Source organism: Myotis daubentonii, chromosome 1 (genome assembly GCF_963259705.1).
Source record: "Myotis daubentonii chromosome 1, mMyoDau2.1, whole genome shotgun sequence".
In the NCBI taxonomy this organism is placed as follows: domain Eukaryota; kingdom Metazoa; phylum Chordata; class Mammalia; order Chiroptera; family Vespertilionidae; genus Myotis; species Myotis daubentonii.
This window is the reverse complement of record NC_081840.1, coordinates 230,000,214-230,110,958: the sequence shown is the minus strand read 5'-3', so window position 1 is coordinate 230,110,958 and position 110,745 is coordinate 230,000,214. Positions and strand designations below refer to the sequence as shown.

Genomic DNA, 110,745 nt, shown 5'->3' with positions numbered 1-110,745 from the left:
CAGTCCCCACGGTCATTACGTTTTTCTCGTTAATTGCTTCATTTGTTGCAAGTTCCAAGTTCATGTCTTCTGCACATTCCTTTCCAGTCTCTTTCTTTCTTTCTTTTTAAAATATATTTTTATTGATTTTTTACAGAGAGGATGGGAGAGGGATATTTAGAAACATTGGTGAGAGAGAAACATGGATCAGCTGCCTCCTGCACACCCACTACTGGGGATGTGCCAGCAACCAAGGTACATGCCCTTGACTGGAATCGAACCCGGGACCCTTCAGTCCATAGGCCGATGCTCTATCCACTGAGCAAAACCAGTCAGGGCCAGTCTCTTTCTTATATGCATGTTCTTTTTTTTATTTCTGGCCCAAACCACGCTGGATAGACCTCGGAGAACATTCCCGTCCCTTCCTCACATCATGCAGCACAGACCTCTCCGTGTCACCGCTATGGAGATGGAGCCCTAACCTATCACTGAAAACACACACTTTCTTTTTTTTTTTTTTAATATATTTTATTGATTTTTTACAGAGAGGAAGGGAGAGAGATAGAGAGTTAGAAACATCGATGAGAGAGAAACATCGATCAGCTGCCTCCTGCACATCTCCCACTGGGGATATGCCCGCAACCCAGGTACATGCCCTTGACCGGAATCGAACCTGGGACCCTTCAGTCCGCAGGCTGACGCTCTATCCACTGAGCCAAACCGGTTTCGGCAAACACTTTCTATTTTAAAAAAGTTTTAGGTTTGTAGATGGGCTGCGAAGATAGTGCTGTGAGTTCCCATAGGCCTCTGTACCTTCGCCTTTCTCCTTCTTCTTCCTCTCCTCCTCCTCCTCCCGTCCTCCTCCTCCTCCTTCTTCATTGATTTCAGGGAGGAAGAGAGAAACACCAATGATGAGAGAGAATCATTGATTGGCTGCCTCCTGCATGCCCCACACTGAGGATTGAGCCCGAAATCCGGGCCTATGCCCTGACCAGGAATTAAACCGTGATCTCCTGGTTCATAGGTTGACGTTCAACCACTGCGCCAGGCCAGTGGGGCCTTTATTCTTTAGGGAGCAGGATTTTAGGTCAGAGAACTGGGAGTTTTGACCAGAACAGTGACGCCCTTAGATGGATCATTTTGGGAGAGAAGCTTCTGGGGCTTGCCGTTGACTCCTCCAGCCTGTTGGGTATCTTACCCTTTGTCAGAGCTCGGATGTGCAGGGGTGGGTACACTGATACACAGGACACACACCTGTCTTCCAGTTTCAGCTTGTCAGGCCAATAGTAGAACTTACTAGATATGCATATTATTTTTAATTGTGGTAAAATACACATGACCAAGTGCGCCAACTTAATCATGTTAAGTGTACGGTTGGGAGTATTCAGTACAGTCAAATTGTGCAATTAATCTCCAGAGCTTTCATCTTGCAAAACTGCACCCACTAAACGCAGCGCCCTCCTCCCTCCTCGCCCCGCCCCTCTGTGAATGTAACTGCTCTCAGGAACCGCGTGTCCGTGGAGTCACACAGTGTCTGGCTTATTTCACCTGGCATGATGTCCTCAAGGTGCGTGCACGTGGTTGCATGTGTCCGATGGACCTGCCGTGCGGACAGAGCCCGTGTGGTCATCCGGTCCGCTGCGGGTGGCGCTTGGCGTGCTTCCTCCGCCCTTTGGCTGCTGTGAGGAAAGTTCCGGAACGTGGCTATAAACTTCTCTTCCCATCCTCGCTTTCCGTGTGTGGGGGTATGTGCCCAGACGTGGAATGGCTGGGAAATACAATGCCTTTTTTGACAACCTGCCATACTGTTTTCTATAGCACCTGCACCACTCGAGTCACATCAGCGTGCACAGGGATCCAATTTACCCACAGCCTTGCCAGCATTGTTATTCATTCTCTCTCTCTCTCTCTCTCCCTCTCTCTCTCTCTCCTCTGTCTCCCCCCCCCCCCCCTCAGAAGCCACCCTGGAGGGGACCTGGTTTTCATTTGCATTTCCCTGCTGGCATGTTTTCATGTGGTAATTCGCCGGTTGCTTCCTTTGGAGAAGAGCCTGTTCAGTCCTTTGCCCCTTTTGCATTAGGCTGCATTTCCCTGTCGCCGTTAAATCGGCGTTCTTTGTAGATTCTGGATGCAATGCTGTATCAGATACGATTTATAAGTATTTTATGGTGTCCTTTGTTGTACAGTTTTTTTCTTTTCCTTTTGATGTGGCCCAATTTACCTACCTTTCCTTTCGCTGCCGGTGCGTCTGGTGTCATAGGCAATAAACCACCGCCTGGTCCAGCATCGCACGGCTTTCCCCCTGTGCTTTCCTCTCAGAGTTTTCCAGCCTTCGGTTCCTCATTTAAATCTTTGATTCATTCTGAGTTAATTTTCGGACATAAACTGTGAAAAGGAAGGGCCCGGCTCTGTTCTTCCTCACCATCGTCTTTCTCCATGGAGTGGCCTCGGCACCCTTGTCGGGAGTCATTTGAGCACGTGTGCCAGGGTTTGCGGGAGTCTGCTTGGAAATGCTCTCAGTGAGTAGTGACCCTTGCGCGTGTGTTTCTGCCCCCGCCGTGCAGGTAGCATCACCTTGTTTGCCGTCATCACCGTGGTCCTCGGATGCCTTAAGATCGGGCACTTCGTCGGGTTTTCTGACTGCTTGTCAGCCACCGAGGGCGTGTTCCCCGTCACGCACGCAGTGCACACGCTGGTGCAGGTACGTCCTCGGTCAGCGAGGCTGCCTCTGTATCCCAGGGCGTCCAAGACGTGACCGTGCGGCCGCGTGGAATGACTGGCCCGGATTAAGGCTGCTTTTCACGTGAAGCGCTTGACATTTGCTTCTGGACGCTGGGGTGGGGACTGTCCACTGGGTGATGTGAGCAGGTTAACAGGAGCGAGGACAAGCGTCCATGCAACATCCTCAATTACCGCGACACCATTTCCTCCAACCCTGGAGGCCCCCCTCTAGTCCCCCCCCCCACCTGCCCCCCCGCGCTCCCGGGCCCTGTCCCCCCAGGAAGGGCCCTGTCCCCGAGATGAGGCGATGAGGAGATGAGGAGAGGGACTTGCCATGCTGAGGGTGGGAGGCCACGGGTGCCCCGCATTCACACCCATTCCACCTGAGCTTTAGAGCCCCTGGAGTGTGCGGACATCGCGATGGTTCCCGCTGAGGCGCGCTTCTCTGATTCATTCCCGTCCAGGTGTACTTTCTCTGGGGACACGCCAAGGACGTCATCCAGTCTTTCAAAACCCTGGAAAGGTAAAACCGGGGACCAGTGCTTTGCACAGTGAGCCTGGGGTGCCTTTAGACCAGTGATGGCGAACCTTTGGAGCTCGGCGTGTCAGCATTTTGAAAAACCCTAACTTAACTCTGGTGCCGTGTCACATATAGACATTTTTTGATATTTGCAGCCATCGTAAAACAAAGATTTATATTTTTGATATTTATTTTATCTATTTAAATGCCATTTAATAAAGAAAAATCAACCAAAAAAATGAGTTCGTGGGTCACCTCTGACACGCGTGTCATAGGTTCGCCATCACTGCTTTAGAGCAAACAACCCACCAGCGCCCTCTTGCTTGGGGTACAGCTCTGAGACCAACGCTCCCCCCCCAACAAGCAGAGTCTTTGCTTGTGGCCGGGGAGGAGGCCCTCGGACCTTCAGGCCCTTCCTGCAGGGACAGGGAGAGCCATACAAACATCAGTGAGGAGAGAATCACTGACCAGCTGCCTCCTGCACGCCCCCTACTGGGGATCGAGCCCGCAACCCGGGCATGTGCCCTGACTGGGAATAGAACCTTGACCTCCTGGTTCATAGGTCGGTGCTCAACCACTGAGCCATGCCGGCCGGGCTTACTGTTAGCTATGCATGTGTGTGTGTGTGCGCACATGCGTTTTTTTTTTTTTTTTTAATGTGGCTACTGGAAAATGTAAGACCACACACGTGTGTCTTGTATTACCTGTGTGTGGACAGCGTTGCTCTAGGCCAGGTACCCAGGCATTTCCCACCAGGGCCTCTCCTCCAAGGGGACTCTGAGGGGCAGGGGCGTGTCCTGCCCGGCCTTGCTGGTTGAGCGGTTGCACATAGCCTCTCTCTGCCTCTGAGCCTCGTTTCTAAACTGGCCAGTGAGTGGTTTGAAACAGATACACATACAGCTTGACCCTGTTTTGCTTGAAGGACTAAGCGTTAAACATTCCTGAGTCACTTACCACCTCTAGGTGTTAGATTTAGACTTTCCTAGAAAAACGGGGAGGTTGGCAAGCCCTGGGTGTCTGGCAGCAACGAGCTGGGGTTGAGCTGGAGCTGTGCCGCCAGATGGGGCTGCCCTCCGTGTGCTGCAGTCCCCACCCCTCCCTGACGTGCCCCAGACTCGCCTTCTCCATCCACATTTCCGGCCGCGCCCCCTGCTGGGGATCGAGCCCATGACCCGGGCATGTGCCGTGGCTGGGAATAGAACCACTGAGCCACGCCGGCTGGGCCAGAACAGGCTTTTTTTTAAAAAAATATTTTATTGATTTTTTTTACAGAGAGGAAGGGAGAGAGATAGAGAGTTAGAAACATCGATGAGAGAGAAACATCAATCAGCTGCCGCCTGCACACCCCCTTCTGGGGATGTGCCCGCAACCCACGTACATGCCCTTGACCGGAATCGAACCTGGGATCCCTCGGTCCGCAGGCCGACGCTCTATCCACTGAGCCACGCCGGCCGGGCCAGAACAGGCTTTTTAATGTTTCCACTCTGCCAGCCTCAGTGGTTAGGGTTTCATCCCATGCTGGTAGCTTCACGGTCACAATATTGCTGCCCACACTCCAGCCTCCATGTCTACAAGGCTGGGGAAAAGGGAAGAATGACAGTAAGTCTGCCTTTCTTATGCTTATGTTACTCATTAAGAAAACAAACGCTTTCAGTTCCTCACATCCCACTGCACCATGGCTATGCCTAGCTGCAAGGGAGGCAGACAGCAAGTCTCGGGCTTGGCCCAGCGTGGTCAGAGGCAGGTGACGAGGCAGAGGGGACGGAAGGTGATTGTTGGGTTGGCCAACCAACAGTAGTAGCGTTCCCAACTCTCCCGACGTCCGATGTAGCCCTGCCATCGTCCCCTCATTGTCCTCTCCCCTTCCCTTCGAGGGGAAAGGGCCTGGGGTATCGTAGGGTCATTGGCTGCTTTTAACAAATGCCCATCCTTGCATCCCTGGTTCCAAGACCCGGTTTCTTTTTGTCCCAGAGACAGTGAGTTGAGGACGGGCAGGTTCAAGGTTAAGGCGGAATGCTGAGGCGGTGGTTTGGGTAGTTCCTGTGGAACTGCCCCTCCCAGCCAGTCAGAGGACCTACCCAGGGACCGAGCTGCCAGATGAAACCAGGGTCTGGGCTAAGGAGGAGGCCTGCGTGTCTGTGTGTGTGTGTGTGTGTGTGTGTGTGCGCGCGCACACGCGTGTGTATGCAATGTCCGTGTGTTTTGAAGGTTCGGGGTGATCCACTCGGTGTTCACCAACCTGCTTCTGTGGGCCAACAGCGTCCTCAACGAGTCGAAGCACCAGCTGAATGAGCACAAGGAAAGGCTCATCACCCTGGGCTTCGGCAACATCACCATAGGTGAGTGTGCGTGTGGCCACTGTGCTGGCGCGTCGGGAGACCTGCAGACAGCAGACCGGCCGGAGGACCACAGTGCCCGCCCGGTGCAGCGTCGGCCAGACAGTTCCCCACCCCCGGGGTCCGCCTGCTGGCTCCGTGAGTGGGGGTGCTGAGTGTAATGAGAGGGTTCCTCCGTGAGTCAGGGCTTGTCAGACCCCAGGGTTGTCATCTGGGTCACCCTCTGCACGGCCCAGGTCGGCACGGAGATACATGACTTGGTGTACGACCGTGGAAGATTGGCGGTTGTGCCTGCCCGTGTTTAATTAAGCCTTTACAAGCCTTTAGTTCTTTCTACTGAAAGTATAGCTTTTAAAAACCCATAGCCGTCTAATGATAGGTTTGGGTTCGTTGGTTTTAGTTCATTTGAAGTTTGCATCGAGGTCTACTTGGCTTGTCATATCTGCCCTCCCCGTCCCTCCTTGCTCCTGTGGGAGAGCCCGCAGCACTACACCTTTCCGTTTTCTTGCCAAGTCCTTTAGCTCTTAGGGTCTGTCGCTCCGACACCGGGACCCTGGGGTGGAGAGGAACGTGGGGTAGAGGAAGGCCCAGTGGGCCGGGGACCGGATTTGGGTCTTGTTCCCATCACACATCAGCTGTTGCTGTGCATTTCATTATTTGCTCCCAGCATGTCCCCTCCTGGTTAGGGAGCGTGTCTTTGTAACGTGGCCAGGGCCCTCCAGAAGGTGGTGCAGCCTGGCCCTCCTGCCGCTGGGGCTGGAGGTGCTGTCTTACGCCCCACCTGTCAGCATCAGATGGTCTCAAGAGGGAAATAGTTGCTGATGGGAGGGGCCTTTTCCCTCACGGAGTTATTTTTAATAATAATTTTTAAATCACACATGCAAATCAAATTCACGTGGAGAGCTTAGAAGCACAGGGGAGCAACGTCTAGAAGGAAGTCACGCACTCGGCACCATAGACTCACAGTGTTGAGTGTATCTCAGTAAAGCTGGGAAAAGGGACATGAAAGCTTCCTTTGCTGGAAAATAGAAAAGAAAAACCAGCGGCCATTTTCCTCCCAGAGATGACCATTGTTAGCATTTTCATTTTTCTATGTCTGTCTGTCTGTCTCTGTCCTCTGTAGATCTGTAATTTGCAAAAGCAGAGTCATGCTCTGGATGCTTTGGCAAGCTGCTTTAAAAAAAAATGAAATTCTTTTTAAAACTATGTTTTTATTGATTTCAGAGAGAGGAAGGGAGAGGGAGAGGGAGATAGAAACATCAGTCATGAGAGAGAATATAGATCGGCTGCCTCCTGCACGCCCCACACTGGGGGTCGAGCCCCACAACCTGGGCTTGTGCCCTGACTGGGCATCAAACTGTGACCTCCTGGTTCATAGGTCGACACTCAACCATGAACCACTCCTGCCGGGCGGCAAACTCCTTTTTGGTTCAACAATATCTTGCGAACATTTTTGTATGTTGCTAAGTAAATGTCTACATTTATAATAGATTGATAACGTAACATTCCAATGGATGGACAAAATGTGATTCATGTAATCAATCCTCTTTTGGGGATGTTCATGGTTGTCAATTTAGCCGTGATATGAAACATGATAATAAGCGGTGAAATCACGCTTTCAATTCCATGGGGAAACCCAAGCGAGCGAGCATCCGTGACGCCTTCGGCTTGTCCATGTCCCGTGGCCCCTCTCCCCCTAGTGCTGGATGACCACACGCCGCCGTGCAACTGCTCCCCGCCGGCGCTCTGCTCCGCCATCTCCCACGGCATCTACTACCTCTACCCTTTCAACATCGAGTACCAGATCCTGGCCTCCACGATGCTCTACGTCCTGTGGAAGAACATCGGGCGCAGGGTGGACAGCCGTCAGCACCGGCAGCACCGGAAGATGCAGTTCCAGTTCCAGGGGGTGGCGGTGGGCTCGGGCCTGGGCCTGGCGGTGCTGGCCGCCACCATCGGGGTGGTGGCCGTGTACCTGATCCGCATCGGCCGCTCCAAAACCAAGAGCGAGTCCGCGCTCATCCTCTTCTACCTGTACGCCAGCGCCCTGCTGACGCTCATGGGGGCCGCGGGGCTGGCCGGCCTCCGGCTTTACAGGCTCGACGAGCAACCACTGGACGAGTCCAAAAACCCGGCCCGCAAACTGGACGCGGACCTCCTGGTGGGCACGGCCTCCGGCTCCTGGCTCCTGTCCTGGGGCTCCATCCTGGCCATCCTCTGCGCCGAGGCCCGCCCCGCCTACACCTGGTACAACCTGCCCTACTCCGTCCTGGTCCTTGTGGAGAAGTACATCCAAAACCTGTTCATCATCGAGGCCACGCACCGAGCGCCCGGCACGCCCGGCGAGGACAGCGGGGCCCTGCGCGTGGCCGTGGTCTGCAACGGCAGCGGCGCACCCCTGGCTTCTTCCTGCCTCAAGAGCGACGCTGTGGCCCGGGACCTGGGCAGCCAGATGCCACCTGCAGCCAACGGAAGTCTGTGCCTGAGAGAAGTCAGTGGCCCGGGGGAGGCCGAGCCGAGCTGGGCAGGGGCCCGGGGCCCGGCCTGCCGCCCCCGCCTCTTGCAGGGCAGCACCCAGAGGAGCGTCCTGAGGAACATTGCAGCCTTCTTGTTCCTCTGCAACATCTCGGTAATCTGCCCCCCTCCTTCCCCAGGCCCCGCGTCCTCCGGGGTCTTTAGAACCTACTGCTGCGCACGAAATGACCCCCGCACTCGGCAACGTAAATGCACCCACATTGTTTTCCAGGGTGTCTCTGGGTCAGGAATCCAACCCTCGCTGGGCGCCTCTGCTCAGGGCCCCTCACGGGGGCAGTCCAGCTGCCGGCCGGGCTGCGGTCACCACAAGGCTTGACTATGGGGTGGGGAGGGGACCGTTTCCAACCCACCTGTGTGGCTGCTGGCAGGACGCAGATCTTTGCTGACGGCGGGCCCGAGACCTCCCGCGGGTCCTGGCCACGTGGCCTCTCCTGGGCAGTCACCACGCAGCAGCCGCTTCCTCTCTTGCAAGGAGGGATGAGCGAGGCGGGTCCCAGGGTCCTCATAACCTAATCCCAGAAGTGACCCCCTCACTTTGTCTTATTCTGTTTGTTGGAAGCGAGTCCCTAGGTTCAGCACAACATGAGGGGGGCGGGGCTCATGAGGCTGTGACTCCCAGGAGGGGGTCCCAGGGGTCATCCGAGAGGCTGCCTGCACCGCATGGAAGGGAGAGCTACGGGGGCGGGCGGTGTGACCGAGAAGCGGATGGAGCCTGACATTTAAGTGGGGCGGGGGGCGGGGGGCGGGGTGGGTGCGGAGGAACAAGGACAGGGAGACCGAAGAGGGGGACCAGTGTGTAGGTTCCATGAGCAACAAAAATAATAGTTTTTGCAAATTAGTTGCCATTGTATTCTCATCGGAGCCTCCGAGACAGGTGTTAGCATTCCCATCTTACAGATGAGGAAACTGAGGCTTCAAGAAGTTGTAGCCTAGAAGTAGCATGAGTAGAATGAACTCAGGTCAGGCTCCAAAGCAGGTGCGCCTCCCCCCGACCAGGAGGATGCGGGCAGGGTCTGGGCTGCCTCTCTCAGCCAAGGACAGGCCAGAGAGGAGACCACAGAACTCACAGCCCAGACCTGTGTGGCTGGGGTCTCCAAGCACCAGTGTAGGTACGTGCAGGTGGGTGAGACCAACAGGCAGCCTCTGCTGTAGGTAAACACTGGGGGCCCCGGGAGCAGAGAGGGAGTTCCTGCCCAGACTGGTTACATCCAGGAGGGCTTCCTGGGAGAGGTGGTGTCTCAGGACTTGGAGGAAGGTAGGGTTTAGCAGAGGGAAGCCAGGTGTCCCTGATAGAGAGAGAGGCAGGAGCCAAGCCCTGAAGACCCGGGAAAGGAAGGCACATTGGGGACCGCACAGCCCTGGTTCAGAGGCTGCGCATCACTGACAGGTGTGCCTCAGGCTCCCTGCCCAGGGGCCCGGGATTGGCTGGGGTCTCCTCGGCGGTGGCCAGCACGGTCTCCTTCTCTTGCAGCTGTGGATCCCGCCCGCCTTCGGCTGCCGGCCCGAGTACGACAACGGCTTGGAGGAAATCGTCTTTGGCTTCGAGCCCTGGATCATCGTGGTCAACCTGGCCATGCCCTTCTCCATTTTCTACCGAATGCATGCAGCTGCCTCCCTCTTTGAGGTCTATTGTAAGATCTAGTCTGCGTCCGCATGAAAGGCCGGGGCGAGGGGTGCGCGAACAAGGGCGCTCCCCGGAGCCACCTGGGGTGGCCAGGCTGGGCAAATATTGCCTTACAGGTTCCAGGCCGGTCTTTTGTCTGCTGGGGTTGTTTCCCGCGGATTGGGCGGCCCATCATCCCGGGTGAATGTCAACAAGTCAGGTCAAAATCGATGAGGCGGCTGAAATCCATCCTCGTTCGTTCATTCTAGTCAAAGCCCATTTTATCTCCTTCTAAACGAGGGCCTCTGTTTTTGAAGAATGTGATCCTCGGTTGGAAAAATGTTTATCCAGTTTGTTTTTCATAAAAACCACCCTGTGTTTGCCATTCGTCCTGTTACTGCATTCAGCCTTTTGCTGACCATCTGCGTAGGCTAATCACCCCATAGATTGCACCCTCCCCGGAGCTGGCGAATGTCGATCCGATCACATTTGCTCTCTGTTGTACTTTCTGCACGTGTTCAATTTTCTAACAAAGTTATTTTTATGGTTTGGATGGAAATTCGTGCATCGATCCATCTAAAGACATATTTCTTACCTGGATCTTGGCACATTTTCGTTTGTGATCATTGTGAAGTTTTTAAAAATACCTATTTTACTGCCTTCTCTCTCACTGTGAGCACACACATGCTTTTTATAGAATGTTTGGACAGGCCAGAAGACCAGAGAGACAGGAATCACCCAGAATGCCACTGGGAAGCAGACAGCCACTCTGACGTTTCGGTGTGACTTAGCTGTGGGCGCTGCGATGCTTTTCATCGCTGCTACGGCCCCACTTTCCAGTGGCGATGCGACAGCGCCGATTTTGTGCACATTTCCCCCCCTTACCGACCTGCCGTAGCCCGCTCTCCCGTTACCCGTGCTCTGTAAGTGTCCTGTTAATGCTGTACATAGTCTGGCCAGGGAATATGCCATGACTGACTCGGTTTCCTAGTGCTGGCTTTAGTGTCTACCACTTTTTGCTTTTACGAGTGACCCTGTGGAGATTAACCATAGTTGTAAAGCCGCTCCTACATGTAGAATTCTTCATGAAGGTGTGTACTTATGCTCAGAATGCCTAGTCTAAAGGTTGTGGCTATCTGAAAGCCTCGTGAGGAATACGGACGGCTGGGAGGCCATGGTATGTGTTTTTTTATACTGATTTAAAAATCATAATAAAGTTAGTTTACTTACTATACATATGAACATCTTTTCATCTGAGTGTGTGTTTTTTTGACAGCACAGGCAGTGGGACATTAAGAAACACTGAATTTTTTTACACGATTAAAGTACGTTATGTTTATTTTGGGTAAAAAACACAACTGAAAATGGGCAGATATGCTAAAAACAAAGGGAAACATCACCCAGGGCGGTGGCTCTCCAGCGGCTGCAGCCTGTTCCCTGGGGACCTACAGCGATGTTTGCATATGTTTCCGTGGCTACCATTAGGGGTGTCGCTGGCATCTAGTGGTTAGAGGGCTGGGGTGCTGCTAAAGTTCTGCAATGCACAGACGGGCCCCCACCACAGAGAGTTATCTGGCCCCAAATGTTCATAGTGCTGAGATCGAGAGATGGTGACATAGCCCGGCCTGTGTGGCTCAGTGGTTAAGCGTCGACCTATGAACCAGGTGGTCATGGTTTGATTCCCGGTCAGGGCATGCTGGGGTCCAACCCAAGCAGGTCCAGGGGTCCCCAAAGGTGTGGACGGAGTCGGCAAAGAAGGAATGACACGGAGACAGCGTTCAGTTGATCAGCAGCCTAGCCAGGATCTCTAGCCAAGTTCTGGTCAGGATCTCTAGCCACGTTCTGGTGTTTATTGTCTTGTTACATCTGTATTTATGCCAGTTGATTTTAATCCTGTCAATTTCTATTGCAAAGGTTAGGGCGTTTCTTATCTCCATTCCAGGGAGTAAAGATTATGTAGCTTAAGCGTGATTGTTTGTAGTTAAAGTGATTAACTACTCGCCTGGCACTTAGTTAAGGGGTTTTATCCCCTCCCTAACTTCAGGGAAAAATCCCTACCTGGGGAAACAACCTTTCTTGGAGAGGTGACCTTGGTTAAAACACATAGCCCTAAGGAGAGCAAACATATCAAGAACAGTATGCCATATACGCCAGGTCCCTTGAAACATATGCTGTGCAGATGTTTCTTTCCTGCAGCGACTGTGTCAAGTGGCAAGGATGGACCGGCTTCCGGCAAGGGCACATGCCTGGTTGTGGGCTCAATCCCCAGTAGGGGGCGTGCAGGAGGCAGCCGATCAATGATTCTCTCCCATCATTGATAGTTCTATCTCTCTTCCTCTCCCATCCTCTCTGAAATCAATAAAAATATTTTTTTTTAAAAAAAGAGGGAAATTGTGATATAGAGGTAATTGCTGTTAATCTTGGGCACCTAGTTAACTATTAGCACACACACACAAATGGACTGTGTTCATATATACTGAATTTGCATGTAACTTGCTTTTTAAAAAAATATTTTGACCTGCTGGCCATGCTCTTCCACAGCAACGCTTTGTACAGTCAGGGCAGAAACACCGGCTGCTGGAGGGAGATGGTGGGTGCAGGGAGTCCTCGTGTGAGGGGCGTCCCCAGCTTGAGGATGGCAGGGATGGCACTTTCCTGGGGTCTGATGGGAGTGACAGCGACATTTGCTCCCCCTCAGAGCAGGCCCTAGGGGAGCACTGGGAGGGCGAGTGGTGAGTGCAGTGTTTTAATGCTCAGAGGGATGGACCATCTAGCCTGGTGTTGCAGCCACACTATATGAAACACCACCGCAATGATGACAGTGCTAGTTGTCCAAAACATGTAAGTTAAGTCAAATCACCTGCTGAAAACCCTTCAATGGCTTCCCGTTGCTTTTAGGAATTATAAATGCCTAACCGTGTTCTATGGGGATCTTCACGAGCTGGCCTGGTACTCCATCTTCTCCTGCCAGTCCCTTCCTCTGCCTCCCTCCCCCAGGCACCCATGGGCGCTGCTGCAGCCACACATGTCTCCCTCCCTTCCTTGACCATCCCAACCTCTTCTGTGCCCCGGGACCTTCGCACGTGCTACCCTCTCTTGGGCGTGTGTTTCTCTGGCTCCTTGAAACGGATCAGCCTCTTTCTCATCCTGTAGGCCACGTGGGAGGTCCCTACATAGTGAGGTGTGCTCTGGCCATATATATTTTTTAATCCTCAGCCAAGGATATGTTCCCATTGATTTTTAGAGAGAGAGGGAGGGAAAGACAGGTATATCAGCGTGAGAGAAACACATCGATGGGTTGCCTCCTGCACGAGCCCCAAGGAGCCTGCCACTCAGGTAAGTGCCCGTGACTGGGATTGAACCCAGACCCTGTGGTCCGCAGGCTGGTGCTCTATCCACTGAGCCACCCCGGCTAGGGCTGCTCTGGCCATCTGCATGCACACACTCCCTGTCACACGTCACCGCGGCACCTTTTACAGGAGTAGTTTATTCTGTGTGCTTGTCTCTCCTGGAGAGGACTGTCCACCTTGTGAGAGCAGGGACTTTGCCCCTGTCTCTCCCAGGGTCCCCCCACACGGTCACCTGTGGTGCCATCACACCCCCGGACTATTGCAGGGCGTGGGGCCGCGCCGGGAACACGGTGGGCCCCGGGATTGGCGAGTTTCCTGGAATAGTCGGTAAGACCTTGGTGGAGACTGCCAGCTTCCGGTGAACGGCCAGCCCTCCATTCGCCTGTGAGGCACCAGGTGGCGCTGGAAGCCCGGCTGGCAATGAAGAGTTCAGCAGAGCCCGTGGGTGTGGCTCAGCCGTTGAGCTCTGACCTACGAACCAGGGGGTCAGGGGTCCATTCCCGGTCAGCGCACAGGTCCTCAGCAGGAGACAGGCAGGAGGCGGCCCGTCAGTGATTCTCTCTCGTCGGGGATGTTTCTATCTCTCTCTCCCCTGCCCTCCCTCTCTGAAAATCAATACAAACATGTATTTTTAAAAAGAGTTTGGCAGAACCATGATCTAGCACGCGCTCCCTCTGCTTGCTCCATATGACAGGCGTGGGGCCCATCTCTAGAGGCTGGCGTGGGCTCTGCTCATGTCCTTCGAAGGAAGAACCACCACGTTACTCCAAAGCAAGATGTCAGACTCCAAGGCTAACGTGGGCCAAGTGAACGAGGCCTGCGGCCTGCGAGTGTGACGTGCTTGCTCAAAGCCTCTGGAGGGGGACAAGGGGGCAACGTGACCACAGAGGCAGAGATTGGAGCGATGTGGCCACAAGCCAAGGAATGCCGGCCACCGCGGGGAGCCCCCCGGGGAGTGGGGAGAGGTGAGGCCGGAGGAGGGAACATCTTCGTTGAACCTTAACTAGTTCTCATCTTCACTGTGAGAACACTGAGTCCCCCCTGTCCTCACCTGGAAGTGGTGGCAGGAAGTGAAGATCTGACAGCCCAAAGTGCCACCTGCGCGCCTCTGGCAGATGATTCTGGAACAGCAGTTTTGGGAGATTGGTCCCCACCAAGCATCCTAAGCCCGCCCCCTTAGCTGGAGATTGGCATCGAGGTGGGCCTGTGCATAGTTTAGACCAGGTGCTGAGAAACGATGGCCCACGAGCCAAGAATGGTTTGTACATTTTTGAAAAGTTGTAAAAAAATATATATGGTCCATAAAGCCTACAATATTCACTCTCTGGCTCTTTTTTTTTTTTTTTAAATATACTTTATTGATTTTTTACAGAGAGGAAGGGAGAGAGATAGAGAGTTAGAAACATCAATGAGAGAGAAACATCGATCAGCTGCCTCCTGCACATCTCCTCCTGGGGATATGCCCGCAACCCAGGTACAAGCCCTTAACCGGAATCGAACCTGGGACCCTTCAGTCCGCAGGCCGACGCTCCATCCACTGAGCCAAACCGGTTTCGGCCACTCTCTGGCTCTTTAGAGGAAACGTTCGCTGCTCTTGACAAAGGACGTTAAGGGCCTCCAGTGAACAGCTGGGAGGATTTGAAAGCGATGAGGTCTGCCTTTCTCCCCGCCTGAACGTGACTGTGGGATGAAGTTCAGCCCGGGAAGCCCAGGGAGGGCAGACAGTGCCTCTCAAAGATGTCCCAGTCCTGTGCCTGGAACCTGTGAGCATGCCCCCTCCGTGGCAAGGGGACTCCGCGGGTGTAAGTCCAGGATCTTGAGGTGGAGAGGTTATCAGGGATTACCTGGGAGGATCCAATGTCACTGGGGAGGCAACGTGACCACAGAGGCAGAGATCGGAGCGATGTGGCCACAAGCCAAGGAATGCTGGCCACCGCCGGAGCCAGCAGAGGCAGGGGTCAGTTCCTCCTCAAGGCCTCTGCTGGCCCAGCAAACACCTTGATGTCAGTCGAGTGAGACTCATTCTGGGCGTCTCACCTCCAGAACTGTGAGACAATCACTTTGTGTTGTTTAAGCCATCAGAACAAACGACTACAAGCTCAAGCTCGGCTCCATCCGCGTTTCTCCACTTCTACTCCAACCAGCCGACTTCAAGTCGCTGTCATCTGCCAATGGGTCTCCCGATGTAGCTTTCTTGTCAAAGGCAAATACGCTCACCTTCCAATCGCTTCTCATCGCTGTTGAGAGGGAGGACAAACTCCTCACCTTGGCCCCCGGGGTCCTGCGTGGGCCCTCGTGCCCACCCCTCCAGCCTCATCTCACATCACTTTGTGCTTCACTCTCCCTCTGTGCACCCCCACGCTGGCCAGCTTCTTAGCACTTTTAATGTGCTGGGCTCCCTTCTGCCTCAGGACCTTGGCACTCGCTGCTGCTTCTGGTTCCCACTTAGTTAGTTCCTGCTCAGGTTTCAGATCTCCATCTGAACATCAGTTTCTCAGGGAAGTCACAGTCACCCGAAGAGCAGCCCCTGTCCCTGTTAGGAGCTCTGGCCACACCAGTTGGCTTTCCTTCACCGAAGCTGTCAGACCTTTTAATCACACACATATGTGTTGGATGGTTTGAGGCACAGTCCTTTCAATTTTTAATTTTTTTGCCACTTAACTAGAAGCCTCAAGAGGGAGAGACGATGTCTGTTTTGGTCCCCAACTGTATCCCCAGTGTGCGGAGGAAGAGCTGTAATCACTGATGAGTGAATGGGTGGATATTTAAAGGTCTTCTGAGATGAAAAGTGGGAACTGAGAAATAGTTTCAATGCCATGGAAAGCTCAGTTTAAAAACATGTATTCATTTGATATTTAGCTGTGCAGGTTCAAAAGCTCTCTGTTTGCTTTTGGACAAACTCAGGCCAGTGAGGTCCCTTCTCCCTGACGCCATGCTAATTAAGCTCTGAAGGGCCCCTCTGGCCCGGGTGCACAGCTGATGGCAGAGTTAAGGGACTGCCCGAGGACACAGACTGTGAGCTCCGGGGTGGCACTGAGTCTTCCCCCCAGAATCCCGATGCTTTGCACAGTGTTGACTGGAGCAGGTGTGCGCAATTACTGATTATGGCGCACACTGTTCACTGCCTTCCCGGTAGTGGTTCCTTTGCTTGCTAAGAAAACCCTGCAGCCCTAACTGGTTTGGCGCAGTGGATAGAGCATCGGCCTGTAGACTCAAGGGTCCCAGGTTCGATTCTGGTCAGGGGCATGTACCTGGGTTGCGGGCACATCCCCAGTAGGGAGTGTGCAGGAGGCAGCTGATCGATGTTTCTCTCTCATCGATGTTTCTGGCTCTCTATCCCTTTCCCTTCCTTTCTGTAAAAAAATAAAATAAAATAAAACCCTGACTCTGATAGGGGATGCAAAGCACCCCTTCTCAGGTGATGGGTCATGGTTAGTTTAAGCCAAGCCTAGGCTTTCTGCGCCCTCCGCCTTGTACTTGAAACAGTTCACGGTCTGCCTTGTGGCCAGGGGCGGCCGTGTGATTCCGTTCTGGCCAATGAGACAGAAGGTCCGTCTAAGATTTTCTTCACTGGTGACCGGCGAGAGACACCTGAAGAACAGTCGCTCTGACGTGGCTTCCCTGCATTTTGCTCCTGGAGTTTGGATTTGGTCGTGGTGCCTGTCGCTGTAACAGCCGCCCTGCGACCCTGAGGCTCCAGGGGCACAAAGCCACAAGGTGGAGAAAGCAGAGATTTGGGTGAAAAGCGGAAAAAAATGAAAAGAATCTGGGTCCTCGGTTACATCGCTGAGTTTTTGCACCAGCCCTTGCTTGCTTCCTCTTAATTTCCTGTTACATTAGAGCAGTGGTCCTCAGCCTTGGCTGCACGTTAGAATCACCTGGGAATCTTTTTAAAATCCTGATTTCTGGGCCTCGTCCTCCGGAAATTCTGTTTCTTTATTATGGGGCCGGGGCACAACATTAGTAACAAAGAAACAGAATTTCTGGAGGATGAGGCCCAGAAATCAGGATTTTAAAAAAGATTCCCAGGTAATTCTCATGTGCAGCCAAGGTTGAGAACCACTGCATTAGAGAACTAAATGTTGTTATTGTATGAGCCATGAGCAGTCAGGTTTTCTGGTACTCACAGCTGAAGGCAGTTCTAATCAATATATTCATTTAAGATTTCTTTTATTCTGAGATAATTTCAAACTTATAGAAGAGTTGTACCATCTTCCCAGCTGACCACAGACCAGTAGTGAGAAACAAGTGTTTGTTGTTTTAGGCCACTAGGTTGGGGGGGCTGTTTGTTATGCAGCATTATGATAACAAAACCTGACTAATACCAACTTGCCATTTCCTAAGTACAGCATGTCATTTATTCATAATAGCTCTGCATAGTAAATATTGATGTTAGCATAAAAAAATTTCATTTTAAGTTACAGTTGACATTCAGTACTATTTTATATTAGATTCAGGTGTACCACATAGTGGTAGACAATTACATAATTTGCAAAGTGATCCTCCCTATAGTTCAGGTACCCACCTGGCACCTTATAGAGTTATTATAATACTAGAGGCCCAATGCACAAATTTGTGCATAGGTGGGGTCCCTTGGCCTGGCTGGCAATCGAGGGCTATGGGGGGTGGGGGCGGCTGGTCAGGGGGAGGGACCCCGGGAGGTTGGCTGGCTTGGGGGAGGTTGGCCAGCTGACTCCCCTGATCGGGGCTGATGGGGGGCTAGCCGGGAGGATGGGCTGTGGGAGGTTGGCTGTGGGGAGCCCACTGACCACCAGGGGGCAGCTCCTGCACTGAGCATCTGCTCCCTGTTAGTCAATGTGCATCATAGCGACTGGTCCACTGGTCATTCAGGTTGTTGTTTGGTTGTAACGGTCACTTAGGCATATAAATAAATAAATAAATAAATAAATAAATAAATAATTATTGACTATATTCCTTATGCCGAACTTTATATCCTTGTGACTATTTTGTAACTACCAATCTATACTTTGCAATTGCTTCCCCCAACCCCTCCTCCCTTTAATGTTACCATTTTATTTTATTTTACTAGAGGCTCGATGCACGAAATTCATGCAAGGGGCTTGGCCCTCGCAGCCCCGGCTTCATCTGGAAGGTGGTCCGAATGGTCGTTCCGCTGTTTGGCCGTCTGGTCTAATTAGCATATTATGCTTTTATTATTATTTTTTAAAAATATAGTTTTTATTGATTTCAGATAGGAAGGGAGAGTGAAAGCTAGAAACATCAATGATGAGAATCATTGATCAGCTGCCTCCTGCACGCCCCCCACTGGAGATCAAGTCCACAACCCAGGCATGTGCCCTTGACTGGAATCAAACCGGGGCCCTTCAGTCTGCAGGCCGACGCTCTATCCACTGAGCAAACCCAGCTAGGGCTAATGTTACCATCTTAAAGATGAGGAAACTCAGGCTCAGCGAGATTAAGTAACTTGCTCCAGGTCCCAGAGCTAGTAAGTCAGAGAGGAGGGATTTGAACCCAGGACTGTCTGACTTGTGAGCCCATCTCCCTTCCTCTATCTGCATGCCTGCCCTACCTTCTGGCATAACTGTTTCCGCCTGCCTGACATGGCTGCTCTCTGCTCCCCGTGCTTCTGAGCTGGGGAGGGCTGGGACCTGGGCACTGGCCTTGGGGTTTGCCGCCGGCCTCAGGTCACCATCAATCAATGAGGTGGCTTTTCCCAGCCGCAGGGTGGATGCGGATGGCAGGTCATCTCAATCCTTCTGCCTGGGCTCCGCCGAGCCAGGCTAAGCACATCAGCAGGGCTGGCGCCAGGGGGAGCTCAGAGGTGACCTGTCGCCCAGGAACCAGGCCCGTCTGGGTTTAAAACGGCGTGGATTCTTTTGATAGCAGCCAGGGCAGCAGCCACAGAAAATCCTGGCTGTGGTCCTATCGATTTAGCCATTTGTTTCAGGGAGACAAATCCCATTTAAAAAGGAGGATCAATGAGGTTAAACAGAAGAATATTTGCCGACTGGATTAGGAAAGCCCCGTGGGCTAAAACGTTCTTAGAAAATCCTCTTGGTACACTTTTGTCGGAGCCAGGCGTGCGAGGGGATTGCCTCCTCGCTGTGTCCTCAGAAGACAGGGCTCCAGCTGGGACCAGGTAAGAGATAAGGAGTTTATTAGCGTCTAGTTGGGGAGAGTCCTTGACAGCGAGGCTGGCTTCTGAGGCTGCCTGAAGACACTCCTCGGTTTCCAGCTGTTTACTCTGCCCAGTTCTTCTGAAAACCGTGGAAAAGGGCAGCCACTGCCTCCACTGAACCATCGTCACCCCAAGGCACGCTGCTCCGGAGCCGTCCCGGGAACAGGGGACAGACATGTGCGGCAGCTGCCTGGCTGCATACTGTTACTGTGTGCGCATAGGGTCTTATCGGTGGAGAGAAAAGTCTTCGAGTTCTGAAGACCCGCCCTTTCCCCCATGGAGCTTCATGCCTCTGAGCCTTTGCACATGCTGTTCCCTCTGTATGGAATGCTTTACCCCCAGCCCGCATGTCCTCTCTTCTGTGCAGCCCTGTCCCGGCTGTCCACCCAGACGGCCAGTCCACCCCGTTGCTCTCACGCCACCATCTGACTAAGACACCTTGTTTATTTCCTGTGCTAGGCAGGGCTTTTTCAGTTGCAGGTGACAAGTGAAACTCAACTCAGATACGTGTCAGCAAAGGGTGACTTCCTGGTTTTTGTAACTGCAAAGACCGGGCTAGGCCATTTCCTCTCTAAGACACAGGCACAGCCAGAGGGAAAAGGGAGGCTCAGAGACACTCGTGCAGGCTCTACTTTGGCCTCATCACACTGGCCTTTGAAACTATTGTGATCAACCCATTTTGAAGGTGAGGAGACTGAGGCTCAAAGGTATCAAGTAACTTGCCCAAGCTCCCACAGCTAGGAAATGCCTGTTCCCGCCTGCCTTGCCTTTCCTTCTCCCTGTCTTCCCTTTTGTCCACTTAACTCTGATTTCAACCCAAAGAGGGCCTTTGCTAGGGAAGCCTTCCTTAACGATCTGGCCTCGGCCAACCCCTCATAATGCTCAGTACTGTTCCTTCCTAGCCCTTGGCACAGAGTAACTTTCCCTGGGCGATGCTCGGGTTAAAGTCTATCTCCGACACTGGACTATAACCTTGAAGAGAGAAAGGACAATATATATATATATATATCCTATCTAATAAAAGAGAAAAATGGTAATTGGCGTACGACGATACCCTTTTCATTGGCTAATCAGGGCTATATGCAAATTAACTGCCAACTAAGATTGGCAGTTAACTGCCAACAAGATGGCGGCTAATTTGCATATGTAGGCACAATGCAGGGAGGCAAAAGGGAAAGGAGGAAGAAGCCCCCTGCCACTGACAGTGATCAGAAACCCAGGGGGGAGCTAAGAGCTGGGGGGCAGGGCAAAGGCGGCCCTGGGGCCGCCTTTGCCCTGCCCCCCAGCCATGATCGGAGAATCAGGCGCCTTTCCCACCCTGGCCAGTGATAGCAGGAAGTAGGGGTGGAACCAGCAATGGGAGCTGGACACGGTCGAAGCTGGCAGTCCCGGGAGCTAGGGGTCCCTTGCCTGGGCCTAAAGCGAAGCCCACGATCGCGGGGCCGCTGCAGCTGTGGGTCCCCGCTGCCCGGGCCGGACGCCTCAGCCAGAGGCGTTAGGCCTGGGCAGGGGCGGAGCCTGCAACCGCGGAGAGCTGGGGGTCCCCTGCCCAGGCCTGACACCTCTGCCGGAGGCCTCAGGCCTGGTCAAGGGGCCGATCCGGTGATTGGTGATCGGAGGGTGATGAGGGTCAACTCCTCTGGCCGAGGCATCAGGCCTGGGCGGGGCCAGAGCCAGTGATCGGGGGGAGATGGGGGTCCCCTGTCCAAGCCTGACACCTCTGGCGGAGGTGTCAGGCCTGGGCAAGGGGCCGATCAGGCGATCGGAGGGTGATGGGGGTCTACGCCTCTGGCCGAGGCATCAGGCCTGGGCAAGGGGCAGAGCCAGCAATCGGAGGGGTCTGGGGGTCCCCTGCCCAGGCCTGACACCTGGGCCAGAGGCATCAGGCCTGGGCTGGGGGCAGAACCAGTGATGGGGGGAAATGAGGGTCCCCTGCCCAGGCCTGACGCCTGGGCCAGAGGCATCAGGCCTGGGCTGGGGGCAGAACCAGTGATGGGGGGAAATGAGGGTCCCCTGCCCAGGCCTGACGCCTGGGCCAGAGGCATCAGGCCTGGGCTGGGGGCAGAACCAGTGATGGGGGGAAATGAGGGTCCCCTGCCCAGGCCTGACGCCTCTGTCAGAGGCGTCAGGCCTGGGCAAGGGGCTGATCCTGCGATTGGAGGGTGATGGGGGTCAACGCCTGAGGGCTCCCAGTATGTGAGAGGGGGCAGGCTGGGCTGAGGGACACTCCCCCCCCACACACACCCAGTGCACGAATTTCGTGCACCGGGCCCCTAGTATACATACATACACACACACACACACACACACACACATATATATATATATATATATATATATATTATACACTCTTGCATTCCCGTGGATAAAACAGCATTTGGGACATAATAGGTGCTAAATAAATATTTGCTGAATAAAAGAATAAGAAACTGAAATTCAAACCCCTGTCTTCAAAACCCAGGCTCTTTTCTGACCTCCTAAGTCGGTGTTCTGCAGGACAGGAGGAGATGGGGCCATCCGGGTGAGGGATTAATAACCGTGTGACCCACTAGGAAGATGGCGTGTATGCGTGCGTATGTGTAGGGCAGTGGCTTGCATCCAGGCTATCTGTGGCCGAGGAGGCGCAACAAGAGAAGGAGCACCGAGCCAGGGCAAGGTGATGAAAAGAATAAAAGACCTCACCTGACTGTCTAAGAATCGGGGGTCCCAGGGAGCTCCCAGGGCTGTCCGTCGGGGGATGACGCGCTCGTCGTTATATTTGACAAGGCTCACTCTGCCTGCCATTGAGCGGAGGGTGGACAGAGGCTCACAGCAGAGCCCAGAGTGCCCGAACCCAGGAGAGTGTCACCATAAAACAGGGTGGGGAGGACACAGTCCTGGACAGGGACGCCAGCGACGGAGAGGAGATGGGGAGACAGGTGGCGAGTGTGACTCCAGTTCTAGGCGGAGGCATCCGGACAGATGGTCTTGCCATCTCCCACAGCAGAGAGCAGGGCAGGGGTGTGTGTGTGAGGGGGAAGGGCTGAGCCAGCTGAGTCTGAGAAGCTGGGGCCCTTAGGTGCGGCTCCAGGGGAAGGGGCAGGTGGGTCTGAGCAGAGGGGGGAGGGCCCAGACTGTTTCTAGACCTCACAGCGGGTCTCAGATGGACGCTGTGGCAGGCCGATCCCCATTCATTTCTCTCCAGTTGCCTTCCGCACAGACGGGGTGGGTCACAAGCGGAACTTGTCCCAGGGAGGCGTGGTGAGATCCTGGAACAGGGCTCTCCCGGCCCAGCCTTTCCCCACCTTTTTCTTTCTTTCTTTCTCTCTTTAAAGAAATGTCAGGCTCTGGCCTACCCATTCAAGCCTCAGTTCCCCCTTCTGTGAAGCACTGAGGTGCTATTAATCCATCCCTCTCAGGGCGGACAAAGAGGAAGATGGTGCCAGCGCCCTGCAGAGGGGAAGCCCCCCACAGCTGGGGCCCTTTCCTCTCCTTATCTCCGGGTTCTCAGCAACTCTGCCCCAAAGCACAGAGGCTCCACAACTGGGGGCGCTGGTAGGGAAGAGGACTCTCTCAAGGCCAGGTGAACCCCCCAATCTTAGAATGAGTGTGTGTGGAGGGGAGGCTGGGAGGCGTTCCTAGGAGACAGCCTCCTGCACGGGGCCCAGGTGAAGGGAGCAGGTGGGCCTTCCCTGGCCGGTCTCGGGGGGCCCCTGCACCACCCGCCGGGCTTGCATCATCGCCCCATTTTGAGGATGAGGAACCAAGGCCCAGGGAGGTCAAGTTTCGGGCTCAAGGTCACACAACCAGGAATCAAGTCCAAATTGGGACTTAGGTTTGTGAGAAACCCAGAGTCGCCCCGCCCCCCCGCCCCCCGCCCCCCCTCACGTACCCCACAAGCGCTCTTTCCCAGCCTGCAAGCCAGTGCTCCCCCCGCCCTCCGCCCCCCGTCCCCATCCCTACTCATCCCTACGTACCCCACCTTCCTGTTTATTAAACATGGCCAGGGCCGAGGCACCGGCAACAGGGCTGGGCCAGGCACCTATTTGTCTTCCCGGGCGCGTCTGCCTGGCGCGCTGCGGGGCTCTGGCACTGGGGTGCCTCTAGGACTTGCGGGTTCGTTCCCATACTCCGTCAGACAGGGCGCCGGGAGACCCTGCCCAGGCACCGGCCGAGCGGGTGAGCAGGAGAGGGCGCCCCGGAACCCGTGGGCGGGCGCGCGGGAGAGCGAAGACGCGGAGGCAGGAGCTAGGGCCCTGGGAGCCGCGGGGACCCAGGCAGCGCCGCCACGCTCGCCTCCAGCCGGCCTCCCGCCCCCGCCCCCTCGGTGGTGACTCGCTCCGTGCGTCTCCGGCTCGGAACCAGACACAGCTCCGCGCGCCGGGGCGTTGTGCGTTGCGGGCTCCCAGGAACAGCCCCGCGGCCCGGCTACTTCCTGTCCCCAGCGCCGGCACCGAAGGGGCGCACCGCGGCCACCCACCCGGAGGCGCCCGAGGCGAGAAGAGGCCCCGCGCGCCCCGGGGTCCCAGCGCAGCGCGCGGTGAGCGTCCCCCGGGGCTCTGGGATCCTTGGCCGCGGGTTCCCTCGCGCTACCCCCGGGTGCCCGATGGGGCCGCCCGGGGGGCACAGGGCCGACGTTTGGAGCGCACGCAGCCCGCCCCTGCCGCGGAGTCCGAGTCCGAGTCCGACATGCTGCTGCGGGGGCACAATGGCACGGAGTTCCCCGCGCGGCAGCAGCTGGCTCCCGGAGGCGCCCCGGGGGGAGCGGAGGGGGCGGCGCCGCTGGGGCCCGCGCAGGTGCTCACCGCCGGCCTCCTGACCCTGCTCATCGTCTGGACCCTGCTGGGCAACGTGCTGGTGTGCGCGGCCGTCGTGCGCAGCCGCCACTTGCGCGCCAGGATGACCCACATGTTCATCGTGTCTCTGGCCGTGTCCGACCTCTTCGTGGCCGTGCTGGTCATGCCCTGGAAGGCTGTGGCGGAGGTGGCCGGCCACTGGCCCTTCGGGGCCTTCTGCGACGTGTGGGTGGCCTTCGACATCATGTGCTCCACCGCCTCCATCCTGAACCTGTGCGTCATCAGCGTGGACCGCTACTGGGCCATCTCCAGGCCCTTCAGCTACCAGCAGAGGATGACTCCGCGCGTGGCCCTGGTCATGGTGGGCCTGGCCTGGGCCCTGTCCATCCTCATCTCCTTCATCCCGGTCCAGCTCCACTGGCACCGGGACGAGGCAGGCTCCCGGGGCGCGGTGGACCCGCCGCCAGCCGACCTGGCCAACGGGACGTCCTGGGGGACAGCGGGGGACCCAGAGGTGCGGGAGGAGAACTGTGACTCCAGCCTGAACCGCACTTACGCCATCGCCTCCTCGCTCATCAGCTTCTACATCCCCGTGGCCATCATGATCGTGACCTACGCGCGCATCTACCGCATCGCGCAGGCGCAGATCAGCAGGATCGCCTGCCTGGAGAGGGCGGGGCAGCGCGCGCAGAGGTGCGGGCGCCGTGAGCCCGAGCCCGGCCTGCGGGCGTCCATCCAGAAGGAGACCAAGGTGCTGAAGACCCTGTCGGTGATCATGGGGGTCTTCGTGTGCTGCTGGCTGCCCTTCTTCCTCCTGAACTGCGTGGCGCCCTTCTGCAGCCGCCGCCCCGAGGGCGCCCGCGCCGGCTTCCCCTGCGTCAGCGACACCACCTTCGACGTCTTCGTCTGGTTCGGCTGGGCCAACTCCTCCCTCAACCCCGTCATTTACGCCTTCAACGCGGACTTCCGGAAGGTGTTCGCCCAGCTGCTGGGGTGCGGCCGCCTCTGCTCCCGGCGCACCCGGGTGGCGACCGTGACCCTCAGCAATGAGCTCATCTCCTACGACCAGGACACCGTCTTCTCCAGGGAGACCGCAGCCACCTACAGCCACGTGGTCCCCAGCGAGGTGACCCCCCGCCACAGGGAGGGGGACAAGGAGGAGGAGGAGGAGGGTCCTTTGGATCTCATGTGCCAGAACTCTCAAGCGTCCCCAAGGGTGACCCTGCCGCCCAGTCTGTCTGGGAGCTGGGCTGTGAGGGAGAGACTTCATTAGGCAAAACGCCTTTCGCCTCAGGTGGGTTCCATTAAACTGCGTACAAATGCCCTTCGTGGACTACAGAGCTGCCCAGACACTGAAGCACGGGGACACACACGTCCGGTGTTGCTCGGATCACCATCGCTCCTGTCTCTGTGTAGTAGCGTTTGTGCTTAGAAACCTTACCTGATTGGTTTGTTGTTGAAAGAATTGGCAGAAGCAATTCGGGCCAACTCGGTGTAATATACCCCAGTCTGGCAGATGCGGACCGATGGTCCTTTTAGAGGTGATGGTTGGTCCTTACAAAAAACTGAAAATGTGGGACTTGGTCTTAAACATATATCCTCTTCCCCTTTAAACCAATGGACGGCTCAGCGACTTGGGCTGGGGCGGCTTTTTAAATAGGTTCAGCGTGTGCGGTGCTGACGGGGCGGGTGGCTCTGCTCCCCTGTATCTTGCCTCCCGGGGCCTGTGTTGAAGCAGCATCTGCGCTCGGTGTCCTCCGACAGCGGAGGAATGCTTCCCGACGTGTCCTGGTGTCTAATAAACACAGATTGTGTGTGCGACGGGTGATTGTCTTGCTTTGCCCGGTTGGTCCGCAGGATGGCTCCTGCGGAAATCATGAAGGCGTCCTTTCAAAGCAGGGAAGACCTCGCTGGGGCTGGAAGCACATGGTCTGTTTGTTTCCTGTACGGACAGCTCGGCCTTAAAGAGGCACGCAGGGCCAAGGGATCTTTTCGTTTGTTTGTTTGTTTCTTATTAATCCTCACCTGAGGGTATTTTTTCCATTGATTTTTAGAGAGAGTGGGAGGGTGGGAGGAGGGGGGCGCGAGAGAGGGAGAGAGAGAGAAACATTGATGTAAAGGTGACACATTGATTGGTTGCCTCTGCACACTCCCTGGCTGGGGTAGGGGAACAAACCTGCAACCAGGTACGTGCCCTTGACCGGGAGTGGACCCCTCGACACTTTGGCATGCAGGCTGATGCTCCACCACTGAGCACACTGGCCAGGGCATGGGCCAGGGGATCTTCAAGAGTTTCTGATGCCTCCAGGATTTTTAAAAATATATTTTATTGATTTTTTTACAGAGAGGAGGGAAGAGGGATAGAGAGTTAGAAACATCAATCAGCCGCCTCCTGCACACCTCCTAATGGGGATGTGCCCGCAACCGAGGTACATGCCCTTGATGGGAATCGAACCTGGGACCCTTCAGTCCGCAGGCCGACGCTCTGTCCGCTGAGCCAAACCAGTTAGGGCTCAGAATTTTTTTATTAGACACAGACATCTGGAGTCTGTGCTGAGAGCTAGCTTCAATGCCACGGCATCAGACACCAACATTTCAAGCCTGAGATTCTTTTTTTATCTGATTTGGAATCTTTTTTTTTTTTTTTTAAAGAACGTAACACAAAACAACTCTCTGATGATTCCTAGATGGCTTCTATCAGTTCTGGGAGGCGATCACATGGCATAACAGCGAGATCTGTCTCAGCTTTTGATCAGCCGTGTGTTCGGAGGGACGTTGACATGCTGACCTGCTTTGGAAAACAAATCCCATTTTAAACAGGGCTTTTTATTTGTAGACAACCAGCAATGAGGGCTGCACTTTAACTAAAATGTAGGAGCGAGAGGCGACATTTGAAGGAACTTGAAAAACCTGTGCCTTGAGGGGCTCCTCCAAATGCCCAGCGAGGCCCAGTCATTCCTCTCACTCCCCGCCCCGCAGTCTGCACAGGAACTGGGGCGTGGCTTTCCAGAGCCATCCCGGTCAAGAGCAGCTCACTGACGTTGGAGCTCAGTATGAGCGCTGATGGCGAAAGCAAATGAAATGTGGGTATGTAATTCCGTGCCGCCGGCCCCCACTTTGAAGCGGGTTAATCAAGACCCATTCCATCCATTTGGCTCCTCTGAGGGCTGATTTGATTGTTAGAGTCTACTGACCAGCCGTGTCTTGCTCACTGTAAAATGTGCAGTGCCCGGCACGTGAGGCGTAACAGGTTATTTGTTGAATGAATAAGTGACTATTCGGGAACGGCGAAATGGAAAGCAAATCCTATTCGGAACATTCATTTTCATATATGATTTGGAATATTTATTTTCATATATGATTTGGAACATTCATTTTCATACATGATTTGGAATATTTATTTTCATATATGATTTGGAACATTCATTTTCATACATGATTTGGAACATTTATTTTCATATATGCTTTAGCCAAATCGATGTTGGCGTCTGAGGTCTGAGTCCCATTTCTGACCTCCTATGAACTGACAGCGAATTGGATCGCCAGGGAAGAACCCGGACGGTGACAGGTGCCTGCTCTGTGGTTTAGGAAGTGGCTGCGTGACCTTGAACGAGTGGATGACACTCCCTGGGCCTCAGGTTCCCGCTGTATCTGTCCATTGCGCTCCACGGTGCAGACGTGAGTGGATGGAGTCCGGGGGAAAACAAGGCTCCGTGTGCCTTTCCTCCCTGAGGCTGCCTGGGGCGGTCCCTGTGCAGCGAGAAGCCCCTCGCGGGAGAGGATTCTGCATTGTTTCCCACTGCCTCTGCCCTGGGGAACCCTTGTTAAAAGGGGAATTCCTTATTCCCGGCTCTACGGGGATCACAGTGTGAGAAACTCCGCTTGATCTGGAGGCCTCGAAAATGCAGCTGTTTTAGGCCGTTAGAAGCCAACGCTTTTGTGGCAAACATTGTTCTAGACCCCAGTTCAAATCATTCCTGTGTCGGGAAAAGTGGATTATGTGAGGATTTTGGAAACCCCTTCTGAAAAATATCAACCATTTCGATTATTGACACGACCATGTGGCGGGCACTGTCCTAGGGATATGGTCACCCATCCAATGCTCGGTGTCCTGAGCTTCTTTTTAGGGGGAGAGACAAGCAGATGGCCCGGACTGGGCCAAGCTGGCTGCAGTGTGTGGCCCCATGCAGACTGAAATGTCCCGCCGGGCGGCCCTGATTGATGTGATGCTCCAGGAGACAGAGCGAGAGCAGTGGCGAAGCTGTGTTATCCAGGGTGGTCCAGGAGCTTCGGAAGAGGCTGATGGAGAGAGACCCAGGTGAAGAAGCAGGGGTTGGAGCAACTCTAAGGCCAGGAGGAAGAGTGCGCCAGGCGGAGGGACTGGCTCCAGCCCAGGCCGGGAACGGGACGGCGCTTGGCACCTGGGAGGAGAGAAAGGCGGCCCCTGTGGCTGAGGGCCCTGACAGGCCGGCTATAAGGCAGGCCCTGTCTTCACCAGCGCGTTCAGTTGATGCTCAGCCCTGGGGGCGGGCACTTCCATTACCTGCTCACAGATGAGACAATGAAGGCATGGGGAGGCGGACTCACTAGCCCGGGACCGCAGAGCTTAGGAGTGACAGAGCTGGACGTGAACCTGGCAGCCTGGCCATGGAGTCGACGCCGCCCGGCAGTGGTGAGAGGGGCCGCGGGGCATCCCCTGGACCAGAACATTCCTCATTCCCGTGTTGGGTGCTGGTTAACTGCGGCATTCCCATGGCCACCTTCCCCGCGCACCTGCATTGGGGGCGGGGGGGGGGGGCAAGCAGCAGGCGGCAGTGGGGCAAAGAGCCACGTCCTGAGCCCATCTGTGGCGGAGCCTCCTGTTAACCCCACGTGCTAGGCTTTTTCCATCTTACAGATGAGGACCCTGCGGTCCAGAGAGGGTAGTTGCTTGTCCAATGTCCTATCACTAGGAAGTGGTGGAACCAGGGTGGACACCTGGGCCAGTGGTTCTCAACTGCGGTGACTTTGTCCTCCAGGGGCCATTTTGGGTGGTCACAACTGCATGTGGGGTGCTCCGGCCATCGAGTGGGTCGTGGCCAGGGATGCTGCCAAATACTCTACTGTGCGCAGGATGCGCCCCCCCCCCCCCCGCTGCCCCCAGGACTAGTCGGCCCTGAGAGGGCTTGACCCAGGCTGGTGGAGTCCAGGTCCCAGCTGCCCGTCCACGGAGCGCACCGCCCAGGCTTGGACACGCCACAGCCCCCCAAATTAAAACCACAGTGAGACATCACCTCAACCTGCCAGAATGGCCACCATCAGTGAGTCAGCAAACAGCACGTGCTGGTGAGGGTGTGGAGAAAGGGGAACCTCGCGCACTATTGGCGGGAATGCAGGCTGGTGCCGCCCCTGTGGAAAGCGGTGTGGAGGTTCCTCGAAAATTAACAATGGCACTGCCTCATGACCCAGCCATTCCACTTTCGGGAATTTATCTGGAGAAACCCCAAACACGAATTTGAAAGAATATACACACCCCTATGTTGATAGCCGTGTTATTCACAATAGCCAAGATGTGGAAGCAGCCCAAGTGCCCATCACAGACGAGCGGATAAAAAAGTTGTGGCGCGTTTACGCACGGAAACACTACTTGGCCATAAAACAGAAGGAAATCTTACCCTTTGTGACAGCATGGATGGGCCTGGAGAGCACTGTGCTAAGTGAAATAAGCCCGTCAGAGAAAGACAAGTCCTGTATGACCTCACTCATATGTGGAATCTAATGAACAAACTGAACTAATAAGCAAAACAGAGACAGACTCATAGATAGAGAGCAGGCTGGCAGCTGTCTTTGGAGAGGGGGTGCTGAGTGGGAGCGTGGAGGGATTGAGCAAAATAGAAAAGAAAAGAAAAAGAAAAAACCTATGGACATGGGCAATAAGCGTGGTGATTGCCGGGGGCCGTGGGGGCAGGTGGAGGAGGGTATGGGGCATAAATGGTGACAGACGGAGACTTGACTTGGGCTGGTGAACACACAATAGTGCAGAGAGGATGTGTTGTGGAATTGTGCCCCTGGAACCTGTGTAATTCTGCTAACCAGTGTCACCCCAATAAATCCAATGAAAAGAAACAAGAAGAAACTCTGCAGCCCCAAGTTCAAATTTCAGCCCCCCCCACTGATTGGTTGTTTGAATCTGGGCACCGCTCCCAGCTTCAGTGTCTATCTGAGAAACGGGCTCATCAACCCCAGGGGTTTGGGGGAGGATTGAAAACGAACGGGTGAAACACTGAGGTCATGGTCGTGCTGTTCTCTTCTCCTTCCTTTTCTCCTCTCCGTTTTATAAGAACTCTCTGGTTGGACGCATTTGATGGAGACTTTGGGGTTCCTAGCTTGGGGAGAGCTACACTGTCCCGGAAGCTAAGGGCCGTGACAGCCGAGACCCGTCTCCGCTCTGCTCGCTCAGCCTAGAACAGTGGTGTCTGGCGCTGAGTAGGTGCTCTCTAAATGTCAGCCTCTTGCCCTCGGCGTCACACACACACACACACACACACACACACACACACACACACACACGAAGTGACAGGTGACCTGGGGAGGGGCCCGGAGGGCTTATCAGCCAGAGAGACTCCCCCTGCATTTGGGGGTGGCCTTCTTTCCCGCACCCTGTCCAGCACACGGGGCACAGCAGGGACATGTGAGCAGATGAGCAGGTGAGCAGGGAGCACTTCCTTAAACTTGCTCTCACTCTCCTCACCCTGTTCTGGGCTCCGTGTGATGGCAGGAACGACCGTCCCCACGTGGGGAAGGTCCACGGGCTGGTTGGTGAGACACGAAGTGGCAACTGATAAAATTATGCTCCGTCCTAGGGAACAGCGAGGGCCCCTCAGCCATTCCCGCCTCCCGGAGGCCTCCCTCCCCGCCACCCCTCTTCTGTGGGGCCTTCAGGGCAGGTGGGCTCCTTAGAAAGGGCTCACAGCTCACAGGTGTGCACCCGGGGCCGGGGGAGCCAGGTGGGCCCCGCGTCTCCTCTGTGACTGGCCTCTGCGAACCATAGACGTGAGGCCCTGAGGCCAGACATGGGTCCAGGGAACACATCAGACCCTGCTCCTTGATGGGAGGGGTGTCCAGGAATTTGCAGATGTTTTACATTTTCTGATTATTAAAAAGTTATTCTCGCCGAAACCGGTTTGGCTCAGTGGATAGAGCGTCGGCTTGCGGACTGAAAGGTCCCAGGTTCGATTCCGGTTGAGGGCATGTACCTGGGTTGCGGGCACATCCCCAGTAGGGGATGTGCAGGAGGCGGCTGATCGATGTTTCTCTCTCATCGATGTTTCTAACTCTCTATCTCTCTCCCTTCCTCTCTGTAAAAAAATCAATAAAATATATTTTAAAAAAAAAGTTATTCTGATATAATATCAGACTTACAGAAAAGTTGCAAAATATTACAAAGGGATTTCTAAGTGCCCTTGATTCAGGTCCCCCAAACATTAACATTTTACTATGCTACTTGCTTTGTTCCTCTCTCTCTCTTTCTCTCTCTCTCTCCATTTAAGACACAATGTCCATTTACTCCCAAATATTTCACACTTCAGAGCATTTTTTCTACAAGCAAGGAATTTTCTTTCTTTTTAAAATATACTTTTATTGATTTCAGAGAGGAAGGGAGAGGGGGAAAGAGAGATAGAAACATCAGTGATGAGAGAAAATCCTTGATCGGCTGCCTCTTGCACACTCCCCACAGGAGATGATCAAGCCCACAACCCGGGCATGTGCCCTGACCAGGAATTGAACCTGTGACCTCCTCAACCACGGAGCCACGCTGGCTAGGCAGGAATTTTCTTATCAAATCTGCAGACCTCATTCAGAGTTCATGATGATGTCCTTTAGAACAAAACCCGACCCTGCTGCACTGTGCTGTTAGCGTTGCACTGAGCTGTGACGTCTCTTTATTCCGAAACAGCTCCTGCCGGTCTCTCATGACATTGACTTTCACGAGAAACACCCAGCCAGGCACTTGGGAGAATGTCCCTAAATTTGGGTTTGCCTGCTGTTTCCTCCTGAGGAGAGTCTGAGCCTTTGGGCAGGGACCCCACAGAAGCGAGCTGAGTTCCTCCCAGAGCATTGTGCCAGGGGGTGCGTGCCGCCAATGGATCCGCCAGGAGCAGCGCTAGCCCCCCAGAAAGCTGTATTTACCCTGTGTAACGCATGAGTATCCTTTGGGGAGATACCTGGAGGCTGTGGAAATACCCTCTTCATCTTCCCACTTTCTCCCGTTGGTTTTAACATCGATGAAGGACCCTCCCTTGAGTCACTGATGATTGTGGTTGCCACATGGCGTTTTTGAAAAATTCCACCATCTTTTTATTGTTGGTTTTCTACTGTTTCTAACAGCAGTGTAGCTTCTGGCTTCTGGGATTCCTGACTTTTTCAGTAGGTTGTGACCCTTGACTCTCCATGTTTATCACGATGTCTAGATGGTCCCAGGTTTGGCCAGTGGGAGGCCTTTGCAGTCAGCTCCTGTGCCCTTCATGGTTCTCCCGGCCGTTTGCTATTTCTTGGTACGAGACACCTTGTGTATCCCCTGCCTGAGCCCTGGAGTCGGCCATGTCTCCAACACACCGATTGCTCTCAGCAGAGAGGGAGGCACGTGGGAATCTAGCCCTGGGCACTGGGGTGTCACTGCTCCTGGGGTGACATTGCTGGTAGGCCCCCTCAGAGGGCAGAGCTGGGAACCAGACACATTCCTCTGTGCATCTGCTCGGACCCATAAGCGCCCGCGCCAATTCTGTGCCTCACTGTATGCGCATATTAAGTCCCATGGGTTCATTCTGATACTTTATGGACATATTTTGAAAGAATGACCCCTGGCTTAAATCTTTACTTCCTTAATGTCTTAGTTCACGAGACCAGGAAGTTAAAGGGATTCAGTTACCTGCCAAGGTGTGTTTTTCCCCTCCCATATTAAAATGGGGGTAGGAACTTGTAGTTCGTTGGCAGGGTTATGTGACACGACACGTGGCACGTGTGAGGCTATGCACGCAGTGAGAATTCGGAAACCCTCAGCTGTGTGATAGGGTCTCTAAGGCCCGAGAGCAAAGGCAGGCCCTCTCTGTGTCCGGGTAGCCCAGGGCCAGGAGCTCAGGGGCCAAGATCTAGGCGAGGGAGAGAATGAATCAACAGCAGCCCAGACTCTGGCCACACCTGGAGCAGGAAGAAACAGGACGAGATGATAGGCTTGATAAGGAGATAAACGGTTGGGAGCAGGGAGGGGTGAGAGGAGAATGTTCTGTTCTTCTTTTTGTTAAATTTGTTTATTTTAGAGAGGAAGGGAGAGAGAGAGAGAGAGAGAGAGAGAGAGAGAGAGAGAGAGAGAGAGAGAAGGAGAGAGATGTGGATTTGTTGTTCCACTTATTTATGGATTCATTGGTTGCTTCTTGTATGTGCCCTGACCGGGGATTGAACCCACAACCTTGGCCTATCGGGACGATGCTCTGACCAACTGAACTACCCGGCCAGGGCCTAAAGGAGAATGTTCTTGAGGGCAGATGGGAGCCCTGGAGCTCTAGGCCAACTTGAGAAGAATTCACAGGAACATGAGTGTCCCCACTCACAAGTGGGCACAGAGCTGGTACCGAAGTGAGAGGAGGCGTGTAGGGAGGGGACACATGCTTTTTGCTTGTGGGAGGGACGTGAATGGTTGCGTGCGGAGGACAGACCGGAGGCAGCCTCCGTGAGCGCCTCCAGTGATCGCTGCCTCCTGTCTTCTCCCTGTGCAATTGCCTCCACTTGAGTGTGGCTGAACCTCATTGTTTGCATCTCATGAACAGAATATGGCAAACGTGATGGGTGGATGGCACCTTTGAGTTTAGGTTCCATTATTTCTGGCCCTTTCTCTTTCTCTTATTTTTTTTTTAAAATACGTTTTTATTGCCTTTTAGAGAGAGAAGAAAGGAGAGGGATATATAGAGAGGAACATCTATGAGAGAGAAACACCATGTATAGGCTGCCTCCTGCATGCCCCTACTGGGGATTGAGCCCATGCAACCCGGGCATGTGCTCTGACCAAGAATCCAACCAGTGACCTCTTGGTTCCTGGGTCCATGACGCTCAACCACTGAGCCACACTGGCCAGGCGCCCTTTCTCTTTCTTGTTTGGATGGTCTGCAATGCTGTGAGCTGTCCTGTGGGGAGGGCCAGTGGCAAGAAACTAAGGGAGGCCTCTGGCCAACTGGCGCCCAGGACCCGAGGCCTGCCCTAGCCACGGGGATGAACTTGGAGTTGGAGCCTTGGCTGAACCTGTAGCCCAGGCTGGCACCCTGATGGCCGCCTGGAAGAGGCCCTGAACCAGAACGCCCAGCGAAGCGTGGCCGGGGCTCCCGACCCACGGGAACAGTGAGGTGATAAACTCTCGCTGTTTCAGCTGCTACGTGTTGCGCTAATATGTTCCTGAGTCATCGATGCCTCGCTCAGAAGACGAGGGAGGAATGTGCTGTGCGCCTTTGAGTTGGGGGGGGGGGGCGGGAATTGGGGCTCCCTGTCCTCGGACATCCGTTTCCAAAGGAGACCACCAGCCCCCAAACGCTCCTCCCAGTCGTTCCTCCCGTAAATGACGCTGGTGACATCTACGCCTTCCCCACCACACCTCGCGGTAAGATGGAACATCGGTCACTTGCTTGGGGATTAAATATAGATGCTCGGGGACGCTTAGCACTTGATTAATCCTGCTGGAAAGGAGTGTGGAGAACGGTAATTTACAACTGACAGCTGTGAGCTCCCGGGAGGGCAAAACAGCCTTGCAAAGGCCCGGTCTGCGCGTGTTTTCGGTAGCCTGCGAGAGACAGCGGCTTTGTTTTGTTTTCTGTGCAAAGTGGCAGGAAGCCATTTTCAGAGAGTGAAGGGCGAAAAGGAGGCCTCAAAAATGAACTGAAAACAAACTCAGAGGCACTGGGTCTTCATCACGGCAAACTCCTGCGGGGAGAGAGGCTGTCCAACCACGGTCCAGAATCGAAGCAACTTCTGGTGAAATGACCGGGACATTTCGGGCAACAGAGAAGGCGTGTCGGGCGAGGAGGCGAGAATTTGGGGTTGAGGCTAGTTGTGTGATTTTTTTTTCATTTTTATTTATTTACTTATTTATGTTTAGAAAAGATTTTTTTAAAATTCATTTTTAGAGAGGGAGGAAGGGAGAGAGAGCAAAACACCGAAGTACGAGGGAAACATCAATCGGCTGCCTCCTGCCCGCCCCCTACTGGGGATGGAACCTGGGTTACTGCCCTGACGGGAATCACACCGGCGACCCCTTGGTGCATGGGACGATGCCCAACCAACTGAGCCACACTGGCCAGGGCCCCGTTGTGTGATTTTAAGTAAATGGTTCAACATCTCCTGAGTTTGGGTCCTCGCCTCTAATAATGAAAACCATCATGCCGACATCCCAGGGCCATTATTAATGTCAAAAATGCCTATTTCCTAGAGTTTACCCCACTACCAGATGCCATGCTTGGACCTGTGCCCAGGAGTCCCATGGATCCTGTGGGGGTCAGAGCAGGTCACCCCAAGTGTGCCTCTGTGGCATGTGGATGATTTTGAGCTAAAGGCAACCTCAACCCTGTGGCCTCAAGAGAAACGTCTGGCCTGTCCCTTGACTACCTCGGATAGTTTGAGTTGGGCCTTGCCCGTAATAAGAGATGGTCAGAGATAACCCTTTGAACTGTCTCTATGGCAGGGCAAACTACAAATTACTGCACATCTGTTCTTCTTATCGTTATCATCCTCCCCTCTGAAGCCCGAAGGTGCCTTACATCATCCTTAGCTCGAATGTCATAGACACCTCGTTTCCCCTTTCTGCCCCTGAGCCTGTCAGGTATGCGGGGGTCCCATACATATGTACGCAGTTACATGTGGTTACTTTTCTCTTGCTAATCTGTCTCATCAGAGCAGCTGAAAGAACCTCGGCGGGTCGAGGTTCCCACAATCCTTTGCAGCAGCTTGCTGTGGTCCAAATGCGTGTGTCCCTCCATTTTATACATTGGCATCCTAACCCCCCAAGTGATGGTATTAGAAGGCGGGGCCTTTGGGAGGTGCTGAGGGCAGAGTCCCTGTGATTGGGATTGGTGCTCTTATAAAACAGAGCGGAGGGAGTTCCCATCCCCTCTGCCGCATGAGGTTGCAGCTACAGCAAACACAGGGCTGCCTTGGAAACGAGCTCTCGCCAAACACTGAATCACCAGCACCTTGACCCTGGAGCTCCCCGCCTCCACGCTGTGAGGGATAAAGTTCTGTTGCTTATAAGCCACTTAGTCTGCCGTATTTTGTTATAACAGCCGAGTGGACTAAGACACAGCCCAGTGCATAGGTGTGCCCATTCCCACTGCACAGCTGACGATGCTCTACAGAGAGGTTCAGAGAGGTGATGCTGCTTGCTTCCGGTCACACAGCTAAGAAGTGGCGACGGCTGGCTTGACACTATCCCACATGGTAAGGATGTGACGTGAAAACAAATTGCAAAACCAAACCAAACCCACGAGTCCCAAAGACGTCCTGCCCACCTGCCCTCCTGCCCTGTGCCCCGTGCCAGGGGCCCGGAATTAAAGACCCATTGGCAGCGTATTTTGTGGAGCCCTCAGTGGTGCTGGAGGAGGAGCCTGGTGGTGGTGGAAGGCGGGATGATGCTTTTAGACTCAGCTTCGGACTTGTGTGGAAGCTGCCTGAGGGCCACCCCGGTAGGTGCATGCGGTGGGGACCAGAGCAGAGGTCTGGGCCTCGGCCGCCGGCACCAAAGATAACCGCCAACATCGATTGGCCGCTTGGTTTGTGCTGGGCACTGTGCTGAAGGTTTCAGGGTGTCAACCCATTTGGTCCTCACAATGGCACAGGGATATGGCTGCTCTCCGTGTCCCCGCGGTGCAGAGCAGTGAGGGGACCTGCTTCTCAACCACATGCAGGCAAGAGTGAAAACCTCAGGGCGAGCAGTCTCGTACGTCCCAGGCCTTCCTCTTTGGGGGTTTCTGGCTCAATCTCCCCCTCCAGCTCCAGTGTCCCCTCTACTCGAACCACGTTCAGTCTCTTAAGAGCTCCCCACCGCACCGTTGTTTGCTTCACATGAATCCTCCCGGGCTCAGTGTGGCCAGCAGTGTTCTCCCTGAGAGCGGGGAGGCGTCTCTCTGGGGGTTGGGCTGAGGGACCCCCAGGAGAAACCTTCGCATGCCAGGAGGAGGGCCGGGAGCCTCACTTCCGGATCCAAAGGCAGCAGGAAAGGGTTGCCACCCGGATGTTAAAGGAGGCGCTGACTGCCGGGTCCTGGCACAGGCCCTCGCCCCGCCTTTAGTTTCCCTGCACAAGGGCAGGCCATGTTCATGCTCTCCATCCCCAAAGGACCTGAGGGGCACGAGAGAGCGCCCTGATTGATGGTCATGATAGCAGTGATTTATTGGGTCCGTGCTGCACGCACAGGCCACATGCGAAACATTCTATAAACATTAATTCATGTGATGCTCACCACAAATCCAGGAGGCAAGTACAATGAATAGGACCGCATTGCAAATGACAAGGTTGAGAATTGGGGAGGGTCAGTGACTTGCCCAAGGCCACACAGCGGGTTCAGGCCCAGGCAGTAAGACCCCAGAACCCAGTCTCTGCACCAAACACCTGCCTGTCGTGGCTCATGCTCCTGTGGGGGAGGGGGAACCCCCCTTCTCCTCTTGGTTCTAATGGCTGGTCGAGTAATTCAAATAACATACAGTGGATTAACCGGAAAAAAAAAATGCAGTGCGATACCTATGCACAGGGAATTCACATGAACAAAACGAATTACAAAGACAGTAGATGTCCCAAAGGCAGACGGAGCTCTCCGTGTCATTCTGGACTAAGGAGAAGGAAGTAAGGCAGTTTACAGGGAGGTGAAGAGGGTTAATGTTTAGTGAAAAATGTTTGCTGGGCCTTGTGGAGACAATGGGCTCCAGAGAGGACTTTGATCAAATGGGCCGGTCGAGGCTCTCCCCAGCCTGCCACACCTAGTTCAGGTGAGACTGCAGTTACGGTATCTACTGTGATAGCTCCCGCCGGCCTGGCCTTCCATCTACATTCCTTCAGGCAGTTAGGGGGCGGGGTCAAAGGTTCTTCCTGAGCCTCCTGGCCCTTAAAAATCACCGCTTGAAAGAATCGATTTTCCAAAGAGGCATATTTGGGGGTGGCCAACTCTGCTCCCCATTCCCTCCCTTAGGCCTGATTCCTGGGGGCCCAGGGGGACCCTCAGATATCCCATCCGGGCACATCCATCCCATCTTTTCTTGAGCAGCCCTGGTCACAACCCTTTGAGGTTAGTAAGAGCGTTTTTCTGACCCTGCCATTGCCATCTGTCGCTGCTCCCAGACCATTCCGTGCCCACGGCTGTGCTAGGCCCGTGAGTCTCATGAACGCAGGGGCCCTGGTTCACTTGGAGGCACCAAGTGCAAAGGGATAACATGACTGGGGTTGACCAGATGCCTCGCTGGAATGTGTCATCTGTGGGCTCCTCGGCCACCCCACAGGAAGTCTGGGGCGTTGACCAGCTTTATCCTGCAGCTGCGCTCCTTATCTCTAGACCTGAGGTGGGTGGTTTTCCTGTGGTTCTGAAACTCTGCCCCCACGTGCCTCTGGGTTTGGTTGTCTGGAGGCAACAGAGAGAGTGAGGAGGTCAGTCTGGCTGGAGTGTGAGGTGCCTGAGGAAGTCAGCCCAGGAAGGCAGGGGAGCTGAGTCTTATGGGCTCCATGCCAGCCCAAGAGGTCAGGACGGGGAGAGCTGCGGGAGGCAGCTGGACAGACGAGCAGAGCGAGGACGATGGGCCAGGTACAGAAGGTCACCAGGGCAGAAAGCCCCGGGTGCCTAGCAACAGACTGTTGTAGGGTGGGACCTAGCCCCCAGGTTGGCCTTTCCTCCCCGGCTTATCGCTGGTGATGCGGTGTAGACCCCTGACCTAGGCTAACATCTAGGCCTCAGTTGTGTTTCAGCTCCAGGCCCAGAAAAGAAGCAAAACCAGACAATCAACTCCACGGCTGACCTCAGAACCGGCTGCATCGGATAATGACCCCGTGCCCTGGCGCCGACCAATCATCAGTGGAGACCCTGACCCTGAAGTACCCACCTGGGAAGCTGCTGAGTATTCTATCGAGAACTTCCCCCGGGACCTCCCCTACACTCTCCACCCTTAAAGCCTTAGGATGAGGACCCAGCGGGCTCTCCCTCCTGGGAGTTCACCTGGCCTGTGCCTTCCTTTCTCCCTCTTCCTCTTCCCACCTCAGGCCTCAATTTTACCTTCCTCACTTCTAAGCTCCAAGGGCCCTTCCTTTCCCTCTACAACTTATTTCCTGGTCCCATTTCTTCTACAAATTACATCGTCTTCCTTTGCAATTTTCTAAATAAGTGTTTGAGTCTTGGCTCTGAATTCTTTCCCAGCCAGAACTCAAGTACCGAGGTTGCTGAACCCAGGGCCAGTCTGACACCCCCCCCCCCCGCCCCCCCCCCCCCCCCCGGTCTAACACTTGGTGCCTTTCTCACCTCCCCCAACAGAGGGTCAGGCAGCAGAACACGCACAGCATTCAGATTCCTCTTCAGGCAGATAAGCCGGGCAGGGCACCCAGACGACCGAACAGAAGAGTAAGAACTAGGACGATGGAGACTGTCCCATTGGCCAGATTGACTTCCTGATGGGGCACGTGAGGGGAGGCTGCTGCATTTCAGGGCTGAGAACACAAGAAGCCTGGTGGTGCAGAGGGGATGCTGCTGACATAGCCTTGGTTACCGTGCAGGCCGAGTCACGGGCTCCGAAGATGTTTACATCCCAGTTCCCAGGGCCTGTGAATGGTACCTTCTATGGCAAAAGGGACATTCCCTTATATGGCAAGAGATGTGATGAAGTTAAGGATCTTGGGGTGGAGGGATTATCCCGAGAGGCCAGGTCATCACGAGGGCTGAGCCGGCATCTGCTGGCTGGCTCCCGACTCTGCACACTGCTGCCGCTAATGGTGCCGCAGGCTGTCCCTGTAGTGGGACCGGGACGCCTGGCCCGGCTGGGGTGGCTGCAGAGTGTCTTCTCTGTCCTTGTAGCCCTCTTCCCAAGCTTCCTTTGCCAGAGCAGTTAGGTGCCATAAAGCAACCATAACAAATACGAGATCCCAGAGAGAAGTCGTAATACATCACTCAGAGGCGTGCTGCTCGGCTGGCTGGTTGGCTCCTTTAACTCGCACAGGTCTGTGGGGAGAGGCTCCGTGCCCTGACACCCAGGTCAGAGAGTCGGATTCCCACCAGCTCTCACCTGCACTGCGTGCCTCTTCCCTCACGCCTCCCTCACCGCTGCCTCCTGCCATCGCAAAGTATTCGTAGCCAGAGGAGATGGCAACTAAACATTCTATATACGCCAGCTTTCCTGTCCCTCACCTTTCCTTTCTTTTTTTTAAATCCTTACCTGAGGATATTTTTTCCCATTGATTTCTAGAGAGTGGAAGGAAAGGAGGAAGGAGAAGAGAGAGAAACATCAGCCGGAGAGAGACACGTCGATTGGTTGCCTCCCTGGCTGGGCCCAGAGAATTGAACCTGCAACCCAGGTACGTGCCCTGGACTTGGGATTGAACCCATGACCCTTCAGTCTGCAGGCGGATGCTCTCACCACTGAGCAACACAGGCCAGGGCTCCCCTCACAGTTCTTTTAAGTTATGTAGACATGCACTTGGGCTGGAGCGCCCGCTCTGCCTTATCTCCTGTTGGCCTTGGGAACCGGGCGGACGCTGTGATGAGCGCCCCGGTGGGAGACACACCCAGCTCTTTCAAGGTAACCTTGCCCGTCTCCCACTATTCCACAGGAAGCAGTATTCCAAACACTCCAAACGCTCACAGAAATAGTGTGTGAAGGAGGCAGGCCCTGAGCTGGGGCTGAACAGAAGTGTGTGGAAGGAGAGAAGGAATGGCGGGTCGTAGAGGCCGCTGAGTCCACAGGAGGGCGGGCAGCTGAGGTTTAGGTTGGTCCCCATCCCCTTTGGAGGGACTTTGGGGGAGGGGACTTTGGGGGAGGGACTTTGGGGGAGGGGGTTGTGCACCGGAGCGCCAGTGTCCCCAGGCTGCAGGGCAGGGAGTTAGGCAGCTCTGGGGCACCTCAGGACACCGTGGCCTCGGCCGTCTTTTCCCTTCTGAGAAGTGCCCTTAGTGTTCGCTGTGTCCTACCTGCTGCGTTAGCGCAGATCCTCCACTTACGCCCCGCAGCCGGCCCAGAGGTCAGAAGCCGCAGCTTCCCAATCAGTCTCCCAATCAGTTGAGAGCGTCTGCGCCCTCAGAGGCGGCCACGATGTCCGATGCCCCGCATCCCAACACCCACCACAATCAGGGCCTGCCCAGGAGCCTGATGTCCTTGGTGGGCTATTTATAACCAAATCAGAGCGGGAATCTCTAGGTAAAGAGGGCCCCCCTTCCTCCCCCGGGTTGTCAATCTCTCCTCCTCCCTTGACGCTCTGGCTGCAGTAATCAGACCTAATGAACGGACGTGCATTGGCAAGTGCTGAAGGCAAAGGAGTCTGACTCATCGTCCCCTTCCCATGCACAGAGCCTGCCTTGGACGTGGCCAGCTTCAGTTTTGTTATCTGAACACAGGGTGGTCACATCCTCTCCGGTTCGCTCCGGACTCCCTCCTGGTTCCAGAGGGCTCTGGAAGTGTTGTCAATCAGTGCCCTGGGCCCCGCCTACCACTTCTGGGTGGAGCATATGAGCAGCTGGGCCTCTCTGCGACTTCTCTGTGAAGCTGATGCCTGTACTTTGCAGCTGGTGGGCTGTCTGCAGGGCCGGACACAGTCACCCCAAGCTGGCCACGTGACTTTAGATGCGCCCCAGCAGGAGGTGAAATCTATTTCCCTTCCCCCTGAATCTGGGCTGGTCCTAGACTTGCTTTGATCAGGGGAGGGGTGCTGTGTGAGTTCCCATCTTCAGCCTCTAGTGCAGCGGTTCTCAACCTGTGGGTCGCGACCCCTTTGGCGGTCGAACGACCCTTTCACAGGGGTCGCCTAAGACCATCATGCATATCAGATATTTACATTATGATTCATAACAGTAGCAACATGACAGTGATGAAGTAGCAACGAAAATAATTTTATGGTTGGGTCACCACATGAGGAACTGTATTTAAGGGGCCAGAAGGTTGAGAACCACTGCGCTAGTGACTTTGCAGGTTGTGTTCTCATCCTCTTAGAATGCTGCTGCTCTGTGATGGCCAGGGGGCCCTCCCTGACACCGAAACCCTTCATGCAGAGTCCACGCAGAGCGGGCCCGCCGGCCCTGCTGTTCTAGCCATCCCCGTCGGGGCCCCTGACCTGTGAATGGGGCCACCTGAGGCCACCCGGCCTCCAGCTAATACCACCTGACCACAAGTGCCAGGGGGGATCCAGAAGACACTGCGTGCACCCAGAGAACTGCCCGATTTGCTCACCCACAGAACCGTGGGCAGGAAAATGCCACCCCTTTTTAAAAAAATATTTTTATTGATTTCAGAGAGGAAGGGAAAGGAAAAGAGAGAGAGAAACATCAATGATGAGAGAGAATCATTGATCAGCTGCTTCTTCACACCCCACACTGGGAGTCGAGCCCACAACCTAGGCACGTGCCCTGACCGGTCATCGAACTCTGACCTCCTGGTTCATAAGTCGATGCTCAACCACCGAGCCACACCGGCTGGGCTAAAGCAAAAATTCCTTCTTTCTTGTGACTCTGTGGTTGGTTGGGTGAGCCTTCTGCGGCTTTCTTGTGGACTCACCCACACAGCTGCATCCAGGTGGAGGCCCCCTGGGGTGGGCTCGGCCTCTCTGTGGGGTCTTTCATTCCCAAGGAGGCTGGCCTGGGCTTCCGCACACGATGCCTTCAGCGTCTAAGAAAGAAATCCCTAGAGCACAAGCCCCCATCAACTTCCGCTTGTGCCACATTTTCCGACGTCTCAGTGGCCAAAGCACGTTGCATGGATTTCATGCGATGGAGGCTGACACCAGGGCTGTGACGCTGCGGTCCACCACAGGTCGCGGGTGGCAGGCTGTCACGTGGAAGGGATCCATGTCCGGTGGGGTTCACGGGTGGAGATGCATATCAGAGTGGTTGTTCTGGAGACAGGGGGCTGGGCCAAATGTCTGAGGTGCTGCAGAGAGTGATGGGAACAGTAAACGTGGCAGGACTCAGCGGGGGGAGCACAGGGTCTGGATCAAATGAAAGGAATCCAGTAATGGTTACTTCACGGGTTTTCTCTAGCCTCATAGGCCATACCGTGGAGGTATTTTGCAAACTTGAAAAGAAGGGAAGTTAGTGTTGTCAGGCAGAAAACCCAGGTCAGCACCCCAGACAGCTCCGAGGCACCGCAGCTGCACCCAGACGACCGGAACAAGCGTCCCTGCCGCTTCTCGCTGGACGCACCGGGCCCCAAGGAAGCAGCTTGCCCGGTGTCTAGACCACTGGATCGGCTTGATACATCCTCATCTGTGGGCTCCCTCCTGTGAGGACTGTATGAATCGAGTTCAGGTTTGGTCATGAGTACGAGAAACCCCAAGTAAGAGAGGTTGTGACTCCCATAAGCAAAGGCCGTTGCTAAGCAGGCCGGGGCGGTCATGGCCCCTCTGCTCCAGGAAGTCCAGGCCCTGGGTCCTCACTGCTCGCTGCCCCGCACCCGTAGGGGGCGCCCTTCAACTTCCTGGTCTAAGGTGGGTGGCCGGTGTGCCTGTCACTGCATCCACATTCTTTCATCGGCCACTCCCTCCAATAAAGGCAATTTTCCTGGTGCCTAGTATGTTCCAGAAAGAGGTTAAAGCCCGGCCGGCGTGACTCAGTGGTTGAATGGTGACCTATGAACCAGGAGGTCATGGTTTGGTTCCCTGTCAAGGGCACATGCCCGGGTTGCGGACTTGATCCCCAGTGTGGGGGGTGCAGGAGGCAGCGATCAATGATTCTCTCATCGTTGATGTTTCGCTCTCTCTCCCTCTTCCTTCCTCTCTGAAATCAATACAAATATTTTTTAAAAAAGAAAGAGGCTAAAACAGCCGTGGGCAAACTACGGCCCGCGGGCCGGATCCAGCCCGTTTGAAACGAATAAAACTAAAAAAAAAAAAAAAGACCGTACCCTTTTATGTAATGATGTTTACTTTGAATTTATATTAGTTCACACAAACACTCCATCCATACTTTTGTTCTGGCCCTCCGGTCCAGTTTAAGAACCCATTGTGGCCCTCGAGTCAAAAAGTTTGCCCACCCCTGGGCTAAAAGGTCTTACATGTGTGGCATCAAAAAGTCAGCATTCACCCTAGCTGGTTACGCTCAGTGGATAGAGTGTTGACCTGCAGGCTGAAGAGTCCTGGGTTCGATTCCAGTCAAGGGCACAGGACCTGGTTGCGGGCTCGATCCCCAGTAGGGAGCGTGAAGGAGGCAGCTGATCCATGATTCTCTCTCATTATTGATTCTATCACTCTCTCCCTCTCCCTTCCTCTCTCTAAAATCAGTAAAAATGTTTGTTTGTTTTTAAAAGTCAGCATTCTTGGGATTCCGAGGAAAAGAGGAAGAGAAAAGCTCTTCGAGACGTCATGTGGAGAAGCAGCCAAGATGAGCCATGGCTGGTCTGGGCTGGGCAGTGTTTGAGTCAGACACAGGCTACCTGGTTTTATTGTGCTTCAGAAAGATTGTGGGTTTTGTTTGTTTTGTTTTTGCAAACAAAAGGTTTGTGGGCAACCTCCCATCAGCTTGTCTATCGGCACCATTTCTCCTGGTGGAGATGCCGTGAAGATCATTGAAATGACAGCTAGAGATTTATAACATTTAACAAACTTGGTTGATAAAACAGTGGCAGGGTTGTGGGGGGACTGAATCCCATTTTGAAAGAGGTTCTACTGTGGATAAGACGCTACCACACGGCATCGCACGCTTCAGAGAAATCGTGCGTGACAGGAAGAGTCCATCAGTGTGGCAAGCTTCACCGCTGTCGGAAGAAATGGCCTCCCCAACCTTCTTGCCTCCCCAGCCTTCAGCCACCCCCCCCCCCCCATCAACCACCGCCCTCAGCCCTGAGGCAAGACCCTCCACCAGCAAAAAGACTGACTGGCATCTGTCATAACCACCACCACCACCACCAACAACAACAACAACAACAAGACTGCGACTTGCTGAAGGGCTCAGAAAACGGTTAGCGTTTTTTTTTCTCTCCCAATAAATAGCTTTTAATTAAAGTATGTACATACTTCAGACATAATGCCATTGCACACAAGATAGACTACAACAGAGTGTAAAAACAACGTTTAGATGCACCAGGAAACCACATATTTGTGTGACTCATTCATTGTGAGACTTGCTTTCCTGTGGTGGCCTGGAACGGAGCCTGCAGACTCTCCGGGGTGCGCCTGTGTGTATACTTCTGTGCCTCTGGGGAGCCCTGACTGACACGCTGTCTTTCAGCGAAATCTCTTCCGGGATCGGCAACCACGAAGCACCCTTGGGGCAGACAGCACCAGGCAATCACCCGTCCTTCCCTCCACGCCTGTGTCAGCCTCAGAGTCATCCTTAACCTTGTTTGACGGCTCCGACGGAAAAGTGTTCAATTTGCAGGGCCTGCCCCACCTCCTGTAACGCTACTTCTTGCGTCGGCCTCTCTGGGTCTCCCACATCTGGGTCCTCTCTCTGTCCTCTGGGACCTGTCTGGTCTGTGGAGGTGATGGTGCTTCAGGGCTGGAGGCCTTGAGCCCCGTAGGACAGAGCCAGGAAAGGCAGAGCAGAGGGGGGGTTGGCACCGGGCTCCCCTGAGCCAGAGATCCACAGGACAGAGCCAGAGATGGGAGCCAGGCATTTGCCAGGCGGTCTGAAGAGTCCTTCACCCAAGTTCTGGACATCTGCGCCCAGGACCCAAGCCCAGGTGCACTGGGGACTCAGGATGTGACTGGGGGCAGCTCAGGGCTACGGCAGATAGAGCAGGGACTGCGTTCCTTCCAGACACCATTGGGGGGCTCCCTCCCCGATTTCACCTCGGAACCATGGGCTCAGACATGAAGAAGGCAGGCGTAGACCCGTCTAGGAGAATGTTGGGTCTGCTAACACACGGGGTGGTTGATTCCAGCTTCCAGAAGAGTTTGGGGGGCTCGGCCATGCATGACACCCAAATGGTTGCAGTATTAAGTGAGCAAAGTCTCATTTTTAAATACTTACTAATGTTCAACGTGTGGGGGATCTTCGGTTTTCTGAAATGGTGAGACCACCCGTGGTGACCGGGGCAGGGACCGTCCGGCCCGGAGGCTGTTAAAACCCTAGGAACCATGTGGTCGGGCCCTGCCAAGGCCTTAGGGTGAGTTAATGAAAGGTTCGGCCCAATAGAACAGGCTGATTTTTGAGTGGATGATTTTGTATGGCCTGAGGATGATGTCACAAATATCCAATGGCTCTTGGTAGAAAAAAATGTCCCCCCGCCCCCGTGGTTTAGATAATCCCACTTTTGATGTAATTGTCCAGCGTGGAAGAGGCCTCTGGTTTCGGCCTGTTCGTGGCCTTGTCGTTAGTGACGGCTGAGTCTGTCTTCTCCGCTGGTGGGAAGGCCTTGTTCCTTTTGGCAAATGCCTGGCTGATTTCGGCGTGGGTTCGGTTTTTGGTCTCAGGGAGGACGAAATACAAGTAGAGAGCACCCGCGGAGCAGATGGCGGCAAAGACCAGGAAGCAGTAGGTGCCCAGGCTTTTCTGTGGAAAGGTGGAGACAAAAGCGTCAACCAGACAAGCACCCCACTGGCCACGAAGCCACTCTGAGAAGAATGTTCTTTGTTAAAAAAAAAAAAAATTAAAAAAAATATATATTTCAGAGAGGAAGGGAGCGAGAGATAGAAATATCAATGACAGAGAATCGTTGATCGGTTGCCTCCTGCATGCCCCACACTGGGGATCAAGCCTGCAACCTGGGCATGTATGTGCCCTTGACCAGAGTCGAACCCTGGACAATTCAGTCCGCAGGCTGATGCTTTATTCACTGAGCCAAACCAGTGAGGGCTGGACTGTTCTTGATGGTCCCCACTCATCAGCCAACATTCCCAGGTGCAGCTTCGCACGCAAATGTGCCTCATAATCGTGCACAGGAGACGTCTCCCGTGAGGCATGAATCAATCAGCTTCAAACCCCAGGAAAGATGAGGAAGTGGCAGTCTTTATTTATTACTTTTTTTTTTTTTTAAAGAAAAGTGGGCATATAGCCCGACCGGTGTGGCTCAGTGGTTGAGTGCTGACCTGTGAACAGGAGGTCTCATTTTGATTCCCGGTCAGAGCACAGGCCCGGGTTGTGGGCTCCATCCCCAGTGTGGGGCGTGCCGATCAGTGATTCTCTCTCATCATTGATGTTTCTATCTCTCTCTACCTCACCCTTCCTTGCTGAAATCAATAAAAAATTAAAAAGAAAAGTGGGCATTGCCGAAACCGGTTTGGCTCAGTGGATAGAGCGTCGGCCTGCGGACTGAAAGGTCCCAGGTTCGATTCCGGTCAAGGGCATGTACCTGGGCTGCGGGCACATCCCCATTGGGGGATGTGCAGGAGGCGGCTGATCGATGTTTCTCTCTCATCGATGTTTCTGACTCTCTATCTCTCTCCCTTCCTCTCTGTAAAAAAATCAATAAAATATATTAAAAAAAAAAAAGAAAAAAAAGAATGAGTTTAAAAAAAAAAAGAAAAAAAAAGAAAAGTGGGCATATAAAACTTAATCATTGTGAAAGCCAATTGCTAGCTAAGGTTATCCTTTTTAAAAAGTATGTTTTAAAAACTGGAATCGAACTTGACCTCCTGTTCATAGGTCAATGGCTGAACCACTGAGCCACACTGGCTGGGCTAGCTAACGTCATCTTAAGTTCATATTTTCCATGAACCACATTCTTCCTTCCCTCCAATACACACGTGAGAAAAGTGTGATGTCAAAAGGAAGTGAAATTCCTCAATTCACAAGAAACATCACTTTTTCTAATATGCAAACGATACAGCTCACTGGCGGTTACTCTGAGGCAGCCTTGCACAAAGAAGAGAGAAATGCGGAGTGCGGTCCCTCTAGCTCACGTATCCTGGTTATGGCGGCGGATGCTCGGACGAGAACGGCCCCTCCGGCTGCACTAGACCAGCTGCACCCGTCACCTCGGCAGCTCCTGTGCCCGCGGAGCCTGGCGCATGTAGCTGCTCAATAAATGTTTGTCAAGTAAAAGGCTCTCAGGGTTCCAGCTGTTGGAGGCTGGGCCCCCCGGACGTGCCTCTCCTCTAGGCGCCCCGAGACCTGTTTCCAGAGGATTCCCCGGGAGGGCTTGGTGACCACCTGGGAGAAGCAGGAAGGGGACCCACGCATTTTATTGGGGTTCCCTGTCCTACACTGAGACCCGCACATCTTCAGTGCCTCCTTGTCACAGCCCCTGTTCCTCAGAGCCCAGCAGCTTTTCATGGACGCGCTACACTGACCCAGGGGGTCCCCGCAGGGGGGCTCTGGCTGGAATTCCTCCCCGCCTCTTCCGACCCCCCCCCCACCCGTTCATGTTTCTTGTGTGGCTCCTGGAGCTCCAGCCTAGTGGGCGCCTGCCCTGCTGAAAGTGAGCCTGTGGGAATGAAGGTGATCCCCCCTGCAACATGCTGTTACTCGCTGCATGATTGTATAGGGATCACACAGTGACAGACACAGCAAAAATGATGGGCAGGTTGCAGGTTTGAGATTCTACCCAGGTTTGCTTGCATACCCTCCACGACAGGAGGCTCACTCCCTCTGAAGCAGCCCTTAGCATTTAGGGGTCGCTCCTGGAAGGTGCAGGAGGGAGAAGGGTTAAAGGTTTGGGCTGAGGCACACTTCTCCCTTCCTTATGCCAACAGAGCGAGTCTCCAGTGGGTAGCCTCTGCTCTGTGGATCGGCCCTCACTCTGAGGGCTGCCAAATCAGAGGGTACCCCTGGGCAAGAGGCCCCTGCCAGCCAGACCTGGATGAAGGGGAAGAGGAGGCCCACGGCGAAGTTGGAGAGCCAGTTGACGGTGCCTGCCACGACGAAGGCCGCCGGCCGCTGGGACTGCTGGAAGAACTCGCCGGTCAGGACAAAGGGGATGCCGCCTGCAGGGAGAGCCGGGGCGCGGAATTAGTCACCCGGAGGAGGAGGCCATGCCGCCAGCCTCCATCTCCTGTGGCAGGGCAGGCGGTGGGAGAGCCCCTCTGCCTGTGTGAGCAGCGGCCTCGGAGTGGGTGCTGGGTTACAGCCCAGAGCTCCGAAAGGCATGAACACCATCTCTGACCTGGCTCATCTGAACAAGAGGTATCCCCTCCCCCCGTGCCTGCCACACACACACACACACACACACACACACACACACACACACACTCCCCACACTCTCCGAATGGCCTCTGAAGCCAGCTGGGCCCGCCGGGGTGGAGGACTATGTGTGCCAATTTGATGATGCGGCAACTGACATTTACGGAATATGTGCGTAGGAATGCTTTTCATTTCATCTCTGGGACTATTGGCTACCATGTACCTGGGGTGGGGGGGGAGGGGGTGGGGGGGAGACTGCAGCCCAGAGAAGTGCCCTCACTTACCCAAGGTTACCCAGCTCTGAGGGGCAGAGCCAAGACTCAGGTCCTGACTTTGGTAGGAGTTTGCTCAGGCATCACAGGTGCTGGGAGGCCTTTCCCTACAGCCTCGGTGAAAATGCGCCCCCTACTGTTCATCCTGCCCCTCTTCATCCCCTTATGTCGGTCCCCTCCTCCCCATGGGACTGCCGTTGCCCTGGCTTTATATTTATATATTTCTTGGCCGTGCCTGGCTCCCTGTCTGGGGGTGTAAGCTCCGTGGGGGCTGTTCTAGCAGCTTCTCCCAATACCTGGGTCACAGCTGGGCACAGAGTAGGAGCTTACTTACAGGGGCTTTTCCGTCCTGTCCCTGCGAGAGCGGAGGCTTCTCGGTCCAGGGCCTTCACTTGTGATCACCGTGACGGCCCGCCCCCCCCCCCCCCCGCCCCCACTACCAAATCCACATGTTGAAGTCCCGCCCTCAGCCCTCCAGAATGTAACTGTGTGTGGAGATGGGTCTTTAAAGAGGTGATTAAGGTAAAAGGAGGTCATACGATGGCCCTGATCCAGTCTGACGGGTCCTTAGGAAGAGGCAACTAGGCCCGGCCGTGTGACTCAGTGGTTGGGCATCGACCTATGAACCAGGAGGTCACGGTTCAATTCCCGTTCAGGGCACATGCCCGGGTTGTGGGCTCAGCCCGTAGTGTGGGGCATGCAGGAGGCAGCCGATCAGTGATTCTCTCTTATCACTGATGTTTCTCTCTCTCTCTCTCTCTCTCCCTCTTCCTTCCTCTCTGAAATAAAAAAAGAAGAAAAAAGAGGCAGAGGGACTTTGGGACGGGCATGTGGAGGAGCGGCAATTTGAAGGCAGGGACAGAGATCGGAGTGAGGAAGCTACAGCAGCCTCCAGGAGAGTCCCCCAGAGCCTGCCCACAGACACCAGGGACACCCCCAGAGAGCAGTGCAGGGGCCACACCACCCTGAACCCCTTCTCAGTCTACCGGGGACACAGACACAGAGCCACAGCAGGGCAGGGCCCTCAGGCTCATCCACATGGGCCATTTTACAGATGGGGAAACTGAGGCTCAAGGAGAGGCGAGGACTTTCCCACGAGGGCAATGCCCGAGCTGGGGCTGGACATGAGTCCTGGGTGCACACACCAGACTCCACTCTTGCAGGCCCTGCAAGGTGGTGGTTAGGGGCTGGAGTCTGGCATCACCATCCTGTCGGCTCCGGGCAAGTCCCCTCCATCCTCACCTTCTCTTGAGCTGCCACGGGCCTTGCATGAGCTAAGTATAGCATGTGGTCAGTGATCAATAAATCTTAGCCATGTCCATTGTTATCATCATCATCATATCTTCCTCACGGAACTGTAACTGGTCCGTGGGTGGCCACAGACCGCACCTTGAGTATCATTAATTCATCCCAAACTCGTGTGCCTGCCTCACGCCCTCACAGCCGCGAGTTGTTGTATGTTATAACTAATGTGTCTTTGGGCGGCACATTGCCCACCATCTGTGGGATGGAAATGAAGGCTGTCACTGAACTTGAATGGCTGGGAACTCTCTCTTCCCCATCCATCCCCAATCAGGCCCTGCCCCTCCCTGAGCCCCTGACTTCCGTGGTGGTGCCTCGAGCCCTGGGCCAACTGGTGCAGAAGGGGGGCGCCCTACCTGGGCCGCTGCAGAAGGACGCAATGATAGCCAGGATGCAGACGATGCTCAGGTAAGGGATCCAGGGGGCGTGGTCCTGCGAGGGAGCAGCAGCGGGCAGGTGAGGAGGCAGGCGCATCGAGGACCTGGGTTCCCACCCCAGCCCCTCCTCCATCCATCTGTGTGACCTCGGGCCTTACTAGCAAGGGAAGGGGGCTGGGGGGCTGGGGACCGGCAGAGGGTCATGGTTAAAGGATGTCTTTGACCTTGTAAAGGTCACTTTATATCTATGGGCCCCGTTTCAGCGTCCAGAAAATGGGGGTAATGATAACCCCTAAGCCATTCCAGCGCCTACTTTACAGACACGAGGAGCAGAGAGGTTGAGTTGCCAAAAGTTTTGTGCGAGGAAGTGGGACAGCGGGGATTTACACCCAGGCGGGCTAGTCCCAGAGCCCCTAGAGAGGGGATGTAAGCCCCCAAGGTCACACAGCTCATCAGGTCGCTGGTCTCCCGGGCTCAGGCCCCATCCCTCAAGCCTCCCCAGCGGCTTCCGGGCTGAGATGCCCCTGGGGGAGCCGTGTCTGCAGACAGTGCCACCCGCCCAAGCCCAAGACCCCGGGCACCGAAGCCGAGAGCCAGCTCCACGCCGAGCTCCTGAGGGGGGGACAGGCACGTGCTCTCACCTGCAGCGTCAGCGTGGCCGTGAGGATCCCAAAGAAGAGGGTCATCAGCCCGAAGCCGCCGATGAGCAGGGGCCTCCGCCCCAGGCGCTCGATGACCAAGCCCTAGGTCAGGGGCAAAGAGGGATGGTTACTACTAGCAGCAAGGGAGGGGGTGCGGGGCTGGGGACCACACGGGGTCGTGGCTCAAGGACGGCTTTGACCTGGGACAGGCAGGTGACTCTCTCCACAGCCGCACCCGGGGAGGCAGTGACCTTGATGAGAAGGGAGAAGGAAGACAGTCCCACGTATCTACAGTCACCTTTCCTCCCATCTCCCTCATTAGGGGGCGTGGGCTTATCTGCTGGGGAGTCTGGACGAGGGGCTGAAAGGCTGTGGCTGCCGCAGCCCTGCCCTCCCCCCCCCCCCCCCCCCGGGAGCCAGGCTGCCACAGAGTCACGCTCTCTCCACTCCTCTCCGGCCCCACGGTGCCGATTTTAGAGGCGAGGACCCAGGGGCGGGCACGGGGCTGCCGTTTCCCACACTCGGGGTGATACCAGCGACTGCAGCGCCGGAAGCTGCGCCCCAGTCCAGCTCCCTGGGGCCGTGGGATGTCACTGACCCCCACTCACAGCCCCTGTGCCTGCCTTCCAGTGGGGCCAGGGCAGGGCTCTTCACTGAGCGCCTTCTAACGCCAATGACCCTGAAGAATGTGATTGTAGCCGTGTTTCAGGGACAGGCTGGGTTGGCAGGTACACCTCCCTCCAGGCGGCTTTCGTAATGAAGCACCGAGGGACCGGGTGTTTGCTCTGGGCCAGCTCCCAGCCTGGAGGAACGCACGAAGGCCAGGAATGGCAGAGGTACAGTATGACGGTGGCTGTCCCCATTTCTTTAAATCTACTATGCGACACACACACACACACACACACACACACACACACACACACACGTGCATGCATCCGTGAAGACACTCCGAACACTGGAGCGAGATGACACCCCCCAGGTGGGGGCCAGCGCCCAGTATTCCAAACAGCTGACCTTGACCTTGACCTTGACACTGTGGGGTCCCTGAGGAACCTCGCCACACCAGCCTGGGGGACTCTCCCGGCAAAAGTGGGTTACTGCCAAAGCCTGAGCTATGGACACCTGGGCGGAAGAAGGGGAATGGCTTGGCGATTGCTGGCCAGCTCTGCCTTAGCAAAGACAGCCAAGGCGATGGCAGGAGAAATGCCTGCTTCCCTATCCCTGTCCCCTCTGCGAGCTGCTTTGAACAAGCAGGCGTTCATGACTGCTTCCAGGAACTTCTGTCTGAGGAGAAGCCGAGACCTGGGAAGGCCATGGTTATTTTCAAGTTAACAGAGTTTTAAAGTCTGCGACCAGGGGACAGGGCCCCGGAAATAATTATCTACTCGAGACAGCGCTCTGTAAACCGAACCTTAAAAATAATTCCTTGAAACGTAAACTTGGCTTGGAAATTTCTGTGTAAAAGAAGAATGTGTGTGAGAACCGTATATCTTTTGGGGCCAAAGGTATGAGAAGTGGAAAAGTTACGTTTAAATGACTACCATTCCAGGGTGGCTCATGAACCCTAAAGATAATAAATGAAAATGGCCTGGAGACATGTCAACCCAAGTGTAAACGCAGACGGGGAGCGTGGCCAACTGGCCGGAAGGCAAGGCTGCCGGAGCCCGGGCCCTCCCGGTCTCACTCCTGGGAATCGTCTTCCCTGGGGCCTCTGCAGCCCCACGGGGACACCCCCACCTGCTGCCTGTTTGAGAGGAAAGGTAGCTCTTAAGAAGTTCATGATCACAAAGTTACACGGTTCTCAATTTGGGGCACGTGGGGAAAAGTCAGCTCTTAAAGAAAGCTCTTGCTCCAGCCCAGTGGTCCGCAAACTCATTAGTCAACAGAGCCAAATATCAACAGTGCTTCTTCAAAATAGACTCACCCCGGCCGAAAACCGACTTCTGTGCTGGGGTCCAACCCCAGCAGGTCCAGGGGTCCCCAAAGGTGTGGACGGAGTCGGCGAAGAAGGAAGGACACGGAGACAGCGTTCAGTTGATCAGCAGCCTAGCCAGGATCTCCAGCCAGGATCTCCAGCCAAGTTCTGGTCTGGATCTCCAGAGAGGTTCTGCTTCAGATCTCTAGTCAGGTTCAGTCACCAGGTTCTAGTCAGGCTCTTCTGCCAATCTCCACAGTCAGGTTCAGTCCAGGATCCCTTGCCATGTTCTCCCGCTAGGCTCTGTCTCTAGGCTCCGAGGCCAGTCCCGGTCCAGGATCCTCTGGCATGCTCTCGCCAGCGAAGTTCTTCTGTCTCTAGGCTCCGTGTAGGTTCTGTCTTCTGAATTCTGTCTCCTGAGTTCTGAGTGTTTCTGTCTTGTTACAACTGTATTTATACCAGTTGATTCAATCCTATCAATCTCTATTACAAAGGTTAGGGCGTTTCTTATCTCCATTCCAGGGAGAAAAGATTATGTAGTTTAAGCATGATTGTTTGTAGTTAAAGGGATTAATTACCCGCCTGGCACTTAGTTGAGGGGTTTTATTCCCTCCCTAACTTCAGGGGAAAATCCCTACCTGGGGATTCAACCTTTCTCAGAGACCTTGGTTAAAACACATAGTGCCAAGAAGGTGAGCAAACATATTAAGAACAGTATGCCATATATGCCAGGTTCCTTGAAACAGCAAGCATGGACCGGCTCCCGGCACTTCTGCGCATGGGCCACGAAGTTTCAATCGCACTGTATGTGCGCGCCCTCACGTGGTATTTTGTGGAAGAGCCACACTCAAGGGGCCAAAGAGCCGCATGTGGCTCGCGAGCCGCAGTTTGCCGACCACGGTCCTAGCCAGTGTGGCTCAGTGGATCGAGTGTCGGCCTGCTGACCAAAGGGCCCCTTGTTTGATTCCGGTCAAGGGCACGTGTCTCGGTTGCAGGTTCCTCCCCGGCCCGGGCCCTGGTCAGGGCGCATGCAGGAGGCAACCAGTTGATGTGTTTCTCTCACATCGATGTTTCTGTCTTTTCTCCTCTCTTCCACTCTCTCTAAAAACCAATGGAAAAATATCCTCAGATGAGGATTAAAAAGCAAAATAAGAAAAAGCTCTTGAGTGAAGTTTAGAAAGAGACACTGTGTGGACAGGTGACAGAGGAGTCAGCCATTGGTACATGGAGCCGAGAGCCTGGTGGGCAGAGGGACAGTGGTGGGAGCAGCTGGCACAAAGGGGACACAGCCTGCTGCCTTCACAGGAGCCAGCCAGGGCAGGCCGGGGACACAGCCCAGCCACCCCACCTTCTGCTCGGCCGGCTCTTCCACTCTCTCCTGTAACACACGTAGGGGCCGGAGGCTCAAGGTGCCACAGCGAACTCTAAGGCTTTGACTCTGAAACCGCAGGATTGGTTGGGAAGCAGAGGGGTCTGTAGACAGTGGGAGCCAACAGGACGTCTCTCTTTCTTTGCCCCAACTCCATGGCGTAGTCCATTCCTGACAGCGACACACACTTCCTGCGATGAGTGAATGGCGAGAGTGACGCAATGCTGTTTCCCTGGCAGGAGGAAGCTCGGGGTCTCCGCTCCGAGGGAGCAAGCCTTGTGCTCGCGGGCCGCCACCCACGTGGCTGGGATTCGGGCTCCCGGGGCCAGGTGACGCCTGTGGGAGCTCCCTCATCGGAAAGTTAATGCGGCACCAAGACAATCGACGTGGAACCCAGCTGTTCCTGCAAAGTGGCAGCCCTTCCCAGCTGCCCACGCCGATGAGCAGGGCCGGGAGCCAAAACCAGCGGCAAGTCAAAGGAACAAAATGTCTGTCTCACCTGTCAGAGGCCCCAGAGCCATTGTCACGGGCTGTCCAACTCTCAGGGAGAAGGAAGAACAGAAAATGGGCAAGTCCTGTTTGAGAAGCCGCGACCTCACAGCGGGGTGAAAGCGCATCTTTACGTTTGGAAACAAGGCCATAACGTGCTGGAAGGGGCCAGGGACCCACTGACGCCTGACTGCCAGGTGCACTGGGCCTTCGAGCACCTGGAGCTCGTTTCCATGGCAATTCTGTCTGGTGGTGGAGTCGGTCCTGCGGCCGCTGGAACGGGTGGCGGCAGAGTGGCCTCAGGAAGCACAGTTATTCTCCTTCAGGTCTGAGGTCAGAGGTCTGCACAGGCTGCAGGGACAAAGCTCGGGCTGCCGGAGGGCTGTGTTCCTTCCGGGAGCTCCAGGGGAGGGTCCGTTCCTGGCTTCCCGCAGCTTCTCCAGACCTCCTGCCTGCCTGGGCTCCCGCCCCTCCGTCCACCTTCAAAGCCAGCAACCTCCCCGAGGCAGCCTCTGCTTCATCACCGTGCTTTTCCTGAGCCTCATTCTCCTCCTCACGATTCACTGGGCCCCTGGGGATCCAGGGAACCTCCCACCCGGAGGCTGAGCTTAGTCACAGCGGCAAAGCCGCTCTTTCCACATCTGGGACATAGGCACAGCTTCCAGGAGTTGGGACATTTGGGGGCTTGGAAGTCTGCCCACCACACATGGGCACGGTCACATCCATTGAAAAGATGAGCAAAACCATCCTGAGACGTCGGGCAATGTTCCCGAGGCCCCTCAGCTGGAAGGAGGATGAGTCGCATGTGAATTCAGAGCTGCCAGGCCCTAACGCCCAAGCGCTTCCTCCCCAGCACACTCTTCCTCCTCAGGTCCCCAGGCCAGGCTGACCTTAATCTCATGATTTCCCAGGGATTCGGGCAAATGCTACCATTTTAAGGAATATTTCCAGTAGACCAGTGGTTCTCATCCTTCCGGCCCTTTAAATACAGTTCCTCACGTTGTGACCCAACCATAAAATTATTTTCGTTGCTACTTCATAACTGTAATGTTGCTACTGTTATGAATTGTAATGTAAATATCTGATATGCAGGATGGTCTTAGGCGACCCCTGTGAAAGGGTCGTTCGACCGCCAAAGGGGTTGTGACCCACAGGTTGAGAACCGCTGCAATAGACTATTCTGCATCTCCAGCTCTTTTAGAAGATAAAGTGGGGAGAGGGCAGATGACTGGGGACATGCACACAGGGCCAGGGACAGGCTGCACAATGCACTCACTTCCCTTCACCAGGCTCCCTCCTGCTCCCTCAGCTCTGGGCTGCTGGGTCCCTCCTCCAGGAAGCCCTCCTGGGATCCCTCACAGGAGGGTTCATCCCAGTGTGGCACATGGTGCATATCTGTTTCTGGGTCTGTCTCTTTCTAGATCATGACAATGTCACTGGTGACGCCCTGGCATGAGCAGGGTGTGGGTGCACCATAGCTGCCTGTGGGCGGATGAGTGCGTGAATAAACACGCATACCACCAGGGCATGGAAGCTGTCCCTCCCAGGTCTGCGCCACATGGGGGCGCCCAAAGCTCCAGAGCACACAGTCCAGATGGCAGGGCAGCAGCAGGCAGGCCCTCCCGAGGCTGTGAGGCCCGGTGCCAGTTTCAGTTTCCCTCCTCCTTTCCCAGGAATGCGAAGCCAGGGACCTCTTCCTGGGACTCACACTTCCAAGAAATACTTTGTCAAATGCCGTCAGCTTTTAAAGAGGACGATCTGCCAGCCAGAGAGTGGGGAGCGGAAGGAGGAGTCGGGGAGACAGAGGTGGGAAGCATCACCGCCTCCCCCCTTTTGTGTTTGCTCCTCTTGTGAACGGGGGTGAAAACTGGACTTTCAGGAGTGATGTGAGCCTTCATTCGACCCCAGGGAGAGCCCCTGGGGCCTGGGGAGCAGCAGGGGCCCCAGATGTTAGCTCCCCGCTCCCTCTGGGTCTGACCTACTGGCTGCGTGACCCTGGGTAAGTCATTTCTTTGAGACTAGGGTTCCTCAACTATCAAGACCCTGAGAGCCCCCACAAAAGCCTGCTCTCTGCCAGGGTGCTCATCACAGCCTCGTTGGAAAGGCAAGCTGTGGGAACTTACCTGCTGAGAGCAGGCGTCGCCACCGCTGACTGGGTGCCCATCACCTGCCCGGCTTGCATCGCTTCCTCTGTATTCACTCATTTAATCCTCACCCACCCCCAGGAGGCAGGAGCCATGTCCTCATTCTAGAAATGGGGAAATGGAGCCATCGAGCTGTGGAATGACGTGCCCGGGGTCAGGCAGCTCAAAAGGGTCGGAGCTGGGGTCAGAAGCCAGGCAGGTGGCTCTGCCACCCAGGCTCTGAGCACAGACAACGGTTAATAAGGAAATTGCCGATTGCCGAGTTGTGAAGAAGGATGGAGCTTTCACAGGAGTTCAGAGGCGATGGTCGGCTTCCCTTCCTGTGTGTGTGTTACACTCTCATAAAACGTGCTAAACAAGAAGCAATAAAGTGGGGAATCGTTCTGACATCCGTCTGTGGAACAAACGCAGGACTAAGGCGAGAGCACAGTCGGGTCGCTGTGGCGGGGGAATAAGACATGCATCTCTGAATAGACAAGGGCGGGGGCGGGGGGGTGGTGGTGCCCAACCAATTGCCTTGGGTGTCACGGTCGCAGGTGGTTTCTTCTTTGTTTCTTTCTATTTTTTTCCGAATTTTACGAATCTTCCCTAATGAGCTCATGTTGATTTCTTGTTACAACAAAATCCCCGACAAACCCCCAAACAAACCCTATAATGTCCCCATCATTTCCTTTTCCGATGGCGCTTTTCTGCTGATCCATGTAAAAATGAACAAGAACAGGCCGGGGGGAGGGGTCTGGTCTGTAACACGAGACAAGAATTTTATAAAACGCTTGTGAAATATTGAGTATTTTCCCTCTCATAAAAAGGAGAGGGAGACAGAACACCAGTCTCAACACTTCCACGGAATCTGTTTTCAAAAGCCGCTGGTGAAAACGCCCCGTTAAGATGAAGGAGCAAAAGTAAGGTGTTCGTGAAAATGAGTCTCTGCTGGTTTGCACAGCCTCGGCCTTGCCTCACACATCAGAGAGCGAGTGGAAGAGAGAACTAGGTCGCTCTACCCCTCTTCCCTTTCCTCTGGAAAGGAACTCCATGGTGGACCGGGAGCCCAGAGGGCACCCCCACAAGGCAGAGGAGACAGGAGTAGCTCATCAAAGGGGAAGCTGCCGCCCAGGCAGTGAGTGCCTCATACAGCATCACACGGCCAAGAAGACATGGGACGCTCCAGGCCCCACCGCCCCGCCCCGCCCCACACGCCTGTTTCGCAGCCCGGAGGCTGGGGAAGAGTGGCGAGCGCTTTCTCCGGTTTTAGACTGTGGCTCATCGTTAAAGCCCCTCTGTGTTGCACGATCCTAAGGGAATGTCTTTCTCCTCCTCTTTGCCTTGCAAACACCTACATACCTGGGCCGGGAAGATGACAGTTCGTGGTCTGAAACACTTTTAAGGTCATGAACACAGACCTGAGGCTCCCAGGGCCTCTGGCCGGGACTCCCAGGGAGACGTCCCTCCTCAGAGGGAGGCAGCAGCTGTCATTGGTGACCAGGCAAGAGTTCAAAGGAGGGAGCCATTTTTTTAAAGGAGGAAAATGGTGACCCAAAATACCGACGAGGACATTCTCTAGAGCAGCTGTTCTCCACCTTCTGGCCCTTTAAATACAGTTCCTCATGTTGTAACCCAACCATAAAATTATTTTTGTTGCTACTTCATAACTGTCATGTTGCCACTCTTATGAATCGTAATGTAAATATCTGATATGCAGGATGGATTTTCATTGTTACGAATTGAACATAATTAAAGCATAGCTATTAATCACAAAACAATATGTAATTATGTATGTGTTTTCCGATGGTCTTAGGCGACCCCTGTGAAAAGGTCGTTTGACTGCCAAAGTGGTCGCGACCCACAGGTTGAGAACCGCTGCTCTAGAATCTAGAGTCTAGAGATCAATGGTTCTCACCTTCTGGCCCTTTAAATACAGTTCCTCATGTTGTGACCCAACCATAAAATTATTTTCGTTGCTACTTCATCACTGTCATGTTGCTACTGTTATGAATCATCATGTAAATATCTGATATGCAGGATTGTCTTAGGCGTCCCCTGTGAAAGGGTCGTTCCATCGCCAAAGGGGTCGCGGCCCACAGGTTGAGAACCGCTGGTCTAGACGGTGAGATGTCAGTGATGGGTGGCACAATCAACTCCTCAAACTCAGAGCTCTCAGAGGGACCAGGGTGCCCTCCACTATGGGACCTGAGTTCCCCATGGCCCCGTTGACTCCCTGTGAGTTCTCGGGGGTAACCGTCCATGTACTTACAGAGAGCACGGCAGCCAGAGTCTCAATGCCACCGGTGCTCAGGGTGATGTAGGGGATCTTTTCCGGAGAGATCCCTGCTTTCCCAAAGATGCTGTTGGTGTAGAACCAAATCTGTAGACAGGGAAGGAAAAGAAGGGAGAGGTCAGTGAGGGGCATCTCCCTCCCAAATTAACACCAACACACAGTGGCCTCTGAGGTTCCTGCCACAGCCAGAGTCACAGGCGCAGCTGACGGGCGGGCCCACTACCGGCTTCCTCCTCCCGCATCTCCCCCTCTTCATACCAAAAGACCTCCCTCATTCCCCCTCTTTATACCAACAGACCTCACTCATTTCCCCTCTTCATACCAACAGACCTCCCTCATTACTCCTCTTCATAGCAACAGACCTCCTCATTCCCCCTCTTCATACCAACAGACTAGGAGTGCCAGGGGCTTGGCTAAGTGTGGCAATGGACTGTCAAAGAAGTATTAGCAGCGCTTCAAGGAAGTCTGGGTATTTATCCCAAAGCGTTGAAAGCAGGAGCTCAAAGAGATATTGGCACTCCTGTGCTCAACAAAACATTATTCCCAATAGTCAAGATGTGGGAATAACCTAAAGGTTTATCGATGGACAAATGGATAAAGAAAATGCAAGATACTACCTCACGCCTGTTAGGATGGCTGTTATTATTTTTAAAAAAGGAATAACAAATGTTGGTGAGGATGTAGAGAAATGGAAACACTTGCATAGTGTTGGCAGGAATGTAAATTTGTGCCACCACCATGGAAAACAGTATGAAAGGTTCTCAACAGATTAAAACTAGAATTACCATCTGATGCAGCGAATCCACATTTGGGTAATTATTCCAAAGAGTTGAAAGCAGGATCTCAAAGAGATATTGGCACTCCTGTGTTCAACAAAACGTTATTCCCAATAGCCAAGATGTGGGAATAACCTAAAGGTTTATCGATAGATGAATGGATAAGGAAATGCAGCCAATACATACAATGGGATATTAGCCAGCCTTGAAAAAGAAGGGAACCCTGCAGGATGTGACATCATGGAGGATGTTCCCCTAAGTGGAATGAAGCCTGGAGGACGTTCCTCTAAGTGGAATGAAGCCAGTCACAGAAGGACAGGTACTGCCTGAGTCCACTTATATGAAACTAGTAGCCCAGTGCACATTAAAAGGGAATTAATTAGAGGAAATATTTTAATATTGCTATTTGCCCTTTCTCTATAATAGAAGTGTCAGAGATGAAAGAAAATTAGTAAAATATATATGAAAATCTCCCTCCTGTCAGAGTCTGGGGCGCACCATGGGGCCCAGAGTCAAGTCTCCATCCACCCATGCGTGCCTCGAAATTGCGCAAGACCCAGACCCAGTCGGCCCTACCCCCATCAAGCCCTGCAAGGGGGGCGGGGGCACAGCCTCAGGTCCCCCATCAAGCCCCACTGGGCAGGGAGGGCAGCCTCAGGTCCCCTGGCCTGAGTTCCCCCGGCCCAGCCTCAGGTCCCCCGAACCTTGGCACGAGGGTGCCAGGGCAGGGGGGTGCGAGGGCGTGATGACCATTTGCATATTAGCTCTTTATTATATAGGATATCTGAAATAGTCAAACCCATAGAAGCGAGAATAGAATGGTGGTTGCTGGGGGTTCAGAGCAGGGGAAATGTGTTCAGTGTGTAAAGCTTCAGTTCTGGAAGGTGACAGAATTCTAACAATTGCTGCACATTGAGCCCGTAGGTAATATCACATGGTAAACTCAAACATTTTCTAAGAGGGTGGATCTCACATGGAAGATTCTCACATCAATAAAACATCCATGAAAGGTGATGAGTGCGAGGGGCGCACGTTCCGAAGCGGAGTTCTCCCACTGCTAACTCAGGGAGAGACAAGCTGCTTCCCACCCATGCTCATGCCGTGGGGCCTACAGCTGTGCCCTAGTGGAGTTTATGCAGTTACACAGGGCATGCAGATCAGAAAACTACGTCCGAACGGAGGAGAGAGTGCTGCTTAGAAATACCATGACTCTCCATCTGAATGCCTCACTAAATACAGATCCCGTCTGTGGCTTCTTCGAGTCCAAGTCTGAGCGTTAAGAAACGAATTCATTCTCCCTCTCTGCTGTCTCAGGCGGGGAGGGGCGGTTCTGAAACCCTGGGGCATGACCTTGACCTTGTAAAGAGGAGGCAACAGCAGGACTGGTCCAAGGTCACACGGGTGACCTAGCCCCTCCCTGTCCTGCTGACTTTAACTAAGAAACAGGTAAAGCCACCCTGCTGTAACTTTCTACGCTGCCATTCTCCCCTCTCCGGATGGGAACCACTGCCTTTCCATATCACCTGCCCTAAACACCCCCAAACCCTCCCTGCCGGCTCTGGGGGGTGGGGGGCCGGCTCATGGCCATTCTGTGCAAACAAGAGGAGCTGTTTCACCCGGGCTCCTTGGAAGGTCGCCTCTGGGCCCGGCCATGGCTCTCCTGAGCACGCAAGTGACCCCAGAGGGCACCGGGTGCTTCCGTGCAAAATCTCCTCTCCACACCCCTGCCACGTGGCTGGCCTGCTGACTTGCACACCTTCATGAACGGGGAGCTCACCACCCCTGGCGGCAACCCACTGTTTGCCAAAAGCAACAATAATGATGATAATCTCACGGCAGCCTCCCTGTCCTCAGATTCCCAGGTTCTAATTCTGGAGCAGGCGAGGGGTGGCTGAGCTGATTGGAGGGCTGGGGGGCTCCATGAAGGGACCCCCTCCTCCTACCTCCTCACCTACGTCAGCTCAGGCCCCAGGAAATGTACCGTTTAAAGCCTTGAGGTTTTCTCAGGCCAAAGTCGCCTACTGAAGCCAGCCCGGCTACAAGCACTTTATTTAAATCATCTCCGTGTTTCTTCCTTATGACTTCCTAATTCCCGTTTTATGAAGAAATATGACTTTTAAGCATTTCCAGGGACAAGTAATTACAGGGATGGGCAGCCTGTATTAAGGGATGAATCCACTAGCTGCTGCACCGAACACTTCGCGTGGATTCTTTCTTTCAGTGTTATGTCGTCCCCTTTTACAGATGAGGAAACTGAGGGTCAGATGATGTGGTTGCCCAAAGGCACAGAGCTGGGACTGGAACCTGGGCATCCAGGGCCCGAGCCTGACCCACCCCACCCCTCTCCTCCCTCCGGTCCCTCCGACCGTGCGGGATGCTCACCGCGTTGAGGCCGCAGAGCTGGTAGCAGGCCATGGTGACCACCACGGTGATGACCTGCCAGCGGACAAAGGGGGTCCTGAGCAGCTCCAGCGCGGACACCAGGTGGATGTTCCTCTGCATGCGGCCCTCGGCCAGGGCCTCCTCCACCTCTCGGGACACGTCCTCCTTGCCCAGGAACGTCCGGAAGGCTGTGCACAGGGACGGGTAGGGACGGTCAGCCGAGAGCAGGCTGACAGTCCCACCACCCAGACACACCCCTTGTCAGGGACAGAGCTGGCAGGGGCCTGAGACCATGGTGTTTAAAAATAGGAAAACAAAGCCCCCACGTGTGCGGCGACTTGCCCAGGGTCACCGGGCCGGCCAGGAGAAGAGCGGGCGAGAATCAGGGGCTCCCGAGTGCCTGAGTGCAACGCCGAGTGGGCCCCAGGTTCAAGTCCCATCTCTACGCGGGGCAGACGAACAGTTTGCAGTCATCCCTGCCTCACGGCACTGCCGGAGTGACTGCACTTTATGTAACACACTAACTTCACGCACAGGGAGCGCTTTTCACAGAGCACAGAACCTCCAGTTTGCCTCTGCGCTCACCTCACTGGACGTGGCAGGATGCCGGGCAGCCAGTTCCATGATCGGCAGGAGGACCTCTGGGCCCCTGCCCATGCCCCCTGAAATGCAGACACCTGGGGAGACGGTCTCAGAGCTCAGCTTCCCAGCATTCAGACTAACCCACGGGACCTCGGCAAATTTCTGGCCTCGGCGAGCCTGTCATGTTTTCGCCCAGGCCTGAACTGCGCAGACCTGCGGTGGGTGCATGCAGGTGGGCTGACCGATCGGAGCCCTGCGGTGATCATAACCGGGTGGTGGGAGCCACTGGAAGGGCAGATGCAGATGGCCCGCTGTGAGAGGCATCCTCCCGCCGCAGGCAAAGGGGCCTCTTCACCGTGGGCGTCAGCCTCAGCCACACTGCTCCGAGCCGCGGGGCAGGGGAAATGCTCTTCAGGAGCAGGAAGAAAAGGCCGTTAAACTTGCTCCAGATTCTCCAAGAGGGCGTGGCATCGGGAAGTGAGCTGGAACCTGCCTCAGGAAGTCGCCCCCGTAGCTGTGACCTAGCACTTCCCGCGTTCACTGAGGGTAAGTGCGAGGAGTGGCCGATGGGTGACGCCATTCACTTAATATGATCCACTTAATGTAAATGCATGCGGCTATGAACAAAGCTCCTAGCGTCACTGAATTTCGGGGCCGCCTGTGGTTGCCTTGGCAGGGCCAGACCAAAGGATTTTGCAGGCCTTGTATGGCCCTCGGGCCGGACGTCCCGCACCCCTGCCTTCTCACATCCCCTATCCTATGCTGGTATTTCACTTCTATTCAATCCAGTAAACCCCTCCCCCCACAGTGGGCATGTGGGCTCTTTCCCCATTTTTAGGTGCTGGAAGCTTCCCCTCAACCGACAAGAGCAGCACGAATAAGCCAGACCCGGCTGAGACCGAGTCCCCGGCCACTCTGACCTGGGGCGGGCGGGGGGTGGGAAAGCCTGGAAGGGGCCTTGGACACAGATGGACGGATGGTACTGATGGCCCCCAGCCTCCCACATCTATGTCCTTCCCTCTGTAACCGTGTAGCCCCGCCCACTCTGACTTGACCATGTGACTTATTTTGGCCAATAGGATTTGAGCCGATTTGCAGCTTGAGAAACTGCTGGTTTGACACTTCCTCTCTGGGACCTCAGGGCTCACCAGGGAAGGTGCCCAGTAGCCTGCTGGGGGGTGAGGCACATGGAACAGAGGCGACGCTGCCCTAGGTCGGCCAGCTGGCCACCAGGCATGTGAGAGAGCTGCCCAGAGACAAGGAGAATTCTAAGGGCAGGCTCTCCGCAGATGGACAGGACGTCACAGCTGGCCCAACGCGTGCTAATGTCTTAAGCCAGGGAGTTTGTAGACGGTGTGCTACGCGGCGGCACTGTTACAGCAATAGCTAACTGCCACAGGACCCCTCCCTCCCAAATTACCCGCAGACCGGACCGGCACCAAACACGGAGCAAGGTCGCGAAACGTGTTTTGTTTATGTTCAGAGCTTCAGGAGCAACGCTGTCAGGGTTCAGATCCCAGCGCCGCGACGTGCTCGCCCCGATGCGGGGCCAGGCGGCCCCATCCTCCGTGCTCTGACTTACAGTGGGAATAATGACGTGGCCCGTTTCCCAGAGCTGCTGCGAGGGCTTGTCCCTCTGATAAAGGTGCTTAGCAGTGCTTAGCGTGGAGAGCTCTCAACGCAGATGGGCCGCTCAGGGTGTGTCTGTCTCCCCGGAGGGCCGGAAGGCCATGTCCCGCTCCGTCTTCCCCCCTCACCCCCGGCAGGATGCCCGGCATAGTAAATACCCATGGTTTCTGGGTGCCCGCGGTGAAATTAGCTCTTTTATGAGCACAGATGCACATTTTAATACTCCCTTTCAACCTAAGCCCAGCAGCTTTGTCCTTTTTATAGCGTGCACGTCTGATATTAACCACTTTTTAATAATTAGCCTTCTCGCTCACTCCCTACTGCGCTATGAAATAAGTCTTTCAAGCCTTCTCCACTGTCTGGCATTTACTTACATGCACTGCCCATTCCGACTGCTCTGAATGGAAGCGTTTCTAAGAGTCCTTTCCCGGTAGAGCCAGAGGGTCAAGGGGCACCCTCCCCCACCAGGAGGAAGCGCCCTTTCCCAACAGTTAGCCCCTGCTGCTCTGGGGACTCCTCCCCTTGTCCCTCTCAGCCACATCCTTTCCACTGCAGACCCTCCACCTTCTGACCAGCAGCCGCCTTCCCTGAAGCCTGCCTTCCCCACGGGCCCCACAGGACGTTCCGCGGCGCTGCCCACTGAGGCTCCTCTGGGCATGAGGGTGTGGGAGGAAAGGGACCCTCAGGTTCCAGTCCTTCTGTCAGTTGCTGGGTCCCCTGTGGGCTTCTGGGAGAAAGAGGCCTCAAGCCCCACCCCCTCCACCAAGCTCCACACGTTTGAGTAGAGAGGCCCCCTGCTGGAGGAACACCTGTTGTTTCCATCATATGTTCAAAGGCCTCTGGACACTCAAACCATAGACCACACCCGTGGGCAGGAAATGTCACCCCTGGGAGCCTCCGTGTCTAGAAACACGAAAGTAACGGTAACGTTCTCTGATTTCACGCTATAGAAACGTTGTAAATGGGAAAATACATCTGAGCCACAAACTGCGAGACAAATATAGTCACTTGTTAATATTTCATCATGCCATTTGTTAGTTCAGAAAAAACGTTTGAATTTTTAAAAAATGTTACACTAATTATATGAAACAAGACTGTATGTCTCAACTTTTTTCTTGGGTGTGGACATTAGTGAAATTTAGGTTAGAGGACAGGATCTGGATTAAAAAGTGGACAGAGTTCTCAGTAGTAATAACAGCAAATGATACCACAAACCATAGGGAGACAGATAAATAGATGATGATAGATAGATAGATAGATGCATAGATAGATGGATGGATGAATGGATAGATGGATAGATGAATGGATGAATGGATAGATGGATGATATATAGGTGCATAGATAGATGGATAGATGGGTGGATGGATGTATAGATGGATGATGTATAGATGCATAGATAGATGGATAGATAGATGGGTGGGTGGATGGATGGATGGAGAGATGGATAGATGGATGAATGTATAGATGGATGATGTATAAATGCATAGACAGATAGATGGATAGATAGATGGGTGGATGGATGGAGAGATGGGTAGATTGGTGGGTGGGTGGATGGATGGAGAGATGGGTAGATGGATGGATGGATGGATGGATGGATGGAGAGATGGGTAGATGAATGGATGGATGGATGGATGGGTAGATGGATGGATGGATGGATGGAGAGATGGATAGATGGATGGATGTATAGATGGATGGATGTATAAATGCATAGACAGATAGATGGATAGATAGATGGGTGGATGGATGGAGAGATGGGTAGATGGATGGATGGATGGATGGAGAGATGGGTAGATGGATGGATGGATGGATGGATGGATGGATGGATGGATGGAGAGATGGGTAGATGGATGGGTGGATGGATGGAGAGATGGGTAGATGGATGGATGTATAGATGGATGATGTATAAATGCATAGACAGATAGATGGATAGATAGATGGGTGGATAGATGGAGAGATGGGTAGATTGGTGGGTGGGTGGATGGATGGATAGATAGGTGAGTGTTCTGAGGCTCAGGAAGGTTAAAATAATTGCTTAAAGTCAGACGGCAGAGCCAGGAAGGACAGGCGGTACTGGTTATTCCTGCCCCTCATGCTTACCTATGACACTGTCAGTTTGTCTCGTTTTATAAAACTGAACAAACGCATGCTGGTGCTCATGCCGTGAGGTCTCTCTCTAGGCAGAATGGTGCTGCCTGTGGGAGGCGCTGCAGAAATGCCCAATTCCGAAGGCTGAGCTTGCCTTGGACGCAACACGTCACCACGCAGGGGCTTCGGGGAGCCGCCTGAGATGGCTCCACGCCCACGGCGCCTTGTGCTTCTCTCCTGCAAGGGGATCCCGCCCCCCTCGTGGGGGCTCCAGCCTGGGCTGCTGTGATGCTGGCGCTCACTCTGTGCCTGTCATCCCTTCCCTTGCGAGTGAATGTCAACATGGAGAAGTGGGCAGCGAAGAAGAAAAGGAACAGAGGGCAGCCAGCATAAACCGAACCACTAAGAGATCTGTGTTCTGCCAGCTCTGCGGTTGAGATACCCCATGGAGACACCACAGCACAGAAATGAGCAGACCTGGGTCCTGTCCTGCTCTGTCCTGGCTTTTCCAGGCTCCCCATGTGGCCGCGTCCCCTCCCTGGGCCACCAGAGCAGGCTGTGGGGAAGATGAAATGTCTTAGGGTGCCCCAGGGCTCCCAGCACCACGCCTGCAGAGAGGGGTGGCCCAGGTCCCTGCCCACCCTGCGCACTGACCCTGTAGCCGCTGGAGCCGCGTGGGAAAGGCCGAGCCCTACCTTTCTCGGCTGCCGCCTGGTCGTGCTTCTCACACAGCAGGTAGCGCGGGCTTTCCGGGAGGAAGGGCAGGCTCACCAGCTGGACCAAGGCGGGGATGGCGATGGCTCCAAACAGGTACGGCCAGGTGCTCTCCTGGAGGGAGAAGAGGGGCCAGTGGGTAGGCGTGGCGGAGGGAGGGACCTACAGCTTTCGACTCCACGGACTCCACGTCAGCCAGCCAGGTGCCCTGGGGAGGGGGGGAGGTGGGTGGCGTGACCCCGCAAAGGCACTGGCGTAGGGAGGTGGTCTCAGCTGTGACTGTGCTGACAGGTGCAGGGAGGGGCTGCTCTCTTGTCACCGCCCCCTGGTGCTCTTTCTGAGCCACTGCAGTTTCCCCGCGGGCCGAGCTCTCTCCCCATCTTATTTGTACTTTCTTTGCACTGGCTCTTTGCTCTGCCTGGGATGGTGTCTTCCTCAAGGTCTGCACCGGCTTCTCCAGAAGGGCTCCCGGCCCTCCCTGCTGCCTCAGGGCTGCTCCGGGCTCCCTGGACCCCGGGCTTCCTACATGGCCACCACGTCCGTTGTCCCTTCCATCTGGCAGCACGATCCTTGCAGGCAAGGACTTTGTCTACCCACCTCTGTGGGGTCTAGTGCACTGGGGATACTCAGGAAATGTTGGCTGATTGGAGCAAAATGAGTTGATTGGGACTATAGGGATCTAGGAGGCAGAGATTGTTGGATGCAAGTCCTCTGCTGAGGCCCAGAGGTGAGGCAAGGAGGGGTGGAATCGAAGGGCATCGAGGGGAGGGAGAGGGGCCCTGCATGAGCCGGAAACTTGGAGGGAGATGGGCCAGACCAGCCGGGAGTGGGAAGAAGCCGGGTTGGGTGAGGGTACTGATGGAGGCGTCTCGGGGAAGGGCGATTCTTTCACATCGTTCCCCAGGGATCTGCCTGGGCTGCTGGGTCCTTCACAGCGTGCTCGGCCCCGAGGCCTCCCTCCAAGGCCACGCTGTCTAGGACAGGCTCCCTGCCCCCCCTCCCTCCTTCCCGCCGTGCTCTGCCTCACATCACCCTGGAGGAGCCAGCTTCCTAGATCTGTGTCTCAGATGTGTGTCCTCCACTGAAATGCAAATGAGGAGCGTGAGGCAGGGATCCCTGTCTGGCTGTTCTCTGCTGGGCAGAGCCTACAACAGTGCCAGGCACACAATCGACATAAGTGTCAAATGAGTGAATACATCAGGAATGAACTAACTGGTCCAAATGAGGCTTGGACTTCCGCCCGCTATGGACGCTAGGGAGCGCCTGATCACAGGCTGGGTCTGGGCACCATGCCCCTGAGCACCCCAAACCTTGAGCCCTGGGTGAGGCGTGCACTGGAGCTTTCACTGGAAGCGCATTGGAGTGTATGTCCCCCGCCTTCTCCTCCTGCCCCCGCCTGCCGGGACTCAGTCCCAGGCAGGGGGTATCAGCTGGGCTCTGTCCCAGTGCATTCGACCAGCATCCCTGGTCTCATCTCCTCCCTCCCTCCTGGCCTTTTGTGTAAGTGGGAAGAGGAAGTGGCTGCATCTGTCCCTCATCCTTGTCCGACACTCAGGTGGCAGGTCCTGGACTCATTGCCCCTCCTCTCTACCCCCAGGGCCACTGCCTCCGTTCCCCCCCCCCCCCCCTTGCCACACACACCAATCACTAAAGCCTCCTGCCAGGCCCTCTCCTCCCTTTTCACCCTTCCCACCCTGTCCCACTCCCAGACCCAAAGCCGCCTTCTACTTAGATCTGGCTGAGTCACTCCCCTGCTCTAGTGCCGCCTGGGGCTCCCCATTCCCCCGGCACAATGTCAGCTGCAGCTCCGTGAACAGGGGCCTCATCTCACGCTCCCCACGTATGCTCTTCCCTCGGCCCCCAGCCACTCGCGATTCTTTCACGGGGCTGTGCCCCACCTCGAGGGCTTTTCTCCAATTATTCCCTTTCTCTGCAATGTCTTCTCTCCAAACCCCATCATCACCCGGCTAACCGCTGCTCACCCTTCTGGGCTCAGTTTCGAGGTCACCTCTTCTGGGAAGCCTTCCTTGATCTCACCCCCGACCCCACGTGAACCTAGGTGAGGCGCGCCTCCAAGGCCACACAGCAAGGAAATGGTTGAACAGGAACTCAAAGCCAGGCCTTTCTGCTTCCAAAACGGAAAGCCAGAAACAGAAGACTGTGCGATCCCATATTTATATAGGAAAGGAAGACTCCAGAGTGAGGGAGAGCTAAGCAAAGCATCTTGGGAAGATGCCCAAAACACCTTAAATGAGAAGCAAGCTGCAGAACGATGCGTGTGGCACGATGCCATTAAAAAAAAACCTATGTAATTTTATAAAGATTTGCAAAAGCCTAAATGAATTGTAATTGAGCTGTTCACAATAGCGGTGTGTGGGTGGACTTGAACATGCTGTGAGGTTAGAGTTGGTTATATGTTCCTTATGTCCTTAAAAACCCCCAAACCCAATCAGAGGTACTCAGCAATTGCTTTCTCCAATAGTAAGTGGAAGGCTGAATGCTCAGGAATTCCTAGGCAGAGGGACAAGCTTTGGGGGGAGGGCTCCCCTCTGTCTTGCCAAGGGCACTGGGAGCTGAGATGGTGACTTGAGAAGAGACGCGGTTGGTCAAGAGCCACGCTTACCTTGCCCAGCAGCTCAGGCAGGCCCAGGAGCTGCCCGGTGAACACCCCGATGCAGATGAAGATGGCGGTCACCTGCCCCAGGGAGCCCCGGATCTCCTTGGGCGAAATCTCGCTCAGGTACATGGGGAGCGCGCTGAGGGCGATGCCTGTGGAGGAAACAGGGCACTTGTAAGAGAGCTGTCTCCTCTGAGGAGCCCTCAGGCCATGGAGAGAGCCGTTTCCTTGAGGTAGATGCTGGTCATGGCCCCTTCCTCTGCTTCATCAGGACAAAAACAGCATGCACCCAGCACCACGCCCCGCACTGCACACAGCGCCAAGGCTGTAACATGCCCGAGTCAGTCAGTCCACAGGTGCGGCTGGGAGGTGGATTCCACAGAAAAGGAAATAGCTAGGATGGTGACACTGGTGGTGCTGATACAGGTGATGGTGATGATGGTGGTGGTGGTGGTGGTAATGGTGGTGGTGGTGGTGGTGGTGGTGGTGGTGGTGATGGTGATGGTGATGGTGGTGGTGGTGGTGGTGGTGATGGTGGTGGGGGTGATGGTGGTGGTGATGGTGGTGGTGGTGATGGTGGTGGTGGTGGTGATGGTGGTGGTGGTGGTGGTGATGGTGATGGTGATGGTGGTGATGGTGCTGGTGGTGATGGTGCTGGTGCTGGTGGTGCTGGTGCTGGTGGTGGTGGTGATGGTGGTGGTGGTGGTGGTGGTGGTGGTGGTGGTGTGCACTGAGAGGATGTGTCTCACCTCTTTTACTGAAATACATTAATGTTGTAGCATATAGCTATAACTTGTTCATTTTCACTGCTGTATAGTATTCCAATGTATAAATATACCACAACTTATCTACCCTCCTATTGGTGGACACTTCAGTGCTTTCTAGTTTGGTGTCAATACTAACAGCAACCCATGTACACTCTTGCACAAGACTCTCATTGCACACATATGTACCTAAGTTGTTAAATACATTGTAGTCACAATGTGTGCATGTTCAGTGCTAGTAGTTAAGCCAATTTCCTCAACGTTCATACCAATTTACCTTTGCTCCACACAGTCACCAGTATTTGGCATTAACAAACTTTTCAATTGTAGCCATTGTGGCTTTAATTTGCATTTCCTTAATTACTGATGCCATCTTATGTACCCATTGGCCACTTTGCATAGGTGCCTGTTCAACCTCTTAGCCTCTTTGTATTGGGTTACTTAGAAACATCCATCATTGTCCACTGGAGACCTTCCAACGCAGCCAACATGGGCTCGCACCCCTGGGAGAGTGGGCAGCACAGCCTTCCACAAACACTGAACACCGCTGCGTGCCCAGAGCCGCCTGGCCCACCCACAGAGCTGCAGGCTCAGCAAATGGGATTTGCTTTATGCCATTATGTCTCGGGCTGATTTTTTACTTTTATGCAGTAAGATAAGGCCTAACTGATACAGATAAGGTCATGAAATTAACCCAGGGGAGTGGCAGAAACCAGCAGCCAGAACCCGTAGCCCTGCCCTTACCCATTTACTGGCCCACGTCTCTGAGCAGCACCCCCAGGAACTGTCACTGCCCCTCCCGGCCACCGGGAGCCTCACCTCCATCCACGCCCATGACGAAGCGGCCCACGATGAGCATCTCAAAGGCTCCTGCCTGGAGCGAGCAGGCCATCAGCAGCGCGGCGGCAATCGCGAAGATGTTGTTGACCAGTAACGTGCACTTCCTGGAGGGAAAGGAGGGGTTCAGACTTGACTTGGGGTGGCAAACACACAGAACACTCTATAGGTGATGTACCGTAGAGTCATATACCTGGCACCGATATAATTTTATTAGCCAATGTCACCCCAATACATTCACTAAAAAATAAATTTACAAAAAGGAAGGGTTTGATGAGGAGGCCTGACCACGAGGCTGCGCACCCCAGGAGCGGGGTCCCCACTGGCCCCCACGGCCGCCTCTGGCCGTGTGATCCGAGCCAGGTGCTCGCTCCCTCGGGGGTCACCCTGGGGCTGATGATCACGCCCACGAATCGCTCTGTGCCGGGACGGTTCCCACTGTTTTGCGGACACATCGCGTAGACGCCGTGGCTCAGCAGCATGACCTGTGGGGGGGCCTGGGACCAGGCTCCTGCACCCGCTCTCTCTTTACGAGCCGGTGACTTCGCACTGGATTGCTCCGTGTCGTCCTTCCTCGCCTGCAACGTGGTCATCCTCGCTCACTGTAGCGAACCCTGCTCCGTGACCGACGTCATTATAAGCTCTTTGCACAAGTAGCTCCTCTGCTGCTCAAAACGGCCCTCTCAGGCGGGCCGAGGTCCTATTCCTGTTTCACAGAGAAGTTAACCAGGACAGATGAGAAACTTGCTTGAGGTCCGACAGCTGCTGCGTCAAGGAGCTGGGCAAACACCTTAGCCTCTCGCAGGATGCTGTCCCCTGGGCTCAGCGAGTTAACAGGTGGTCAACTGTTATCAGTTGTAAGAAGCTGGGCCCTTGCAAGGGGGCCTTGTTACTGCTCTTTGGAGCCAGAGCTCTTTTCACCGTTTCTGACTTACCTCAAACTTGCCCTAATTCCCCCTCCCCTTCCCACATCTTCTTGGAGAATCCCCGACGTACTGACCTATGCAACTCAGTGATGACTCACAGGCTGCTCACTGCCGCATCGTCTCTGATAGCAAATGACGGAAACGACCCAGTGTCCCCTAACGAGGAACTACGGAAGGAAGTGATGATGCATCTGCCAAGTGCACACTGTGCAGACCCTGAGTCAGAGACAACCCTCTAGGCTCCTGTGGAAAGATCTCCAAGTCACGCCGTGAATGCAATGAGCAAGGTACAGCACTGTGGAGACTGAGATTATCTGTGTGAAAGGGGTGTGTGTGGGGGTAGAGCTTCGGTGTAGAGATGGGCACAAGCCTCAGAGAAGATACACAAAAAGCAGATAACACCAGGGCCTCCGGAGAGGCCGTGAACTGCGTGAGGCACGGAGACTTTGAGGCATGCGTCCCAGGCCCCATAAGCCGTGGGTATCAGAGTCCAGGCGCGGAGCCGAGCCTGCAGCCAGCGCCTGGGCACCAACATGGCCATCGTCCTGTCTCATGAGGGAGCAAGGGGTCTGTCACTAGAGCCATGCGAGCGGAGGAAAAATGGTCCTGAGTGAGGGGCTGGGACTTAGAAACTATTCTCTGTGGACAGACTTCTCCAAGCCTGAAGGTCCAGCAGACAAGGAGCCTGCATCTCTGAGACCAGATAGTGGGGCGGCTCACACCCTCTCCGTCCTCACCCCTTTCCCAAATCACAGACGAGTTTAACGTGCCCTGGCCGGGATGGGCCCCACGGTGGACCTGCCGGTGACCACGCCCCAGACTCCCAGGATGCCCAGCTCCATCTGAACTTCTCTCCCGGCCCCTCCCGCTGGCCCTGACCCCAGCCCTGCACACCGAGCTCAGCCTCCTCATCCTCCCCGAGGGCCCTCACGGGGGATGAGTCATGAGGCCTCCCGCAGCATGGCCATCGACACCATGTGACAGCGAGAGCGGGCTGGCGGCCACACAGACCCGGATCTGAATTCCGGGTCAAGTGCGTTCTTCGGCACCTGGGCCGCCTGCTGGGCCTCTCGGGCCTCCGTGCGTCACGTGTAGGAAGCATCGTCGGTCGAGCTCGGCTCGCAGCAGGAGGGGGACAGACGGTAACTGTCTTCAGTGCCTGCTGCTTCTCCTCCCCCCGGAGTGACGATTCCAGCCGAGCCTTCACCCCAATTCGGCTTTCACTCTGTCGTGATGCAAACAGGAGTCGGCAGCTGCCCGGGGCACGACAACCCACACCTTTGACCGAATCTCTCCGCCTCCGTCACTTAGAAGTTTAGTGCCTCCCAAATGCGTTTCCTCTTTGGCTTTCCTTTCGCTTCTGCGGCTGCCCCGCTGCTGAGGCCACCGTCATCGCCTTCGCCGCACACGCGGGGAGAGCTCTGGCCGAGAGGGAGGTGCAAGCCCCACACCACACGCCTGCCCAGTTGGGGAGGCAGGACTTGCTGGCCCACGGCACCCCGGGCCCAACCCCAGCGACCCTTTTCCTGTGCCATCTGCTCGGGTTCAGGGCTTCTTACAGAAGACTGTCTGAGCGCCAGATGTTTTCACAAGCAGAGCTCTGCTCACAGGGAGCGGTCCCGCAGACACCGTGCTGTGCTCCGCCTGCTCCGTGCCCCGGGGCCTGGTCCTCTGGGCCTAACTCAGAACGCTCCTGGTCCTCTGGCTTCCACTTGGGTTAGACCAGCGGTCGGCAAACTGCGGCTCGCGAGCCACACGCGGCTCTTTGGCCCCTTGAGTGTGGCTCTTCCACAAAAAACCGACTTCTGCGCATGGGCCACGAAGTTTCAATCGCACTGTACGTGCGCGCCCGCACGTGGTATTTTGTGGAAGAGCCACACTCAAGGGGCCAAAGAGCCGCATGTGGCTCGCGAGCCGCAGTTTGCCGACCACTGGGAGGCGCCGGCAGCAGATCTGGGGGAGAGGCGGGTTGGAGGAGAGAGAGGCCAGGGTGTTTCTTCCCGGCTCCCTCCCTGTTCGGACAGTAGAGTTTTGACCTCCCCAACCTCCATGCCTGCTGGGCAGCCCATTGTCCACAGCTTCCCTGCCCTGTGGCCTCTGGGACCCTATTTCCACCCCTTGCCCTTCCGACATTCAAGCCTCTCCAGCTGAACTACGTGGCATTTCGTTGTCTGCGGGGTCCTGACGGGACACAGATATATTATGAGCATGATGGAGGGGCTCCCCCAACACAGACAGCCCCCACTGACCTCCCACAAAACTTTCCCATCGGCTTCACCATGAACGTCCCCACGAGTCCACCGATGGCGAATATGGACACGGTGACCGACCAGAGCAGCGTCAGGGTGTCGGGGTCGATCGGGTATCCACACCTCCTCTCCCACGTCTCATTGTAAAAGGCCTTGATGTACTGAAAGCAAACAACACACCGTTACTCCCCCTGCTCCCTCCGGCACCCGGAGCAGCTGCGATGAGAACAGCAGCTGCAGAACACGGTCTCAGGCCAGGACGGCGCTAGGCTCTGCCTGAGCCTTAATCACAGAACCTTCTGACAAAGTCTGTGGATGGGCCCTACTTTTCGTTTGTTTGTTTTGTTAATTCTCATCCAAGGATGCTTTCCCATTGATTTTTAGAGAGAGGGAAAGACAGAAACATCGATGTGAGAGAAACGCATCAATTGTTTCTCCTGCACGCGCCCCAATTAGGGCCCTGGGCTGGGGAGAAGCCTGCAATCCAGGTATGCGCCCTTTACTGGAATCGAACCCAGGACCCACTGGTCTGCAGGCTGACACTCTATCCACTGAGCCAAGCCGGCTAGGGCGGAGGAAGGGAAAGGGAAAGAGAGATAGAAACATCAATGAGGAGAGAGAATCATTGATCAGCTGCCTCCCGCACACCCCTTCCCGGGGATCGGGCAACCTGGACATGTGCCCTGACCAGGAATGAAACCGGTGACCTCCTGGTTCATGGGTCGACACTCAATCGCTGAGCCACACCGGCCGGGCAGATGGGCCCTATTTTTTACCTCCTTTTGCAGACAGAGAAACTGAGGCTCTGAGAGACAATGTGACTTGCTTAGTAAGTGGGAAACCTGGGAATCAGACTCAGATCTGCCTCCAAACCTAGAGCGACCATGATACCCGGGCCTCTCCAACTTCGGTGCCAGCAGAACCACCCGGGCAAGTGTTTGAAACGCACATCCCTCACGTTAGAGAAAAAGCTCTGTCCTCGGGGCGGGCCAAGACACCAGACACAGAAAACTCCAGCCAGCAAAGCAGAGCAAAGCGCTCATTTGCATTTCATCGAAATCGACGAGTTCTGTTCTTCAAAGGCCACCTTGACAGCAAGGAAAGACAGGCGCACGCTGAGGCCACACATCCGCAACGCATCTGCCGCAAAGGACCGGCACCCACAGTCGGCGAAGAGCTCTAACACGTCAATGGGAAGGCAGGCGGCCCACTTTAAAAATGAGCAAAAGACTCGAACAGACGACGGAGAAAACTCAAGTGCCCAGTAAGCTCATGACACGATGCTCCACATCATGAGTCAACAGCGCAGTGAGGTGCCACTTGTGCCCATGAGGTCCCCATCACCATCAGTTCTGAGGCTGTGGGTTTGAGATGGGGACGGGCTGAGTCTGATGTGAACCGAAGACGGAGGTCCCGGCCCTGCACTCCCTGAGCGGGTTCCATCCCTGAGATGTTCATAGCTCCCCCCGCCCTCCCGCCCTCCGTTACCCAGGGTGGGCCCACGAGTGTCTCCATAGCCAGCAGAGGACACTGTGGAAAAGCCTTAGGTTCAGTTTGCATAGACCTGGGCGTGAATGCTAGCATCTTGACTGGCTAATCATTTAAACCGGCTGGATCTCGGTCTCCTCATCTGCACACTGGGAGTGATGACACCGATATCTCGGGGCTGTTGTGAGGGTCAAACAGGAGCATGGAGCAGGGCTGCCCAGGCCTTGGGGAGAGCTCACACAGCCCCCGGGAGCCACTTCTCTGCTGGGTGATCTTGAGTAAGTTACTCAACCTCTCTGTGCCTCAGGTTCCTCATCTGGGACGCGCTTTCCCTCTGGAAGGCGTTGCCATGGGGATTCAATGTGAGGATGAGTAGAAAGTACAGCGCTGGGTCCACAGAGGTGCACAGTGAGAGCCGGAAGCTGGGTGGCTGCTGGTGGCATGGATGTCAGTGTGTCCGTATCTGTCAGGTCGGGGTCCTCGACGTGTCTATTGCGCGGGCCGATGGCTCCATGAATAATTTACCACCGTCTCCCCAGCCAGTCGCTCAGGGCCAGGCCTGTGGCAGCGCATTGAACCGTGCAGTCGGCAGCCAGGTAGACCGGCTCAGGACACCTCCAGATGATGCAGGAACTTGCTGGACGGAGAGGGGGGGGCTGGGGGGGAGTGACCCTGTAGCCTGTTCTACGATGTTCAGTTCCTTACTGAGTTGCACCGAGCCTGTCGTGACTCCGTCCATACAGCTATCCTCGGGAGCGCTACGAAGCGCACACAAATAGGACGCACTTGTGGCCGGGCCAGCGTGCGCACACTGCTGTGTAACACGGCCCAGGCCTGAGGGATCTGTGAAGACAGGCCACGCGCCTGTGCAGCCAGGAGACCCGTACGGACGTCCTTATGAGGGTGCCCACCGCGAGCCAGGCTCTGGGAAGTGAGGGCCACCCCATGAGTCCCGCCATGCCACCGAAGGTCCCCACGTAGCAGAGCTCAGGCCTCCCCCACCGAAACACGGCCGAGGCTGCTCTCCCGAAAGGCCTGCTGGTGCCGTGGCCCTGGGCTGGCTCCGGGGACTGTGGGTTCGGGAGGGCCCCCACCATTCCTGGGACCAAGCAGAGCGGCTCCTGGGCCTGGTCTCTCACAGCCTGGCGCAGGCTGATCAGCTCCAAGACGGGAACTGGGGACTTGCCGAGCGGCTGACAAAAACCCTGACGCCGAATCTCGGATGAGCTTCCCCGTGGACACCTCACGGGTGTTGTCCCAGCTCAGGGTGGGGCCCGAGTGTGCGCCAGGGGCCAAGTGTGCGCCCGGGCCTGAGTGTGCGTAAGCGTGCACTGGGGGCCGAGTGTGCAACGGGGCCAAGTGTGCGCCGGGAGCCTCTGCTGAGAGCGCCCTGAGAAGCTGGAACCTGTTTCAGCTTCACCCCAATCCTCTGCGCCTTTTCCTTTGCTGATTCTGCTTCCGGTCCTTTCACTGAATTAAGTCACAGCTGTGAGCTTGCCGGTGCCGGTGCCGGTGCCAGGAGTCTCCCTGGTGAGGCATCGGACCTGGGGGTGGTCTCAGACCGGAGACCCTCCCAGGTCCTCGGGTACCTGCCCGGCTCCAGTTCCGACGGCTCTTCAGTGTGCGGTGCTCTCTCCCCACTCTGTGGCTCCGGGGACTTGGGCTGACTGACAGGTGGGAAGGAAGCTTCTAGAGACTCTAGGCAGCTGAGAATGCTTGGCGCCCACTGCTGGCTCTCACAGTGCTGAGAGAGGAAGCAAGATGCCAGCGATAGCCGCAAGGGACGGACTTGCAGGGCTCTCTGGCCCTCCCTCCCCACCCATGGCCTGAGGGTTTCCTGCTCTAGAACATGAAGAAAGTTCCATTTGCTCTTTGGCTCCAGGTAGAGGCAGGCAGACCCGTGTGTCCCAAACAGCCTGCTTATTAGAACGAGGGCAATCCTGAGCCTCTCTCCTGCTGCCCCCCCCCCCCCGGGGAGATCGCAGAGCTGTGTGTGTGTGTGCAGGGCGGGGGTGGGGGGTGGACGGCACGTCCACGTGGACATGCCGTTGGCTCTGAGAGCATTTCTGCGCCTCCCGTGGGGCCGCTGGCTGACAGGGACGAAAAGGGCGAATGTGTTCATTCCTGTAAGTTGCTCGCGCCGTTCATATCAGCCTGGAGGCAGCGAGACCCCCAAGGAGCATCTCTTCAGCCCGCGCGCAGGGGGCAGGTGTGAGCACTGGTCCTGGAATAGCGTCTTTGTAGAACAGGAATAATGACGGGGCCTGCAGGTGGGGCTGCTGGAAGAGTTACACGAGGTGTGTGGCCCTTGGCACGATGGCCAGCACATAGTAGGTGCTCATCAAACCCCAATGTCTTTCTCCTGCGGGCCGGAAGCAGCGTGCTTCTCGTTGGACTTGTCTGGGTGCGACCACGCAGCACGCTCCCGCTGTGTCCGTCCGGCGGCCCCTCAGCGCCTCCCGCTCCGCAGCTTCCCCGTCGGCACAACGGGGGCCTTTCCCAGAGGAACTTGTGAGATGAGAGCATTCTGAACCCACATGGCAGGCTTCCCAGCTCCACCACGCTGCCCCCCACCCCCGCCCCCGCAGGGGGAAGCAGGCAGGGCCAGCACCCACAGTCAGGATCAACCAGATGTCAGCACCCAGGCCTGGAGAGGGCCCCCCAGCTTCCCAATCAGGCAGCTCTGCCAGCTCTCATCCCAGCCCAACCCAACCCAACCAGGACTCACAGCTCCCAACCTAAACAATGCACAATGTACAGTGGGGCCGACTAACGAGTTTTTTGAGATACCAGCTGTCTCTCCGCCAATTTTTTGCATTGAGGTGACAGAGTAATTTGAGTTAATGAGCTCTTTAACGAGCTCGGTCTCAGAACGAATTAAACTCATAAGTCAAGGCCCCATTGTACTTGAGAAAAATTGATAGCAACCTAAACGGCCACATAGCAAGGCAGGAGGGGCAGCAGCACACAGCGCTGAGAAATCTGGGGCCAGCCCAGCCCCTGTGGCTCAGCGGTTGTCACCACATGAACCAGGAGGTCAAGGTTCAATTTCCTGTCAGGGCACTTGCCCAGGTTTCGGGCTTGATCTCCAGTACAGTAGGTCCTCAGTTTACGGGGAGGTCCATTCCTACGACGTAACGCGATTTTCAGAACCCACCTACAGAAACACCTATGTCACTCACATGGAGCACAGACACAGCAGTAATGAAGGGAAACAGTAAACAAAATTTAAAAGAAAGATAACAATTCCTGACCTTTACTTGTGGTAAATGAATAATAAAAAGCATAAAGCACATATGTACAGACGTCGAAATGACAGAACTTTTTCTTTTAATATAAATAAATAGGACATGGTGACGTAACCACGAAACGACATATGTTGAGTCCGACGTACCCTGAGGACCGTCTGTAGAGGGCGTGCAGGAGGCAGCTCGCCAATGATTCTCTCTCATCATCTGATTCTTCTATTTCTCCTTCCCTCTCCCTTCCTCTCTGAAATCAATAATAATAATAAAAAACCCCAGGATGGAGAATTTGCAACAACATGGAAAAATGCTGATGCTATAACTATTAAGTCAAAAAAGGATATATAATCAATTTTAGGGGGGGAAAGTATATTTAGACAAAGCCTTAAAAATGAAAAAAATCTGTTTTGTAAGATATTACAGTGGTGGACACAGGTCGTTAGACACTTGTCAAAACCCACAGAATGTACAGCACCAAGCAGGAACCTTACTGTGAACTACGGACTTCGATGTGTCAAGACAGGCTCCCGGGCTGTAACACACATCTCCTGCGGACGGTGGGGGACGCCGCGTGCAAGTGTGTGGCGGGGCCAGGGGGTACATGGGAAATCTGTACTTTCTGCTCAGCTTTGCTGCGAACCTAAAACTGCTCTCGAAAACAAAGTTTATTCACTAAAACGATGTTGGCCCTGACTGGTTTGGCTCAGTGGTTAGGTATCGGCCCGTGGACCCAAGGGCGTGGGTTTGATTCCCGGTCAAGGGCACGTACCTCGGTTCTGGGTTTGATCTCCAGCCCCACTGGGGTGCATGTGGGAGGCAACCAACCAATGTGCGTGTCTCGCTCTCCTCCCCTCCTCCCTCCCTTCCACTCTGTCTGAAAATCAATGGGAAAAAAATATCCTCAGGTGAGAATTTAAAAACAAAAACAAATAACAAACCGCACAACAAAAAACCCCAATTTTGAAACAATGACGGAGTTGTCCCTTGCTCGTGTTCGTCATCGCTCCACCCGTGTCATTCCATCCCAGGTTCAAGCGTTACACTCCCTCCTCCGGCCAGGAGAGCAAAGGCCCCCACCCTCTGCTGTTTCACTGAACTTTCGCATCCCGCATCCCGGGCCTCTGTGCCTCCGCTCCACCCTCCAGATGAAGCAAGAGTGCAGGTCCCCAGGCCTCTCGGAAGGGCAAACACAGGCCAATCAGCTCCCCCTCTCAGGATGCTGGTCCAAAGCCCTCGAGCGCTGTAAGGCTCAGGCGGGCCATTTCCACCCGCTGGCTTGCAAACTGTTTTCAGCATCACAATCATTTTTCAAATGAATTTACACAGAGTTAACAGGTGAAAAAAAAAAATTAAAAAAAATGGGGAAAAACAGGGACACTGTAATACTTTAAACAGTAAAAATACACTTAAAAAATAAATATTTAAAAAATGTCCACAGCCTGGCTCTTGGCTGCCTCTTCGCTCCCGCCCTACGCGCTCCAAACACACCTGGCCCCAGCCACGTCTCGCCTGCGTTCCGGCAGCGTCCCTGAGGGTGTTTCGCACCCCAGGCCTCTGTGCCTCCGCTCCACCCTCCAGACACAGCGGGCATCGCCTCCTCCAGGAACTCCCCCCTCGCACCCCACCCACCTCGCCCCAAGCGTGGCCGCAGGCCCTGCAGAAGCCAGCACCCCCAGCAATGGGGAGCACCTAGCAGCGCAGGTGAGAAGCAGGCCTTGCCCTGCCTGGCAACTGGGCGGTATTGCGGGCCTGGAGACATTGCTCCTGATGACCCGGTTTTCCAGGGAAAACAGAAGGCAGCAGTGGACGCTGACCAGCAGGTTCCCGGGTGCCCTCTGGCTCAGATGGAAAGGCATGGACACAAACAGAACAAGGAGGAGAAGGTGGCCCCTCTGTGTCCCCCCAGACTCCGTGCTCCATGCCCTGGACTAAGACCCTCAGGATCTGCCCCGGCTCCTCCCGGGGGGGCCCCCCTCTAGGAAGGACACTCCCACTCCCAGGATACTCGCCCCGGACACTCACACCCCAGCCTCAAGGAACTGACGGCCCCACACATGATCGCCTCGTCTGTTTCTGCATCTCCCACCTCCCCTTCAAAGGCGGGGGCCAGTGCTTCTCTCTGCCCGGTCCCCCCAGGCCCCCAGCTGGCACAGAACCTGCCTTCAAAGGTTTGCAGCATCCCGCACCACCCAGCTCCAGGGGGTAACACTGTTCCCCAGCCCCTCTGCCCCGCGCCTCCTCCGCGCCCCCTGCAGGGCGCGTCCCGGGTCGCAGGGCACTCACCGGAGTGGGGGCGTTCACCACGGAGAGGTTGTACCCGTACAGGAAGGAGGAGCCGAAGGCGCCCAGGAGAGAGGCCACGATGAGCGAGCAGGACCAGCTCTGGGGAAGGAGAGGACAGTACGTCAGACCCGCACGCTGCTGTTTCAGCTGAATTTGGCCAGCGTCCGGCCCACACAGGAGCACAGAGCAAAGCCAGACACCGCTGCCGGCAGTAGCCGCTGGCCTTCCTGAGAGCCAGGGCCAGGTGTTGTTCTAAGCACTTCTGGGAACTCTGTCCTGGGACTCGTAGATCACTCCTGTTTTATCCGGATTGTATAGGTGAGGAAACAGGCACAGAGCTGCCCCGGGTGGTCTGGCTCAGCCCACATGGTCACCCCCTCCTGCCTCTTCCTCTGGGCGCAGTGTCAGGGCCCTGCGGCTCCTGGCAGCCACGCAGACGCACCCACCCATGCACACGCTGCTCCCGGAGGAAGGGAGGAAGGGAGGGGCCCGGCCCCTAGGCTGGTAGGGGCACCTGGGGACAAGGACCCGCAGACAGTGTTACTGTACTTGGCCCAGAGATCCAGGCCGCCTCCTTGTCAGCCTGCCCCGTGGCTCCCTCCAAGAACGGCCACAGCCACGGCAGAACCACGGAGCAGAAACGTCCGGACCCTTTGGCAAAGGCTGGCCAGCTGACAGGAGCTGGACACAGGGAGGGCTGCCATCCTAGGCTGACCAGGGGTGTGGGCCACTCGCCAGAGAGAGGGGACCCAGGTGTCCTTGGGAGGCACATTCTCTGCCATCGTTCAGTGTGTGTGTGTGTGTGTGTGTGTGTGAGAGAGAGAGAGAGAGAGAGAGAGAGAGAATGAGTGTGAGAGAGTGTGTGTGAGAGTGTGAGTGTAAGAGTGAGTGTGTGTGAAAGTGTGTCTGTGAGAGTATGAGTGTGAGAGTGTGTGTGTGTGTGTGAGTGTGTGTGTGTGTGTGTGTGAGAGAGAGAGAGAGAGAATGAGTGTGAGAGTGTGTGTGTGTGAGAGTATGAGTGTGTGTGTATGTGTATTGTGAGTACCAGCCACTGACAAAGCTCCAGGGACACAGCAGTAAACAGACAGCTGAAGTCCAGATTCAGGGAACTATGTCGGTCAAACGCTCTTTGAAGGGACCCCAATAGCCAAATCCCTGCTCTGCCCACCTTGTGGCCTCCTCTGGCATGGGCTCCATGCCAGACGGCCACCACTCCGCTGTGGGACCCGAGCCAGTCCTGGGCCGTCCTGGGCTCAGCTTGCCCAGCTGTGAAATGGGGCCGCCCAGGATGGAAGGGGTGGATGTATTGCTGGATGTGGAAGTTCAGAGTATCGTGTGCACGTGGTGAGTGTTCAGAAAGGGTGTTTCCTCTGTGTTCTCTCCCCATGCCCTTTGACCCAGGCATACAGAATGGCGGCTGCCGAGTGATGTGCCAAGACCTCTCCAGGCCTGGCTGGCGTGGCTACACTCCCCAAGGTCCTCCCTCCTAGAGCCTGCCTGTCTAGGACCCATCGCCCTCGGCTCCGCCCTGAAAGCCCCACCTCCTGGTTTTACATTCATATCTGATTCTACTCCATCTGACTCCCAGCTCTTATCACCGTGTAACCTTAGCCCAGTTACACAGCTGCTCTGTGACTCAGGGTCCTCAGCTGTGAAATGGGCTGATATTAAACCCCCTCCCGAGATATCGTGCAGAAGGAAGGGGTCCAAGCAGGTAAGGTCCTATGTCAGGTCCCCAGAAGTGTCCACAGCAGAGGCTGGACAGTGGACGGGGCCTTACTTTCTAAGGGTGAACATCTCGCTTCCTGCCCTCTGCTTCCAGGCACTGAGCCTGCTGCAGACAAGATGCTGGTGATCACATGGAGGATGAGACAGAGGATGGAACACAGCCTGCCCTCTATATTCAGGGGTTCCACCTCCGTGGGCTCAACCAACCACAGATTGGAAACATCCCCCCAAAGTTACAGTGCCGCTGATGTGTACGTCCTAGTCACCTGAATGATGGTTATGTCTGTACTAAACACTACGGCCTTTCAGTCTTGTCATTATTCCCTAAATAACACAGTATAACAACTATTTACACCACATGGACACTGTATTAGGTATGATAAGTAAACTGGAGATGATTTAAAGCATACGGGAGGGTGAGGGTAGGTTATATGCAAACACTACGCCACCCTATATAATGAAAGGCTAATATGCAAATCAACCAAACAGCGGAATGACCGGTCGCTATGATGTGCACTGACCACCAGGGGGCAGGCGCTCAATGCAGGAGCTGCCCCCTGGTGGTCAGTGAGCTCCCACAGCAGGACCACCACTCAGCCAGAAGCCTGGTTCATGGCTGGCGAGGACAGTAGAGGTGGCAGCACTAAGGATGTTCAACTGCCAGCTTACAGGGAGAGGGCCAAAGGCATCAGTCAGACATCCCCTGAGGGCTCTGTGACTGTGGCAAGAGGGTGCAGGCCGGGCTGAGGGACCACCCCCCAAGTGCACGAATTTCATGCACCGGGCCTCTAGTTTCATATAAAGGACTGGAGCATCCACAGATGTGGGTGTCGGAGGGAGTCCTAAACAAATCCCTGAGGATACCCAGGGGCGACTGTCTTTTTCTGCAGTAAGAGCAGCTTGAACTTAATGGGATTCACTGACGGAACAGAATCGCACTGCGGACAGAGCACCATTCTCCATCGCTGTCTGTAAACTCACCCTCTGGGTCTCGGCTCAGATGCCACGCCTCCTAACCCCACCCCCTGGCCGTGCTGGGCACCTTCTCTCCCTGGGCCCCCCTGGCTCCCCCGACCACCACTCCTGCTTGTCTGAACCATCAGCGGGGGGAGGAGGACAGGGGGAGCCATCTCCCAGAGCCCCCGCCCCTGCATGTCCCCCTGTGCCCACCACCCTTCACCACCGTCCCCAGGGGCAGAGGGTACCTGCTGTGGCGACAGGGAAGGAAAAAAGGGCCACCGCCCAGCAAGGTCTCCTTACAGGAGCAGTCATACCGGCAGAAGGTGCTGTCGGCCGCAGGACACTGGCCACAGGGTTGGAGCACCGATGGCCAAAGTCACCGGGATGAGATGCCAAGCCCCGTGGCCTCGGGGCAGGCAGTAACAGGCACGCACTGCCACCCACACTGTGACCCGAGCCCTCGGGGGGGCGGGGGGATGGAGGCCCACGTCTCTGTTTACCTTCTTTCTCCTCCCACCTGGCTTCCCGCTCCTCGGCCAGGCCCCCATGGGGAGTCCGGGGGGGCTGGGGCCCCATGTGAGGGGCGCTGAACCGGGCTCCTCCCGGGAGTCCATGCTCCGCTTTCCGCAGTGCCCAGGGCATCTCCGAGGCCCAGGAGGCAGAGTCCATGGGAGGGGCGGCCCGGCCGGAAGTGTGGCAATTCTCTCTTGTTTGAACAGGAAATGGGCAGTGATTTTTTCCCCCCTGATCCCAAGTCAGAACCGCAACCGGAGCAACAAGGGAAACCTGTCTTCTCAAGGATCACCCCTGGGTGTGGGTTTTCCTCTTTAACGAGGCCAGAGCAGGGAGGGAGAGACCAGCACAAAGCCAGGGCGGCTCCCTCAGGCAGGGGTGGGAACGTCCGCCCGCAGGCGCCGAAGGCCTGAGAAATCCGTTGGTCCGGCTCTGACAAGGCGTTGGGGGTGGGCGGATGAAGTGTTTGGCAAATAGAGCAGGCTAATGTCTAAGTGGACACTTTTGTATGGCCTGGCCGGCGAATGCCGTTTTAAATATCCAAGTGGCCGTTGGCAGGAAAAAGGTTCCCCACCCCTGCCTTGAGGGTTGGGACGGATGGACTTCGCAGTAGAAGCCTGGTGGGAAGCCAAGCCTGACTCCAGCCCCTTTTTTCCTCTTTCGATGCGATTGGCACGTAGGGAACACACTGCCAATCGCCACTTTGCTGCTGTGCGTCCTCAGGCAAGTCGCTTTGCTGCTCTGAGCTACCATGTTTCCAAGTGCCAAAGGGGAGACCGCTCCTGCCCTGACCGTCCTGCAGAGTTATCCAGGGGCTCGGGGAGAAACCACGAAGCGCATGCACAGATGGGCATGGCTGCCTGCAGCTCTGGACCTGCAGGAAGCGAAGAATCGGCCACGGGGTCATTACCCACCCTGCTCACTCAGCATGGGCTGGCAGGTGCCTCCCTCGTGCCTGCCCCCTCAGGGGCTCAGGGGCTCAGGGGCGGCGTTCCTGCGACCAGACCCCTCCTGCCCACGAGGACGGGGTGAGAGTTAATTTGCCTTGTGATCAACCTTCCCCAAGTCAGAGAACCACCTTTAAACCCTGTTCAGGACAGGCCGCCTTGGCCCTGTGCTCCCAGAGGCAGAGCAGATGCTGAGGCCACAGGTGTGTTTGGGGGGACAAAGAACCCCCAGAGGCCAGGGCAGCCTCAAGCCCACAGACAAGAAGCCAGCAGACTGGGCTAAATGGAAAGCGCATACTGAGATCAGACGTGGAGCCCCGCAGACCCGCTGGGAGCGTGCCGTGTCACACGCATGTGTGAACGTCCAGCCCACGACGCACAACATGGGGAAGTAGCCGCTCAGTGGGGAACCAGGATTCCAGAGAGACAAGCCAGCCCTCACCGTCAGGCTAGCGATTCCCTGAGCATATGAATCAGTGCAATCGCCATTCTGCATATTAATCCCGCAAGGAGACTCGGGGACTCGGGGAGAAGCAGCCCTTCTGGAATTGATTTGCAGCCCGCCCTGCCCCCCTCCATGCGCCCTCTCCCCCATCTAGGACGCTGACATAGACACTCTCAGCTATAACATGGAATATGATGGTTGAGAATTCCCCAGGGAGACACAGAGGAAGCACTGAGCCAACCTGGGGCTGAATCCTGGAAGACTTCCTGGAAGAGGTGGCTCCTGGACCACTAAACCTGGGGAGTATGCTGGCCAAGAAGGGTGTGGGAGGGCACTGAGCCAAGGCCCAGGGTATTAGGGGAAGGGAAATAGTCGGGTGTGGCTGGGGCCTACGGAGGGAGGCAAGCACTTCATATCAGTGCCGGCACAGGGGAGCCATGACTCAACCCAATACAAGCCCTGAGAAAAGCCTCTGGTGACTACCTGGAGGGAGTGTCTATAGCAGGACTCTGGATGGCCTGGGCAGGTGGCCCTCCCCTTCACACCTGCGAGGTGAGGATAATGGCATCCAGGCTGCCCAGTTCACACTTCCCTGGCCATCTGGCCAATATGCGTGTTGATCTTTGTCCTGCTAAGTAAAGGTTTCATATAAATGTGGACATTTTCTCCTCTGAGTCCTGGTAGCTCCCACACCCATCACAGGAGACCAGGCACACATGGGTGGAGGTATGAGACCGGCTCCACCTTGAACTGGCTGCAGAGCCTTGGACAAGTGGCCTCAGCCCTCACCAAGCCTCGCTTCATCGCCTGTGAAATCGGTGGCGATGCCTTCACCCTTGTCTGGCCGGGAGAAGCGAATGAGAACCCCGGGTGTGAAGGTCCAGCACAGAGAGGGTGCTGACCGGCTCCTGGTTTTTGCATCTGGTTTGGAGAGAGGGCTCAGGGAGTCCTGAGGAGGGGGAGAGAGGCTTTCTAAGTGCTGAGGACTTCCTGGAGGAGGGGGCGGTGACCTGGGCCTGTGGTGGGTGGGGGACCGGTTACAGTGTATCCTGAAGGACGATGCCATCATCCCTCTCCACGTCAATGTCCCCTTGATCTAGAGAAATGACCTCTGGAATGGAGATACCTCCCCCCTCCAAATCCGGAAGGTCACCTGCAGATAGGATTTTTATCAACCGCAGTACAAGCCACCTGAGGCCTGTGCCTCACCTCATACACTTCACGGTACTTCCCATGTCACCCTGCATGCAGCCTCTGTCCCCTGGCCTGACCCCGCGTAGCCTGCATGTCCCCGGGGCGGGAGGGGCAAGGAGGGACAGCCCCTGAGTCCCCAGGCGCTCCGGTAAGAGGTAAGGGAGCCAGGACTGACCGATTTCTTTTCCTCCAAATCGCTTTCTTTGTTAGCGGCCGGGTCCTTGTCACTGAGCTTCATGGCTTCTTTCTCAGGTTTGGGACTGGGCTTTTTTTGTTCCTGAGGAAGAAGAAAAAGGAAGCAGCCATTAGACTCCTGCTGCCAGTGATAGGTAACTCGGGAGTGGGCAAGGAGCGCTGGTGGAGACACCCGCACGGGGGACCCCTGCTCCTGGGCACCCCCTGCTCCTCTCTGGCCTCAGTGTCTCCATTTGTGAGATGGTTGGGTGACTACGTCTGTGTCTGGAACGCTGGCTGGATGGCTTTTAAGTACAGGCCTCTCCCAGAACATTCTCGTCTACACGGTCATTCTCGCACTGGGCACATCTTGTGAACACTAGACTTCCTGTCCCCAAGATGTGAAAATAAAAGCCGGGGAAGTTAAAACGAAGTGATCCCTCCCTGTTCAACTGGAAACAGTTGCCCAAATTGCCACCTGGATCCCTGGCAGACAGAGCTAAGGGATGGTGCAGCTGCTCTGGAGATTGGGAATGTTTAGGCCCTTCGGCCCAACTACTCCATTTGTAGAAGCTCACCCTGAAACAGTAAACAATGTGCACCAAGATTTCAGCCAGAAATGGCATTGAAACATTTTTTTTTTCATGTTAGAAAAAATGGCATTCACAATAGGAAAAGATATGGAAGAGGGAAGTTTAAATAAATGACGGTACCTCCCCAGGATAAAAATGCACAGAGCACTTTAAACCTGACGTGAGAGAACGTTACTGTCCCGAGGAAATACTCAGGACTACTCTCACTTGACAAGAAGGGGAAGATTTATGAAAGAATATACATTAGTCAACATTAAAAATAGATGCACTTCCTAATAGCCATTCTTTTTAAAACATACATTTTACTGATTTCAGAGAAGAAGGGAGAGGGAGAGAGAGAGATAGAAACATCAATGAGGAGAGAGAAACAGGGATCAGCTGCCTCCTGCACACCCCCTACTGGGGATGGAGCCCACAACTGGGCATGTGTCCTGACCGGGAATCGAACCGTGCCCTCCTGGTTCATACATTGATGCTCAACCACTGAACCACACTGGCCGGGCTGAATAACCACTCCTAAAACAACATCCGTACTTAAACTATGCCCATGCGACTTTTAAATGCCAAATTAAATTTAAAGCAAAATATTTATACATTCAGTTATTTAGTTAATAAATATTCACTAAGCCCCTAGCATCCAGGTGATGGGGATGCAGTCTCGAGAAGGCAGCCCTTGCCCTGCCTGCGTGGAGCTTACATGCTAGGAGAGACTGTTGGGAAGCGGGTGCAGACGGCTCACAGGCACACAGATGGCTCACGGCAAGCAGACGGCTCACGGCAAGCAGACGGCTCACAGGCAAACAGGTGTGAGCGGCAAGCAGGCGGCTCACAGGCACACAGACGGCTCACGGCAAGCAGACGGCTCACAGGCACACAGATGGCTCACGGGCACACAGACGGCTCACAGGCACACAGACGGCTGTACGTGCTCAGAAAATAAACGTCCTTGAAGCAGCTGTTCCCACTTGGCCGTGATATTTTAGCCAATTATCCTCTTAGGTATTCATTTTTCTACAGTTTTTCTACACTGGGGAAACACAAAACAAAAACACCCACCTCTACAACTAGAAAAATGAGTTTTTACATTTTCTTTAAATTAAAGAAAATTTTTTTGAAGAATTAAGCCCTTATGTTCTCAAGTAGCCAAAAAGATTTAAAAGGTAAAATTCTGATTCGCACGAGAAGAAGAGACAATTCACAGAGCTAGCATTATTTTGCCTCCTGTCTTCAGAGGTATATTCTGCTGTTTTGTGAGACATTAAAAAAAAAAAAAAAAGGTAAAATTCTGCAAGAATACCGCTCTTACAGAATCAGGAGCTCTGAGGCCCAGCGTCAGCTCTGGCCTGGCGGGAATGTGGCTGGGGGAGCTGCTATTGAGGACCTTCGAGGCTCTCCCCTGCGAAACGCCACCTGCTTCATGCCAGCACCCCCAGGGACACTCAGCTCAGCACCCCCAGGGACACTCAGCTCAGCACCCCCCAGGGACACTCAGCTCAGCACCCCCAGGGACACTCAGCTCGCTGGACCGCCCCCCTCGGGCTCTCGGTGCTTCTCTAGCTGCCCCGTGGCCGGAGTCCTGTCCTCCTTCCCCGTCTTGCCTGCATGGCTCCCGGCTCGTCTCCGCTCTGGGCCCTGCCCCTCTGGCGCATCTGAGTTGCTTTCTCCCGGCCTCCCCTAGCCTGTCCCATGAGCCCCCAGAGCTGGGCCGACCTGCTGACTGCTCTCCTGTGTCCCCAGTGCCTGGGACGCGTCCTGGTCCTGGTGGTTCTCTGGAGGGGTCACCTCGGCCAGGCTGTGCCTGTGGTTGGGCACCTGGAGAGCAGGCAAGCTGTTGCTGGGGTTTTTAGAAACGAGGGATGTTTAAGTAAACCGGGTGACCCGCCGTGATACTGTGGGTGCCTCCTCCCGTCGCCTGGAGGCCCCAAGTGAAAACACAGAGGTGCCCGAAGAGGAAGGAATTTGGCCTTGAGACAACAACAGAGAAATTCTGTCTGTGGTTCCCATGTGAAAACGGCAACATCAGCATCTTGGAATTTCTATGCTGGCTTACGAATCGGCTTGGGGCTTGCCAGCACCCACAATTAAGCAAGCCAATTCCTTAAAATGCCAATCTCTCTCTCTCTCTCTCTCTCTCTCTCTCTCTCTCTCTACCTCTGTCTATACACATCACTATATCTAACATACAGATACATAGACCTTGTTCCCTGGGCCACCCTGACCGATATACTCCTCACACTGGGTCACAGCTGATTACCTCTCTGTCCACAGAGTCTGACACAGTGCCTGGCCCCAGAGGCACCTGGGAAAGAGAATGGGTGGGGTGCCAGAGAGGGGAAGGGAGAACTCAGACTGGGGTCAGATGGGATGGCCTGGGGCAGTGGTCGGCAAACTCATTAGTCAACAGAGTCAAATATCAACAGTGCAATGATTAAAATTTCTTTTGAGAGCAAAAATTTTTAAACTTAAACTATATAGGTAGGTACATTGTTATTAACTTAATTAGGGTCCTCCTAAGGCTTAGGAAGAGCCACACTCAAGGGTCCAAAGAGCCGCATGTGGCTCCAGAGCCGCACTTTGCTGACCAAGGGCTTGGGGCAAAGGAGCCAGAAGGAGGGCATCCATGGCCCGCCCCGCCTGCCTCTAGGCCTGCATCCCATCCAGCTTATGGAATGAAAGGCTGTCACCTCGGAGCTCCAGGGAGTGCCATTTGCACAGGTGACACTAAATGTCCCCCTGGAGTCACGCCACGCCGTGGCCCTGCAGGAACCTGAGTTCTGTTTCCTTATCAACCGATCAAGGTCGTCATCATCCTCTCCCATTAGGTGAGGCACCGGTTAGAAAACAGGGCTGGAGGGACGCCCGGGCAGTCCTCGCTGTCTCGTTACTGACAGGATCGCTCCCTGGGCTGGAGACCGGGCAGTAACAGATGTGGCCGAGGCTGAGTATTTGTGAGGCACCAGGTGCACGTAGCGCTCGGGCAGCAGGAGTGAGAGTGGTGCTGGGAGGGGTCCAGGGCAGTGGACAGCGTGGGAGGGTGGGTCAGGTCGCCAGGGAGCGTGGAGAAAGAGAGGGGCCCTACGGAGCCCCAACCGGGAAGGAGCAGGTGGGGGTGGGAAACGGCTCAGGAGGCCGGGCTGGAGGAAACAGGGAGGGGGTTAGAAAGGAGGAGACAGTATCCAAACGACATAAAGAACCCACAGAACGGAGCCCGAGATGGGAGGTGTGCCCCAGAAAACACGGGAACGGGCCGGGCACCGGGAAGGTGTGTGGGCGGTGGGTTGTGCTTCCTCCGGGGTCCCGCCGCTTCCCATCTGTTCCCAGGCCAGCGGGGAAAGGACGGGGCTTGCGAAGTCAGTGAGGCCCCACTGCCCAGGGGAGCCGTGGGCAGCAGGGGTCGGAGACCCCCTATAGCGACCCTCACAGAGCTGAGCATGACCAGGCGCAGAGAGCTTGTGCCCCAGGCAGCATAGAGCCGGGGCTTCAAATCCTGGGCCTACTGCTCACTCGCTGTGTGACTTGGAGGAAGTTACTTAACCTCTCTGGACCTGTTTCTCTAGGGCAGTGGTTCTCAACCTTCTGGCCCTTTAAATACAGTTCCTCATGTGGTGACCCAACCATAAAATTATTTTCGTTGCTACTTCATCACTGTCGTGTTGCTACTGTGATGAATCGTCATGTAAATATCTGATATGCAGGATGGTCTTAGGCGACCCCTGTGAAAGGGTCGTTCGACCGCCAAAGGGGTTGCAACCCACAGGTTGAGAACTGCTTCTCAACCTTGGCTGCACATTAGAATCACCTGGGAATCTTTTTAAAATCCTGATTTCTGGGCCCCATCCTCCGGAAATTCTGTTTCTTTGTTACTAATGTTGTGGCCTCACCCCGTAACAGAATTTCCGGAGGATGAGGCCCAGAAATCAGGATTTTAAAAAGATTCCCAGGTGATTCTAATGTGCAGCCAAGGTTGAGAACCACTGCTCTAAGGTTTCAACAGAATAATAAATAAGTAACATAGCCTAACAAAGTAAATACAAGCTCGGGAACGAGGTTCTGAAAACGCGAGCTTCCTGTCCTTTTGATACACAGTAACAATGCCAACATGGCTGCTTTTCAGCTCTAATCCTACGCCAGAGCCTGGCAGTGTGGCCGGGCCCGCTCTGAAGGCACAGGGCTGTCGTACTCACCGCTGGATACCCACGGCCCGGGCCCCTGGGTGCCCGCCTGCCACCACGATCCAGCAGCTCCATAGAGCAGACCTTGCTCCCGGCGATCTGATGGGCGCCGCCCAGGGGTTAGATACTTAGGAAACCACCTCCGCTACTCCTACAGCCGCTTCTCCCAATAACGAAGCCCTCACGGGCACCATGTGTGTCTGACACGTGGCCTGTCCTGTTCGAAATAAAGCGAGTGAGCCCAGCTGGTGGGGCTCAGGGATTGAGCGTGGACCCGTGCACCAGGAGGTCACTGGTTCGATTCCCAGTATGGACACGTGCCCCAGTTGTGGGCTCGATCCCCAGGGCGGGGCATGCAGGAGGCAGCCATTATTTCTATCTCCCTCTCCGTTCCCCTCTCTCTAGAAATCAATCAAAACATTTCAAAAAAGAAAGAAAGAAAGAAAAGAAAAGAAAAGAAAAGAAAAGAAAAGAAAAAAGAAATAAAGCAAGTGAGCCTCGAAGTGTCTTTACCCACCGACCTGTCGCAGAGCTCGGATCTGAATCCCGGTGGCTTGAAGTCAGACCCTCACGTACTCGCTTGTGTTATGTAAAAGGACCAAGGCAGAGGACGGGCCCTGACTCGTCAATACCCCGCAGAAGGTTGCAACATACGTGGGCCTTGTTCTCCCACACCTGGCACATGCCAGTGGTGGCCACTTCCCTGCAGGGCCGGGCGCCACTGCCCTGAGCAAAGCCCAGGTTCCGAAGCCGCGGGCGGACACCCCTGAACAGGAAACGCCGTACATACCCTGGCCCCCGAGCGCTTGGTCTGAGTAACACTTGCTGGGGCCTGACTCTTCATTTTCAAGATTCATTCTCTGCTGATTTGGCATGGAGCTATAGCTGATCCCAAGACGAGCTAACGGAAAGGAATGTGGAAAAGGGAGCAGGAGAGAGAGAGAGAGAGAGAGAGAGAGAGAGAGAGAGAGAGAGAGCAGGAACGAAGGGAGCAGGGAGAGGGTGGGTGGCGGGAGGTTACAGCCCGGGCCACCAGCCGTGGGAAGAATGGCCGGCATTGCTCACGGCCAATGCCGTTATTACATTCGCATCTGCCGGACACCACGCTAGGCACTCACGTGCTTTCCTCAACTCCGTCTTCACCACATTGATCTCCAAGTCCCTCCGTTTTCAAGCCCCTCCTTTCACCGTTCGTAGGGGTCCCAGTCCCCCCTGAAACTGCCCCCAAGCCGATCCAGGACCGCGAGGGAGCGTAGCTTACCTGTCCCCGAGCTTCGCTGGCCTGTCCCAGTCTAAAGAGCAAACAGATAGACCGGCTCCCGGTGAAATCAGATATAAACCTGGGAAACTGTGAAAGACAACAGCGTTAATGATTACATGGCGTCCAGCGCTCCTGTTGCTGTAAACAGGCCGCGAGGCCTATCTTGACGAGCGATAAATGATTAACACACATGCGCAGGTTCGGGTCAGCCAGTTCTGGACCCGGAGCTGACGGCAGAGGTGTCCTGGCTGCGTAAGCCCCTGCCGGCTAACGTGCTGACGTTCCTGGGTGCCGGGTCCCTTCTCGCTGATGTGAAGCCCTGACCGGCATAGGACCAACATGCCGGGCTGTGGGGAGGGTCAGGTGAGATGACATGCAGGACACTAAGGAGTGCAGGCTGGTCAAGCCCTCAACCCAAAGGACCAGGAGGGGTTAACGTCTCCTCTCTGGGTGCAGGAGGACGGTCAGCCGTGGAGAAAACACGAGAGCCATCACTCCTGTCGAAGTGATGCGCACGAGCTAAGCCTTCAGGACCCCGTGGGACAGGGGGCTGGAGGGGCGGACACGGTGGAAGGGACCCAAGAGTGCGCCTGTGCAGCCGGTGCCAGTCCAGGCTCAGCCAAGGCACCTGCCCAGAGAGCGGTGAGGGTGTGGGAAGTGGGGCACAGAAAGAGGGGTGCCCGGGAGTCCCCCCAGCACGGGAGAGGGATGCTGGGAGACAGGGCTGTGTGGGGAACATGGAAAATGCCATCCGATCCCCCAGGCATCGACTGAGAGCCTAATCTCGTGTCCCAGCGCCTTCATGTTGACCAAGGGGTGGGCCTGGTGAACCGGGAGAAGCCACCTGGGCCCTGGGAGACATCTGCCCGCGATGCCCTTATCAACCCGCCTCAGAGGGCTGACAAGCCGCACACCGGCGAGATGGCATTCGTGTGCCCGGGGATGTCAGCTGTGCTGAAGGCAATGCAAACGCACCCAGACAGAGGTGCCCTGGGCAAGGAAGGGCCTTGCTCTCCAATCTTCTCAAGCCTCCCACATGCCCGGCTGGTGCCCACCCTCCTGTGCCCACGCAGCTGCCCAGCCTCGCTCTCGCTGTCTCCTTATGCCGGTGAACGGCCTGGCCTCTCCGACTGCACCTTGCTCGGCCTGCCTCGTTTCCGTAGCCTTTAGGGGACTTGCTCCTGCTTAGCTCAGTGGTTCTCAACCTTGGCTGCACATTAGAATCACCTGGGAATCTTTTTTAAAATCCTGATTTCTGGGCCCCATCCTCCGGAAATTCTGTTTCTTTGTGATGGGGTGGGGCCAGAACATTAGTAACAAAGAAACAGAATTTCCGGAGGATGAGGCCCAGAAATCAGGATTTTTAAAAAAATATATTTTTATTGATTTTAGAGAGGAAGGGAGAGGGATAGAGAGATAGAAACATCAATGATGAGAGAGAATCATTGATCGGCTGCCTCCTGCACGCCCCTCACTGGGGATTGTGCCTGCAACCCAGGCATGTGCCCTTGGCCGGAATCAAACCTGGGACCCTTCAGTCCGCAGGCTGACGCTCTATCCACTGAGCCAAACCAGCCAGAGCAGAAATCAGGATTTTCAAAAGATTCCCAGGTGATTCTAATGTGCAGCCAAGGTTGAGAACCACTGGCTTAGCTGCTTATCCTTGAACGCAGACATAACAAGCATGGGAGGAAGTCTGCTTACGTTTTACAAAAAGAAACAAAAACAGGACAAAACAGAACGCAGCTCCTTGCTCGGAATGGCCTCCCCTGGGGTGATAAGGAAGTGTGTTCCACAATAACGAGTGTTTGTCCAAGGTTTATAGGAACACGGAGACCAAATCCACAGCAACTGGAATCTGTTGCCCAAGAACAAAGTTCGCCTCCCGGCCCTTGCTGGCTCCTCGATGCCCGAGATCCTCTGTCCCGTCCTGACCTCAGTCCCTCCCCTCCCCTTGACGTAAAGAAAGCCCGAATTCTGCGCTTTCATTAGCGGTTCTTTGGGAGGCTCATCCACCATCCTCTCGGCTCACCGGCTTTCCGAATTTCCTCCCCAACACCTGTCACGCGCCTTACTGGCCGTGGTGCGGCGAGCGGCATGAACTTGAACTTGGTTGCATTTTCAGGCGCAGTAAATCGCTCTCTGACGCCAGGATTGTTCAACCGCTGGTTTTGCAGCATCCGGACAGACAGTGTCCGAGGGTGACAAGGAGCCTGGGGTCCAATGTCAGACCTCAGCGCTGGCCCTCCGCTCCCCAGCCACCTCACACCAGGCACGTGCGCTCTGTGAAGTAGCGGAGGACTCGCCGCAAGGTCAGGTGCAGATTGAATGAGATGCCGCCTGTGGCAATGCCTGCCCTGTCGCAAGCACCGAGTAAATATTCACTGTTGCTACTATGCTTGAGAAATCCCCTTTTTAAAAAAATTCTCACTGGAGGATATTTTTTTCCATTGATTTTTTGGAAAGAGTGGAAGAGAGAGAGAAAGAGAGAAATATCGATGTAAGAGAAACACATTGATTGGTTGCTTCCTGCATGGCTCTGACCAGGGCCCGGGCCGGGGAGGAGCCTGCAACTGAGGTACACGCCCTTGACCTGAATCGAACCCAGGACCCTTCAGTCCGCAGGCTGATTGGTGCTCTTCTCGCTGAGCCAAACTGGTTAGAGCGGGAAATCTCTTTTTTGATCATTATTTTTATTCTTGGATCTTTATTCTTTTTCCAATATTTACAGAACACTTACTATGTGGCCATCTTACTGCTAGATACTGAGAGGGGTACACCCGTTACTTCTATTGGGTAATTCAGAGACTGGGCAGAAGAATGAGCCAAGGCAAGGGGACTACGTTCAATAGGCACCTGCTATCTGCCAGGTGCTGGTTATAAGTAGCCTTATTTACTCCAAAAGGCAGAGCCTGACGTTTTGTTATTTCCACACTATGGCGGAGCACACCTGGGTTCTGGAAGTCAGCCCACTTGCCCGAAGCAGCTCGGCTTGTGAATGAGAACTGAGGTTTCAAGTAAGACCACCCATGCCCCGCTGATGTGGCTCAGTGGCTGAGGGTCGACCCATGAACCAAGGGGTCACGGGTTCAATTCCCAGTCAGGCACATGCCCAGGCTGCTGGCTCCACCGGGTAGAGGGTGTGCAGGAGGCAAGTGATCAATGATCATCTCTCATCATTGATATTTCTATCTCTCTTTCCCTCTTCCTTCCTCTCTGAAATCAATAAAAATATATTTTAAAAAAATAAAATAAGACCACCCACGCTGCCGGCCTGACTGGGATCACTGCGGGAGAGCCCCTCCCAGAGGACACGCCCATCAGGAGCCTCCTTGCCTAGAGTTCAGAGAATCTCTCCTTTGCTCTTGGCAGCCCAGCATCCAGACTGCCCACTTTGGAGGCCCTCCCATGCCTGGGTTTCATGGGCTCACCCTTCCCACCTTCTCTAGAATTTCTCTCCAGCAACTGTCCTATTTCTCTGCAGCAGCATCCATGTCTCCATCTCTGTTCCAGGCTAGCAACACAAATGTCTTAATATCACCAATCAAAACAAACTAACCAAAAAGGTGAGGATGTGGAGAAATGGGAGCCCTCGGATGTTGCTGGTGGGGATGTAACTGGTTTAGCTGCTGTGGAAAGGAGTTGGGTGGTGACTGAACAATTAGACACAGGATCCCCATGTGGTCCAGTGACTCCAATCCCAGGTGCACACCCAGACCTGCTGACAGGTGTTCAAGACAAATACATGTGCACGAATGCTCACAGCAGCTCTGTTCACAGAAGCCAAGAGGCGGGGACAGGCCAGATGCCCGTTGGCTAACGAGAGGATAAGGGGTTGTGGTTTATCCACACAAAGGAATGATGATCTGATACATGTGACAACGTGGAAGGACCTTGAGACCATTGTGCTAAGAGAAAGGAGCCTGACACAGAAGGTCACCTGTTCCATCATTCCCTATCAATGCTCAGGTGAAACGACAGAGGCAGGAAGCAGCTGAGTGGTGGCCAGGGGCTGGGGGCAGGTGCGAAGGGGAGCAGCTATTTAATGGGGGAGGGGTTTGCTTTGGGGGATGGTGAAAATGTTGGGGAACTAGACAGGTGTGGCTGCACGGCACTGTGAAAGCGCTCAGTGCCACTGAACTGTTCACTTTATTTTTTTTATTTTTATTTTTTAAATATATTTTATTGATTTTTTACAGAGAAGAAAAGAGAGAGTTAGAGAGTTAGAAACATCGATGAGAGAGAAACATCGATCAGCTGCCTCCTGCACATCCCCCACTGGGAATGTGCCCGCAACCCAGGTACATGCCCTTGATCAGAATTGAACCTGGGACCTTTCAGTCCACAGGCCGACGCTCTATCCACTGAGCCAAACCGGTTTTGGCAACTGTTCACTTTAAAATGGTTCATTGGCGTGGCTTGGTGGTTGAGCGTCAACCTATGAACCAGGAGGTCGAAGGTTCAATTCTGGGTTGTAGGCTTGATCCCCAGTAGAGGGGGCGTGCAGGAGGCAGCCGATCAATGATTCTCTCTCATCATTGATGTTTCTATCTCTCTTTCCCTCTCTCTTCCTCTCTGACATCAATAAAAATATATTTTAAAAAATAAAATGGTTAATTAACAAATCAAATACAGTGGTTAGTTTGATAGTAAGGGAGTTACACCTCAGTTTTAAAACAACAACACGTCTGCTGGCCCCAGGCCCCCTGTGGTCACCTGCTTTCCATGCTCTCTGCTACAGCAAAGTCTCCCAAGGAGAACCCACTGTCTCCGCTCTCTCCTCAGCTGCCGCCGCCCAGCGGGGGTTTGACCCACCACACCACTCACGTTGAGGACACCCAGGATCTACGGTCAGTAGTCAAGTCCTATCACCTCCCTGCGGCTTGGATGAAGCTGACCGCTCTTCTTCCGCTGGGTCCTCCTAGAAATGTCCTTTGCAGCCACGACACTGGCCCGGTCTTCCCTCCGCCTCCCTGGCCACCCCTTCTTAGTCCATTCAGCTGCTCCCCCGCCTACCAGGCCTCGTGGTGGAGGGTCCCAGGACACAGCCCAAAGCCCCCCTTCTGTTCTACCCACACTCTTCCCATGAGTGACTCATCCAGATGGGTAGTAGCCTTAAAACCAATGATATGCTGCTGACCCCCAATTCTGTCCCTCTGGCTCAGACCTCTCCTCCAGGTCCAGATGCACATGTCCACCCTCCAGTCAGTGCCCCCATGTGGCTAAGCAGCGTCTTGAACATAGCAGGTCCTAAACTACACTTCCGATGTCCATGTTCCAGCCCCTCCGGCCCCCCAAATATCAAAGACGCTTTCCTTCCTCCAGACTCCCTCCTAGTGCCTGTCCAAATGATCAAAACTCTCGTCGCTTCTGCTCTCAGTTCTATCCGGGCAGATGACATCCTCTGTCACCTGGGAGACTGTCTGCCATGGCCTCCCGGCAGCTGTCCCTGCTCACCTCCCGCGCCCCCCCCCCCCCCCGACGGTTCCATCCAGCGGCATCTCCAGTGACTTCCTACAGCAAAAACCAGTCCAGGCGACGCACCCTGCTTAACGCCTCCATGGCTTTCCTGGAGTCAGACCCTTTGGCCCGGGTTCAGACCCTCTGCCCGTGCGTCAGCGTGGTTTAGCGGGACGGACGCGGCTTTGGCCCCAATGTGACTCAGCTTCCATCCCTGACTGCCACCAACCAGTGTGTGACCTTGAGCAACTCCGTTGCCCTCAGCTGCCTTACCTGTGTCGCAAGCATGACAATATGTCCCTGTGGGAGGAGGAATAATAACGTGTGGACATAACACCAACACCTGGCAGAGGCTCGTGAATGGGGCCTATTTTTAACACCGGTAAGTCAATCATTCATGAAATTGAGCGTGTCCAGGATAAATATTTATACTTAGCTGCTCCTTCAGAGCTCCCCCCTGCTTCTTGTGTGGCTAGACCAGAGTTGACTAACAATCCTGCGGGAGGCTTTGGCCGCCTTGATGACCTTGGGATTCCCGGGGAGACTCGGTATGTGGTTTGGATGTCAAAGGAAAGGCTGTGGACTGGATCCTGGCCAGCTCGCATCTTCCTTAGACTTGCACAGGTTCATGGGAGCTACTTCACTGAGCTCCTGCCTGGTTCTCTCCCTTTTCACTGGCCTCCTTCCACGATCTTCTGTGGGACCCTCTCCTCTCCCCCTTCCCTACCTTCTCCTCTTCCTCCCCTCCCCTCTCCCACCCGCTCTTCTCTCTGCACTCACTGCACAGGGTCTCCCATCCCATCTGTATGCTGACTCCCCCCGTGCTATTAGACGCCCCTGCTCCCCTCCAAACCTGCTCCTCTGCCTCTTTAGCTTCCAGGTAAATGGCATCGCCATTCTTCGCACTCTCCTCACCCCAACCTAATCCTGAGATCCATCCAGAATCTGACCACTTTTCATCAAAAGCATCTCTTCCACCCGAGTCTGAGCTACTACCGTGGCCTCTTGCCTCTTCTCCCTGCCTCTGCCCCTGCCCCTCATAGCACCACCATCACCATCACCTCCACCATCACCACCATCAGCACCACCATCACCATCACCATCACCATCACCTCCACCATCACCATCATCACCACCATCATCACCACCATCACCACCATCATCACCACCATCACCATCACCATCACCATCACCTCCACCATCACCACCATCACCACCATCATCACCACCATCACCACCACCACCATCACCACCATCACCATCACCATCAACATCAGCACCACCACCACCACCACCACCACCATCACCTATGCCTACGCCTACACCTACACCTACACCTACACCTACACCTACACCTACACCTACACCTACATGGTCATGAAACAAATAGAAAAAGTAAATGGACAGAATCATGGGTCCCTTTGGGTTTTGTGCGCCACAGAGTTCTGAGTCCGTGGCCTATACTGGCTCTTACCTTGAGGGTGAAGATGAAGGACCCTCCTCCCTGCCAGATGGGTGAACTCTCTGAGATCCACTTGACCTTGGAGCCCCAGCTGCTGGCCCACCTTCCCAGCTGAGGTTGTGCGTACAGAGTTCAGGCTGATGCTCTGCCCTGAGGCAGCAAAGATTGTTTCCCTGCCTCACGCCCTGCACCAAGGACGGGGAATGCTGAGGGGACCTTCCTTGCTACCAGGCGCACTGACCCAGCACCTGCTCCCAGGACCCCTTGCTCAGCCAGCTGTCATTTCTGTGGCCCTGTGACAACTCTTCTAAGCGGGGACACCCAAAACGCCTTAGCCTTCCAAGGTGGGCAGTTACTTTTCTGGGTCTGACAAAGCTTGGGTCAGGGCAAGGGGACAGGGAGGAAAAACAAAACAGCAAATACAAGTGCTCTGGGCGCTGGGCCTCTTTCCTTCTGTTTCCTGAGGAGCAGCTGCTGGGAGGGGACAGAGGAGCCAGCAGAGGATGCCCTCTGTGCCACAGCGTGCGGAGGGCAGGCCAGGGAAGGTGAGTTCTCTCTCCAGGTTGGTGAGGGGCAAAGAGGCAGAGCAAGGGAGGGGCAGAGTCAAGACTGACACCCCCACTGACCTCACTGTTTTGCCCTGGCTAGCTGGACTCAACCACCTTGTTCAACTCCTCCAGCCCCAAATGAGCTCGTGGGACGCTAAACCTTCCAACCTGAGGAGCAGCCACAGGCCAGGCCACACATGGACACCTGTTTGCTGCATTTCGCCAAGCAAACTCTCCTCTAGAAATCACCTGTCCATCCTTCCATCCATCCATCCATCCATCCATCCATCCATCCATCCATCCATCCATCCTTCCATACTTCCATCCATCCATCCATCCATCCATCCATCCACCCACCCATCCACTCATTCTCTTATTCATTTACTAGAGTCCCGGTGCATGGAATTCGTGCAAGAGTAGGCCTTCCTTCCCCTGACTGCCAGCACCGGCTTCCCTCTGGTACCTGGGACCTGGGCTTCCCTCACAGACCAGGCTTCGTCTGGAAGGTTGTCTGGAAGGATGTCTGGTCTAATTAGCATATTATGCTTTTATTATTATAGATTATTTAAAAAGGCTTCCTGAGGACTTACTAAGAGCCAGGCGAGGCTGCTGGTTAGTTGCTGGAGACACAGAAATGAAACAGATCAAGTCCCTCCTGGAAGGAGCTCACAGTCACAGGCGGGAGACAGACACACAGAGAGCTGTAACCACATGGAACCTGTTCCTTATTCACTCCACACATACTGACTGGGCCTGCCGCCCAGGCACTGTCCCAGGCACTGGGGTGGAGAGTGATGACTCCCAGCCAGAAATTCCCGCCCTCATGGAGCTTACATTCTAGGGAGGGAGACAGACCATAGCACCAAGCACGTGCATGAGGGACACAGGGCGATGGACCGTGACAGGTGCTGTGGGAAAACGGGAGAAGGGGCCGGGACGCTGGGTTGGTGGCAGGGATGGGGAGATGGCAGATTTTAAAAAGATCGTTCTGGAAGGCCTCCTTGGCACCATGCCAAACCACCATTTCCTTTTGGGAAGAAAAATCTGAACTTCTCTCTGCAGGTGGAGCGCTACAATGGAATTAGATGGGTGCAGAGTCAGGCACTTCGGGGGACCCCACAGGCCTCTCTCCATCCTCTCCAGGGGCCTAAGAGCCTCTGGAAGTCTCACTCCATTTCCTCTTTTTGTCCTGTGCCCTGTGAAAGCAGAAGTTCTGCTCTTAGGGGCTCGCGATAACTGACTGAGTCTGTTACCCTGGGTGACATTACTGCCAAGAGCGAAGATTGTTTGTCTTGCACGGGAAGCTGGATGTTGGGTCTCGTCTGCCCACCCATCCCCAGCCCTGCTGTCCCGCACCCACCTCCTGAGACCCCACCCCCACCCCAGCCCTGGACTGGGACTGCGTTCCTCCTCCCTCGTTCTGCGGCTCCGACATTCTCTTCCCTCAAAACTCAGCCAGAGCCTCGCCTTTCCCAAGAAACCGCCCATACCTACCCAGAAATCTCCCGGAGAGAGCATCCTGTTTTATAAATGAGGCCTAAGCTGAAACCCTCAGTGTCCAGCGCAGGCCCTTTTGCCTGCTGTTATCATCTGGTTTTTATCTGGGCCCCACCCCCAGGAGAACCCTGCTGGGAGGCGAGTTCCGAGGTCCCCTGCCTGGCAGCAGGGCGGTGGCGTGCCAAGCGGCATCCTCGCCACTGGGCTGGGCTTTTCCTGCTGTGGCACCCAGATGCCTGGCCTTTGCGCCCTCAGGTACCACACACCACCTCTCTCAGTGACTCAGCTCCAGACCGGCTCAAGGCCTCCTTCCCACGCTGCGGCCGCTCCCTCGCACTGTCCTCCTTGGCCCTCAGCCCACGCTCAACCCGCCCTCCTGGGGCAGTGAGCTGGCAGGAGCCCAGCCCTGGGTCAGGGGCAGGCGTCCCAGCCCCTTTGCTCTGGGCTGCTTGGCCCCGAGCCATTATTGCATCTTTCTGCACTTGGGCATCCACACCTGTGACGGGAATGACAGCAGCAAACCCCAGCTCACGGGCCGCGGCAGGGGCTCAAGGATCCTCGGGAGGGCTCGGCTGCGTGGCTGCCTCAGACAGTCTACCGCAGCGGTTCTCAACCTGCGGGTCGCGACCCCTTTGGCGGTCGAACGGCCCTTTCACAGGGGTCGCCTAAGACCACCCTGCAGATCAGATATTTACATGACGATTCATCACAGTAGCAACATGACAGTGATGAAGTAGCCACGAAAATAATTTTATGGTTGGGTCACCACATGAGGAACTGTATTTAAAGGGCCAGAAGGCTGAGAACCACTGGACAGCAAGCGTGTCAAACTCCGTGGGCCGCGTGCCTTGTTTATGTGGCCTGTGTTAGCCTTTGAGTTTGACATGCTTGGTCTACGGGGACAATGCCGGGGATGGATGTGAGCTGTCGCTGTTCAACCGGAACTCACAATTAACCCGGCCCTTTACACGTTCACATTTTTGTAATAAAGGAAAAAATTACAGCATAAAACTCATGATAGAGAAAGGAGAGCTGGCAACGTTCGGCCCACTGCTTGCAGATGGGTGACCCTGAACACGTTTCCTTACATCTGAGGCTGGGTTTCCCCGTCTGTGATACTGGGAAGGCAACTCCTAACGCACACACTTTGTGTCGTGGAGCCTCTCTTGCAAGTTCTCACCAGAAAGCAATCCTTGTGTCTGTGCGGCGACGGGTGCTACCTGAACTCACCGTGGTGGTCCTTCCACAGTACCTACGTATACAGCAAGTCATGTAGGTTGTATACCTAGAACTGATACAATGTTCTATGTCAATTATATCTCAATCAAAAAAAGAAGGCATGTACCGAGTGCCCCCTCTTTGTCCAGGGGCTCATCTTGGTATCGGGCACACAGGAAGCACCCCATAAACGTGAGCTGAGTGGACGATACAAGAAAGAGGAACCAGTCCCTTATCGCAGAGGTTACAGTCTAATTAGGGAGACAGGCCCGGGCGGTAACTTCGAGGCCTGGTGATAAATTTTTTAAAGGGAACACACAGTGCTGAGAAAGCGTGTAAAGAGATCGTGAAGTCCACAGGCAATGGCTGAGGCGGGCTCGGCCGCAAGGGCAGTGCTCTCGGCTCCTCTCCTGCGGGGCCGTCGGTAGGTGGCTTCCCGCTGCTTGGAGGACACTCTGTCCTGTCCTCCCTTCCATCCGCGCCTGGGTTTTGTCCTTCCCGGTCCCTGCCACTCCTGACCGCCTCCTGTCCGTGGACTGGTGCCGGCTGTCTTCCCGAGCAGGGGCTGTCGGCCTCGCTCAGAGGTACCCCCAGCAGCCGGCGTGGCGTCTGCCTCATAGCAGGCGCTCAGGGGAACGTGGGTGATGCCAGGCTGACCGCACCGGGCAGGTTCTCACGGGGACCCAGACACCGACAGTTCCGGCTGAGCACTTCACCCATGTTTCCAAAACATGGGCTGGCGAAGTGAAACACATCACCGCGAGCGAGCGAGCGAGCGCAGTGCCAGAGGGCGCGGGAAGGAGAGGCCCGCCAGGTTGAGACGACCTTTGACCCTTACGCCAGGGTCTGCTCGGACGCTCGGCTGCAGGTCACTGGCTGCGCACACTCACCCTGCAAACAGGAGCGGAGCCAGGGCCTCGGCCAGGGGGCGGTCCTGACTAATCCACGCATGTCCACTCCGCGCCCCTTCAGCCACCTGGCGAATGCCTGACGCCTGTCATTAACGACGCCCGTCCCAGGCCACCCTCTCTCCCGCAATGCTTCAGGTCACCGCTTTTCCTCCCCCCCCCCCCCGCCCCCTGACCCCCCCCCCCATTTGAACGTTCATGTTTAAAACTGAAAGACTGGCTGCCTCTGGGGGGGGGGTGGGAGGTGCCCAGGGCCCCAGAGAGCAGTGGTTCTATTTCTAGGCCCGTGGCAGGCTCCCCCGTCACGTGCCGGCCCTGGCTGTCTGCTGGAGACAGGCGAGCGCAGAGAAACAAAGAAATAAAGTGTGTGCCTTCGCCTCTCTCATCCGATGTCATTCTCTTCCAACTCTTATTTTTAACAGTTCATTAGAGAAACCTACTTTGGTCTCAGAAAAGTCAGTTAAGAAAAATATGGCTTTATTATTTTTTTAAAAAAAAATGACCACAGAGATAAAACCCAGTTCCTCTCACCGGGTCCTCAGCCACAGGGACACAGAGAGCCCATGGCTGAGAGAGGGCAGAGTGAGGGCTGTGTCAAGGTCACACTGCAAGGACGGAGATGAGGTGAGATTTGAACTCAGAGCTGTCTGGTTCCAAGCCTGGGGTCTCTCCTGTGTCTTTCCTTCCCCCACTCGAGCCCCCAGATCCTCCCCTTTCCTCTACCTGTGAAGGTGCCTGGCTGGGTCTTCCAGGCCCCTGGTCAGCTGGCTGAGCTCACTTTGTCCCCCTGCCGGAGCCCGGGGTCTTAGCCCTCCTCTTTCCTCTTCAATGCAGTCACCCCCACCCCCAACCCTGAATCCCCAGCCAACAGCCCCTCCTTGGGGTCACTCTGACCATGTGCCAAACACAGCGCCCCAGGGGCGTCTGGGCACCTAGCATTGATCCCTAAGGGAGCAGGTGAGCAATTCAGCGATGATGAAACTTTGATTACTGTGCAGATGTTACCCCTCACAACACCAGGAGGAAACACCATCTTTATCCATGTTTTCACAATGAAAACAACTGAGGCCAAGGTCATCCACAATGTGGTTAGCAGGGAGCAGAGCAGGAGTCAGGCCAAGCCCCCTATAGCTCCCATGGATAAAGACACGCACACGCACACGCACACGGCCTGGGCTCCGACGCCAGCTGCCAGCTGCGTGACCTTGGGCCAGTCACTTCCCCTCTCGGGCTTGTACACCCTTCCTTTGGGGCGTGGAGACTTAAACACCCTCCCTGCTTCACAGGGCCGCCCCGAGGGCTGTTTACTAACACTGACATGAGAAGTTCTCAGACCGGTGCCTGGCAGTGGCTTCACATAGGTTAGCTGCTCTTTTTCTTTAAGAAGTTTTGTTGCCCTGGCCGGTTTGGCTCAGTGGATAGAGCGTCAGTCTTCGGACCAAAGGGTTTGATTCTGGTCAAGGGCACATGCCTGGGTCACTGGCTCGATCCCCACTAGGGGGCGTGCAGGAGGCAGCCGATCCATGATTCTCTCTCATCGATGGTGTTTCTATCTCCTTCCCTCTCCCTTCGTCTCTGAAATCAATAAAAACATATTTTTTTTAAAAAAAGAAGTTTTGTTATGGGTAGCCCGCATCATGGGGGCCAGGTGAGTCCTTCACTAAAGTCAGGATTCTAGAAGGTCAAGCTGACTCCGCGGCCCACGCCCGCTCACCGTTTTCAGTAGCGCCTGCCTGTCCTGTTGCTGTTCTCTACGAAGGAAGAAGGAAGGGACACGCAACGGAAGGCTCGCCAATGTGATGGAAAGGGTTCTCTCCCGCTCGCCCTCTTCTCATTATAGAGGGGGCGCCTAGTGGACCACACGCTGACGTAGGCGTTCAGCGGAGCCGAAGCTGGCCTGCGGCCTCGCCCTGAACAAGCAGAATGACCCTGACCACGTTACTTAACCTCACAAACATCTGTTTATTGCGACCCATAGGGAGCGTTCCACCAGGATGGAGACCCAGACCCTCCGCAGCCTGGCCGCCCAGCAGGCGCGCCCTCACACCTGCCCTGTGTTCCGCTGGCTCCTGTCTCCAGAAGCAGAGCGACCGGGGCTTAAGTAATGACTCTGCTTCGCTGGGGAGAGTTTGCCCCAGAGTTCCCCACACCCACATTCCCACCGAGGGTTCCAAAGGCCATCGTTAGCAGAGAGAGGACCAGACCTCTGCCCTCCTAGCTTCCGCACAGAGCACCCCGCCATGAGTTGAACAGCTTGCTCCCCAAATTTAAAACACAAGATGCTACTCACCACCTCTGGTCTCACGCTAAGGCTCAGAGAGCCAGGACTCCCCGTGGGAGGAGCGCAGTTCAAGCCACACGTGGCACCGTGACGTTCTACCGGCTGGATTCTTAAGAACTTCCCGGAGCTCCCTGGCCTTTTTGGCAATGTTTTCCTCCAGCCTGTTCTTCCAGTCCGTCTATCAGACTCCTGCTGCCTTTTTAGGCTCCTCGCTCCTCCCTAACTTAATTTCCTTAACAAGTGTTTCCCCATCCAAACCCAGGCTTTCTCAACCTTGGCACCTGCTACACGTTCGGCGGGTGTATCTGATACAGGGGCTGGCCTGTGCTTTAGTTCAGAGGGTGTTTAGAGCATCCCTGGCCACTACCCGCTAGATGCCAGCGGCAAGGTCTCCTGAGTTGGTCTATTGTGCCCTGACCAGACCACACATGCCTCCATAGTTGCCAACTGTCGCCTGGGATGCCGAATCTCCCTAGGCAGAAGCCACGGTATTGATCCCACTGAGTCCTGTCCCTGGTTATGGAGTCACTGCAGGAGATGGTTTTTCCACCTCTGCGCTTCTATGTCAGTGAGACCAAGTGCCATGTAGCAATCTGCCCTGGACCGGGAACCCCGTGCTTCTAGCCCCTCCCTCTCCAGGCGTGGTTGTCCATAGAAGAATGTGAGTTGGATGTTTATGTATGGCCACGTTCAACAAGAGGCCAGTTTTGCTTGTGGCCCTGTATGAGTCAGGGTTCTCCAGAAAACCAGAACGAACAGGATGCGTGTGTGTATAAAAAGAAATTTATTTTAAGGAATTGGCTCATGCAATACATGGAGATTACAAGTCCAAAATCTGCGGGGCGGGCCAGCAGGCCTAAGACTCAGGGCAGAGTGGCTCTGAGTCCAAAGGCTGCTGAGAAATCCCTTCCAGATCAGGGAAAGTTAGTCAGTCGTTTCTCTATCTGGGCCATCAACTGATCAGATGAGGCCCACCCACACTAGGGAGGGTCATCTGCATTCCTCAAAGTCCTCAGATTTAAATGTTGATCTCATCTCCAAAACACCGTCACCAAAACATCCAGAATAACATTGGACCAAATATCTAGGCCCCGTGGCCCAGCCCAGCTGACACATACAACTAATCATCACAGGCAGTGACGACGAGGTACTTTATGACAAAGCGGGAGGTGAGGCCAGGCTTCCGAGATTACTGTCTGATGTGTCAATGCTGCAGGAGCCACACCGGGGCCACCAGCGGCTCTTCAGCCTGGTCAGAGCAGTCACGTGGGGAGCCTTGAAAAGATCCGGGTGCCAGAGCCACCCTTGGAGAGGCGGGTGCATTTGGTGTGAGGCAGAGCGCAGGCAGCGATGCATCGTGGGAGATCCTCAGGTGGTCCTAGCCTGGGGCCAGGGTTGAGAGCCGCTGGGCTGAATGAATGACTGCATGACCCATCCTGCCCCAGGACAGACCAGCAGAGATGGGCACGGGCTTTGCAGGATGGACTGGGCTTGAGGCCCACTTCCCTTCAGGTGAGGATGGGGTGTTGGGATGGCCATTGTGCCTCCCTCAGCCTGGGGGTGGGGGGGGGGTGAGAAGAAAATGCTTGGAAAGCACCCAGCACAATCCCCGGAGGTGAGCGGACATGTGTCACATGCCAATAGGTGCCTGTTCCCATCTCCCATCTGGTATGAACAGCCTGGTGTCCCTGCCTGTCGTTTTAAGTCCCTGTTGAACTCTAGTGATACTCACGCTTTCTCTAACATGGATTGAGCTGGGAGAGGACGCTGCTACAGGCAGGCGTTGTTTCATCTTCACAGTGACCCGGCGAGGAAGACTCGATGGCAGATCCAGGCTCTGGAAGGACATGGAGGCTCAGAGAGGTTAGGGGGCCTGCCTGAGGCAGGTGCCGACTGTCCGGGATTTACCTGACGCTCAAGGTTAAAGCTTTGTGAGTATCTCGCATCCAGAAGACGGAAGTCAGAGTGATGGCCCCTGGGAAGGAGGAAGCCCCAGATGCCACATGGTTTCCAGATGTCACACCGCGGACCGAGGACGCCTAAGAAATAACAATAGCTCTTTCAGAACGAGTGTGGCAGTTTACTGAGACTTGGGGCGTATCCAAAACCAGGCACCTTCCCAGAAAAGAGCAGCGTCAGTCGGGATCATGCTTTAAAAGAAAGAGATCCTTCACCACAGGAAGACAGCCATGAAACCCCCATTCAGCAGGCAAGGCGAGGCCCGCCAGCTTCCCCGGGGCTGGAAGGAGGCGTGGCCGTGGAGCGGGCCTGTGCACAGGGCACACAGCGCCAAAACGTCAACTCTGCAAATTAGTTACAGGTAAAACAATTCCTTTCTTTTTTCAAATCAAAAGTAGGCATTGAAGTCATCTCTAAACAGTTTCAAAGATTTCAGAGTGTAACACATCCAGTGACTCGGGGTTCCCGGCAACTGCCAGTTCAGGCGTCCGTCCGCCTAGAACTGCGTCCCCGCAGGGCTCACTCTGGACTCCGCCCTGAGGGCATGAGGTTCCTTCTGCTCGCTGTCCCCGCACCTTCATTTCCAGACTCACTCACATGGCCTCACGCTTTAAAAAATTTTAAATTGTGAAACATATTGTAGGTTTTAAAATAGCAATAAAATATGTAAATATATAATATACGTATATACTTGTGTGATATATTATATAACTATTCCATTTACGCAAATATATATTTATATATTTACTAGAGGCCCACCGCGCGAAATTGCGCAAGACCCAGACCTGGCGTACTGTGGGACCTAGTGTCAAGACCCCGCCCACCTTGAAGACAGTTGT

General features: G+C 55.1%; 3 protein-coding genes across 6 annotated transcripts in view; 2 read left to right on the top strand and 1 right to left on the bottom strand.

The window, feature by feature from the left end:
• OTOP1 (otopetrin 1) overlaps positions 1-10,848 on the top strand; it is a 19,186-nt gene extending 8,338 nt beyond the window's left edge. The window contains exons 2-6 of the mRNA XM_059682911.1: positions 2,544-2,680; positions 3,165-3,223; positions 5,429-5,559; positions 7,257-8,185; positions 9,563-10,848. Coding sequence (XP_059538894.1) covers positions 2,544-2,680; positions 3,165-3,223; positions 5,429-5,559; positions 7,257-8,185; positions 9,563-9,733 — 1,427 coding nt within the window. The 3' untranslated portion in view covers positions 9,734-10,848. The remainder of the gene's footprint in view (positions 1-2,543; positions 2,681-3,164; positions 3,224-5,428; positions 5,560-7,256; positions 8,186-9,562) is intronic.
• A 12,312-nt stretch (positions 10,849-23,160) lies between these two features.
• On the top strand, positions 23,161-26,619 carry DRD5 (dopamine receptor D5). The gene has a single exon (XM_059675761.1). The coding sequence runs from the start codon at positions 23,873-23,875 to the stop codon at positions 25,250-25,252; it is 1,380 nt and encodes a 459-aa protein (XP_059531744.1). The 5' UTR covers positions 23,161-23,872; the 3' UTR covers positions 25,253-26,619.
• An 18,011-nt stretch (positions 26,620-44,630) lies between these two features.
• SLC2A9 (solute carrier family 2 member 9) lies at positions 44,631-107,974 on the bottom strand. 4 transcript variants are annotated; one of them, XM_059675758.1, is made up of 14 exons: positions 107,957-107,974; positions 94,574-94,660; positions 88,549-88,650; positions 82,587-82,685; positions 75,571-75,731; positions 72,378-72,502; positions 70,801-70,946; positions 68,159-68,291; positions 63,168-63,355; positions 59,986-60,096; positions 51,818-51,919; positions 51,156-51,231; positions 48,902-49,029; positions 44,631-46,657 (listed from the first exon to the last, which is right to left on the bottom strand). In XM_059675758.1, exons 3-14 carry the CDS (start codon positions 88,609-88,611, stop codon positions 46,403-46,405), a joined length of 1,587 nt encoding a protein of 528 aa, XP_059531741.1. In that variant the 5' UTR covers positions 88,612-88,650; positions 94,574-94,660; positions 107,957-107,974; the 3' UTR covers positions 44,631-46,402. The 4 variants fall into 4 exon arrangements, with proteins under 4 accessions (XP_059531741.1, XP_059531743.1, XP_059531742.1 ...); XM_059675760.1 differs by lacking the exons at positions 94,574-94,660; positions 107,957-107,974 and adding an exon at positions 90,851-90,966; XM_059675759.1 differs by lacking the exons at positions 94,574-94,660; positions 107,957-107,974 and adding an exon at positions 90,447-90,525.
• Between the last annotated feature and the right edge of the window lie 2,771 nt (positions 107,975-110,745).

What these genes read in the sequence shown, in the direction of transcription:
- DRD5 (XM_059675761.1), top strand. Translation starts at nt 23,873, where the DNA reads ATGCTGCTGCGGGGGCACAATGGCACGGAGTTCCCCGCGCGGCAGCAG.
- SLC2A9 (XM_059675757.1), bottom strand. Translation starts at nt 85,888, where the DNA reads ATGGACTCCCGGGAGGAGCCCGGTTCAGCGCCCCTCACATGGGGCCCC. An exon ending in CTCTGGCTGCCGTGCTCTCT is followed by an intron (nt 51,920 to 59,985) that starts GTAAGTACATGG and finishes CCCCTGACCTAG; the next exon opens with GGCTTGGTCATCGAGCGCCT. An exon ending in CGGCCACGCTGACGCTGCAG is followed by an intron (nt 51,232 to 51,817) that starts GTGAGAGCACGT and finishes GCTCCCTCGCAG; the next exon opens with GACCACGCCCCCTGGATCCC.